This window comes from Rosa rugosa, chromosome 1 (assembly GCF_958449725.1).
Source record: "Rosa rugosa chromosome 1, drRosRugo1.1, whole genome shotgun sequence".
Classification (NCBI taxonomy): Eukaryota; Viridiplantae; Streptophyta; class Magnoliopsida; order Rosales; family Rosaceae; genus Rosa; species Rosa rugosa.
The window spans coordinates 27,493,134-27,637,312 of record NC_084820.1 but is presented as its reverse complement, the minus strand read 5'-3'; the positions used below and the strand labels follow the sequence as shown (position 1 = coordinate 27,637,312).

Below are 144,179 nucleotides of genomic sequence, written 5' to 3'. Positions count from 1 at the left end.
CCATCATCTCATGTACACTAGTGTAATTTATGGAGATCTCTCTATTCTCTGGAGTTGGTTCTGACATTGGAGCGTCCCCCAATGATGTCTCTTGGACATAACCATAATCCGGAATATTCTCATGAGATGGATTATTCACATCGATGATTAATGGATTATTTTGTGCCAAACTCGCTTTCTTTCTTGGGCGAGAATCCATCGAACCTATGGGCCTCCCGCGTTTCCTGGCAGGAGCCATGGGCCTAGCCACAACGTCACCATCACTGTGAGAGGGGACGTTGGCGCCATGCTCATATCCTCTTGAGTTGGCGTCATGTCCTCTAGTTTTAGGGACATCAATCCTTGCAGGCACGTTTGCAGCAGGTATGTGTGATCTCGTCACTTTAGCGATATCAGAAAACGCATCAGGCATCGATTCTGCTACGTTCTGAAGATCGAGAATTCTCCGCACTTCAGTTTCGGACTGTGCGGTTCGGGGATCAAGATGAGACAGAGTGGGGACAGACCACGACAATTCCTGTCGTTCCTGTTGAACATTGATGTTCTTACTGTCTCATCGAAGTGACAATCCGCAAATCTAGCGGTAAAGAGATCGCCTGTCAAGGGTTCTATGTAGCGGATAATCGTTGGAGAATCATATCCAACATAAATGCCTAATCGTCTTTGAGGACCCATTTTGGTGCGCTGTGGCGGCGCAATTGGCACATAAACTGCACACCCAAATATGCGTAAGTGTGAGACATTAGGCTCATACCCAGTCACCATCTGGGACGCAGAAAAGGGATGAGTGGCAGTGGGCCTCAGACGAATAAGCACAGCTGCATGCAATATTGCATAGCCTCAAGCAGAAATAGGGAGATTGGTGCGCATTACCAATGCCCTAGCGACCATTTGTATTCGTTTAATGGCGGCTTCTGCGAGACCATTTTGGGTGTGAACATGAGGAACTGGATGTTCAACTTCTATCCCAATGGACATGCAATAATCATCAAAAGTTTTTGATGTAAACTCCCTAGCATTGTCTAATGTTATAGACTTAATAGGATGATCAGGGTGGTGAGCCCGTAACTTAATTATTTGTGCTAGGAGTGTAGCAAATGCAACGTTCCTTGTGGACAATAGCATGACATGTGACCAGCGTGTCGATGCGTCAACCAACACCATAAAATATCGAAATGGTCCGCATGGTGGTTGAATAGGTCCACAAATATCACCTTGGATTCTTTGCAAGAATGGTATATTTTCTTTGGTGTCCTTTGCATAGGATGGTCTCGATCCTAACTTTGCTAAAGAGCAGGCTTTGTAGAACGAATGATGGGCTTTAGAAACAACCAATGAGGATTTTGCTTGAGCCACAAAATCACAAGTGACTTTAGAAGTAAAAGTTGGAGACAAAGGAGCCTTGGTGGCGTCAATGCCACCCTGAGGCCGCAGGGGGAAGGCGGCGCCGGCCAAGGATGGCCGGATTTGGGGGTGAATGGCGCCGTGAGGCGCAGGGGCTCCTTCGGTGTCCAAAAACCGAGTTTTACTTCTTTTCGTTCTGAAAAAAGGGATGTCCGTGTGAAGTCTTTAATATACGGATCATCATGTCACGACCTGGGTGTCCCAAATGGTCGTGCCAAAGCCTATATGTGTCGGAATCCCATAAATCATCTCTCATGACATGGTTGGATTCAATGACTCGAATAGTGGTTGCATACAACGCACTAGAGCGACACATAAGTTTCTCTAAGACTCGTTTATGTCTGTAGTCATTAGAGGTGATGCAAAGGAACTCTTGTCCATTCTCACAATGTGTTTCCACATGAAAATCATTGGCACTTACATCTTGTAAGTAATAAAGTTCGAAAAATATGTCCATGACATGAGATAAAATCAATCGATACTTTATTAATAATAGCCAATGATTACATCAAAGTTTCTTGACCAAAATCTAATCCAACAGAAAAATCAAACCGTAGACAAACCGTAGTCACTTAATCCGTTTGGTAATTTCAATTTGGTTGTGACCAGGTAAGGTAAGGCGAGATTTTGGTGGAGCGTTGCTCACTTTTAAAACCGTTCTCTCAGATCAAACCTTGCCTAGACATCACAATTACTCTTGAGTACGCCTAGAGGGAAAGAGTTAATACAATAAGTCATTTTATTGATTTAAGGCATAATTGCCATTACATAATTCTTGGAAATATAAAAATCTGCGGCATTTTGTCTTCATCGCCAGATTTAAAGTCTTTGTGAACTCGATGTCTTGATCACCATGATGCGACTACCTTCGTAGGTACATTGCAAATTCAAGTCCATTGATCAGACGTTCCATATCAGAAATAGACACCATAAAGAGGATTCTCCCTTGATTGAGGCGCATTGGCGCAATATGCATAGTCCCTAGGACTGGTGGTGTTGGAAAGTGGTGCCCATGGCCAACGTTGGCTCCATGGTTTCCAACCCTATGTCCCTCAAAATCACGTCTCCTACGGTCGTGGGATTGTCGCCTTGAGCGATTACCTTCTTGAGCATTTCGATCGTATGGATCATGACGTCGATGGCGACTTTCTCTAGCCATAGGACAATGCTCTTGATAGCTATCTTGAAGCCTATCAAATCTTCTTTTCACAAGTTCATTGCCATGTCTTTCAGTAGTGGCCATAGCTTCAATAAGCTGTTGAAAACTTGTGATCCGTCTTGCATTTACATGAGTCCGGAATAAGTCAGAGGACCTCATAGCATAGACGGGGAAGGTATTGAGTGTTTTCTCAATCAACTGGTCTTTTGTGATTGTTTTTCCACAAAGACGCATCATTGCTCTGATGCTGAGAGCTTCAGAATAAAATTGCATGACAGTGTCAAATTCAGAGAAGCGAAGATCTTTCCATTCTGCTTCTGTATTCGGAAGTATGGAGTCACGAACATTGCCATATCGTTCGCGAAGCGTATGCCAAAGCTTTATGGCGCTATCCTCATTTATGCACTCAAACTATAGGTCACTATCCATGTGACGTTTCATGAAGGCAAGTGCCTTGGAATTATCTTTCTCAGTTTGAGGGTCTGGAGCTGTTTCTATAGGACAAAGCTCTTGGATTGTATGCAATAAATCATGGGCAATAAGGTGGATCTCGACATCAGTGACCCAAATTAAGTACCTTTTGCCTGCATAATCCAATGGAACAAAATCGAGTTTGTTCATGTTTGACATCCTAAAAGATGAAACAAGAACAAGTTAGTTTCGGAGTCAATGCTTCCACGAAAACTAATATAAATAAGATTTCCGAGCTATGCTACCAAGAAATCGATTTCCAAGAATAATTGGATTAGACCGAAACAATGATGTTTGAATGGTCAAAATAAATGCTCACGAACGCTCTTAGTCCGTAGCATACGAACGCTCTTAGTTCGTTAAATCGATGCTTACGGACGCTCTTAGTCCGAAGTCTTACGAACGCTCTTAGTTCGTTAATTGCGTGAATCCCCACGATTCCGCTTTTCAAGAATCGAACCCACGTTATAAGAAATGTGGGATGTAGAAGAAGGGAGGTTTTCAAGTCCTCGAGAAAAGAAGAAATATTTGAATTATAGGAACTTCAAAACTTACTCTTGAATACTTACTTGTATTTGGATCACGCGCGTGTCGATGCAGGCGTGATGGAGCGAAGCAATCCGAGTAGAGGTTTGCAGCGGTGCGGGGCAGCAGGGGCTGCAGTGGCAGCAGTAGTGGTGCAGGGCTGCAGGCGCGCGGGCGCGTAAGCTGGCAGCGATGGGCAGCAGCGGGCGCAGGTGTGCGCGGGGCAGCAGTGGGTATTAGGCCAAGATGTGGCAGGTTGGTTGGCTGCTATGGCTGGCCGAGGTGGCTGCAGGGGCAGCTGAGCCTTGCGACAGAGCTGTAGGAACGCTGCAGGGGCAGCGTGGAGTGGACGCACTGGCGCGGGGCTGCAGGGCAGCGAGCAGAGCGCAGGGGCGCGCAGGTGGGCAGCAGGGGCTGCGGTGAAAAGCTCGGCCTAGAGGGCTGCAGGAGCAGGCGGGCTAGCAAGGGGCTAGGTGCTGCGGCAGTTTTGAGGAGAAGAATTTCTTTTCAGGTTTTTGGGTTTTTAACTATTGTGGTTTAGGGCTCGTGCTGATAACGTGTTTAAGTAAAATAGATTTGAGAGAGAATTGTAGAGAGAGATGTGTGTATTATTATTGAGAATAGGAGCCCTATATATAGGGATTACAAAGTGCTAGTTCTAATGTTACAAGGAATACCAATCCGTGTAGGATTGAGAAATCTAGAACCTTCTCTCCTATTGCTACTCCTAGTTTGATAAGGCACACTAAGTCGATTTTCCTTCAACAGACAGATTCTTTGAACTATTTGAATGATCTTGAATTGACATGCTTTTTTAACTTCAACCATGCAACAGGACCCCTTTGACTATTTCTGTTTTGAATAATTGAATTGCAGCTACTATTCTAGTAAATGTGCAGCTTCTATTTATCTCCTAGTGATAGGAGCATTTTAAAGTGGTATTTTAATAGTTAATTCCTCACATTTTGCTTAGTTAATTCCTTAACGAATCGATTTTTAACTCAATTTCTATTTTCTTAGGTACATTGGAGTAAATGATGGTGAAATGAGCATTAGGTCCACACTTACCTATAAATGGTGGAGAAAAATGGAAATGTACTAAAATGTCAATTTTACACATTTTCCTACTCCGGCTAGGAGAAACCAAGCCAAGCAAGGAAGAAGGAGCGGCCGCCTGACCAAATGAACTCTAAATGAGCTGACACTTTCCAGATCCATTCTAGACATCCTAAGGATCATTTCTTATGAAGAGTGCCAGAGCTAGTTTTGAGTGGAAGGCCTTCAAACAGTCAGCCCAATTTCCTGCAGAAGCAAAACTGGAAAACTGGACCCGTAAGGAGTCCAGCAGAGATTCTGGCCCAAAGGCATGGAAATAAATTCTGAAATTTTACCAAAATGATCTACACTTATGGTAGATCATTTCATATGAATAAGTCACGAGCCAAATCTGAAGTCCTGTTGGAGAAATAATTGAAGGAATAAAGGGGTAGAAACTGATCTAAAAACAGCTCAACACCACATGTTCAAGTTTCCTACCCACATGAAGAAAGCTAGATGCTTTTCTCTTTTTCCTTGGATATATTTTTCTGCTCCAATAGATCATCATCACTTCCATACTTCTGCACCTTCATGCCTTGCTTTCATTTCATCATTACTCCATCTTTTCCATATTTTACAAACCACTTTCATTATTTTTCTTCCATTTATCATTTCACTCTTCTTTTTCTTCCCTATATAAACACCTTCTCCTCTCACTCTAACAACATTCCTTCATCCATTCCATCTTCTTTGTCTCTCCATTTCCTTTCCATTTTCCTTTCCAACATCCTCTAGGGCAAGCCACGAAGTTCAAGCAAGGCCAAGGAAGAGAAGAACCAAGCCGTGAGCATCATCATCCATCCTCCACCTTTGAAGCTTGCTTTCGAGTCTCAAAGGATTCAACGTTATTCACCCATCTTCATCTTCCATCCACGGTGTAATTCGACCTCTACTTTGTAACCTTTGCTTTGTATTTCGTTGGTTTTGCCTTAGTTGACATATATGTTTGAACAATTGTTAATTTCTGGAATTTTATGATTAATTGAGAATTTTCAGATTCATATATTGTGATTCAAGAGTTGCTTATGTGGGTTTGTTTAATTAAATTTGCATTATGGATAACTTTTGTATTTTAATCTTATGTGGTTGCAAACACTTAGGGTTTCGATATAATTGGTGCTAGGTTTAAGAACATGAAATCGACTTTTCGTTTTGTGTAAACTTGAATCAAAGTAGTAAAGGTTTTGTACAAAGATCGAATTTAATTAAAGAGAATTGCAATTAGGTGGACTTTTCCATACTAAGTTGTACACTTGAGTTGATAGCCTTTCTCTATGTGTAATGCGTTAAACATGACATGATTGACTAGCTTTCTAGGGTTTGATTGCATGTTTGATAGGATTAATCTAGGTGCTTTCGCTTAGGTTAATTAGCATTGAAAAGTAAAAAATGGGAATTCATTTGCTTTCGAATGTTTCACATGATCAACTCCTTTCTCATGACTTAGATGAACAATATTAGGGTTTGAATCAATTTTAATCATAAGTTTCGGTTTTGATCTTTGTTCTCTCATTCCATTCGTTTAATTATGTTTATGTGTTTTATTTGGTTTCTTAACTTAGTTTATTTTCGAATCCAAAATCCAAAATTCCCCCTTTTTCGTAAATATGTTTATACTTGTGAATATCTTTGTGATTATATTACTTTGTTTTAATTTTAATTGTTTAATTGTTTGACAATGACAGGTGTACCCTCAATCCCCGGAATAGAACGATCCCTACTTGCTTATACTACTAATGATATTTTTAGGGTTAAATTATGCGCTTGCTTTGAGCGTATCACCTAGCTTCCTAGCTTCCTCATGATCCATGATTCCAGTAGATGTTGTCAACACAATGTATTCAAACTGCAAATGTATACTCCATTTATACGCAAAAACTCAAAAGGTATATTGCAACAACCAAGGCAATTGAAAACGTATCAACTGGGCAAGTAGTATTTAACATATACAACACTTGGTGACCTAACATCGGTGAGTTAACAAGGGTAGACATGTCTTGATGGAAGAAAAGTAGCAGTCAGCCTTCAGTCTCCTTGACACCAACATCAAAGCATGCAAGGACTGATAACCATGCGAGTCTTTCTTCATACCTGGTTGTTAAGAAGAAGCTTAATACATAGCTCTACACATAAGTCTCATGCTTAACTAGAGATGATTATTGAGATGCGAAACATAATGACAAGCATAATGGCAGTGCAACACCAGATCATACCAGCTCAAGAATACAACACAAGTCTCATACACATTCATCATGTTAGCCGGAGGAGAAATATGAATCAGACACCTCTGCTCACTATACCGGCTTTAATTATACAAATGACCCAAAAAGTCACAAAAATGCTTGAGCAGACTATTAGATAAATGAGCAACATCAAATCCCAGAAAACATAATCAATGCTACAGTTTCAAGAGAACAAAGGGGGGCATAAACCCTCTGCAGCCAATTAAAACATTTCAAACATGAACACTCCCCAAAATACAAGAAACTCTGTTTGATTAGTGAAAAAAATGAAGGCCAATTGAGTTCTCAATCGTAAAAAAATACCCACAAATATAAGATCAAGAAAGTTCATCACTGAAATTAAGAGAAACGTTTTACCAATAAAACAACGAATTGTGGTAAAAAGTGGTAATTTAGTTGTATTAAGTTTTAATACTTAACTATTACAAGTTTTCGAAACCACTTTACTAATAAAACAACGAATGGTTGCTATAATGGTAAAACTTCATATATTTAAGTAAATTTGCGGTGAGTCCTTTGCAGTGTAATAAGGTTGTCTATTTTGTAACTATTGTCGTTTTAGAGTTATTTACTTATTTAACAATATTTTTTTCTAGATTTTACAGCAATTGAGGTCCAAAGTAATAAACAAGGTTGTATTTGTGGTAATTCTTCAATATTATAAGTTTAAGAACCATTTGACCGGTGAGACAACGAATTGTTGTAGAAGTAGTAATCAAGCTCTTACTTGTGGTAATTTTTTATATTACAAGTTTGAGAACCATTTTACTAATTTGTCAACGAATTGCTGTCAAAGTGGTAAAACTTTATGTATATATGGTAAACGAGGCACGAGTCCTTACTTGTGTATTAAAGTCCTATATTTTGTAATTTAATACTTTTCTTGTGTAAATCTCATCATCCATGAGATAATTACTAGTTTGACAATGCATTTTACTATAAATTACAACAATTGAGGTATAACGTTGTAATTATGGTTGCTTTCATGATAATTACTTGAAATATGATCCTAGTTACAAAAAAAAAAAAAAATCACTTTACCACTGCTAGAACAAATGCTTTGTTTATATGGTAAATAATCATATTAGACCTAAAACTTTTCAAGTCCTTATTCTTGTAATCCAGTTGTTCTTTTTGTAACTAGAGTCCTTTCTTTTGTAATTATAGCATCGATGAGACATTTTACAACAAACAACCACATTGGACATATTTAGTGATAATTATAGTTGTAATCAAAGTAATTGCTACATTTACGATCTTCATTACAAGTTTTGAAACAATTTACGTATAAAACAATAAATGAGTACTTAGTATGGTAAATTTTTTTTTTTTAAGTACACATGTCAAATTATAAGTGGATAACCTGATGACCAGGTTTCACTAACTAATTTAATTTAATATATATATTTATTAAAAAGTTGATGTATGACAAACATCAACACACCTTAGACTTCCCCATATATATATATGTTCATTTTATATTGCATGATTGTTTTTCTATTCAAATTGTTTTAGGTTTTTTATTTTGAGGATATTTGAACTTTTTTTTTTTTTTGGGCTTAGAACTTCATTCAATATAATGCGGAGAGAAGTACTGCAATTGTAAGTTGATTAGTTCTCTTTTTGGCATCAAATAGTACTAATGGTTAGTAAGTTAATATGGGATATATATGTTCATTTTATATTGCATGACTGTTTCTCTTTTCAAATTGTTTTAGGTTTTTTATTTTGGGGATATTTGAACCTTTTTTTTTTTTTTGGGGGGGGGGGGGGGGGGGGGGGGCGGCCTTAGAGTAAATTCACTCGTTGTCAAAAAATGTTAAGGTCGAAAAGTCAAGGTGTCGACCAATCAAGAAACTGTTCACTGTCACTGGACATGAGTTTCTACCCGTTCTGTTTCTTGACCAGTGAGTTTTACTGTTCATTGAAAAAAATTTTAATTGGAAAATTGAAATAGATTTGATATAAAAAGATGGTAATAATGTCATAATTGTGATTGTTATAGCTTTTCGAATCGATTTTATTTTCGAAACGAACGTTATTTAGGGGGGTCTCGAAAATTGACTTTTTATACATACATAATTGGAAAAACTTCCTTCATGAAATTTATAGAGATCGTCGATACGAGTTCGTGTATGTGTGGAACGCAAAAATCGGAGTTAGTATGAATTAGTTATGAATTTTTGAAAATTTTCTACAAATTGCAAAAATTTATGGTCCTTTTTCATAAGGACAGATTTTTCCTCTTTTCTTCACTTTCACCCCTGAAACTCTCTCTTCTCTCTCCTTCGCGTCTCCTCAAACCAAACCCGTCGGGTCCCGACCGACCCAACCAGAGTTTTTCGGCACCGTCGTGCGTCCTTCGGCAGGGACCCGGGCCATACGGGCTCACCTCGGCTCGCTCGTCCTCCCCACGGTGGTGCCTCACCTCACCACGCAGCCCAGAAGGAGATCGAAGGCCTCCCACAGCCGTGCGACATGACCCGGCCAGAATTCCAGTTTTCTAACATCCTCTCGGGGGCAGACGCGGTCTGCTCGCTTGCGCTTCCTCATTTGTCCGTGTCCTCCACGCTTCCTCTCCTCCTCGTCTCTCTCTGCATGTCCGTGGCTGACGTCAGCCACGTTTTCTTCTGGGCCGAGCTGGCAGTCGGCGAGCCTAGGTGAGGAAATATGTCAAGGCTTTGCCTTTTTTCTTGGCCTCGGTCAAGGAAAGCCAAACCTTGGCTGGGCAAGATTGGGCCGGTGGAGGGATGACTATCCCCTTGCCCGGTCAACACATCATCAATCCTTGCTGGTGCCCGGTCAAAACTACACCGGTGGAGTTGCTCTTAGAACTCCATTCAATATAATGCGGAGAGAAGTACTGCAATTGTAAGTTGATTCGTTTTCTTTTTGGCATCAAATAGTACTAATGGTTAGTAAGTTAATATGGGGTTGACCACTCTTTCAGGTTCACTGCACAATATAATTCCATGATTCAACTTGTTCACATTTACGATTTTAGGTCCGTCTTCAAGGACCATTATAATAAAGTAATCTAGAGTTCACATTCAAAACTAATTGGCAATAGATTGAGTGACCCAAACCCTTATAAACCTATAGACAAGGTCCCCATTTTTCTCATGTGGGATTGATACTCTCAACACATTAATCAAACTAAATTCGAAATGCTTTAACCATTTGGTTATGTTTACATGCAACCATTTCTATAAATTGGCTGATGGAGTGGCCTAAACTCTTATAAACCTATAGGCAAAGTCTCATTTTTCCTCTGTGAGATATATATATTCTCAACACTTCCTCGCACATGTGACGAATTTTCAAGTCATACACGTGGACAATTTTGAGTGACGTGGAGCCCGTGTGGCTGTGAAGCATGCACATGTGGGATAACATGCTATGATACTATGATAAAGTAATCTTGGGTTCGCATCCAAAACCAATTAGCATTAATGGATGAAATGAACCAAACCCTCATAAACCCATAAGCAAAGTTATATTTTTCTAATGTAGGAGTTATATTTATATACATTCTCAACGTACTATAGCAATTAACAACAGCTAGAGGTGGAACCTGTTGCTAAAAACATCAAAATAAGAAGTTAAACTATAGGTGATAAGCTTTGTAATAGATTTTGGGTATGCGATAAGTGTAAATGTACTTTGCCATGGTGCTACTTTCTTCTTTTCCTTAACCAAGTTAGAGAAGAGAGAGAGAAACGAAGAGTTTGATTCATTGTTGAAGAGAAATGACGCCTAAGTTAGAGGAAGTAGCTATATATACTAGCAGCACCATGGCAAAGTGAGTTTGAATTAGCAGCCACAATACACCAAAATTCGACTACAACTTCTCGGTTAACAGTGTTATATGTAACACTGATGCAACAACGTTGGAAGCCCCTAATATAAATAAGTTGTATGTAAAATTTAACTTTGCTGGAACTAACTTCATGCAGGATTTTGTTGGTATCGGTGGCGTGATACATAATGAGCAAGGTCAGGTGTTTGGCGGACTGGAGATCCCATACGCGGGAGAAGTGAAGTCCAAACACTAAAAACACAAGCTCTGCTACAAGGATTATAAAGCTTTGAGATTTTTTGCAAGTTGAAGTGGAAGGAGATGCTCTAGGAATTATAAAAACCTTGCAAACTAATGCTGCATATCCATGTGCAGAAGAGATCATTATGGATGAGATGAAATCTGTAAGTGCAGATTTTGAGCATTGTAGTTGGACTTTTATTCTTCATTTTTGTAATAGTGTTCATGGTACGCACGGTCTGACCCTAAATGCTTTATTGCAATGGATTAGTGGAGCACCTCCTTGGCTGAATAACTTAGTTCTTCAAGATAGTTCAGTCACTTGTGTCTTTAGTTTTGCTCATTTAGTACACTGCTGGATTATAGCAACTATTTTCAGTAGTTGAAAATTGAACTGCAATAAGCTAAGCATTGTTATATTTAATGAGACCACCATACAGGCACCTGAAAGTTTGTGAAAGACATTTATAAGAGCTTTCTCTTGACATATCCCAAAAAAAAAAAAAAATGCCACACTTCAAATTCTTCAATTATAGAAGTCTCTCTCTCTCAACCACAACCACACGTATACCAATATCTTCATATAAATTGAAGCCTGAAAATAATAGAGAAATGGAAGGATACAATATTATTCATCCCACTCCCAGAGTCCCAGCTGCAAATCAATCTCAAAATATGAAGTCACATGATTTACTATAATTGCTGCCAAAAAAAAAAAAACACTTAAAATGGATTAAAGTATATAAGAGGAAGAGGACAAACAAAAACAGACCTGTCATCAAATTACATCAAATTGTTCTTTTTCTTTGGTCTGGTAGATACACCAAATTAACTATTCTGCTTCCTCCAATTCCAATTGAGCTGCTCTGGCATCATTAGTCCAGGAGCTAATAAGAGAAGAACATCTTGTGCTAGTAATTTGCAGTATTCATCATGGCCACTATGCTTGTCCAACCACCAATCCCGGCTTTCCATGCTAACATTCCTCCAATGCTCAGAACCACAAACATGGTGATAACTCCCACTTCACCCTCAACCACTCATCAAAAAACTCAAAGCTTAAGATTTGGTGAGTGTCCACCTGGGTTTAGGCGCATTTACAGAGTCAAAGTTGCAGAACAAACCTCTGGCCTAGTTGGGGATGAGACACCCACCCAGATTAAAACTGAGCTTCACCAGGCACTCCAAGGTATGTGTTCATATTCATTTCCATTCCAGCTTAGTCCAACATCTATACCTTTACTTTGATGAACAATTTGAAATTAAAACTGACATGGTTTGCTACTGATTGTACTTCCAAGGTATTAATAGAGGGATATTTGGAGTCCCATCTGCAAAGAAATCTGAGATTGAAGGTCTGGTTAAGCAGCTGGAGTCTCAGAATCCAACTCCAGATCCTACTGTGAATTTAGAAAAGGTATATTCCCTCTTTGATCCTTCAAGTTGTCTCGTGACTGGTAGTTATGAGTTTTATTTGGGAAAGTTTGATACTTTTTCTATAATTGGAAGGTGGGTGGCTGCTGGAAACTTGTGTATAGCACAATTACAATTTTAGGCTCAAGAAGAACAAAGCTGGGATTGAGGGACTTCATCTCATTGGGAGATTTCTACCAGAATATTGATATTGCTAAGGTAAAAAGATCTCTGATCAAATGTTGAAAACTTTCTTGAAATAATTAAGCCTTTGGATATCAAATTTGCCAGTATACAAATTATATTCTATATTCCCATGAACTGTGTGGTGATTTGGTTTGTGTTTTACAACTGGGCATTTGGTGCATGATATGGCAAAACGGAGGGCAATGCAGTCAATGTGATCAAGTTCGATGTGAGAGGATTGAATCTCTTTAATGGACGGCTAACAATTGTGGCCTCCTTCAAGAAAGCATCCAAATCAGTTAAAGCACTTGATATACCTTTTTGCTCACCTATGTAACATTTCTTTACTTTTTAGTTAGATTACTGCTACAAGTTCTAAAAGGTTTCTATTTACAATTTTTACAGAGAGTTGACATCAGCTATGACAACTCTACAATCACTCCGGTTCAGGTATTTGACATTATATGTGGCATGCATATCAGATAATTGGTATATCCTTTTTGAAACTTGAATCTTCTGCTCTCTGCTGGTTTTTGCTTTACGTTTTAATTCTAGCCGTGCATTATGAAGAGCTTTCTAAGCAAAAGAATAGTGAGATCATAATAGTTTTGAGTGTGTGTGGAACATTGTTTTGAACTTTTGATTTGTAAACACGGCTACGAGTGAAAAAGCATAACGAAGCACAGAGAGTCCATTTTTGAGTTGAGGAAGAGAGAACCATCATGGAAGTGTGTACACACAGGACCAGTATAATAGGGTGTAGTTTGGCTCTAATTATTTGTTTTTTTTTTCTTTGGAAATGCAACAGTTGATGAATGTGTTTCGGAAAAATTATGATATTCTGCTTGGAATCTTCAATCCAGACGGTTGGCTCGAGATCACGTATCCTAAATCGACCTGGTATTTTTATTCTCTGCAGACTGTGTTTTGTTTTTCCTCAATTGAATCACTACAGATATGTTGATGATACCATGAGGATAGGAAGGGATGACAAAGGCAATATCTTCATATTAGAGAGATCAGAAGAAAATTTGATTTAAGACTTAAGGTTTACTTAACTGTTATACACTTCAAGGCCGATTTCCATCATTATTGGATGTTACATTCATTGCTGCAGTAGACAGTTTTTCCAAGTATAAGTGAAATCATAGAGTTATTTCAACAAGCATCTTTTGCTGAGAAGTAATGAAGGTTCACAAGCAATATGTGCTTTTATGAGGAATGACTTGGTTTCATATGTATGAAAAATCATGCTCTTGAGTCTAAATATGCTAGCAGCCCTTCTATAAGAAAGTAGAAGATGGAAAACGAAGGATATTGACTCCTTGCTATCCTCGATTCTTATTATAAAGACTTCAAAGCCACACAGTAATTGGTGGTGTTTGCACCAGATATGTTGCAGGCTATATCTGCACTACATGTTTTAGTTAATACTTAATGTGCATAGTGCACAACATCTCTAGGGGTTTCTCATGCCTGGAGCAGAACGAGGAGGGTTAGTGAGGAAGTAGACAACTTCCCTCATCGTAGGTCTTGCAGAGCTGTGATTCTCGACGCACATCATTGCTATTTGGAACACGTGCTCAACACCTGCCAATGGGAATCCACTGAGCCTGGAGTCCACAACTGCAAGTACAGATGATACGTCGGATGGCTGACGGATTTGTGATGTGGTTTTCCTTACCCAACTTACTAAGTTCACAGCTTCTTCAACTAGTTCGACCACTGGTGTCCTCCCTGTTACTAGTTCCAGTAGAACCACACCAAAGCTGTACACATCGATTTTCTCATCCACTTTCATTGTGCGACCGTACTCTGTTCGATCATACCATCACAACAAACACGGGCAAAGTTATTCAACATTGTAATTGAATCCTTAAATGGTTCGTTTATTACTTTTTATCATTTTCAAAAAGAGTAGGATGACTGATGACTTTATGGTAGCGGTTGTGACATTAGCCTAGATAAATGAGATTACGCACCTGGGGCAATATAACCAAACGTACCAGCAAACGAAGACATGCAATCTGTTGGTCCTTGAAAGTACTTGGCAAGCCCGAAATCAGCAATACGAGCTTCAAAATTAGAGTCCAGCAAGATGTTATCGGACTTTACATCCCTGTGTATAATCAAAGGTGAGCAAGCATGGTGGAGATAACACAATCCCATTGCAGCTTCCACGGCAATCTTGTATCTCATTTCCCACTCCAAATGCTCTCCATTAGACCCATGCAACAGTTGTCGCAAGCTACCATTAGGCATGTACTCGTACAACAACAAATTCGTGTCCTTGTTCGACATGTACCCCAACAGCCGCACTATATTCCGGTGCCTGATTTGTCCCAATGTGTTAATTTCAGCCGAAAATCCCTGATCCCTCCTCAATCGTTTGATGGCGACATCACCGTTTGGCATTGTCCCTTGGTAGACATCTCCAGCACCGCCCCTGCCAATAATGTTCTGTGCGTTTAGACACTGGAGAACGTCCTCTATGTTGAGATCCAGCTGTACTTGGAAAACTGTGAGGTTCCAAGAGCTACATTTCTGAATCTTTCTCTTCCTATAAACCCTGATAAGGACATATATGAGAAGCAGCATGAGTAGCAAAGTTAGCAGAGCTCCAGTGAGTCCAGCGATGATGACTTTATAGGAGCTGTGCGAAGACAGGTGTGGATTTCCTTCAAAAGAAGCGTTAACCGCTAAAAACTGACCACCTGTTGGGATCCTACCAATGAAATTGTTATAGGAGAGATCCAAAGTTTTGAGGCTCGCCATGTATGTGAATTCCACAGGTATTGGACCTGTTAGCTTGTTCCTAGAGAAATTAAGCAACTCAATTACTTTCAGTTTGCCTATCCCTCTTGGGATTTCCCCAACAAAATTGTTTTGACTGAAATCTAGGGACGTTAGAGAGGAACGACCAGAGATAGAAGCTGGAATTTCACCACCAAAATTGTTGGTCCTGATGTTGAGTTCCGCTAGCCACGGTAAATTGAAGATTTCCTCTGGTACTTGCCCGGTGAATCTGTTCATTTCCAGCTCAAGATATCGTAAATGGTGAAGATTTCCAATGGCGGATGGGATTCTTCCAGAAATTTGATTATTAGAAAGCGTGAGGGTTTCGAGCCAGGCACCAGACATCTGCATCGGGAGTTCTCCGGACAAGTAATTATCAGCCAGCTCAATTATGTTCACATCAGGTAGGCTGAAGATTCCAGCAGGAATAGTCCCGTTGAGTGTGTTATTCATCAATCTGATATTGACTAGCGACTTGCACCGGCCCAATTCCTCCGGAATCGGCCCAAAAAAGTGATTATCCCTCAGATCTAATTCCCACAATCTCCCTCCTCTGCACAAATCGCGAGGAATCAAGCCGGTAAGGTGGTTTCCGCTTACATCGAGGTCTTTGAACCTTCCATTCCGGCCAAGACTCTCCGGTAGAGCAAATGTGAAGTTGTTCTCCGAAACTAGAAGCGCCTCCAGATGAGGAAGATCACCGATGAAGTTGGGTATCTGGCCGTAGAGATTGTTCCCATACAGACTGAGAAGGCTAAGGTTCTTGAGCTTTGAGAAGCTCTCTGGTAATTCACCGGTCAGTTTGTTAACAGAGAGGTCCAAACTCGTAAGGCTTGCCATACCCGAAAGTTCTGGAGGTATCGGGCCGTAGAGATTGTTCCTAGACAGTGTGAGAAGGCTAAGGTTCTTGAGCTCTGAGAAACTCTTTGGTATTTCTCCGGTGAGTTCGTTAATAGAGAGATCCAAAGCCGTCAGACTCACCATACCTGAAAGTTCTGGAGGTATATAACCACTGAAAAGGTTATTCTGTAAAAACAACACGCGTAAGTTCTTCAAAAAGCCTAGACTGATCGGAATCGTGCCGTTGAGGTTACAGCTGGCCATGTCAAGCACTTGCAACGACTCCATCGTTCCCAACTCAGGAAGTCCACCGTCGAATTTGTTGTAGACCCCAACATGCAATTCCTTGAGATTCTTCAACCGGGCCAAGCTGGAAGGGAACTTTCCGGTGAGCCCGAAACCGTTGAGGCCCAACTATTCTAAGCTTTGAATCATTGAATAATTTCCGGGAATTTCTCCGGTGAATTGGTTACCGCCAAGATCTAGATGTTTGAGCTTTTTGAGATTAACGAGCTGATCTACCGGAAGTGGACCAGTGAAGTCGTTATTATAGGCGTCGAGAACCTCAAGCTCTGTCATTCTTAGTGTCATTTCTCCGGGAAATCTTCCTCCAAAGAAGTTGTTGGAGATGTTCAAGAGCCTTAAAGAAGTCAGGTTGCCGATCTCCCGGGGAAGGCTCCCTCTTAATAAGCTGTTGTCGGCAAGGGTGAGGTTGACGAGGTTGTTCAGAAGCCCAATCTCCGCGGGAACCGAGCCAAACAGATGCAAACTGGAAACGTTAAGAGCAACAACTCGTGACTGGTGGTCACATGAAACTCCAGAGAAGGAGCAGTAGTTGTGGGAAGAGCGCTCCCAGTCGTCTAGCCCTGAACCTTGGGGTCCAATCATGGCTTTCTTGAGTATCAATAGTGTGTCAAGGTCACTACCGCAGAAACAACATTGTGGAAGCAAAAGGAAAATGAAAGAAATGTGGAGGAGATTATGCCAAAAACCGGAGCGTACCACCATCTTTTTGTTCAGCAGCAGAGTCCGGTAATAATTTGACAGAAATGAGAAGACAATTAAGAAAGATCCAGACTTTTATAAGTGGAGAGAAAAAGTGGAATGATGAAAAGCAAATTTTAATTTCAAACATAATGAAACAGCAAATTCACAATACTCATTAGTGGAGACAGAACAGAAAACTTTTGAACAAATTGTTAAACCTTGATTCAAATACAAAAATCTGATGTTGTCATGTTTCTCATGGTTTTGTATGTGTTTGCTGTATAAAACGTTCTAGTACTTGAGGATTTATTTTTATGTATTCTACATTGGTTGCATTAGCTACTCTTCTGCAATGTTATAGTTCAGAGTTGAAAATTCTGTATACATTTGCTTTCATGACTATGATGGTTTTGGTTGATTTGGGGAGACTCTGGAGTGTTTCATTTACTTGAGTCCAAGTCTTGTCCGATATCTTTGAAGTTAAAATTGGAATTTGCATCTTGTGTTTACATATGGAATAAAATTGATAGAAGTCGGTCTTTATTGGTAAACAATGGGAGTTTCCTTCATATGAGCTAGGATGGCTAAGATAAAGTCCTGCCGTAAGTTCCATAATTAACTGTTCACTATTGCATGAGATGAAGATGAATAGGACCTGTTTTCACTTGGCTTCATATCAAGCGTTTTAATGGCTTCATATCACCTGTCCGACTTTTCTCAATCGATCCTTTATTTCTTCTTGAAAAGGCTGCATAAGTTTTGCTTTCATGACGTCTATGATGGTTTTGATTGATCTGGGAAGACTTTGGAGTGTAAGTCCTTCCTTAATCTGTTGAGAATATATACATCCCACATGAGAAAAATGGGACATTGCCTATGAGTTTATAAGGGTTTGAGTCACTCCATCCATTGCCAATTTGTCTATGGGTTTATAAGGGTTTGGACCACTCCATCTATTGCCAATTGGTTTTAGATGTGAACCCCAGATTACTTTATCATAATCAACTCCTTGATAATAGACAAAGAACGTTCATTTTGAGTCAAAGTCTTTATCTCTTATCTTTGAAGCGGAATGAAAATGACGGAAGTCAGTCTTTAGTGACAGCAATCAAAGCATTCTCACTTCCATCAACGTATACCAAGTCATGCCTCCATGCATTCATCCTGAAAGAATAAGAACGTTCATTTTGAGTCAAAGTCTTTATCTCGTATCTTTGCATAGTGACAGCAATCAAAGCATTCTCACTTCCATCAACGTATACCAAGTCATGCCTCCATGCATTCATAAGCCAAGAAATAATAACAGTAGACACACTATACACATATATTAGCACAAGGACTAGTTTGTAGATGTACAAAATGTGCAAAAACAACCCAAAGTTACGTTACGAAATCGGTAGTTAATATATCTCTGAACTTATTATAAACTAGCCAACTCCCACTTCGATCATCTTGGTTTATAAAAGGAAAAATTTGTCAACTACAACATCTAAACAAAGAAACTTTCATCACAACATCATCTGTCTGCTTAACCAGCTCAAAGCACACAAACATCTCCTACTTTCAAATCATTCTGCCTGAAAGTACCTACTTGAGAGAACCTACTTGAGCGAGTCATTAATCCACTTCACAGAGTCACAGACCACAACCTCTTTGAAACTTGAAGCTTGGCTGTGCTTTTCTTTCTCTTGATGTAATCTTTCACAAAGGTGCCCACTATATGCCGGAGGGGTTAGATTAAATAGGTAACAAAGGGCATACTGTGCACCAAATTGATGCCAAACATAGAAATAAGCTAGCGTAAGAGTAATGCTTCTCTGCCAAACAGATCAGATATAACGAGGGACAACAAAATTTCTCTGCTTGGCAAGGACAAAAGTTTCATTGTTGTGAAGAATTATAAAAAAAAACGTGTAACAACGTGTTATATCTAATCCAGTTTATATAATCATGGCACACTACTAGAAATCTGTTCATTTACATCACATCATTTAAATCGGTTAGACTTGCACATGATGTAAAAAAGTAAGTTAACATCGTTTTAGAAAAATACCGATTTAAATGTATACCATTAACATCAGTTCTTAAAATGACCGGTGTTAAAAGTTTTATTTGAAAATTTGCGGGAACCTCATTTTCGTGGACGCGCTAAGTGTTTTAATGAATTCAAGGACGCGGGGACGAAAACTTAAAATTTTCACACTTAAAAAAAAAAAGCACTCGGCCCGACCCCAAAACTTTCTCACTTTGCCTCAAGCCCTAATATCCATTCTCAACCCCAGCATCACAAACTCGAGCTCCTAATCAACTTCACGAACCTTCCTCCTCCATTCTCCGCCGGAATCTGAAGAGCCGAAAGCCCGACCTCGATCTGAAATTGAAGTAACAACTTTGAATCCTGAGCCGGCCTCGATCTGAGATTGGCAGAGTTGAAGAAATTGAAGAGGCTCGCTCTGGTCTTCTCCGCCCTCTGCTCCACTCTCCTCCTCGGCCGAATCCGTCGGCGATAGGCTCTTCATCTCACCTTTCCACTACTCCCGATCTTACGCAACCACCCAAACATTTCACCAAGACAAAAAAAAAGGCCGCAAAAAGTGGTTCATTCTACCTCCGTTCACTGCCACCGTAAACGGCGCCGCTTTGGGACGAGAGCTCTCAGAGATGTGTATATTAAACCCTCCACCTCCTCAGCTACGACGGCGCTTAAATGGGTCACCAGGTGCTGCCCCGAGATTCCCAGAAGCCTTGTTCAGAAGCTCTTTCGCTTAAGACAGGTTAAAGTCTTTTGAAGTTTCATTACATTTTGGAAATGGGTTCTTGAATGGTGATTGGAAAGTGGTTTGCTTTGATTATTTATCACAGGTTCGAAGAGAAGCATCTGACATGGATCAATGTGTTAAGGGTATCTGAAATTTGTATTAACTTTTGTTTTGTTTTGTAATGGACTAATGGGTAGAGCTCAGAGCTTTTGTTGCAATTATATGGGGTAGTTTTGTTTCTGATTTCGATTTTCGTGAAGGTGGGGGCTAAAGACTTGATGAACTTAGAAGATCGAATATGTCTTCCTATTTCTGTGAAAGAGTTCCCTGATGATAAATAAGAAGAGGGACATTATAGTGAAGAAGAAGTAAAGTTTATTCGTAGCCTTGTGTTGTATAAGGTTCATAACTGTGGTCTCTATCGCTTGTGTGCATGTTAAGCTAGTTATCTTGCTTACACATGTTATTTGCAATTTTTTGTTTATTAATATGCAGATTCTGTTGTTCCTTGTCTATTGAAATTGCCGGCACTGTGTTATAGAGTAAATAAAGTGAGATTCATCTCTATTTATGTTTCAGTTTTACTTGGATTTGGGTTTAGGAGCAGGATGACAAGAAGGCCCCTGACTCTGCTGCTAAAGTCAAAGGCGAATCAGCCAAGAAGTAAGTTTCTGATCTCAAGATTCTTCAACTATTTCTGGCTGGTTGATTTTGAATTGGAAATTTGATCATAATATCTGATTGTATGAGTGATCTGTGAGTCTAATTTGTTTATTATTGGTTTTCTGCAGGGGATATGTTGGAATTCACATCTCAGGATTCAGAGATATCCTTTTAAAGCCGGAGCTTGTACGCCCGATTGTGGACTCAATATTTGAGCATCCTTTTGAAGGTATACTATTGAATTCAATCTTCCCCGGCGACGGTATGGCCCCGAGATTGCCGAGTCCGTCAAACAGGTCCCTTTTTTATCCTTATTCACTATATGCTCTTCAATTTCCCTTTACGACTGGTTTATTTTGCATCGGAGTTGTGGATGATTGTATGTTTGTGTACGCATCTGTGTATAGTTAGCTATATACACTCACTCGCACTCAATGAAACTCTGTAAGGTAAGGGTGATGCCCATTACTTATAAAGATTAGATACAGAAAGCCAGAACTGTTACTATCTCTAAACTGTTGGTACTCTTTTGAATCTTTTTAGAACTGCATTTCTCATTGTAGTCACTGAAGTGTTATACTCTTGCATGCTTATTGAATGTAATGCTTGTTGCAAGAGTTGCTTCAATTTTAAATCAATGTTTGACGCCAAATTCCAAATTTCAAACCCCTTGAATCATTTTTTCAGCTTTTGTTTTTGTTTTGGGTTTTTTCTCTGCTAACTTTGACTGTCAACAGTGGGATTTTGTTTGTTTTGGGTTTATGGGTTTTGTTGGGTTGCTTTTGTTATGAGCAATGGGGGACTCAGGTGGAAAAGTGAGGTTGGTTCAGTGCCCAAAGTGTGAGAATCTTCTTCCTGAGCTAGCTGATTACTCTATGTATCAGTGTGGTGCTGTTCTTAGAGGTATGCTTTCTTCTTCTTTTTGATTCAAATTTTTTTTTTTTTGGGCTTTCTGTTTTTGTTTGTGAGAAACTTCAGGGAAAGATGGGATTTTAGTGTTGAAACTTTTACAATTACCAAATTAGGGAGTCTCTTTATGATGGTGATACTTGTGATTCTTGTAGAAATTTGTGTTTGATTTATGAGAAGGTTAGGAACCCAAATGAGATCAGGGTTTTTGGTCTTGAAATTTGGTATGGTATAAACCTCAAAAACACACACCAACGCAAAAAGGACTAATGAATTGGATTTGTGGGGCTGAGTTTTTTATAGCTGAAAAAATGCAACTTGCAAAGTTCATAACTCAATAACATTCTATTTCCTGTAGTGTTTTCTGCAGCCAAAATAAAGCAAATTTTTTGTTTATTTTTGAAAGAATTTGCTCTTTTCGGGATCAGACAACTAACCTTGCCTATAAGGGCATTGTTTCGGTTTACCCTCCCATTGTTTTGTATTTTGGAATCAAATTTTAAAATTTGGGCCAAGAACAACAAGGTCAGTAAGAAGGCTTCATGCTTGTCTTTCTATGATGGAAAAACATGTGGTGAAGTGGGAAGGGGGATCATTTGTAAGATTAAGCTTGTCATGTTGTTATTATAAGCATGGTGGAAACTATTTTTTCTTTTCTCGGTAACAAATACACACACACACACTATATATATATATTTATGTTATATTTCTATTATAATTTTTGTCTACTAGTGTTTATGCCATAAGAAAGCACGCAGTTCACATATCTCAAGTTAATTTGTGTGCCTACTTGTGTGTTCCTGTGGTGTGGGGATGTGGGTGCATGCATCTTTATTTTTTAGTTTATGTCTCCCTTGTACTACATGTACATTTTTGTCGCACTAATATTGCATTTCTTGAACAGTACAAGGATTACAGATTGTGACTGGGATTACAGATGGATGGAGTACCCAGCTCATGCAAGAACTTCGAGAAATCCCTTGGATCAGTCGTTGGCTACATATGGAGACCATTCAGTCATGCGCACTTTAATTTGCTGTTAGTTTTCTCCAGCATATAGGTAATTTTAAGTGTTGTATTCTAGTCCTATATTTTGAATTTGGCTTAACATGTGTGTGAATTCCCAAAATGCAAAGTGATACTGTCTTGAGTCTGTGCAGTACAATAGACCTTGTAAATACAAAGTTGAGTGTGCTCAGGCTTTACTTGTTCAAAAATGTTGTCACTGAGCACTGAGCTCAGAGCTAATGATTAATGAGCTGCAGCAATATATTTATATGCTTCATGTCATGTTCCAGACGCAGTATTCTGGTTTTGGTTCTCTGTTATGCTATTTGAGCTACTTCAATTCTTGTTTTTCATAGGCTGTGTGCATTGTGCTGTGAATTTTTCCAGTAATTTTATCTGGTTTAAGCATTTCAATCACAGAGTTTGCCCATTTTGTTGTGTTCAGTTCATGTTTTTGCTTGTTCTGATTTCCTAATACTCTGATATTATTTGGACCATTTCAATTTTCCAGACCTATAGTAGTTGATCAAACTGTTATTCTGCCGTGTATAGAAGTTGGTTTAGTTACTAATGATTCTGCTGTTTCTTTGGTTTTGTTCTAGGTTAAGATATGGAATATTCAGGAAAAGAAATGTACTGCAGTTCTGATGGGGCACACTTAGTATGAAATCTTTGAGTTTGGCGTACCCATGCAACTCTTTATCTTGACTGAAAATGTGACTAATCTTTTAACTTGTTCATATGTTTCTACGCTAGCATTTTTAGGTTTGCAGTTTTATTTTGTGAATTATGTTGGATCATGAATTTGGACATAATTAATGGAATGCCTCAATTTTTAGATGATGTGCTTGAGTTAATATATTGAGAAATGTATTTCTTTTCCAAGTAGTAGCTAGATGCAAACTTTGCATGCAATCTCAATTTAGAGATTAGAAATCAGTACTAAAATAAAAATCGATGTCTCATGATTACCAACATATCGAAATGTGCCCACAAAATCGATGTACCTAAAACCAGTGCACATCGATTTATAAACACGAAAACGTAATCTATTGTCGACGTACAAATCACTTATTATAAAGTAAACCAATTTACCATGAAACACAGAACATTAGTTTTAAAAACCTGAAGTGATGTCTACGACGAAATAACACATTAGTTCATATCAAAAGAAGCGATGTACATAAAACCAGTAAACATCGTTTTACATGAACAAAAACGATGTCCCCTGTACAACAACACATCATTCTTAATAAAGTAACCGATGTTGCCTAAGGCCACATACATCGTCCTTAGGAAAATAAGGTGGCAAGATGCATGTAAAAATGGCCAAGAACAAACAATAGTTTTTGAACACTGATGTCTACGACAGTATTAGACATCATTTCTGAAATTGTAATCGATTTAAATGTTCACTTAGGTATTGTTCGAGATATATTTTACTAAGCATAAAATGTGAAAATATGAAGAATTAAATATAGTTAACATATAAGATTATGATGATTATAACGATTATACATCGATTTGTGTTTTAGAATCGATGTTGGTTGTTGTCTGGGACATCGGTTGAAAACGCGCTTATACTGATGTCTATACTTTTCTCTACACCCACTAAGACATCGGTCGAAAATTAGTTTAACATCGGTCCAGAACCGATGTCTATGAACAAAATTCTAGTAGTGGCAGTGTAAACTCCATGCTCTCAATCATATTGATCCACTGGAAGACCTAATGAAACTTCTTTATTGAGAAGTTAAATCCATATATGGATAATTACAAGATTATTTGTGAACATAGTTATCAAATGTGGGGTACGTTCATGTTCATACCAGAATTCCTTTGGTCAGATAAGTTTCGGTCAAAATAGTTCTGAAGTAAGGATGATTCGATGAGTATTAGATTGGCTGCTTCAAGAGTGGATTTGCCAATCGAGGCTGCGAAGTCTCCATTGAACAAATCCTACTATGTTGAAGGATGTCGACATAATGTGTGTCTCCTCAAACTAGGGTTTAGAGTTGTAATAGGAAAGTGTTCTAGGCATTCAATTGTATTCGGATTACCTTTTGTGTACCTTGTAACTTCCTATATAAGGGCTCCTATTATCAATAATAAACACACAATTCTCTCTGCAATTCCTTTTTACTTCAACACGTTATCAGCACGAGTTCTAACCCTAGCCGAAAAGAAAAAGAAAAAACCCTAAAAATTGCCACAGCCTCCAACCTCCCTGCTGCAGCCTCCCTGCAACCCTCCCTTCCGCAAGCCACTGCAGCCTACTGCTGCCCAGCTCGCCTGCAGCCCTAGCCGCAAGCCTACAGCCTCCAGCCGGCCTCCCTACAGCCTCCAGCCCGCCTCCCTGCAACCTGCAGCTCGCAAGCCTGCGTCCCTGCACAGCCCGCGCTGCACACAAGCCCGTAGCCCACGCCCCTGCGCTCGCTGCACACCGCAGCCCTTCGCCCAGCGTCCAGCGTCCCCACCTGCTGCCTGCTGCTCACCTGTGCACCAGCCCGCCGCACCTGCTGCCGAAGCTGCCTGCCTGTGTCCCTGCAAGCCCGCCTGCCTGCCTGCCTTGCGAAAAAAAAAAAAAAAAAAAACGAAAGGAAGAAGACGCATAGAAGAAGAAGGGGAAGAAGGCTTGGGCCCGAAAGAAAAAAAAAGGGAGAAGGGCAGCCCACCAACTGCCAATTTCCGACCAGATTCCGGCAATCCTAATTTAGCTACACGCCTGCATCAACACGCGCGTGTATAAAGAATCGTGAAGCAAACTTTTCAAATTGCCAAGTAAGTTTTGTGATTAAAGTTCCTGCATTTTTTGTCTTTTAAATTCCATTATTTGCTGCTGGTTTTGAAATATACGAACATGGGTTCGATTAATTGATAAGCGGAATTGTGGGGATTCACGCTTAACGAACTAAGAGCGTTCGTAATAAATGAACTAAGAGTGTTCATGATAAAAGAACTAAGAGCGTTCGTATGAACTAAGAGTGTTCATAATGCTTGGACTAAGAGCGTCCATAAGCATCAAATTGCGACCATATTAAAACATCATTGTTTGGTCTAATCCAAAATATTCTTGGAAATCTATTTCTTGGTAGCATTAAGGCTCAGAAATATTATATTAGTTGTCGTGGAAGTTTTTACTCCGAAACTAATCTATTCTCCTTCATTTTTGAATGTCGAATGCAAACCTGCAAAAACTCGACTTCACTAAACCAGATTCGAATGACATTGGTTATCACCGATGGGTGATTAACGTCAAGAATCACCTCACTACTAATGAGATTCTGTGGAGTAGAGCTCACAGAATATGAATTAATTGAGAAATCCTCTCGACCTTCCCCGTCTCAACACTATTGGTTGCAAAGCAATATAGGCTTGTGTGCAATGCTAGATGGATTACGAGGTTTCATCAACTTATGTCAGTTACTGAGTAAGTTGACAACATACTCGTGAAAAACCATAATTCAAAGGCCCGTTGGAACTAAGAGCGTTCACTAGGGAAATTATAATAGCGCACCGAAAGAAGGGCGCAAGGAGCGGAACCCTAAAAGTTAGGGGACAACAAAATGGACGTGTGGGTCCATACAACCGCCCTACAAAGGAAGGAAAACCGCGAGATACGCGGACATGTGGCAACTTTGGCCAACGTGGGAGAGGCAAAACTGGCGCCGCCGGTAGTGGTGGTACCACCACCAACATCCCTAGAAGATGTCCAAATGCACAAGGTATATCTCAATTAATGGGTGAGGTAATGCTATGGATGTGGATCTTCAGAGCATTGGTTTAAGCGCTAGAATGCGAGTGGAAAAACAAAGCTGCACAATACAAGGTATATAAAAGATATGAGAGAGCATGAGGCTCATCTCGCAGCTGAAGGAGATGATGGAGATGACAATGACGTCAATCTCATCATTACGGACTTCAAATCTGGCGAGGAAAACAACAATGTTGATGCCGCAGATTTTGATTAAATATTCTTTCATTTTCCAAGAATTATGTAATGGCAATTGTGCCTTAATGAATAAATGACATTTGGTTTTAACTCTTTCTCACTAGGCGTACTCAATTAAACATGATGTATAGGAATCTAAGTTGAGATTAGTGGTACTTAAGCGAGCCTCGCTCCACCGACCTCTCCTCTTACTTTCCTGGTCATATTTAATTGGAATTACCAAAAGGATTGAGTGACTACAATTTGTCTACATTTCATTTTATTTGGATTAGATTTGATCAAGAAACTTTGATATAATCGTTGGCTATTATTAATAAAGTGTCGATTCTTTTAATTTCGAGCTTTATTCATTTAGGTATGTTTCCCAGAGAGCTAAAATGCCTCGCGGATAGTGCTGCTATGCACATCATACCTTGACATAGGCAATTATTCCTTGGGATGATGCCTACTCAATCTTCTGTGACTACGATGGTAGGGCCATCACAATTGATTCATGGTCAAGGACCAGCTCATTGCCAAAATAGCACATTGATTTATGTCACTGAAGCTCTCTACGCTCCTAGGGCCGGAGGTCCCCCTTTTGAGCTTTCAAGATATTAGAGCCAACGGTTTTCATGTGGAAACACATGGCGAGAATGGACATAAGTTCCTTTGCATTATCTCTAATGACTACGAGTATTAGAGAAGCTCATGTGTTGCTCCAGTGAGTTATATGTAATCACTATTCGAGTAATTGAGTCCAATAACGTCATAAGAGATTATTTTTGGGACATCGACACATATAGGCTTTGGTCTGACCAATTGGGACATTCAGGTCATGATATGATGATCCGTTTATTAAAAACTTCACACGGACATCCATTCTTTCGAGTGAAAAGAAGTATGAATCAAAAGTTGATTCAAGGAGAAGGGTAATGCCGTCACCCCCTACGGCAAGAGCTTGGCATTGACGCCAAAAGTGGCAATGTGCCACCCCTCTCCACTTCTCAAGTCAATTGTGATTTAGTGCACTACTAGAATTCTATTCATTTACATCAGTCCAGAACCGATGTAAAACTAAATTCTGACCGATCTCTTAGTGGCTGATGTAAAAGATGCAGACATCAGTATAAGCGCGTTTTTAACCGATGTCCCAGACAACGACCAACATCGATTCTAAAACACAAATCGATGTATAATCGTTATAATCATCATAATCTTATATGTTAACTATATTTAATTCTTCATATTTTCACATTTTATGCTTAATAAAGTATATCTCGAACAATACCTAAGTGAACATTTAAATCGATTACAATTTCAGAAATGATGTCTAATACTCTATTAAGAATGAAATTGTAATCGATTTTCCAAAAAATTTTTTACTAGACATCAGTTTCCAAAAAATTATACTTAATAGAAACATCATTCTTAATAGAAACATAAAACATCATACTCTATTAAGAATGAAAACATCGTTTCTACTAGACATCAGTCTCCAAAAAATTTTGTTTGTTCGTGTCCATTTTTACGTGCATCTTGCCGCCTTATTCTCCTGAGAACGATGTATGTGCCTTTTGGCAACATCAGTTAATCTATTAAGAATGATGTTTTATGTTTCTAGGAAAATCGCTTTTCGTTAGTTGAAACGATGTCTAGTAGTTTTGTACACATCATTTCTATTTTTCAAAACCGATGTCCTGTATTTCATGGTAAATCGGTTTACTTTATAACAACTGATTTGTACGTTGACAGTAGATAACGGTTTGGTGTTTAGATATCGATGTGCATTGATTTTGTGTACATCGATTTTTGGGTGACATTTCAATATGTTCATAATCATGAGACATCAGTCCAGTTTTAGGTACTGATTTGTAATCTCTGAATTGACATCATTTTCTTTGACATTAGTGTTTTGTTTCCCATTTATATACATCAGTTCATATATATAAGAATGATGTGCAAATAATCATCTAGCTGCTGCTGGTGGGAAAAGATCTAGAAATACATTTCTCATCATCCAAAAATTGGGGCTTTCCACTAATTTTCTCATCTTCATTCATGATTCTACAAGATTCACAAAATAAAACCCCAAAACCTACAAAGGCTAGCCCATAAACATATTAGCAACCAACTACATCAGTTCTACATACACCAATCTTTCCTTCAAAGCAAAAACTAGCCTTACTCAAAATCATGTTAGTAACCAAAAGTCCTACACTAAACTCTGCATATAATCAGCTACTTCAATGCGCACCTCGTCAATTTCAGATTGGCTATGTGATTTGCGCGTCTTTACTGCCCACTAGAAATGTATAAAAGAACATATAAGTCACAATGGGGCTAAACAAGCTCATACGTAATTAAACCAAAATGTTCTTCATGATAATGCATATGCCACTAAACTATCAAAGGAAAGCTAATCAGCACAACAATATAGCAGTGCTGCAGAAAGAACATGACAGTGATACTGTTTTCAGAAATTCCTGCAACAGACCTGTAACTTTGAAAAATCATAACTAATTATAGAAAAATCGTTTTTAGGAGTTTCCACGTCTCAAATACTCTTTAACAAGTCCACTACAAATTCTCAGAAGAAAATAGCTTCAAATTATTAACAGAAAATTACAGTTTTACAGAAACAGGTCGCTGGGTCTGGAAACTAGTGAGCCCAGTAAATGCCAATTCATATGTAAATTCTATCACTTTCAACCTAAACTTCTAACTAATACGATCAGATAACAAAAATAAACCACATTTAGCAAATATACCCCCAGTTCAAAGTTTCAACTTCTCAGCCACAAGCAGGTTCCAAATGATTCAAAGGCTCACTAACATTAATAATCAAATTCTCAGCAATCTATATAATTTCCTAACTCTACAAAGCATTACCAGCTATATATTCAATCCAAAATGCATGAACATTACCTACAAATTCTTATTTTCATACTTCTAGATGCAGGTAACCATCAATATTTCCAAAGGTACGAGTATATAGTACCTGTCTCAATCACAAAAGTTGCAAGATCTTCTTTGTCTTTGGATCAATGGCATTGATACTGAAAATATAATAATTAAAAGTATAAGGAAAAGAACCACAACTATAAAGATCTCAATATATAAACAAATTAAGGATCATGACCTACCCATGGATACGAATGATAAACGAAAGCTTAGACTCTGGCTTGACATAGAATCCTCCTTTCAGCCTTGCTTCACGCTTCAACCGGACCAACTCATTGTCCTATATAATGCACACAAGTAGTAAGTTAACATGAAGAATAAACATATATAGAGGGCAAATCAATTCAAAGCAGAGTGAAAATTATATAATAAACCAAATAGTATTCTCATATACTTTAAATCTGTAATGAAACTTACATCTAGAGCCCTTTGAGCTTCTCTCTCTATCCAAATGATGGCATGATCTGAAGTGGCATTAAAGAGAGGACTATGTGCTCAAACCTCCCGGATTGCTGTCTTCACAACTGGGGGAACCTTTCTAACCTGCAAGCAAAAATATGTAGATAGCAGATACTTTTAACATCTTAAGATTAACAATTACTAACTTAATACACCCTGATTAGAAACAAATCTATTAAACTGAAGCTTTATTTCAAATCTATCCCACTGACACGAGTGGCATTGTATAACATCCCTAATAGAAATGCATTTATAATACTATATGTTAGGTTACAACTGAATATACAGACACTATATAATGACAGGTGCGAGAATAGCAATGGAATCTTGTTCTTATGAATTGAAATCTAAGTTTCTGGATTTAATCAAGCAGATATTTGCCAACGTTTATTTCAAAGGAACAACACCTGCAAGGCTTTCTCTCAACAATATGATAGAGACGGCCAGGTGCATACAGCCTCCTTGGATCTTTAAGCATCTTCTTATCAGGTATACATGTGTCCCGCATACATCTTAGGCATAGTAGACACGGCAAACTGTAAAATAAATCCAACTTTCTCAGATTGAACAGTTTGATGGTGCAGTGACTAGTGATATATATTAGCAACACAAAATGATATTGTAAAGGGCATTTTAATTAGTTTCTATCTTGTTCTGCACTCTAGTATTATCTTTACTATCCATCAGCTCAAAGAAACAGTTGAAGACAGATATATATATATATATATATATATATAGAGAGAGAGAGAGAGAGTATCAGGGAGATAAACTGAATAAAACAACTATGGAAATTCATTATATAGAAAAGAAATAATGATGATCCTCTGAAAACTTAATAATACGACAACATATTTTGATTGTTTTAGATGCATGCAAGTAACTTGGCTATTAAAGTATAAAAATTAGAAACGATCAAATTCTACAAGAAAAATATGCAGTACGTATTCTATTCTAAGGAAAAACATAAAGATACCAACCTTGCTCCTTTTGATCCGCTTGCATAGATCGCACAATAGTGCCAATAATTCTTTTAAAGAAAATTCTAGCCTTTAATTTCTGCAACATATAAATTTAATGAGGCAAAACCAGGACTTGGGGTTTATAAACAATGCTAGTGACTAGAAAGTTATAGCATATACTAGTAGAAATTGAACCAAGGGACACAAGTACTAGAACTGTTGAACCAGAGGATAAAACATCCAGTCATAAACAAACAGTCCAATTAGTCTATCATTCGTGGTGCCTGAATACAAATCCTGACCAGAAGTGAATGCCAGAAAAAAAAACGATCGGAGTATCTAAAAATTCTTTCTATAAATTCATTACCATGATTTGTAAAATCCAAGAACAGAAACTGAATAGCTAAAAATGAGTATCATACAACTAACATACCAATCTTCTCTGCTTGTCGCCACCATTTGACGCAAGTAGTCCGTCCACATGAGGATGATGATATGATCATTTCTGTCTCATTGTTTTGTATCTCACCTTTGTTTCTGTAGTTAATCAATGAATGATACATGAGCTACTTTAAAGCCAAATACCAACACTAAGGATTGAAACAAATTGGGAGGTGGCTAATAAACCCTCTGTCTATACAACACATGGATGAGATAAATAGATAAATTAAGTCTTTTGCCTTTTTTGCTTATGGTTGTCACTGCCATCTTTTCTTTCCCGTCTTCCTTTCTTGGGTCCCTAGCATTAGATTATAACAAATCAATTAGCAACTTCTGGTCTCTGCCTACCAACATGAAGTATAATCATGAAGAAATAAGTACAAAAAGGAAGCTAAAGTATACCTGAGCACTGAGAGACTTAAGGGGGTCCTTATCTTTCTTGAATCCATGGCAACCAGGGTTGTTGTTACCCATTGCAGCTCTCGCAAGCTTAACTCTCTTGTTGGCTTCTTTAGTTGTTGCATCCAACAGATAATCAGCCACAACTCGCAAGTGAGGAGTAGGGGGCTTCTTGCTCAGAACCTTGTCACTTTTTAGAGGTGAGAATTTCATTCCTCAAATCCTGAGCTCGGGATTCTCTCACGGCAAGTTTTGTCACACTCTTTGAGACATCCTGCATAATTCACATTTTAGCATTAATGACCGTCCACCCTATCTTTCTATCATCCAATGCAATGTCAGAATTAGGAATCACAAGAGTGCAACTTAAACAAGGTGATTAAGACAATTAAAAAATAGTACAGGGGTTCAGAGCCAGCAGAAAATCCCAACTTCCGGACACCCAAATACACCCAGTCACCAGATCTCAAACAAAACACCTAAAACCCATCAACCTAACTATAAATCCATCCTTCACTCACTACCCAAAACCTAATTAAGCAAAATTCCATCAATTTTCTTCAACAATATTCCAAATAAACCAACAAAAACACATCAAAATCGCACCTTGATGAGGATTTTGTCGCCCCTAAAGAGCTAGCTAGAGCTTCTCCATGGTCTCAGGGTGGACAGTGACGACGGAGTTGTCATCGTTGATGGCTTCATCGACGACAAGGAGATTTACTGCCTTCTTCTGCTCGAGAATCGCAGTGCTGAAATCCCTCTTGGTCCCCATATTGCAACAATTTTAAAAGCAATCGCATCAGAAATCAAAATCCCTAAAAAATAAAAATTTCAGAAAACCAAAAAAGTTAGGTCAAAATCGAAAAGAAGAGGAATTGGATATGAGGGATTACGGGTCGGACGATTCAGCTTTATCGGTCATGGTGGAAGAAGAGCAGGAAACTGAGACTCATCCATAACTCATTCTCCTTATATGTGAGGCCAGGCTCTAGCCCACAAATCCATAGAATAAAAGCAACTAGAAGAAAACGTCGAAGAGCGAAAAAGAAAAAGGGGGGCTGGATTTAGAGTGAGGACCTCCAGAATGGCGGCGAGTTCGAGTGAGCTTAGGGTCCAGAATGGAGGTTGAGTTTGGGAGGAGATCCAGTTTGGGGTGAGTTCAGAATGAAGGAGTCGAGAGTCGAGAGTCGAGAGAGTAACATTAGGATTTTCGATATGTTTCAGTTTTGGGGTCGGGCGCAATTTTTTTTGTAAGTGTGAAAGTTTTGAGTTTTAGTACCCGCTTCTTCATTTCACTTAAAAACTTAGCGCTTTTTGCAGAAATAGGTTCCCGCAAATTTTCAAACAAAACTTTTTACACCGGTCATTTTAAGAACCGATGTTAATGGTATACATTTAAATCGGTATTTTTCTAAAACGATGTTAACTTACTTTTTTACATCATGTGCAAGTCTGACCGATTTAAATGATGTGATGTAAATGAACAGATTTCTAGTAGTGGTGGCTTAACCAAAATCCTCATTGGTTGCTTCTAAGGCCCATCACTCGTTTCCCAAAGCCTGCTCTTTAAGGATCGAGACCAACCTATGCAAAGGACACATGTGTTCTCAGAGAATATTCCAAAGGGATTCTGTGGATCGACTCAACCAACTTGCGGACTGCTTAGATGTTTGATGCTGTTGGTTGATATGCGGACACACTGGTCATGTGTCGCACTATCGTCCACTCGTAATGCTGCTTAAGATGAACTCCTAGCCTAAATCATATGGCTACGGACTCACTACCTGGATCATCATGTTCAGTCAATTCGACTTGACAATGTTAGAGAGTTTACATTGAAAATTTTTCGATGACTATAGCATATCATTGGGTATTGATATCAAGTATCATATTCCCATGTACAGACCCAATTGGTCTCGTGGAAAAGCCACCGTTAAACGACCACGATGGTAGCCCGGACATTGGTAATGCGCACCAATATTTCCGCTTAGGTAATGCAATATCGCATGCAGCTATGCTAATTCGTCTACGACTCATAGCAGCCACTCAACTTTTTGCGTTACAGCTAGTGACTGGGTTCGAGTCTAATATCTCGTACTTATGCATATTTGAGTGTGCGGTTCATGTGCCAATTGCGCCGCCACAGCGCATCAACATGAGTCATTGCAACGAATGCATATATATATTTGTGTTGGACATGAGTCTCCAAACTATAAGTCCGCTATGTAAAACCCTTGACAGGCGATCTCCTTTTTCGCTGGATTTGCGGATTGTCACTTTGATGAGACAGTCTTCCCATCGTTAGGGGGAGATTAGAACGTCAACGTTCAACAGGAACGACAGGAATTGTCGTGGTCTGTCCCCACTATGTCTCATCTTGATCCCCTAAAAGTGACGAGATCACATATACCTGCTGCAAACATGTCTGCAAGGATTGATGTCCCCACAGGAGGACATGGTGCCACCCAGAGGAGATGGGTACAGCACCACTACCATGGATGGTGGTATGGTGACACCACAAGGTGGCATAATGGCGTCATAGGCCATGGGTTCCGCTAGAGAGCGTAGGAGACCCATAGGTTCGATGGATTCTCGCCCTAAGAAGAGAGCGAGTTTGGCACAACTTTATCCATTGATCATTGATACTCAAAATCCGTCTCATGAGAATATTCTGGATTGTGGTTATGTCCAAGAGACATCGTTGGGGGACGCCTCAATATTAGAACCAATTCCTGAGAATATAGAGATCTCTGCAAACTACACTAGTGTACATGAGGACGTGGAATTATTGAGACCAATGACATCGAACCTTACTCCGTTGAAGGAATACCAACGTAGAGAAAATTGGCCTAAATGGAAAGATGCGATCCAGGTTGAATTGGATTCACTAACGAAGAGGAAGGATTTCGGGCCTGAGATGCCAACACCTCCTAACATAAAACCTGTTGACATTAATAGGTCTTCGTTAGATAGCGTGACGAGAAAAAGAGATGGTAATCTCACCTTATGGCGCAAGGTTTCTCACAAAACGCCCTGGAATCGACTACGAGAAGACATATTCTCTCGTAATGGATGTCATTGCACTCCACTACCTTGTCAGTTTGGTAGTTTCCAAATAACTGAACATGCAACTTACAAATGTGGTCACTACGTATCTTTATGGGGATCTAGATACGGAATATAATGAAGGTTCTTGTGGACTTCATTTACCCAAATCAAGTGGCTTTTGACCACGGAGCGCGTTTGCAATGAGGGTGAAACGCTCACTAAAGTGACTACTTGATTGGGAAGGGATATGATGAACTATGCCCCTGCGTTTTCATAACAAGTTCTGGATTTGCAATTGTCACGGTTTATGTTAATAAACATGATTGGAACCCTTGAGAGTTAAGGGAAACCGCTGAACACCTGAAATCCGAGTTTGAGAGAAAGGACCTTGGGAGAACACGGTTTTGTATACCGTGTCAATAGATGCTTAGGCATTTTGATAAAGTCAAAGATGCACTCCCATGGTCGTCCGTAGTCTTGACCCTAAAAGGGATCCGTTTCGTCCCAAGGATGATGACGAAGACGTGTTAATAGCAGAAGTGCTTACTTATGTACAATAGACGCATTATTGTACTTAGCATAATACAAGACCGGACACCTCAATTATTATGAACTTGTTGGTTAGATATAGCCCCGCGCCAATGCAACGTCATTGGATTGGCATAAAGACAATCTTTCGATACTTGAGAGGTACGATTGATATGGGCTTGTTCTATCCCTACAGAGAGAAAAGAAATAACGGAAGTGTGGGATCGGACTCCACAAGGCAAAACGCCGCCTTCCGTGCTCCTCCTCCCCTCCATCAAAATGACAACGATGTCTTGATGGGTTTTGCTGATGCAGGGTATCTCTCTGACCCTCACAAATGTTGCTCCCAAACGGGTTATGTCTTTACCATGAGAAGCACAGCTATATCTTGGAGGTCTACAAAGCAGACCCTTGTTGCTACTTCCTCAAATCATGTAGAGATTATCGCTCTACATGAAGCCGTGCGAGAATGCATATGGTAAGGTCTGTAGTTAGACATATTCGAGGAACTTGTGGTTTGAAGTCTACCATAGATGAACCTACTTGCATTTATGAAGATAATGCAACTTGTATTGAGCAAATGAAATTAGGTTTCATCAAGGGCAACAACACCAAGCATATATCGCCTAAGTTCTTTTACAATCAGCAACAATATTGATCACTTCTAAATATTGAAGTGAATCAAATCCGATCTAAGGATAATGTAGCGGACTTATTTACTAAGTCGTTACCAAAATCCACCTTCGAGAAACAAGTGAAGAGCCTCAGATTGAGAAAGTTATCCGAACTCCCATGATTGTAGCAATCAGGGGGAGATGTCGACATCAGGGGGAGGCATGATGTCTACATGTTCGATCTCGAAGAGTGAAGGACGTGTTGTGCTCTTTTTGTCCTTCGACCAGGGTTATTTTTGTCCCACCGGGTTTTTGTTACCTGACAAGGTTTTTAACGAGGCAACGATCAAAGCGTCATCACCAAGTTTGAGCGGCACAAGAGGGAGTGTTGAAGGATGTCGACATAATGTGTGTCTCCTCAAACTAGGGTTTAGAGTTGTAATAGGAAAGTGTTCTAGGCATTCAATTGTATTCGGATTACCTTTTGTGTACCTTGTAACTCCCTATATAAGGGCTCCTATTATCAATAATAAACACACAATTCTCTCTGCAATTCCTTTTTACTTCAACATACTATTCATTTTTCCTCCAAAAACCAAGTGAAGAAATGAGCCTTTTAAGTAGTTTTGAAAGTGTATCAAAACTTATCCGTTCGAAACACACTAATTGACTCGTCAATATCCATAGATGTTTCCAATTCAATATCACTTTGTATTTCCAGTATCAGAAAATTAGAAACTCGCCAAGCTTTAAACCATTATCATGCACAAATAATTGCTTCCATCCCTTTTGTAAAAAGTACCTCCCGTTATCACTTTTACATTAACAAGCCAAGTTCAAGCAGGGGTCCGAAGATTGGACTGCTAGCTGGGGTACCCTTCCATCAAAATGCTTATGAAAAGCTTATGGGATTCTCTCCCATCATTAGTCCATGAGCTAAAAAGAGAAGAACATCTTGTGCTAGTAGTTTGCAGTATTCATCATGGCCACCATGCTTGTGCAACCACCAATCCCAGCTTTCCATGCTAACATTCCTCCAATGCTCAGAACCACAAACATGGTGATAACTCACACTTCACCCTCAACCACTCATCAAAAGACTCAAAGCTCAAGATTTGGTGAGTGCCCACCTGGGTTTAGGCCCATTTACAGAGTCAAAGTTGCAGAACAGACCTCTGGCCTAGTTGGGGATGAGACACCCACCCAGATTAAAACTGAGCTTCACCAGGGGGACTCCAATGTATGTGTTCATATTCATTTCCATTCATGCTTAGTCCAACATCCATTCCTTTTCTTTATTTGATGAAGAATTTGAAATTGAAACTGACATGATAAACACATTAACATTCAGAAGTTCTAATTGCATAATACATTTTACATACAAGAATTGTCTTCATCTGCTGCTATTTATCTACTTTTTATTTAACTCGAGTATATTAAGTAAATAACAGGTTTATACAATCTTGGTATAAGCTTCGAGAGAGGCAGCTATATTGATTCTGATACATCAGCAGAATTCTTAAGTTTGACCATGGAACTCACTTTAGTTTGATTCATTTATTGAGTATGCCACTAATTGTACCTCAAGCTATTAATAAAGGGATATTTGGAGTCCCATCTGCAAAGAAATCTGAGATTGAAGGTTTGGTCCAACAGTTGGTGTTAGGGAAATTAATCCCCCCACCACTCAAGTACTAGAAGTAGAGATAGAAAAAATAAATAATCAAGCCAAGAAGACAACAAGATTTAACGCGGTTTGGCCAATATCCTTGCATACATCCTCGGAGAGTTTCACCTTCACTAATGAGAGAATTACACAAGTACAAGATTACACTGCTCAAGTTTATGCCCAACCCGATTAAGTCCTTGTATCCAAAAGGATACCCCTTGCACACCCTCTCTCAACCTAGAAGATTACTCTACCCCAAGAGCTATTCACACTTTTGAACACAACTCACTTAATTTGCTTCTATACACGAAGACCCTTAGAGTTGTTCTTGACCTCTCCTTGCTTGCCTCCACACAAACTTCATCTATATGTACTATTGATAGAAGTCTCTAGAGTCACTTCATCAATGCTCATACATGAATCAACCGCCTATCTTCCACATTAACTCCCTAGGAAGAGTAAACTTTTAATTAATACATGTATTTATCCATGCATTTATTCCCAATGCATGCACTTGACCATGCATTTATACCCAATGCATGCACTTGACCATGCATCAATTTTTCATGCATAAGTTGTCACCTAGCTTGAATGCACAAACCATTAATACCATGCAAAATATCTCCACTAAGGAGGAATCGGCACCAAACCCAACAGCTGGAGTCTCAGAATCCAACTCTAGATCCTATTGTGAATTTAGAAAAGGTATATTCCATCTTTGATCTTCAAGTTGTCTTGTGACTGTTAGTTATGAGCTTTATTCAGGAAAGTTTGATACGTTTTCTATAATTGGAAAATGGGTGGATGCTGGAAACTTGTGTATAGCACAATTACAATTTTAGGCTCAAGAAGAACAAAGCTAGGATCGACTTCATCTCATTGGGAGATTTCTACCAGAATATTGATATTGCTAAGGTAGAATGATCTCTGATCAAATGTTGAAAACTTTGTTAAATAATTAAGCCTTTGGATATCAAATTTGTATACTACAAATTCTCTCCTCTAAAGCTTCAACCGCCTTATAGTGATTCCCTTATGAATAGTGCAATGACGAATTTGCCCTTGCTTGTTGTGCTGTCTCTTTCTGGCCATGTTGTTCTGTTTCCACGAAGAGAGAGGGAAAGCGAGAGAGGTAGAGTACCGTTTTGATCAGAGAGAGGGTGAGGAGTTTGCATGACTGGAGATTTGAGCTTTTTTGGCGCAGGGATTTTGGTCGTCGGTTGCTGACGAGGTTGGGTTCTGATCAGACAGCAAAGATAATTAGTTCTGGAGTGGATTCAGATTTTGTTTTGTCTTCATTGGCTTTGGAGAGTTTCAATTTATCTGATTTCTGTTTATTATGGTTGTCTTGCAGTTGGCTACTATTTGGTTGGAGTGCAAGGATTCCTTAGCAGATAATTTTGTATCGTCAATAATGTTTGTGTTGATTCATTGGTTTGATTGCTGTCGGAAGTAATTCTCTCTGATGTTCTTAATCTGCTGAAAAGAAAGAGTAGGATTATTCGGGATTCAATCTTTTTAGGGTTATTTGGTTGGGAAAAAAGAAAGAAACAAAGTAGGATCAATATTGGGGAACCTCTCCTTCTGGAAAAACAGGTCCAATGGTGGCTGGAATTTGGGATCAAAGCTTAAACTATTAAATTAAAGTGATTTGATTGATCAATCAGTCCATTCTCTACTTGATCGAAGTCTTGGTTTTGCAGATTTTTTATTTCTGTTTCTTTCAGTAACTTTTTTTTTTGTTGGTGTTTATTATTGCATGAGTCTTTGTTGTATGGGTCTTTCTCCTTTTGATTCTTTGTGAGGTGGTTTCCTCTGTTTATTTGGTTTGTGATTGATTTTCAGGCATAAATACGAGAAGCCAATTTCTGATCAGGTAAGTTGAGGATTATCGTAATCATTATTTTGATATTTACGCTATCTCACCACATGCACACACAATAGGGTTTAGTTTAGGGTAAAGTAAACAGAAAGTGTAATTACTAATTTGAATGTTGGTTTCTGCTTTATTCATTGTTTATTTTAGTGGTCAATAACAATCAGTTAGGAACATTTGGTTTTCTTATGAATCTTGATGTTGGATATGAACACAAAGAAATAAGCATGAAAAGCTACGTTTGGGAATTAGATCCATTTCAATTATCAAACACTGCCTCTCCATGACTTAATAAACAATTATATATACAGGCAATTATAAAAAGATCTGCGAAGTCCAGAAAACTGTAGTCGATGTGTTGTAATTTTTCTTTTAGTTCTTGCTAATAGTTTTTTCCAAGTGCTATGTAAGTTAATTGCCTTCAAATTGAACTGCAATCTAATCATGGATGCTGCTGAAAATCAATTTCTTACATCAACCTTGAATTTTACTTACCATATGTTGTGATTTGTGTTTTTTGCTTGGTTTTCTGTCATTTCCTTACTCAGAGTTGTTTGATGTTTGGGATTTGTAGGGTCGCAGGTGGTAATGACTTGGTTTGGTTGAATGCACTGAACATGTAAATTTCGAAATATGGCATCTTGTATACGTAAGTAAGTTTTTACTCTGTGTTTGATGTTAGTGTTTTGGAAACCAGGAATGAACTAACACTTCACGTCCAATGCTAATAGCTTACTATTAGCCCCTTAGTGCCGCGGGACGCCTTGGCATGGCATGAGCCTTGTGCCATGACGAGGCGAGGCACGCACATGCTAGCTGGGAGCATGTGCAAGTAAGAATGCAAGGCATATCAGTGAGCAAGGAGGAAGGACAAGCATTGCCAATGGCCTCGCTAAGCACTGACAATGGGTCAGCAGGCAAGGAGGAGAAGGGCAGCCTCGCTATGACACTTGCTAGGCACTGATGGCATATCAGTGGGCTAGGGCAGGCAAGGTTATGGCCTCGCTAGCACTGATGGCAAACACGAGGGCAAGTGACAAGCAAGCATAGGCAGCAAGCAAGCAAGTGGTGGGCTGCTGGGCGTCATGGGCCAGGTCAGGCCAACCTCGGCCAAGCCTAGCAGTCCCCAGCCTCGTAGCTGGCAGCAAGGTGTAGGCATGTGAGTCGCGACACATGGCCTGCAGGGCAGCACACATGCACCTCCTACAAGCAAGGGATGCTTGACACTTGACATGGGAAGTTACCTAGCAGTTGCGAGCAGTTACCATGCGGTTACCAAGTGGTTACTTATGTAAGGAAGTTGGCTGCGCAAGGATAATGTCAAGCGGTTGGAGGAAGTTGCAGGGAGTTGCAAGGATTGCTTGGCAAGCATGCACGCTGCCACATGACCCTAGGGCGGTTGGGGGTGTCAACCGCCATGCACATTGTTGTGCAATATAAAACCTAACCCATGGGGATGTCATGGGGTTAGTTAGAGAGTCTATGTTGTTGGCACATAGAACAAGTGGTGATACTAAGAGCAAGTACCCACGTAGTGAGTCGCTAGGCAGATTGGGTGTGTTGGATCACTAAGGCTGAAAGCACTCGTGATAGTTGCTAGGCAGATTGGGCATGTGGGATTGCCAAGGCTGAAAGCACTATTGTACTCTTGTAATCCTTTAGTGGAGTTAAAGGTTGGGAAGAGGGCTTCCCGTAAACACTTGTGTCTTGGTTGTGTGTGTGTATGCTTGTATACTCGTTGCTATTTACTTGATAGTTCCGCTGCGTACTCAAGCAAGCGAGTGAGAGTGGTAGGCTGGTCGAGTAGAGAGGGCTGCTTGGCGCCATCACAAGGGAAAAAGTTTAGGATAAAACTACACCCCTGTGACACTTACCGTAGTTCAGTTGATGTAGCTGGATAGCGTTTTTCCTCCTTGATGAGAAGGCAATCATTGCCATCTATTTGTGTTCTTCTATTGATCTATTTGTGTTCTTCTATTGAATTTATCCCATAATAGTGACCTATCTCAATTTGAAACTTTCCAACTGCCTTTTACCGCTTTTGCACCTTCAGTTTGTAGTCTTTTCAATGTACAGAATACATGTTGAGATATACTGTTTCAATTGTGTATATATACTATTTCCAGCGTTTTCATAGTAGTCTCATATTCTGCCTCTTATTTGATTGTGTCTTCTATTTTATTCTTATTCTGCCTATTAATCTTATTTGATTGTATATATGTATATAATATTTTCAGTGTTTTAATCTAGAATTTCCAGATTTGCATTTGGAATCGAGCAAAGGGAGCTAATTGTAGTTTGAAAAATTGGGATGCAGAAAGGTCAGAGAAGAAACTGAAGGTAAGTATTTTAATTTTACTTGCAAATTAACCTATTATATATAGGGGTCGTGACCACTTACCCAATTTCAGCTTCAAAATTGCCCACTTACTCCAGTAAGAGATTATTGTGCCCATTTACCCATTTAAAAATAAAAAGACTATTTTAGACAAATTTTCATTATAAAATTAAAAGCATGCCATTCTCTCTCTCTCTCCCCTCTTTCAATTTCAAGCTCTCTCTCTCTCTCTCTCTCTCTCTCTCTCTCTCTCCTATGCTTCCCGAGACCGTCGTCGGAGGCCTGCATACTAGCCACCAGCACTGGTTCTCCTTCTCCATCTCCAGATCATCTTGCCTCGCCTCTCCGCCTTCCTCGGAGACCTTAACTTCCGGCAACGGAGCCACCCGGGCCGGGTACGACATCGGGCTTATGGAAGGGCCGTACTTTAGGAACCGAGCGTGTTCTCTGGTCTACGGCGAGTCGGGAGAGCCGTGAGGAGGCGCGTGCGACAGTGGCGGCGGTTGTGTTTGTGCTGATGATTGCTGAGCCGGGTCCGGGTCGGGTGAGGACTGAGGAGGAGTGTTGTTCGGGTTTGGGAGCGTAGGAGACGGGTTCGATCGGAGAAGGCTGGGATTTCAGGTTGGATTTCCGGCGGGTGCCCAAAGCAAATTCTGGGTGTCCAATTATGGGTTTTGTAGTGTGAAATAAGATCTTGGAGGCTCTGGCATGTTTTACTGTGAGGTTGTTGCAGAATTTTTTTTTTTTTTGGGATGTGAATAGCTACAGATATTTCACTTCTTCATCATGTGTATAGTTCCTATAATCTACAGATTTTTTTTTTCTGTTCTTTTCTTTTGATCTTTTCTTAAAACAAGTAACTTGATCATGCACTTATAACATTTTTAATCTGAAAGTGAGAGAGCCAGAGAATAAGACTTGTCACTCACTGAGAAAAAAGACATTTTCCTTTTTTTTTATTATAATTTGGTTGGCAATAATAAGATTATTGGGAGGCAATAATAAGATTATTTATTTGGATAAATCTACTAAAACATTCAAAATTAAAAACATCTTCATTTTTCACTAATTATTGATCCCCAATGAACTTGTTACTGGGGGGCAATAATATGATTATTGGGGGATAATAAAATCAGACCACAGAATCCGGTCACCAGTCCGGCAGTCGGATTCGGGATTCCGGTGACCGGTTGTCGGATTCCGGTCACCGGTCGCCGGAGACTGCGGCCGGCCACTGGTCACCGGAGCACAGCAAGGTGGAGGATGACTTCTCTCTCTAAGTGAGAAAGAAGGAGAGGGCAAAAAAGTCTCAAAAATAAATAAAAAGAATAAAAAATGAATTAATTGGGTATTAGGGAAATAATCTCTTAGAGTGTTTTGGGTAAATGGGGTTAAAAAACTGTTAGTGGAGCAAGTGGGCAATTTTTTAGCTAAAATTGGGTAAATGATCATTTCCCCTTATATATACTGTCCTTCTCAATTATTTATGTTGGTAGTTAAATGTTGTTGAAAGGAGTAAGGAATCTGTAGTTGTGCTAACATTAGTTTCGTTATTTATATTTATGTTTCTCAAATTGAGATATAGAAATGGAATTGCTTCTTCTTCTGATTGAATTATGACTAAATATTGTAACTAGTTTTGAACTTGGTCAATGTATTTGAAGATTCTTTAGATAATCAATAGTACTCAGAAACTATGGAATAAGGGTTAGCGTATAATTATTGTTGTTTCACATGGAAATTACTGTTAAAACTGTAGAAACCAATAATCATATATAGCTAAACACCAAGATTCATTTGTATTAGTCTTTTGGACATTTGGCTCATCCCTTCTTTGAGTTAAAAGGAGTGAGATATGTATATTCCTAGGGTTCAAGAGTTTAAGCATTTGGAGTGGATTTACAAGGGTTCTAGATCTAGAGGACCAGCAATGTGTCTATTTGCACACTTCACAATAGTTCTTTGTCCTGTTTATGAAGAAACATTGATCCCCTTTTACATTGTATGATATTTATGATACTGAGTAGGGATTGTACTGTAAATTTTGTTTGGACTCAACTTTGCATTCCATAAATTTACTATAGCAAAAGCAAGTAGTGACATATACCTAAAATTGCTGCTGAAACTTTTACAGATACTGCTAAATTACAGGGAATCAATGGTCTGAGAAAAATAATGAGGAGGAAGACTATTATATTTGTACAAGTACTTCTTCAATTATTGTGGTTATTGGATTTTCTTCTACCCCCATTTGTTAGTTCAAGGAGGGGATATCACTATTTTTAGGCTGAATGAGTTTAAGAATTACTATATGAGTTACAAGTGTTTTAAATTTTAAAATATAGGATATAGAAGAAAAGCAGTGTATATTGCAACTTTTGCTCTTGCGAACTGCTGCTTACCTTTTTATACTGTAGTGAATGATCAAATTTATGGTTTGGAATGGAAAGACCTGAAACCAAAGTACATTTTGCACTTTAATTGTATCATGCGATATAATATGCTTGATCATGCACCAAAATATGTTTTCCAGTTTGTGGCAAGTTTCGGTAGTGATTATTATTCTTGGGGGGTGAAATTTCACACCCAATATTGCAAACCACACTCCCTTCCATTTTTTTAATAATATTTCATCCCAAATCTTTTTGCACTTTCTAAAATACCCTCAAAAGTCAGATTCCCCACCCTTCCTTTATGGGTCTTTTCTTCTCTCTCTCTCTCTCTCTCTCTTCTCCAAAATCACTACAACACTCTTCCTCTTCTCTCTTTCTTCTCCAGACAATGAGTCTCTTCTCTATTGAAACACTCACAACCATTGGAATCCCAGTGTCTTCTTTCTCCTCCTCATTATCATTGTCCTCAGCGGAAGAAACATTTGGAATATCGACAGCCACTTTGATGACTTCTCCATCAAATTCTCTTCTAAGCACTATGGTCTGCTCTCCGACATTGTCTACTATTTCGAAAGGAAACCCATTTGCAACCTCCCCTACCTAGTACGTGTCACATTACACAAACCCATTACTCAATTACTAATTAGGTAAAACTTGATTCACTGAAAATCCAATTCAATATAGAACAGCAGTACTTCAATTTGGGGAAAACTATTGCAAACCCATTACTCAATCACTAATTATTCAAAACTCAATTCATTGAAAACCCCACTTAAAAATTAAAACAAATGAAAACAAAGATGGCTAATTTATGCCAGAAATGCAATTTGGGGAAAATAAACACAAACTGAAATTAGGCACTGACCTGATGATAATTTTGTATGTCCTCTTCGACAACCTTGATCTCAGACTCGAGAGCTCCTACCACCCTGTTGTCGGCAATCGCTTTCATGGCGGTGGCGGTGGATAAACGCCGAAATGGAACAGAGCATTCTCAGGTGATCTCACTGCTGAAATTGGGGACGGTGGAGAATCGGCTGTGAAGGGCAAATGACAACCCAATTTTTTCAATCTCCAAATTTTGAAAGGATTTCAAAAAGCAATAAGGACTCCAAATTTGTCAATTTATCAGTGAACATATTACCCACAAATCATAAAGAAAAAAACTTGTGCAATTTGATATGAGCCAGAAGAGAAGGAACAGTAAGAGTGATTGAATTGCAGAAGAGAAAAGCAATGTTAGACATGAAATTAGAGTAGATATAGTGAGATAGTAAAGAGAAAAGTTGGGATTGTGACCTGGTTTGGAAAGACGAAGGATTGAGGTTGGTCAATTTTCAATGGAGAAGAGACTTTGTCGTTGTCTGGAGAAGAAAGAGATAAGTGTTGTCGTGATTTTGGAGAAGAGAACGAGAGAGAGAGAGAGCCAGAGAGGAAAAGACCCAAAAAGCAGGAAAAAAAAATCTGACTTTTGAAGGTATTTTAGGAAGTGCAAAAAGATTTGGGATGAAATATTATTAAAAAAATGAAAGGAGGTTTGGTTTGCAAATTTCACCCCCCTTATTCTTTTGTTTTTGTTTTTATTGCAGGTATTTGGGAAATGGAAAAAATATATATATCAATGGATATTAATAGCTACTTGTATGAAAATTCAGGTGGAATTAGCTCTTTTGAATTTGTTTTTTAGCCAAGTACCAAGTACATCGAAACCAAATCAATCCCATGCCATGCAGGATTAAAAATCCAAGGACCATTTTTTCAAGGGAAAATTTCGCAAACAGTACACCAAGTAAAGGCCACTAATAATTCTTATACATAAAGTTCCAAACCTCACATTTCGGTACACGAAATCTGAAACTCGACCCACTATCAGTACACGACGTCAATTTTTGACACCAAAATGTCCATTATGCCCTCAGTTCTTTTTTTTTTTAATAAATTTTTTTTTCTGTTATTTTTTTTTCCTTCGTTTTTTCTGTTATTTTTTTTCCTTCGTTTTTTCTGTTATTTTTTTTTCTTCCTTCGTTTTTATCTCTTTCTTTCTTTTCACATGACTAAATATATGCTGAGTTACAAATATAAGCTGTAGGACCATAAATCTCACCAATTGGAGGGCAAGGGCGGCGTTGGAAGCGAGGGAGTGAGCCCGGAAGAAGGAAGAAGAAAGAGATAAAAATGAAGGAAAAAAAAAATAACAGAAAAAACGAAGGAAAAAAAAAATAACCGAAAAAAAAATTTATTAAAAAAAAAAAAGAACTGAGGGCATAATGGACATTTTGGTGTCAAAAATTGACGTCGTGTACTGATAGTGGGTTGAGTTTCAGATTTCGTGTACCGAAATGTTTGGTTTGGAACTTTATGTATAAGAATTATTAGTGGTCTTTACTTGGTGTACTGTTTGCGAAATTTTCCCTTTTTTCAATGATGTTAATAGAAGGCCAAGCAGACCGTAAATATATTATTTCTCTTCCTAGAAGAGATTGCCATGTGAACCATTTTTTTATGAAACAATGATTTGTATACTTTTGAACAATGTATATAGAAGACCTATGAAGCCATGGAAATATTTTTTGTTCTTACACGGCGATCACATCAACTATTTTTTTATGAAATAATAGTTTGTATTGTTCAAGAATGTTGACTGTTGGTATGCCTGTCAAACTAGGATTAGTTCTATAGTTGTAGTATGAGATAATTCTCAATTCAAGTTAGAATAGGAATCCTTATACTTCATGAAATTATACTTTGTAATCCCTATATATAGGGCTCTTATTATCAATGAATAGACAACGATTTTGTCATCAATCTCTCTTGCATCCTATTTCCTTAAACAGGTTATCAGCACGAGCCCTAACCCTGAAACAAATAGCCAAACTCTAAGGAACCTTGAAGCCTTATCTGCCTCCTCCTTCCACCTTAAAGCCCCCGATCCGAGGAGCCCTGAACCGGTGGCTAAACCTCTAGAACCGGCCAGAAAACCACCGAACTGGCCAGCAGAAGCTCCAGACCGTCGGCAGCAAAACTTCTGCCAGTTAGCCGCCTTCCAGGCCGCCTTTTGCGGTAAAATTCATACATCAGCAGCGCCTCGATTCAGGATTCAGGAACTGGAAGCAGAACTGTTAGAACCAGTTTAAAAGCTATTAGATCGGCCTGCAAAGCAATTGAACTGCTTGAAAAAAAAACCAGCAGAAGCAGTTTTTAGCTAATTTCTGCCTATCCCGGCCAGCACCGACAGCCGCCAGCCTCTCCTAGCAACCCCGACCATCTTTCTTGCAAGCCTGCATCAACACGCGCGTGCTTCAAGAATTTCAAGCTCCGAAATTCATAAGTAGGTCTTTCCCCCGTTTTGAAATTTAAATTTATTTTTATTTTTCTTCGGGGACTTCCAAAATCCCTTCTCCTACAATTCCCACCTTTCTTGTAACGTGGGTTAGATTCATAAAAGCGGAACCGCAGGGAGTTCACTCTAAATTACGAACTAAGAGCATTCGTAAACCATGAACAAAGAACATTAGTGAACATCGAAATATTACGGACTAAGAGCGTTCGTGAGCATCAAAATTTGACCATACAAACATCATTGTTTTCAATCCAAATCCAAAATTTGGAAACTATCAATAAAGACAGTGGTTATAACTTTTTCTGAACTAGGCTCATCTAATTAATTGCGATGTCTAGGAAAGGTTCGAACTGAGAGACCGGTTTTAAAAGTGAGCATAGCTCCACCAAAATCTCGCCTTACCTTACCTGGTCGCTAAATTGGTGTTACCGAAATGATTGAGTAACTACTACTTGTCTAAGCTTGATTATTATTTTTAGAATAAATTTTGATTTAGAAACTTTGACATAATCATTGGCTTTCATTGAAATAAAGTGTCGATTTTGATTCGAACTTTATTCATTCAAATATATTTTCCGAAGAGCTAGAATGCCTCGTGGACAATGCTGCTATGCACACTATACTTCGAAATAGGCAACTATTCATTTAGATGTCGCCTATTTGATCTTCAGTGACTACGATGGCAAGGTCATCTAAATTGATTCATGGTCGAGGACCAACTCAATTTTTGTTGCCAAATGGCACAATTATTAATGTCACTGAAGCTCTTTATGCTCCTAGGGCCAGAAGAACCCTTTTGAGCTTTAAAAATATAAGAGCCAATGGTTTTCATGTGGAAACACGTTGTGAGAATGGACAAGAATTCTTTTGCATCACCTCTAATGACTTCCGACATAAACGAGTCTTAGAAAAACTTAAGTGTCGTTCTACTAGGTTGTATGCAACCACTATTCGAATCATTGAATCTACTAGGTTGAGAGATGACTTATAGGATTCTGACACATATAGGCTTTGGCATGACCGTTTGGGACACCCAGGTCGTGACATGATGATCAATATATTAAAGACTTCACACGGACATCCATTCTTCAGAACATAAATAAGTAAAAATCAAAATTTAGTTCAAGGAGAAGCATTTGCGCCTTACGGCGCTGTCCCTATGCAAGTCCTGCCATCCAAGGCCGGCACCGCCTACCCCCTGCAGGCTGCAGCCGAAAAGTAGCTTTGATGACACATATGCCTCCTTAACTCCTTTTTCTACTTCTAAAGTCAATCGTGACTTCATGGCTCAACCAACATCCTCATTGGTTGCTTCTAAAGCCTATGTTTCATTTTGCAAAGCCTACTCTTTAGCAAAATTAGGATCGAGACCATCCTATGCAAAGGACCCTAAAGAAAATATTTCATTCTTGCAAAGAATTCAAGGTGATATTTGTGGACCTATTCAACCACCTTGCGGACCATTTAGATATTTTATGATATTGGTTGATGCATTGACACACTGGTCACATGTCATGCTTTTGTCCATAAGAAACGCTGCATTTGCTAAACTCCTAGCACAAATTATTAGGTTAAGGGCTCACCACCTCGATCATCCTATAAGTCAATATGTCTTGACAATGCTAGGGAGTTTACATAAAAAAAACTTTTGATGATTATTGCATGTCCATTGGGATTGAAGTTGAACATCTAGTTCCTCATGTTAACACCCAAAATCGTCTCACAGAAGCTGCCATTAAAAGACTTCAAATGGTTGCTAGGGCATTGGTTATGCGCACCAATCTCCCTATTTCTGCTTGGGCTATGCAATATTGCATGCAGCTGTGCTTATTCGTCTGAGGCCCACTGCACCTCAACCTTTTTCTGCATCCCAGATGGTGACTGGGTATGAGCCTGATGTCTCACATTTACGCATATTTGAGTGTGCAGTTTATGTGCCAATTACGCTGCCACAACGCACCAAAATGGGTCCTCAAAGACGGTTAGGCATTTATGTTGGATATGATTATTATTCGCTACTTAGAACCCTTGACAGGATCTCTTTACCACTAGATTTACAGCTTGTCACTTTGATGAGACAGTCTTCCTGTCGTTAGGGCGAGATAAGAACATAAATGTTCAGCAGGAACGACAAGAATTGTCGTGGTCTGTCCCCACTTTGTCTCATCTTGATCCCCGATCCGTACAGTCCAACATTGAAGTGCGGAGAATTCTCAATCTTCCGAACGTAGTAGATTCGATGCTTGATATGTTTACTGATATCGCTAAAGTGACAAGATCACATATACCTGCTGCAAACGTGCCTGTAAGGATTGATGTCCCCATAAAGAGAGGACATGACGCCACCCCAAGAGGGATTGGGCATAGCGCCAACATCACACATGGTGATGGTGTTGTGGCTCAGGCCAGGGCTCCTGCAAGGAAGCGCGGGAGGCCTACAGGTACGATGGATTCTCGCCCAAGAAAGAAAGGGAGTTTGGCACAAAATGATCCATTAATCATCGTTAAAAATTATCCGTCTCATGAGAGTATTCCGGATTATGGTTATGTCCAAGAGACATCATTGGGGACTCTCCGATGTCGGAATCAATTCCACAGAATAGAGAGATCTCCATGAATTACACTAGTGTACATGAGACGTTGAATAGAGATTCTATTATCCTTGATGATGCCTTTGCATATTCTATTGCTCATAAAATTATAGAATGTACCTACATGTACGTTACAAAGCATAATTAGCTATAATCAGACACACTCATCGTACCGCCAGAGATACCAACTACCGTCAAAGGAGTAACCCACAGATAGGCAGCCAGGCGGGCCACGGCCTGAGCACAAGAGTTCCCCGGGATCAACGCTGACGCGCCGCCACGCACTCTGCCAAGACGGCATCAGAAGCTACTGGAACTGGGAAACTGAAGCATATCAGTCCCACATCGAAAACAAAGAGAAGATCAGACCTCTCCTCACCTATAAAAGGTCCTCTCTTCTCTCTTCATTATTACGCATTAACTACTCATTTATTATTGTGCTGCCTATATATATCAACTGACTTAGGCATCGGAGAAGTGAAGACCGCCCAACGCGGTCTCCCTCTGACGCCCTGTCTTTCATTTGGCAGCCAGCAGGAATCACCAAGTATACAGAGTAGCGGTCCGCCCGCCGGACCCGCGTTAAACGAAGGTTTGGCTACCGCCAGACTTTGAGCATTAACATTGGCGCCGTCTGTGGGAATCCTTGAACAAGAGGTCATCCCATCACAACTACCATGACTAGCGGTAGCGGGGGAAACACCGATAAGCAGGCAGACCAGTCCGCCATCCCCCAACCATCCAATCCAGCGGTAGGTGTTAACCGCGCACTGTTCAACACCCCAACCAACCCCGGCGGTGAGAGGGATCCAGGCAGCAGCCGCCCACCAGGCCAGGACCTCGCCGCCATGTACGAGTTGGCACTGGCAGACCTTCACAAGGCAAACAGAGAACGTGAAGAGGAGCGCAGAGAGAAGACCGAGGCCCAAAAGCAGGTGGCTGCGCTGATGTCACGTTTTGATGACCTGAAAAGGACGTTGGAAAGAACCGCCAACCCGGTACAGAGCGAGCATTCGCATAGTACAAGGCGTAGTCATCCCAACGCTGGTACATTGGGACCAGAACCAGTCGTACAGATGCAAGTCCCGCTGGACCCCCCTGAACTACTAGGGATGGGACCACCGCCCATTCCCCAACTCATGTTGGAGCAGGAGGCAGAGTCGGTACCACGCACCAACCGCTCGGAAATTAGGGCAAGAACTGAGGGTGATCCGCCTGCGCCAAGGCATAGGCAGACCCAGCGGAGTACATATGCCGGACCCGCCGGCGACGCAACAGCCCAAATTCTGGAGAGGATGCAGCAGTTGGAACAAAGGTTGGTCCGGGCGGAGTAGGGCGCCGCGCCGTCAACTCAAAGTCCACTTTTCACGTCCAGACCAGGACCCTTCACCGCTGCAATCCTACAAGCTATCAGGCCTGCGTACGCAAAAACTCCAAAGATGTCGCATTACAGCGGTACAACCGACCCCTTCATCCACATGGACACCTTCAAGAAGGTCACCAACAACAAGGGATTTGACGACCCCACTCTGTGCCACTTGTTCAGCGAAACACTGGACGGAGAAGCAATGAATTGGTTCTTCGAGTGTCCGCCAGGATCCATTGACTCATTCAACGCACTGTCACATACCTTCCTCTCCCGGTTCATCTTATTGTCCGCCGGGCATCATAACACGAGTCAGCTGTTCAGCGTCAAGCAGGGAGAGAATGAATCACTAAAGGGATTCGTCACAAGGTGGCGAGCGGCAGCATCTCAGTGCCGCGATCTGGACAAATCGATGGCATCGGCGGCCTTCAAGCAAGGACTCCTCAAGGGGCCGTTCCTCTATCACCTCAACTACAATCATCCAAATGCGGCATATGACCATATCATGAGTGAGGCGGTCATTCACGCCCAGGCGGAATTCATTACATATGGAGAAGTCCCACCACCACCGGCAACGCCAGCAAAGGCAACACAGCCCACCTCAAGTCATCATGAGACCGTTAACAAAGCACCCGCCGCATCGCCAACTGACAAGAAGAGGGAATGGCCACAGGGCCACTACCAGAACAAGCTGCAGAAGGATCAATACCACAAGGGCAACCGCCCAACACAGGAAGATAACCGCAACAGACAAACGGAGTCTTCTCAGCGGTATGCAGTGTTCACGGTCCTCACAACCTCGTACGAGGAAATATACAATCAGTGCAAGGATCAAATCCCGCCACCTCCTCCAGCAAAGTACCCAAAGACGGGCAAACCCAAAAACACCGGCAGATGGTGCAAATACCATGAGGACAGCGGTCACAATACCAACAGCTGCAACGCACTGAAGACGGCAATTGAGACCTTGTACCGTGAAGGCAAGATGGAACAGTTCAAAGTGCGCCAACCGCCACCCGTGATCGCCAACGTAGAGACGTTGGGCCGCATTAACACAATCGACGGCGGTGCTCCAATCACGGGCTTGTCTCACAGAGCCAGGAAGCGTTATGCACGCATTAATCACCCAAAAGAGGTCTGCCATATCCGGTACGAGAGATCCGCTAAAGTCCCAAAGGTGGGTTGGGAACCTATTACATTCTCTGAGGAGGAGGAGCGCGGGGTGCACCTACCCCATGATGACCCCTTCTTGGTCAACGCCATTCTTGGTAGGTTCTCAGTGGGGAGAATATTGGTAGATAGCGGGTCCGCTGTCAACGTCATTTTTAACGGTTGCTACAGCCATCTCAAGCGGAATAACAAGTTGCTCCAGGACCATGAACCACTGCTCAGCTTCTCTGGTGACGTCACGCAGCCGCTCGGTTCTGACTATATGCGGTTGACTATTGGCGCTAGTCCATGTATGGCGGAGGTGCATACAGAATTCATAATTGTTGATTGTCTCAGCTCATATAATGCCATCCTCGGACGACCGGCGCTCAATAAGCTTAAGTGCATTATCGCCGGATACATGCTTCTCATGAAGTTCCCCACACCTAACGGCAGGGGCAGTGTGACGGGAAGCCAGCAGTTGGCACGCGAGTGTTATTCAACGACCATGGCACGGTCAGTACACCGCCATGATGTCCTGACAGTGGGAAACCAGGCACCGCCACCGAATATTTTCGAGGATCCTAGGGATGAGGAAGAGAAGTATGTAAGGAAGGAGCCAGTCAACCCGGACACATCTTTGAAAGTTGTCTGCATCTCGGAAGAACACCCTGAGTGGACGGTCCGCATAGGCGCCCAACTAGACCCGGAAGTCGAGGCAGAACTCATTCAATTCCTACGTCATAACGCCTCCGTCTTTGCATGGTCCTACGCGGACATGCCAGGTATCTCCCCTGAGATTATCACTCATAAACTGACCATCAAACCCTCTTTTTATCCCATCAAACAGAAGCGGAGGGCCTTCGATAAGGAAAAATACCGGGCAATCGGAGAAGAGGTCGCCAAACTCCAGGACATTGGATTCATCCGCCAAGTCATCTATCCCCAGTGGATCTCGAATTTGGTAATAGTAAAAAAGCCCAGCGGCAAGTGGCGGATGTGTGTTGACTTCAAAAACCTCAACAAGGCGTGCCCAAAGGATAGTTTCCCGCTACCCCGTATCGATCAGTTGGTCGATTCCACCGCCGGACATGAGCTCCTCAGCATGATGGACGCTTTCTCCGGGTACAATCAGATCAAAATGCACCCCAGCGACCAGGAATGCACAACCTTCACCACCGACAAAGGCCTCTACTGCTACAATGTCATGCCTTTCGGTCTGAAGAACGCCGGTGCCACTTACCAGCGGTTGATGAACGCCATGTTCGCGGAGCATCTGGGAAAAATCATCGAGGTCTACGTGGACGACATGCTAGTTAAGAGCATAAAGGCCGGCGGACATGTGGCAAACCTCAGGATCATAGTAACCATTCTCTTGGCCTATGGTATGCGCCTCAACCCGGAAAAATGTTTCTTTGCAGTCACCGCTAGCAAATTCCTGGGATACATTGTCAGCGAGCGGGGCATCGAGGCTAACCCAGACAAGGTCCAGGCCATCCTTGACCTGGCAGACCCGGAGTATAAGGTGCACGTCCAGTGCCTCCAGGGCAAGTTAACCGCCCTTTCTCGATTCATCTCTCGACTCACTGACAAGTGTGCCCCATTCTTCAAACTCCTCAAAACAACGCACAAGAAGGTCATCGACTGGAATCCGGAATGTCAGGCGGCGTTCCAGGGCCTGAAGGAATATCTGGCGGCAGTCCCTCTCCTCTCTGTCCCTGTCCAAGGAGAAACCCTAGTCATATATCTAGCGGTATCTGCATCAGCGGTAAGTTGCGCAATTGTCCGAAGGGAAGGCCAGGATGAGCTCCCGGTTTTCTACGCCGGCAGAGGCATGAACGGAGCGGAAACAAGGTATCCTCCCTTGGAGCAACTAGCCCTTGCACTTATCGTTGCCGCCAGGCGCCTCCGCCAGTACTTCCAGGCACACACGATCCATGTGTTAACCAATCAACCGCTGAGGCAAGTGATGCAGAACCCTGAACACTCGGGGCGCCTCAGCAAGTGGGCCATCGAGCTCAGCGAGTTCGACATAGAATACAAACCAAGAACCGCCATGAAGGGCCAGGCAGTGGCGGACTTCATCGCTGAACTCACCGAACGTCAACCTGAACCCGGTGTAGAGATGGTACCCGGAGCGGAAGTGGTAACCGTCGGGGAGGCAAGTCCCCTCCAGTCGGATTGGAACCTACATGTGGACGGATCCGCCAGCGCCAAGGCCAGCGGCGCCGGAGTCATCCTAACAGGACCAGGGGGACTGAACGCGGAGTACGCGTTGAAATTCAACTTCAAAGCTTCAAACAATGTGGCGGAGTACGAGGCACTGATCGCCGGTCTACTCCTCGCCATTGACTCAGGGGCTGACAGCGTCAACATATTCAGCGACTCTCAATTAGTCGTTAACCAGGTCAACGACAGCTTCCAGGCCAAGGACCAGCAGTTAGCGGCATACTTGGGATATGTCAAAACGTTGCTAAAAAAGTTCAACTTCCACACCATCACACAAATCCCCAGGGAAAAGAACGCCAAGGCTGATTCCCTGGCGAGACTGGCAACCGCCCAGCCACATCAAAGTCCAGCGGACACAAAGGTGGAATGCCTTGACAAGCCAAGCATCACAAAGACCCTAGCAGAGATCTTCAACATTGAAATCATCCCTAGCTGGATGGACGAAATCACTGCATACAAGCGCAACGGCACACTACCAGAGGATAAGGTCAAGGCACGCCAAATTCAGCGGAGAGCAACCCGCTACAATATCCAGAATGGCAAGCTTTACCGCCAGGGGTTCACTCACCCCAACCTCCGCTGTTTAACCCCGGAGGAAGGAAAGCTCGTGCTGGCAGGAATCCACGGCGGGGAGTGTGGAAACCACTCGGGCGCCAGATCCCTGGCCAATCGTACAATGCGACAGGGCTACTTTTGGCCTATGCTTGGTGAGGACGCCCGGCAGGTGTCGAGATCTTGCCACAAATGCCAGCAGTTCGCCGATCTCCCACATGCGCCGGCGGAACCACTTTCAGTCATCATCGGTCCATGGGTCCACTCTACATGGGGCCTCGACTTGATGGGAAAATTCCCAACCGCCAAAGGACAGTTCAAGTACATCATTGTCGCTATCGACTACAACAGCAAGTGGATAGAGGCAGAGCCACTAACGGCCATCACTACCGCCAAAGTCATTCACTTCCTCTGGAAAAACATTTACTGCCGCTATGGTGTCCCACACACAATCATTACAGACAACGGCACACAGTTCAACAATGAGGAACTCATTTCATTCACCGCCAATCTGGGCACCAAGATGAGCTTTGCCTCTGTCGCCCACCCCCAAACCAACGGCCAGGTCGAAGCGGCAAACAAGATAATCAAGAAGCTACTAAAAAAGAAACTCGACACTGCCAAGGGCTTGTGGGCGGAAAAGCTTCCAGAAGTGCTATGGGCCATCAGGACGACTCCATCCTCCGCCACTGGTGAAACCCCCTTTTGTATGACGTTCGGAACTGAGGCCATTCTGCCTGTCGAGGTAGCTCAACCCACCGCTCGGGTCGAGTGCTACCACCCAGAGACCAACGGCGATGGCATCAACCTGGACTTGGACCTCCTAGAGGAAAAACAACACAAGGCTCATGTGCAAAACCTGCAAAACAAGCAACGAGTATCGCATTTCTACAACGCCAGAGTCAAGGCCCGGAACCTCCAACTGGGGGACTGGGTAATAAAGGAAGTCATTCCAACACCAACAAAACTCCGCCCAACTTGGGAAGGTCCATATAAAATAGTAGAAGTCGTTAGCCCAGGCACCTTCTACTTAATGGACAAGGATGGCGTCACTACGACCTACCCTTGGAATACCGAACACCTTCGGTATTACTACAAATAGTCATGTCGCTACCCAGGAGCATCTTGACTTAGCTAAATTTTTGTTCAATATTTAGCTAAGGGAAGCTACCCAACGGGTACATCCCCACTTTTGTTAACACTGACCAGTCAGTTATCAATGAAACGAGGAATTATTCAAACCATTGTTACCAAGTCTAGCACTAAGGGCAGCTGGCAACACCAGCAATCGTCAGCGGACCTCGTCCGCTACGCTGTGCACTTGGACCAATCTTAATTCCTTTCATTTTTCATTGATTGCAAAAGAAAATCCTTAAGTCAAACTCTAGCGGTATAGACATATCATCACACAACGTCAAAAATTCCATACTTCATATATTCAGGGCTGGGACTCCCCACCCAAAAATTGTTCCTTACATTCAAAAAAAAAAAAAACAAAAGTACATATATTTTCAGCCTCAGCGGCTACACAATCAAAACAGAGCACGTCCGGCATGTCAGGGGTTGGCCCCGGCGTCGCCTACTTCGGACTGCGACGGCTGTCTGCAGCTTGCTTGGTCAGTCCCTCGAGCAGTGGGACTTGGCGTCTCTATGGTCCCATCCGCCGGAGTGTGATACCCACTGCCTGAGCTGCCGCCACCTGCTGGGGGACTGGGTACTGGCGGGGGTTTCTTCGTCGGCGCTGCATTTTTTGCTTGCGGCGCCTTGGGCAGGGACGCCTTGGCCCAATCAATGGCACCCTTCGCTTTCAACATCTCGACATTCGCCAGGGCGCCGGCCTTCGCCGCTTCATTCATCCCGTGTTTGTATTCCGCCGACTGCTTGAAACTCTCCACAGCGGCGGCAGCGGCTCGGCTTCCATCGTCCCTCAGCCGGGTCACCTCACCCTCCAGTCTCTTCACTTCCTCTTGCCTGGCGGCAGACTCCCGCTGCAGGATATCAATTTTCTTCTCCTTGGCAGCCACACGCTCTTGCAGCAAGGCCTTGTCTTGCTCCAGCTGGGAGACTTGATCATTTCGTTCTATGTCCCGCTGGATGACCAAGTCTAGCTTGCCTCGAGCATCCGCAGCGTCACAGTCCTCCTTCATCAGGCGTCGCTCCACATCTGCCAGCCTGTCCTTGGCCTCCGCCAGCTCCCTCTCAAGCCTCTTAACCTCCTCCCGGAGCTGTCCCTCAATGCGGGGTTGCTTGGAGGCCGCCAAGAACATTTCATTCAGCCCAACCGCCAGGTGCCCAAAGGCTGAGCTAAAGGGCGACTGCTTGATCGCCGTTGGCCGCGTCATCCCTGCCAGACAGCCGAACCCCAACCGCTCGCACAGGTGATAGAGAAACTCCCGCTCACTGTCGGTCATGAACTCGGTGAAGGCAGCGAAAGAGTCCATATCGCTCGCGAGCATCTCTCTCTCGGCCGTCACGGGGGCCTTTGACGGGTCTGGTCGGCTCTTCTTCTGCCTGTGGACCTCGAGGATCTCGTCCTCATCCTCCTCCCCGGCCGAATCACACTGGCGCCGCCTCCGCAGGATCGACCGGGTATCTCCAGTGGGCGCAGCCCTGGTCCCCTTCGGCGGTTGTCTCCCCACCGCGGTAGCGGCAGCCCCCACTGGCGCCACGACTTTTTCTCTCTGTGGCCCACGTCGAGTGGCAACCACTCTTTCCTTCTACGGCCCGGAAGAGGATCCCTTTTTCCCCCCGCCCGCTTGTCCATCCGCCTGCACGCTGGGCAGACAGTCGGCCCCTAGGTGCGAGTGGTGCGGCATGGCCAGCGTCACCGGAACCTCGGATGCGCTCACCTCCAGCGTCTCCGGGTTCACAACTGTCATCTGGGCCGCCTCGCCTGACGCATACATTGTCTCCAAGAAGTTGTCTATCTCCGCACGGTCCATGGCTTTGTCAAAGGCGTCACGGCTCGCTTTGTTGCCTGGCGGAGTATCTGAGAACATGCAAACACCCGTCAGCTTTAACCAAGTTATCAAGAGACACAATGTGGCGGAGATCTCTTACCAATAGCGCGTGTTAGTTGTAGATCAACCAACAACTTCCAGCCGGTGAGAAGGCGGAAGTCCAGCAAATTGCGGTTCTTCCAACAACCTTTGATACGCGCAACCCGGCACTCTTCCTCACGCGTCAGATTGTAGCGCAATCCCGCTGTAAAACAAGAGAAGGTGTCAGTCAAACGATTGCAACATATATACCATAAACCGCCAACTATGTTCAGCGGAGATCGACGGACAACCTCGGATTGGCTGAAACTCCGACTTAATCCTAAACGTCGGCTCCCCCTGGTTGGACTCCGCTTGATACTCCCACCCCGTCGTTGCCACGCAAAACGTCCCCCGCCAGTAGGACATCGAATCCCTCAAATTCTCTATCAGCTTGGGTGCTCCCTGCCGGCGGCTCAAATTTACTTGCCCCCTACAACCTTGGCGATTAATGTAGACCAGTTCGTAGAAGTGCAAAACCTCCGCCACCGTCGGCCCCTCGCACCCAGATAGCCGCCACAAGGAGTTCATCGCCAGCATCAACCGCCACATGTTGGGACAGATCTGCCCAAAAGCGACGCCGAACTCACACCAGGATCTGAAGGTTGGGCACTAGCGGCAACGTCACTCCTTGGCGGAATATTGCCTCGTGAACGGCGGCGAACCCCGCTGGAAGGATTGAGGCCTTCTCGTCCGCCGTCGGTTGACGAAGTCTCACCACTCCCGGCAGCCGGTATATCCGCTTCATCCGGTTGACCGCGGCGGCAGTCATCCGCCCTCCCGCCTCGTCGACGGGGGTCCCATCCGGGAGCACCCACGCCGATTCTGTTTCCTCCCCCGTCACGTTTCCCCCGTCAGCAGAACCACTGGCGGCACTATTACTTGCTAGCCGCTCCTCACTCCTCTCCCGCGCAGCAGCTTCCTCACCCGCCCTAGAACTCTCCGGACGCGACGTACGGCCCATGACAACTTCCCAGGGTATGGTTTGCAGCGGCTCGATGTCTAACGGCTCTGGCAGTGAGGTTCCTGCACGGGCAGACGGACGCAACGAGTCAATAAAAACCCTATCCGCCGCACTGATTGACACGTCAGACCCGGAGTCCTCACTGCTCGAGATCTCTACGACGTTGGCCATCCCAAAACCCTAAAACCCAAATCAGTTAGCCCACAGAAGGATCTAACCTATCCCTATATCAGGCATAGCAAAGCACCACGAACAGCTACCCAGAAAATACCAAAACATGAACAAACCCCCCCCCCCCCTCAACCCAGATTCAACCATCTAGCAAAACCCTAACTGTCAACTCTCTGTCAAAGCACCGTAACCTACCTCAAATCTCATCTTACACCCCCGACGAGCATCAAGAAACCCAGTTCACACACCAAATCCCAGACACAAATACCAAACCCACAAATCGACAAAAACACAAAACCGAAGAGAAGGATAACCAGAACACTAACCTCAGTCGTGAACTCGCCGGCGTACTGATGCTCGCTATGCCCCGACGACGGAAGTTTTCGTCTCTCCGACCACGAGAACTCCACCAACGCACGGCACTCTCTCTGCAAATCTCGGCTGGGCAGAGCTTGAAGACGACAAACAGTTCGAATGGATTTTCTGATCTCCCTTCTCAATACGTTCCCCCCTTTTATGTCAACGTCAGAGGCTTTTGGGCCGTCCGCTAGAAAACGACATCACACCCCAGCCGTACACGTGTCCCCTGTTCGCACTAACCCTCCGGGTTACCCGAGGCGTCGCCTCGGTTACGAAATCCATCATTACTCGCATTAATGACGAGAAGACGGCCGGACTGAGGAGACGCGTCTCCACACGCTAACCCTCTAGTTATTTGCCACGTGTCAAGGCGTATCACGGAAGCAATCCGAGGTACGCCCTTCTCCAAGTGACGGTCTCCGCTGAGCGAAACCCCGCCAGCGGAACTTCTCACTTGTCTTCTCCAAGTGACGGTCTCCGCTGAGCGAAACCCCGCCAGCGGAACTTCTCACTTGTCTTCTCCAAGTGACGGTCTCCGCTGAGCGAAACCCCGCCAGCGGAACTTCTCACTTGTCTTCTCCAAGTGACGGTCTCCGCTGAGCGAAATCCCGCCAGCGGAACTTCTCACTTGTCCTTCTCCAAGTGACGGCCTCCGCTGAGCGAAACCCCGCCAGCGGAAGTTCTCACTTGTCTTCTCCAAGTGACGGTCTCCGCTGAGCGAAACCCCGCCAGCGGAACTTCTCACTTGTCTTCTCCAAGTGACGGTCTCCGCTGAGCGAAACCCCGCCAGCGGAACTTCTCACTTGTCCTTCTCCAAGTGACGGCCTCCGCTGAGCGAAACCCCGCCAGCGGAACTTCTCACTTGTCCTTCTCCAAGTAACGGTCTCCGCTGAGCGAAACCCCGCCAGCGGAACTTCTCACTTGTCCTCTCCAAGTGACGGTCTCCGCTGAGCGAAACCCCGCCAGCGAAACTTCTCACTTGTCCTCTCCTAGTGACGATCTCCGCTGGGCGGAACCCCGCCAGCGGAACTTTTCACTAGCTATTATTTACGAAGTCTCCTAAAAGCGGCACTTCTCCCTTGTCATCATACAAACGGGGCACCTTCCGCTACGCACCTCTAGCGGAAACCTCTTTTATCTGGCAAGTCGCGTACTTTATTCAGCGCGGTACCGCTCAATACAGTAACGCCAAGCACGTCCACTGGACGCTGTTTACTGCTATGAACCAGCGGGGGGACTCCCGCCAGCGGCGGATCCCGAGGCCACGCCTCATTCTGACAAATGACCGCCACGCGGCATTACAGTCAGATTGTCCCTACGGGACACGGGGACTAGTCAACAGTCTACGACAACCCTGATCAGGTACGTTGACCCCCGTCACTCGGGTACTAAAGATTGGGTTCGCTACCCAACACCCTCTGCTCCGTGCAGCTCCCCCTCACCAAACAAATTTTGCGACCATCCGGAGGTCCATCTTCGCCGGGGAGTGGGGGACTCCCTGGGGGGCCTAGCAGGGGCCCACCCGAAAGGGTATAAAGCGTTTGCTCAGTAATATCCATGGTTGACAACGCACTGACGCTAATTATGCTTTTGCAAAAGTCTAGCGGAAGAAAACGCTTCAAACCGCCGATCAACTCCCCAACCAAGATTGCCCTCCTTGACTGGGGACTTGGGGGACTTGTACCTACATGTACGTTACAAAGCATAATTAGCTATAATCAGACACACTCATCGTACCGCCAGAGATACCAACTACCGTCAAAGGAGTAACCCACAGATAGGCAGCCAGGCGGGCCACGGCCTGAGCACAAGAGTTCCCCGGGATCAACGCTGACGCGCCGCCACGCACTCTGCCAAGACGGCATCAGAAGCTACTGGAACTGGGAAACTGAAGCATATCAGTCCCACATCGAAAACAAAGAGAAGATCAGACCTCTCCTCACCTATAAAAGGTCCTCTCTTCTCTCTTCATTATTACGCATTAACTACTCATTTATTATTGTGCTGCCTATATATATCAACTGACTTAGGCATCGGAGAAGTGAAGACCGCCCAACGCGGTCTCCCTCTGACGCCCTGTCTTTCATTTGGCAGCCAGCAGGAATCACCAAGTATACAGAGTAGCGGTCCGCCCGCGTTAAACGAAGGTTTGGCTACCGCCAGACTTTGAGCATTAACATAGAACATGATGATATTGAACCTCGCTCTATTGAAGAATGTCTACGAAGAGCAGATTGGCATAAATGGAAAGATGTGATCCAGGCTAAATTGGATTCACTAGCAAAGAGACAGGTATTTGGGTCGGTAACACTGACACCCCAAGTGTAAAGCCTGTTGGCCATAAATGGGTCTTTGTTATAAATCGTAATGAGAAAAATGAGATTGTTATATATAAAGCCCGCCTTGTGGCTCAAGGTTTCTCATAACGCCCTGGAATTGACTACAAGGAGACATATTCTCCCGTAATGGACCTAATAACCTTCCGCTACCTTATCAGTTTGGTAGTTTTCGAAAAACTTGAAGTGTAGCTTATGGATGCAGTTACAACATATTCTATGGGGATCTAGATTCAGAGATATCTATGAAGGTTCCAGATGGACTTCAATTACTCAAATCAAGTGGGTCTAAACCACGGACCGCGTTTTCTAAAAGATTAAAACGCTTACTATATGGATTGAAACAATCCGGAAGGATGTGGTATAACTGTCTAAGTGACTACTTGATTGAGAAATGATATGTCTAACAATGAAATATGCTCATGCGTGTTCATTAAAAAAACAAGTTTCGGATTTGCAATTATAGCAGTTTATGTTGATGACATGAACCTAATTGGAACTCTAGATGAGTTAAAGGAAACTGCTAAATATTTGAAATCCGAATTTGAGATGAAAGATCTTTGGAAAACACGATTTTGTCTCGGATTAGAACTCTAGCACCGTAGTTATGGGATTTTGACTAAAGCACTTTAATGAAGATAAAGCAAAGCCTGTGAGTACTCCCATGATTGGTCGTAGTCTTGAGCCTGGAAAAGACCTGTTTTGTCCAAAGGATGAGGATGAGGAATTATTGGAGGCCGAAGTACCCTATCTAAGTTCAATAGGCGCATTACTGTACTTAGCTCAATGGATAAGACTAGACATCTCATTCGTAGTGAACTTGTTAGCTAGATATAACTCTACTCCAACACGCCGTTATTAGATTGGTGTAAAGACAATCTTTCGATACTTAAAGGGTACGATTGATATGGGCTGGTTTTATCCCTACAAAGAGAAAATGAATGACGGAAGAATGAGATCGGACCCCATTGGCCCAAGTGGCGCCGTCCAAGACACCATGACCGGCCATGTAGCTGGCACTGGCGCCGCAGCCGTCCATGTTGGCCAGTGTCACCCTCCTCCCCTCCATCAAAATGATAGTGATGTTTTGATGGGTTTTGCTGATGCATGGTATCTCTCTTACCCTCACAAATGTCGCTTCCAAATGGGTTATGTCTTTACCATGGGAAGCACTACGATATCTTGGAGGTCTACAAAGCAAACCTTTATTGCTACTTCCTCAAATCATGCAAATATTATTGCTCTACATGAAGCTGTGCGTAAATACATATGGCTAAGGTCTGTAATTAGACATATTCGAGGAACTTATGGTTTGCAGCTTGTATTGAACAAATGAAGTTAGGTTTCATCAATTGCGACAACACCAAGCATATATCGCCTAAGTTCTTTTATAATCAGCAACAACAAGCACTTCTAAAGATTGAAGTGATTCAAATCCGATAAGAGGATAATGTAGCAGACTTATTTACTAAGTCGTTACCAAAATCCAGCTTCGAGAAACATGTGAAGAGCATCGGATTGAGAAAATTATCCGAATGTTTGCCTCAAAATTGTCTCGGCCCAAATAAGTGACCGAGGTATTTGAAGTCCAATTGTCCTTCTGGATTGCGCGGGCATGCCAACTTGTGGCCTATTGGCTGAGCGAGGTTTTGAAATGATTTGCTAGTGATGATCTGACTTCTTTCAAGTGACTGTGGGCCAAGGAAGGAACCATCTCGGTCGCTGGGTTCTCTTGCCTTTGTTGCATGGACTTTCGGCGTCTTCACTGTTGCTTCTCTTTTTGATTTTTGATATAAGTTTGCGAGAAAGTAAAAGAGCAAGAATCTAAATGAAATAATTTAAATTGCATGAAATTTAAAGGGGCTGAAGAGTAAATTGTACGAAAGTAAACTGCAGAATGTAAAGAAAGCGATAAAAGATTAAAAATAGGCTAGAGAAAGAATGAAAAGATTTTGTAGAGAATTTGATGTATTGTAATTGAGTTGTGTTGGTCGGGGATCCTTTACAATGAGTTAAGAGGGTTGTATTTATATAATTACAAACATGATATTTAGGAAGGAAAGAGTAATTAAATTAAATGAATATTTCGGTCTTAATGATTGAAGAAATGCCCATAATTTCTTGCTAGTTGTGCTTTGATCATTCTCCTTGATTTGCTAGTTAATATAGCTATAAATATAAAATATTGCCCTTGAATGCTTCCAATTAGCCCATAAATGCCAATTTGTTGCCATGTAACGCGGTTGCTCCTATATTTGGTATGTAATGCAATTTATTGGTGTTAAATACCAAATAATGAATCTCGGCGAATCTCAATAAGAATCCGTGATAATCGCAATAATGATCACTAAATGTTATAATTTTTCTCTCATCTAACAGCTTGAGCTTAATAGGCTGACATGCGAAAAATAGGTACAAACAATGAACTCCCATGATTGTAACAATCAGGAGGAGATGTCGACATCAGGGGAAGGGATGATGCCTACATGTTTGATCTCGAAGAGTGAAGGACGTGTTGTACTATTTTTCTCCTCCTCGAGGTTATTTTTGTCCCACATGGTTTTTATTACTTGTGCAAGGTTTTTAACGAGGCAACAATCAGAGCGTCATCACCAAGTTTGAGCGGCATAAGGCACTACTAGAATTATGGCCCCAGACATCGGCCAAAAACCGATGAGAAACAAAAACCCGACCGATGTCTTTGTGGGTGGTGAGAAAGATCCGGAAAATGCAGACATCGGTTTTTAGCCGATGTCTAGTATTCGTGTAGACATCGGTTCCTAATTATAAATCGATGTAAATAGGTTTAAATGATAACAAACTTACATGTTTTACTATTGTTAAACCCACATTTTATTGTATTTAATGCTTAAAGAAATATAGATTACACAACACAAGTTTGCGTTTTAACATCGTTATTGATTTAAGAACCGATGACTGATACTGTTACAGACATCGGTTCCCATTTTGGAACTGATGTCTGGTACTCAGTAACATATCGTTTTCGACAAAAAATCGATGTCTGTATATTTTAGTAACATCGATTTTCATTTTGAAACTGATGTCTGGTACTCAGTAACATATCGTTTTCGACAAAAAATCGATGTCTGTATATTTTAGTAACATCGATTTCCATGTTGGAAATTGATGTCTGGTACTCAGTAACATATCGTTTTCGACAAAAAATCGATGTATGTATATTTCAGTAACATCGATTTTCATTTTGGAACTGATGTATCTATATTACTAGACATCAGTTTTTATGGTTAAAACTGATTTCAACTTTATATCTAGACATCATACTAGAAAGTACGTCCGCGCGATGCTGCGGGTTTAGGCGATAAGAGTAGTAATCACAATCTTATAATGTTTGCCGAATATGCTATCGTTTTACATATCATAAAAGCTGGTTCACAAACTTTTTCACTAACTCTTACAAGCTCTCTCTAATTCTTCCATTATCAAATCTATACATTCGTCCATTTCTGCCTTACAGATCACCAGCCTCTTCCACAATGTAAGTTGAATTAGATGCAAGAGAATACTTCTGTGTGGCTGAAAATTCCAGCATGACCAACCTATATATAATCTCCTGCATTATGGCTACAAGGGACGAATATGCCACAGCCAACAATTCCATAGTCAAAGCTTTGTTTTCTTTTCTTCTTTCACGTTTGCTCTTCTCTTCGTGAAAAGTATCTACACAACTGCAAAATTCAAAAATCAATGATCAATGATCAATTCATGACAAAACAAACATAACAAAAATCAATCACTGTATATCACTAAAAATACAATCTTCCAATTACAAAAACACCTCCAATTTCTGAACTAAATGACCACTAATAAATTTCCAAAAACACCTCCAATTTATGCAAGCATCTAGCCAACAAACCAAATAAGAAACTCACCCCAACAGTAAATAAAAATTGTCACAAATCAAACCCTCATAAACGATAAAACATGAACCAAAATCAAAAGGGCTTATCCAAGTTTTTTGTGGCCTGAATGGTTGTTTGGATAGATAATAGTAGCCAAGTCAAAAACAATACCTACTCCAAATCTTCCTTCTCCCTACGCCCCAATTACCCTGCAAAGAAGTGAAAGGATTAGATATCTCAGGTAAGTTGATCTTCCTCTACAAATAAATACTGATATCAAAACTACATTGATATTAATAAACTTTCTGGTACTTGAAGGTCAGTAAAGTACTTCAAAGGTCAAGCAAAATAACCAACCTGAATGAACCTTAGATGCTTGAACTAATCAACTTCTAGAGGATCCAACCTGAAGCATAATATAATCCATGGAACTGATATGTCATGATCACCACTGCAAGGCAAAATGTACCATATAGTCAGTATCGAAGATAAGACCAAAAATCGATGGGAATTTTTCAGTTGGTTTTGTTGTCCATTTTGTAGAATGCAACAAATGGTTTCCTAGTATTCATTCCAACAGTAAAAATTGGAATATTGTCTAGCTTTCTGAGATGCAAAATAGCTAGGGTATAAAAATTGAATTTAAGAGTATATGATATTCAAACATCATATGCATGATATTGAGATCACATTTATATGAGGACCATTAATATATGCTTAGACTTAAAATAAGTAGTTGAGTTGGAGGAAATAGATGGCACAGGGAAGATCACCTGTATATCAAAGCTCGAAGACCTGTTTCTGATAGATTTTTCTGATACGCAAGAAGAACTTGTGATTTCTTCTATGCAAGATTTATTTGTAGAAGACACTGCAAGTTAAAAGGGAATGAATTTTCAATTTCAGACTACGTGATTAGGACAGTGCTCATTATCAAAACAAAAAGTAGTAATGTTACTCACATCTTTAATTTTTTGAAGAGCAGTAACACAAAGTGTATTGTTAAGTTCCACATTGACATAGTCCCCACTGCAATTAGTTTTAGCAGCCTACAATGAGCATGGTATAGTTAAAACTTCGTCAAAAGTAATGTAAGTATGTAACTTATGCTGACAATATTATACTTCAAATGAGCAGTAAAAAAATATTATGCACCTCTCATTTACATCAATAAAAGAATCTGAAACTGGATTTCCAAGCAAGTATCCCTGTTTCAAGCTAAATCATATTATACATTGCCAAAGAAATGAATTAGGGGAATACTAAAATGAGATTAGATAGTGTATTACTTGGAGTTGCATTCTTGGCCTTGACCCAGACTCTAAACCTGCAATGCAGTATCCAAGGTTTAGGAAGTTAAATTAAGAGAATTTTTTGTTTCCTTCACAACACAATACTATTGTTCATACATTTGACCGACTATGACCTCTTAAGTAGTGCATGATTCACTATAGGTTCCATATCAATAAACGGTTTTCAATCGGGCGTGTGTGCATTATTGATGCCAATATTTCTGCCTTGAATATGAAGAGACTTACCTTCTAGTATATTCTTAAGAAGAATGGGAACAATAAGTCCTGAATATGAGTCACCACCAATGTACAGTTGATTTCCCTGAAACCTTGGGTGTGCATATAACCACTGTTTCACAAATCATAGAAATGAGTAAGAGAAACTGCAAGATTTCAGAAACATGAAAATAAATGCACAAATAGAAGTACTTGTGATTCTTTTCTCCTTACCTTTCTTAAGAAAGTATAGGTCTGTGCAGCTGATTTTGTATCGGAAGTATAGTACCCTTCCGAGGTTGTAGAGTATGAAAACCCAGCACCAACTGGTGCATCTATAAAGATTATGTTGGCCACCTACATGATTATAAGGATTTGAATGAATTAGATTAGCCCAAATCCAAAACATAATTAAGCACCAAATGCATAACTTTTTTATAAGCACAAAGTGGATTGAAATCTAAAAATTTGCACCTTGGTCCATGAATATGGATTCATAATTATAGTGGGTATGCTTCCATTGTAATGCAGATCATAATTATAGTAGGGCATACTGTAAACACATCTAAAGGTGTATAAAGATTAGTAATATTCAAATGTTCTTTTTTTTTTTTACTAACTGTTTTGTTCCTATTTTGGTAGGCCTACGATTTAGTATGCTTCTTTATCTGTCTCTAATTAAACATCAAAACTGCAGATTGGATAGAAGATAACAGTTATAAACTGCAACCAAACCACTCGAAGTAAAAACCAATCCAGTAAACAAAGAAGAGCTCCCAAGTATTGTGCCAGCTCTTCTAATAAACAAAGAAGACCCGAGTCATTCTTAACCACTCAAACAAAAGATACAGAAGAAAATGATCCATGAAACTTACCCTTAAGCACCCACTAGCTCTCCCTCCTGTTGCTGCAAATACATTCGCAAATCAATCCAAAACAAACACAAAATGAAAAACAAAAATCAATTCCACAATCAATTCAAATGGAGATTCTCACCACCTCCAAAGTCGAAAAAAAGAATACAGCAATAGATAACTCACCAAACCTGCAGCTCTCCTGCTCTCTTCAACGTAATTTAAAATTTCATCTCCCTCTCCTTGTTGATCACAAACCCAATATCACAACCGTAAACTCCTGCATCACCAAAACCCCAAATCCGTCACATGCAAGAAACAAACATAGCTCATAAACTCATAACACACAATGACGATCATTATAAGCAAGAATAACTACCGATTTGTATAGTGATGATCCCAGAATTGCAGCCAATGTCAAGACAGTCCTTGCCTTCAAACCACTCATTCTTGAAAACCTTCAATCTAGGATCTTCCTCTGCAGATTGACAGCCAACATGTGCAAGAACTAAAATCAAACACAATCAACAGGCACCAGCTCAAAATACCACAGATTTAAGCCATTCAAAGACAAACCCAACTCAAATACATAAGAATTAAACAAAAAAGCCTGAACTTTAGATCAAAACTGGACAGGGAATCAGTATTGATGGTCACGAAGAGGAGAGAGGGAGAGAGGACCTACGAGACTAGACGTTGGAGAACTAGCTAGAGCTGGCTCAAGTTGGAGAATGACAAGCTCAGGTCCGCTGATAAGCTGGAGGTCAGATCGGATCTCAAGCTCGAGGTCTGGAGAACGAGATCGGGAACTCGGGGTGAGAGAGCGAGGCAGGGGAACACGGGGTCAGAGAGTGAGGTCGAGGACTCGGGGTCAGGTCGGAGGCGGCTTCAGTCGGCTTGGGTCGGAGAGGGACTTGGAGCACGTCAGGTTGGAGAAGGAGGACGGGGACTCGACGTAGGTCAGCTTGGAGAACGATGAGGTCGACAGTTGAAGTGAATGAGCTGCTGAAGTCATTCGAACCCTAGCTACAGTTTTAGAGAAAGCGGAAAAAAATACTAAGTGTTAGGGGGGATGAAATAATTGGCCCCCGCGTTTCTCAAACTTTAAAACTTAGTCCCTCCGCGTTTTTTTAAAATTTTGGAACGAAACTTTTCTCATCGTTTTCTTTGGTGACTGATGTCTATAATACCAATGGAAATCGGTTTTTTCACAAACTGATGTTAACATGTTTTTTAACATCAGGTGCAATCCTGACCGATTTAATAGTGGCGATGTCTAATGACATTATTCTAGTAGTGAGGGGGAGTGTTGAAGGCTGTTGACTATTGGTGTATATGTCAAGCTAGGATTAATTCTATAGTTGTAATATGAAAGAATTCCCAATTCAAGTTAGAATAGGAATCCTTATACTCCAACAAATTGTACTTTGTAGTTCCTATATATAGGACTCCTATTATCAATGAATAGACAACATGCAATTCTCTCATCAATCTCTCTTGCATCCTATTTCCTTAAACGTGTACGTATTTTTCGATGCGATAATAGTTTGTACGTGTTGATACAATATAAACCAACTTATAAACAATTTTGATTAACTTTATTTTGCATATCCTTCATGTTAATTACTTTTTTATCCCGCAGCATTGCGCGTGTTTGTTTACTAGTTATATTCTATATTCCCATTAACTGTATGGTGATATGGTTTGTGTTTTACAACTGGGCATTTGGTGCATGATATGGCAAAACGGAGGGCAAAGGTTCTTTCTTCCTCAACTCAAAAATGGACTCTCTCTGCTTCGTTTTGCTTTTTCACTCGTAGCCGTGTAATTTACAAATCCAAAGTTGATCCCACACACACTTATTATGATCTCACCACTCTTTTGCTTAGAAAGCTCATTCATAATGCACGGCTATAATTGAAAAGTAAAGCAAAAACTAGCAGAGAGCAGAGGATTCTAGTTTCAGAAAGCATATACCAATTATCTGATATGCATGCCACAATATAATGTCAAATACCTGAACTGGAGTGATTGTAGAGTTGTCATAGCTGATGTCAACTCTCTGTAAAAATTGAAAATAGAAACGTTTAAGAACTTGTAGCAGTGATCTAACTAAAAACTAAAGAAATGTAACATAGGTGAGAGAAAAGGTAGATCAAGTGCTTTAACTGATTTGGATGTTTTCTTGAAGGAGGCCACAATTGTTAGCCGTCCATTAATTAGATTCAATCCTCTGTAGTTGTGTACACACACGACCAGTTTCATAGTAGGTGTAGTTTAACACTTCAACTCTAATTATTTGTTTTTGTCTTTGGAGATGCAACAGTTGATGAACGTGTTTCGGCAAATTATGATATTCTGCTTGGAATCTTCATTCCAGACGGTTGGCTCGAGAATTCGAGATCACGTATCCTGAATCATTTAATGATCTGTTATTTTTATTCTCTGCAGATTGTGTTTTGTTTTTCCTCAATTGAATCACTACAGATATGTTGATGATACCATGAGGATAGGAACGGATGATCGACAGAGGCAATATCTTCATATTAGAGAGATCAGAAGAAAATTTGATTTAAGCCTTAAGGTTCAGTTCATTGTTATACACTTCAAGGCCGATTTTCATCATTATTGGAGACTTGTAGGCTACATTCATTGCTGCAGTACACAGAGTTTCTATTTATAAATGAAATCATATAGTTATTTCAACAGGCATCTTTTGCTGAGAAATAATGAAGGTGATCAAAGTAAGCAAGCAATATGTGCTTTTATGAGGAATCACTTGGTTTCATATCTATGAAAAATCATGCTCTTAAGGTAAATATGCTAGCAGCCCTTCTAGAAGAAAGTAGAAGATGGAAAACAAAGCATATCAACTGCATGCTAGCCTCCATTCTTATTATAGAAACTTCAAAGCCACACACTAAGTGGTGGTGTTTGGACCAGATATGTTGCAGGCTATATCTGCACTATAAGTTTTAGTCAATACTTAATATGCATAGCGCACAACATCCTAAGGGTTTGTCATGCCTGGAGCAGAACAAGGAGGATTAGTGAGGAAGTAGACGACTTCCCTCATCGTAGGTCTTGCAGGGCTGTGATTGTCGACGCACATCATAGCTATCTTGAACACATGCTCGACACTTGCCAGTGGGAACCCACTGAGCCTGGAGTCCATTACTGTGAGTACAGATGATGTAGTGGATGGCTGAGCGATTTGTGATGTGGTTTGACTTACCCAACTTACTATGTTCATAACTTCTTCTACTAGTTCCACCACTGGTTTCCTCCCTGTTACTAGTTCCAGCAGAACCACACCAAAGCTGTACACATCAATTTTCTCATCCACTTTCATTGTGCGACCATACTCTGTTCGATCATACATCACAACAAACACAGGCAAAGTGATTCAGCAATATAATTGATTCCTTACATGGTTGGTTTGTTACTATACCATTTTCAAAAAGAGTAAGATAACTGATGACTTTATGTTAAGAGATTACGCACCTGGGGCAATGTAACCAAAGGTACCAGCAAACGAAGACATGCAATCTGTTGGTCCTTGAAAGTACTTGGCAAGCCCGAAATCAGCAATATGAGCTTCGAAATTAGAGTCCAGCAAGATGTTATAGGACTTTACATCCCTGTGTATAATCAGAGGCAAGCAATCATGGTGGAGATAACACAATCCCTTTGCAGCTTCCACAGCAATCTTGTACCTCATTTCCCACTCCAAATGCCCTCCATTAGACCCATGCAAAAGCTGTCCCAAGCTACCATTAGGCATGTACTCGTACAACAACAAATTAGTGTCCATGTTTGACATGTACCCCAACAGCCTCACTATATTCCGGTGCTTGATTTGTCCCAATGTTTTAATTTCAGCCGAAAATCCCTGATCCCTCTTCAACCGCTTGATGGCGACATGATCACCATTTGGCATTGTCCCTCGGTAGACAACTCCAGCACCACCCCTGCCGATAATGTTCTCTGCGTTTAGGCACTGGAGAACGTCCTCTATATTGAGATCATGCTGTACTTGGAAAACTGTGAGCTTCCAAGAGCCACATTTCTCAATCTTTCTGATCTTTTGCTTCCTATAAACCCAGATAAGTACATATATGAGAAGCGGCATGAGTAGCAAAGTTACCAGAGCTCCAGTGAGTCCAGCAATGATGACTTTATGGTCTCGAGGTCGTGGGTGGTTATAGGAGCTGCATGAAACATTTCTCGGCAAACACAAATGTGGATTTCCATTAAATGAAGCGTTGTTGAACACTAAAAACTGACCTGCGGTTGGGATCCTACCAATGAAATTGTTATAGGAGAGATCCAAAGTTGTAAGGTTCGCCATGTATTTGAATTCCACAGGTATTGGACCTGTTAGCTTGTTCCTTGAGAAATTAAGAATGCCAATCTGAAAGAGTTTGCCTATCCCTCTTGGGATTTCCCCAACTAAAGTGTTTTGACTTAAATCTAGGGACGTTAGAGAGGAACAGTCAGAAATTGCAGCCGGAATTTCACCACCGAATTCGTTGGTGCTCATGTTGAGTCTGTTTAACGATTGTAAACTGAAGATTTCTTTTGGTACTTGCCCGGAGAATCTGTTGTTATCCAGCAAAAGAGTTTGTAAGTCCTTGAATGAACCAATGGTGGATGGGATTTTTCCAGAAATCTGATTCCGGGAAAGTGTGAGGCCTTCGAGTGGGGCACCCAACATCTGCATCGGAAGTTCTCCAGACAATTGGTTATCGTCGAGCATAATAAAGAACAAATTAGGTAAGCTGAAGATTCCAGCAGGAATAGCCCCTGTGAGTGTGTTTCTCATCAATTGGATATCCTCGAGAGACTTGCACCGGCCCAATTCCTCTGGAATCGAGCCAAAGAATTGATTATCCTTCAGAATCAACACACTCAACCTCCTTCCCTTGCACAGATCGAGAGGAATCAGCCCGGTGAGGCGGTTTCCGCTTACATCAATGTAAATAAGTCTTCCATTCCGGCCAAGACTCTCCGGTAGAGCAAATGTAAAGTTGTTGTTCCAAACTTGAAGCATCTCCAGATGAGGAAGATCACCAATAAAGTTGGGTATCTGGCCGTGGAGATTGTTCTTAAACAGGTTGAGAAGTGTAAGGTTCTTGAGCTTTGAGAAACTCTCTGGTATTTCACCGGTGAGTTCGTTTTCAGAGAGGTCCAGATTCATAAGTTTGGCCATACCCGAAAGTTCTGGAGGTATATTACCACTCAAACGGTTATCCCATATATACAGCGAGTGTAAGTTCTTCAAAAAGCCCAGAGTCGTCGGAATCGTGCCGGAGAGGTCACAGCCGGCCATGTCAAGCACTTGCAGCGACTCTAACATCCCCAACTCAGGTGGAATTCCACCGTCGAAATTGTTTAAGTACTGGACATGAAATTCCTTGAGATTCTTCAACCGAGCCAAGCTGGCCGGAAGTTTTCCGGCAAGCAAGTTACCGCTGAGGGCCAAATATTCTAAGTTATGAATATTTGAATAATTTCCGGGAATTTCCCCGGTGAAGAAGCTCCCGCCAAGATCTAGATATTTGAGCTTTTTGAGACTGGCGATCTCAAGGGGAAGGCTCCCAATAAAGTCGTTGTCGTAGGCGTCGAGAACCTCAAGCTCCGTCATTCGGAGTATGATTTCTCCAGGAAACCTTCCACTGAAGACGTTCTTGGAGATGTTCAAAAGCTTTAATGAAGTCAGGTTGGCGATCTCCAGTGGAAGACTCCCTGCTAAGCTGTCGTCGGCAATGGTGAGGTTGATGAGCTTGTTCAGAAGCCCAATCTCCACCGGAATCGAGCCAAACAGAGGAAAACTGGTCACGTTAAGAGCAACAACTCGTGATTGGTGGTCACATGAAACTCCAGAGAAGGAGCAGTAGTAGCGAGAAGAGGGCTCCCAGTCCTCTAGCCCCGAACCTTGGGGTCCAATCATGGATTTCTTGAGCATCAACAGTGCGTCAAGGTCACTAGAGTAGGAACAACATTGTGGAAGGAAAAGGAAAATGAAAGAAATGTGGAGGAGATTATGCCAAAAGCGGGAGCCTACCGGTACCATCCTCTTGTTCAGTATCATGGGTCGCTCTGTCTAATTATAATTGTAATAGGTAATAGTGCATGTTTATAAATTCTAGCAAAAGGATTGTGGACTCACTGGTAAAGGTGAAGTATCTCAGAAATTTAGAACAAATGTTGAAGGAACCAGACACAAAGACTTCGTCGTCGGCACCCGCGCGCTCAGATCTTGCTGTTTCAGCTTTTGCTTCTTCTTTCTTATTAATGGACGTGAGGCGCTCCGGTCTTCATGCATATCATGAGCTACCGATGGGAGACGTTAGAAACAGGGCCGTCTCAAACTTTTTGGAGGTCCTGTGCGAAAACTTTTTTTTTTTTAAAAGGCTTGGATAGGTAAGGAGGAGATCCTTCCTATCCGCTTATAATAAGAAAAGGAAAAAGAGAGTACAAAGGAGGGGAATCAAACCAAAACCTCCCAAATAAATTAGTTAAAGCAAACATGGAACTAATGAAAACTTAAAATGTTGCCCTCCAAGCTTTAGTCTTATATGAAATTTATACTTGAACAAACTCACAATAAAAAATCAAATAGCCAACAATGTATGATCAATGATACCTCATTAGATGAGCCTACAAAAAAGGCTAAATAGTCAATACAAGTGTAAAGTTTGCAACAAAAAATAATTACAAAAAGATGCTTGATCTAAAACCCTCAAAATAATACATTCTTCCAGCAGTGTTGATTGATATTCATTTGAAAATTCATCTCCTTGCATTCTTAGCTGCAAATTCAATGTGAATAAGAGAACATGATTCCTTGAAGATCAAAGACTCAGATGAGACTTTGAGTTTGCTCACTGCTCCTTCTCCAATTTTCTCAATTCCCAGAATCTCAGAAAATTGCTAGACAGCCAAGACCTTTGCAATTTGAAAACCAAATCAAACCATTAGGAATACTAAAGCAAACATTAATTTATTTGTAAATAACAAATCAAAGAATCATACCTAAGTGGCTGGGTAGTGAGGTATCGAGGTCGATGAGAATTGAGGAGTGGAGAGAGACAGAACGCAAGCCAAAAAAAAAAAAAAGAGAGGATGGGCATATTATTTTAGTTTTTAATATTTATTTATTTAAAACAAAGTCAAAAAAAGAAAAGAAAATTGGGCCCTCTCAATTAAAGAATGAGAACGCAGCAGAAAGAAGAGAAGAGTATATGTTGGTCCTCTGGCCCTTATTTTACATTCTTTACAGTTTTTAATATTGGGCCCTCTCAATATTAAAAAAAAAGTGGGCCCTATTTTATCTATTTATGAAAACACAAAACCTTAAAAAAAAAAAAAAAATTGGGCCCTCTCAAATTTGGAGCCCTGTGCTGTCGCCCTTGTTTGCACACGTTGAGAGCCGGCCCTGATTAGAAAAAATTAAAGGTAAAAAGTTGACCCAAATTAAACTCCAGTATGATGTAGTCTTTGCTTATGATGACCTCGTGAACCTCATTGTCTGAATGTCATTGATCGCCCTAGCTTTTTTACTAAAAAGCAAGATGCTAGCAAGATCTTAAACGTTTTTTTTTTTTGATGACCAAAATCTTAAACGTTTCCTCTACTTGTCTTTCCAACTATCAAACTACTGGAGTCTGATAACAAAGAGACAGAAATGACAAAGAAAATGAAGAAAAAGAATAGGCCTAGTCGATAAGTAGCAACCTGAAAGAATGAGATATTAATTCTGACAACTTATTGCAGAGTTGATCATTCGGACCTTCTAATTCATATTTTTTGATGACCTCGTGAATGTCATAGATTTGCCCTCTGTTAATTTGAAAGCAAGATGATAGAAAGATCTTAAACCTTTCATTAGTTTTCTTCAATTATCGCACAACCAGAGTCTGGTAATAATTTGACAGAAATGAGAGAAAAATTAAGCAAGATCCAGACCTTTATAAGTTGAGAGAAAAGGTGGAATGATGAAAAGCAAATTTTAATTTCAAATATAATGAAACGGTAAATTCACAATACTTACGAGTGGAGAAAATTTTTGAACAAATTGTTAAACCTTAATTCAAATTTTCCCTCGATGACTCTTGAGGAATAAGAGAGAAAGTAGGGATAGCATCCTCTACGTTGATGGGAGAAAAATCTTGCAGAAAAGTTCATGCCTCCGTTTATCCTGAAGCCTACATAGTTGGGAGAAAATTCTTGCAGAAAAGTTTAAGCCAGGAGATAATAATAGTTAACACACTCTACGCATAGATAGCACAACATCTAGTTTTTAGATGTACAAAATGTGCAAAAACATCCCAGAGTTACGAAATCGGTAGTTAATGTATGTCTGAACTTTTAAACTCGTACAATTCCCACTTCATCTTGTTTTATAAGGAAAAAGTTCTCAACTACAACATCTGAAAAAAGAAACCTGCATCACAACATCATCTGTCTGCTTAACCAGCTCAAAGACACAAACATCTCCTACTTTCAGATGATTCTGCCTAACAAACTTATTCCAACCTTGAGAGAACCTACTTGAGCGATAAACCAAGTAAAGAAATGCTCATTTGCATTAGTTTCGAAAGTGTATTAAAACTTATCTGTTCAGAAACTTACTAATTGACTCGTCAATATCCATAAGTATTGTTTCCATTCAATATCACTTGCTTCAGATTTGACAGAATAGTTCCTTGACTAGTTTTATATATATCCACCAGTGGAACCTTTTGAGTTCTCATAATCCATGTTCTGCTTTGGATGTCTAGTGGAACTGCCAACATACTTGAATTAGCATTTGTTATATGAATTTCATTACCCTGCCTCTTTTCAAGAGGTCTAAACTTCTCGTAGACGCCATTACAAACTCCTTTTTGCAACCATGTCTTCCGTATATGTCAACATAGAATTTTAAATTTCTAGGGTATCGGAAAATTAGAAACTCGTCAAGCTTTAAACAATTATCATGCACAAATTGCTTCCAACCCTTTTATAAATAGAACATACCGTTATCACTTTTCACATCAACAAGCCAAGTTCCAATAGGGTACCCTTCCATCAAAATGCTTATGAAAGCTTGTGGGATTCTCTATAAGAGAAGTGGTTAGGATGTGAATCAATTGATAATATTGACAATATACTCACTATACCAAAACCTAATTACAAAGGGAAAGAACTTCGCTAACCAACCCTGGTCAGGGTAGGCTGACCACAGCCACTAACAATTCGACAACTGTCCATTTAAAAAAAAAAAAAAATTGGCTAGTTGAAGCCCCAAACGGAGAAAACGGCTTTCATTTACCGTCTAACACATCCAAATCCAAACCTCTCTCTCTCTCTCTCTCTCTCCCCCAATACGGGTTTCCTTCTGCATTCTTTTACTGAATTATAGGGATTGGAAGCGATGTACTGGATTTCTTCAGTACCCATAGACATTCGACGATGGGTATTGGATCTCTGATTAGGTGGTATATAATTTTGTTTTAGTGTTCTAATCCAAAGAGTTCGATCATCAATTCTGGGTAATTAGATTTCGATTGTGTTCTTGTTTAGCTTCTTGAAACTCTTTCGATGACAAAAATTGGTTACTTGATTCTAATTGGATACTCTGTTGCAGGTTAATGGATAGTGAAAATTGTACAAGCTTGGGCAATCAACCAATAAGTGATTCCAATTACTTATAAGGTAAAGAGCAGTGTGATGATTCTCATTGTGAGCCTACTGATGATTTACATGTAGTGAATGAAACTGAAAACAATGAAGAGGCAATTGAAGAGGTCATACTTGGAAAAGAGTTTATGGATGTTGAGAGTGCATCTAAGTTCTATAAGAATTATGGTGGCAAACATGGATTCAATGTGAGGATAAGAAACAGTAGAAAAAACAGTGAGAATTTTGTGACATGGGTACGTTATTGTTGTTCAAAAGAAGGTTTTCAAGTAAAGGACAAGCGTCATACAAATGCATCTTATTCTCAACCAGTTACAAGATGTGGTTGTCAAGTGCATCTGACCATGCTACTTCAGAAGAATGGAAATTTCCAGGTTGTCTCATTTCAGAAAAGTCATAATCATGCCTTGATTAGTACTTCAATGAAGCATTTGCTTAAGGTCAATAGAAGTATATCTGAGGCACAAAAAGCACATGCAGATGATGCTGAACATTCTGGTTTCTCCATAAAAGCAACTGTGGAGTTGATGAGTAGAGAAGTAGGAGGGCCAGAGAACCTTGGATTTTCACAGAAGGATTACATGAATTACATACATAGAAAGCGAATGTCTAAAATGGAAAAGGGAGATGCAGGTGCTATAATGTAGTACTTTCAAAAGATGCAATCTGAGAATTCGTCATATTTTTACTCAATCCAACTTGATGAGGATGACATGATCACAAACATATTTTGGGCTGATGCTCGATCGGTAAGTGATTACAGTCTTTTTGGAGATGCGCTTTGTTTTGATACGACATACAAAACAAATGAATATGGTCGACCCTTTGCACCGTTTGTTAGGGTTAATCATCATAAGCAAACAACATTGTTTGGTGTAACTTTGTTATATGATGAAACAACCGAAACTTTTAGGTGGTTATTTGTGACATTCCTCTCTGCTATGTCTGGTAAGCAACCAATGACCATTCTTACTGATCAATCTGCTGCCATGGCTAGAACAATAAAAGATGTTTTTCCACAAGCTACTCATCACTTATGTGTTTGACATCTTTATCAAAATGCTGCTAAGAATCTCAGTCATGTATTTCATGGATCTTCAGAATTTGTTGATGATTTTAGCAATTTATGTATGGCTATGAGTTTGAGCATGAGTGGCTATTAGCATGGAATGATATGCTTGAGAAATATAGCCTCAAGGAAAACAAGTGGTTGAATAATTTATTTAAATTGCGAGAAAAATGGGCACTAGTGTATGGGAGACATATTTTCACTACCGATATGAAAAGCACACATACATCGAAGTGAATGCATCAATAGCTTAAGAAATATTTGAAGCCAGAGCATAATATTTTGCGGTTTTTCGAACATTATGAAAGAGTTTTGGATGATCGAAGATATCAAGAGTTGATTGTTGAATATAAGATGATACAAACAACTCTTGTCTTAGCAGTAAGTGCACATATGCTGCAACATGGAGCAGAGGTCTATACTCCAAAGGTTTTCTTGCTCTTTTAGAAAGAATTTGTGAGAATTCATAATTATAGTACTTACAAGGTTGGTAAGTCTGGGATGACATCAGAGCATATAGTATCATATAGTTCTGAACATAATGAGCACTTGGTTAAATATGAAGCTTCAGCACAAAATGTTAATTGTAGTTGTAAAAAATTTACTTTTGTTGGGATTTTGTGTGCTCATGCACTAAAAATGCTTGACAAGAAGAATGTGAAGAAGATTCCACCGCAATACATTTTAAAGTGATGGACAAGATAAGCAAAAATTATGAGTATTACTAGTTATCATCCTACTGAGGTTCACGGTAATCCTAAGGAGTCGATTGGCAAATGGTATGGCTACTTGTGCCGCACTTCTCGTGATATTTAACTGTTGTAGCACATGATGAAGAGTTAACGAGATATGCACATGAATGTTTGATTGAGATGCTCAAAGGCTAAAGAAAAATCGCACTGAGAAAGAAGGGAGAAGTTCTAGTGATAGCAGCGAAGTGAATACTACTTTTGGTGAAAGTGAAGAGGTTGAGGGAATAGTTCAATCTAATGCTTGTGAAACAACAATTTTCCGTGGAGTTAAAAGAAAAGCTACAATTGGCCGTCCACGTACTAGATTCAAAGACCCGGCTGAACAAAAAAAGAGAAAAGTACCAAAGAAAAGCACAAAAGCTCCCACAAGAAGGAAAATACCCATGCAGGTACAGTTCTAATCCTTCTAAACTGAATAAGTGAGTTTACTTTATAACTTTGATGAATTACATCTGTTTTCAAACCATTTGTAGGAATTTGAAAGCATTGGTGCCAGTTCAGAAACACAACAAAATAGTGAACATGATGTTCAACTATCTGGTGTTTTGACTCAAGTAAGAACATCTTCATATTATAACGTTATAATTTTCATGGCTTATTGTATGTCATTTGTGAGCATCTTCATAGTATATCATTATAAGTTATGCTGTTATAGTCATATTTAAACACTTGCAGCTACCAGTATGAATTGGACCTGAGTTATGCTATTATGCTGATTTGATTCTTTTATTTTGACTGAGGAGTTTTAGCTCAATTATTTGATCTGCTATAATGATTCTTTTATTCTTTTCTTTTGTGAAGATTGCAGAACACAAATATGTTATATTAAGCCCTCCTTTTCTTTAGCTGAAAGGATGAAACGATAAACTTTTCAAGGTAGATCTATTGAGGTCCAGACTTAGAGTCAGAGGGATGCATAATTATGCATATTGATAAATTCTCCAGCAAACTGCTAGCTAGCAGAAGTTAAGTGTCAATGAACTTCATTGCAGAATGAGTGATATACATTCATCTGCTATGTCGAAGATGATGGATGGCTTAGTGAATTAATATATAGCAATATTTCCTTTAGGTTTATTACTGAGCATTACTTTTGGTTGTGTTTTTTCTTGAGCATTACTTTTCTTTTATGAATTGGAAGTTATTCAGTAGCAGCGTCTCTTTAGACCAAAGGAGAAACTAGTAATGTTATAGATATTTACTGTCATGCTTTCTTGGAATGCTTAGGCCAATGACGTTCTCAGTGTTGCATTATTTCTCGAGAGAACATTGTTGTTAACTATTCGTTTCTTTGATAAACTATGTTTAGGAAGGTGAGATTGGAACTTGGGACCTCGGACATAGGGTGAATGCTGAGTAAAGAGGATGAGATTTTGGATCACGACCCTGCTGAAGCTTATTTGTCTATAGAAGATTCAGTCAACAGCTGATATTGTATTGAACTAGCAACCGTTAACTTTTCTAAATGGTCCTATTTATAGTTCAAGTTATTCTGGTATTTCCTTGTTATTCATGGGAAGATGTCAATATTCCTGAGATGTATCAAACTTCCCTTTTCATGTAATAAAAAATGGTTAAAACCATACTTTCATCAACACTATTATCTTCTTAGACTAAGTCCAATACCAATACCTGCAAAACAGAATAAAGGTAGTCAACATTCAAAGCATAATTTGTTCTTTTCCCTACATCTTCCCTCTGGGACAATTACTAAGTGTCTTAGAAGTCCTCTTGGATGAAAACCAGTAAAAAGTTTTAATGACTAAATTGTCACTTTGAACTTCTACTCTGTGTTTTTGCTGTAGAAGCAAATAATAAATACAATTGGCTATGCAGATTACTGCAACATTCTTACAAGATAACAACCAAAACCCCAAAGATTAAACAACCAAAATCCCAAAGATGTCAATATACATGTGAATCTCTAATAAATCTGAGAGCATTGATACACAAATTGCAAAGCAAAATTGAACCATCACAGAACAAGCATCGAATTCTACACGCATAATAGAGACTCATTTGTTCTTCCATAGAGCAATCCAGACTCATTTGTTTTTCAATAGAGCAATCCAGTACAATTTTCACTATCCATTAACCTGCAACAGAGTATCCAATTAGAATCAAGTAACCAACTTTTGTCATCGAAAGAGTTTCAAGAAGCTAAACGAGAACACAATCGAAATCTAATTACCCAGAATTGATGATCAAACTCTTTGGATTAGAACACTAAAACAAAATTATATACCGCCTAATCAGAGATCCAATACCCATTGTCGAATGCTTATGGGTACTGAAGAAATCCAGTACATCGCTTCGATTCCAATACCCATCGCTTCCAATCTAATACCCATCGCTTCCAATCCCTATAATTCAGTAAAAGAATGCAGAAGGAAACCCATATTTGAGAGAGAGAGAGAGAGAGAGAGAGAGAGAGAGAGAGAGAGAGAGAGAGAGAGAGAGAGAGAGAGAGAGGCTTGGATTTAGATGTGTTAGATGGTAAATGAAAGCCGTTTTCTCTGTTTGCAACTAGCCAATTTTTTTTTTAAATGGACAGCTGTCGAATTGTTAGTGGTTGTGGTCAGCCTACCTTGACCAGGGCTGGTTAGCGAAGTTCTTTCCATTACAAAGTACACATCTTGTCTCATAATCATAGTGGAAAAACGAAAAGCAAAATCTACAATAGGGACAAGGAACTTCATCTTAAAAAAGGGATACTTTGCTTCCATACTTGAACCAGTTTACAACTTAAAGAACCCAATAAGTTTCAGCTGATCTAAACCTCATATTTCAGTCAATGAGATTGCAAAACCCAATTTGATATAACAATGTGAAATCTAGAGAGAGCCGCCCCTGCAGTCAACAAAGAAAACCAATTCTCGTCCGGCGGCACGCCCTCCTGGCGTCGTCGTCGGATGGGTTATAGTGGACCTAATGTCAGTTAATGGGTGTCCTTTGAATAATCCCAATCAGAGGGAAGGCTGCTTGGTGTTGGTGATGCTGTCTAGGTTGTGAGGAGACGCCGTTAGTTTGGAGTGTAGACGATGGGATGGTGGCTGGTGGGCGTGGATCTCCCCAAGATTGGAGTGCAGACAGTAGGAGGGGAGGTTGCCTGGTGGTGACGAGTCGGTGGCGGGGAGGAGGGGATCTGAAATGCTCAGATCGGATCGGATTGTTTCTATCTGGTTTAGGCATGTTTCAATCTGATCCGGAGCAGCTGTGTGGAGAGGGGTGGAGAGGGTTGGGAGGGGAGGTGATGCTTGCCAGCGTGATGGGGATGAAGGACGGATGGAGGGACGGCCGGCGCTTGCTCGGTGCGACGGGTATGTCGCTGGTGGTGGGATGCCGGGGCCTAGGCATGCGAGATGGCAGCATGGTGACACGTGCAGCCTGTGCTCACGGATTGGGCTGGGAGGTTTTTGGGCCTGGGCCTGGGATTGGGCTCAGGTCTCAAAATGTTTTTACTTTATGTTTTATTGTTTTTTTGTTTAATTAGACGTGGCTTTATGCCGCCAATAAGTCCCTATAATCATTTGGTATGAAGACGTGGGCTTGGTCCTAATATGCGCACTCAGTGTGCCTTGTTTGGCCTAGTAAGGCGGCGAGCCATTTACTTGATCAAATGGACGCAACCTCCTAGTGACAAAATGAAATGGAGTGTCGCAGGATTTGTTTCCGTGCAACAACATAGTAGGAAAGGTGTGCTATTTGTAATGATGCTTCTTCATTATAGAGTTATCTTTTCGTTATGTCACCGCTTTATTAAAGCAAATGGAGTAGCCAGTCGTGCACTCTTTGCTAATTGGTGCATGTTAGAATACATAGATTTTGTGGAGGCTCCCGGTATTATTTCAGGATATTCTCTTTATGCTTATTGTAATATGGGGTTCAGGCTATATGTCCCCCCCTTGTATTCTGCAATTTCATTAATTAAGACTTAAGGTTTTCAAGAAAAAAAAAAAAAAAAAATAATAATAATAATAATAACAACGTGAAATCTAACAGGGATTTTTTTTGTACATGTATTAGAGAGGGACTTACCAGTTTGTCAGAGAAGTCATCTATAAGAACTTTGAAAAAGTAGCGCTTTCTTTTCCTTGCATGCCGATTTTGTGTTCGTCTTGTTCTTTGTCTTCGCGATGAAGCAAGGGTTCAGAATCCCTATCTAGTACTGATATTTTGTGTAGGTAAAAAGTCACAAACTGTGCTTCACTTAAATAGGCACTTTGGTACCTCCTTTTCTAAATCTATCATTTTAGTTACTCAACTTATTACTCCTGCCTAACATTCATACACGTATGTCGTTAATAACACCGTCAATTCAAGTGCTATGTGACCTTTTGTCATGGGTGTTCTCGTCCTTTAATGTTTTTCCCCCAAAAACCTCATAGCCTTTACCACATCAACTACTTCCCCCCCCCCCCTTCCTAAGAAAGTACCAGGCCCGGCCCTGGCCCAGGGCCCAAATTTTGCAGTAGGTGGATAAAAAAAAATGTTGTTTGAGAGGCTAATAGTACATCAAAAATGCAACAGTTGTCCAAAACAGACCCAACACTACTCAGCCGTAGCTTTTTAATTATATGAGAGACAAAGTCATGAGACAAAGAGAGAGAGAGTGTGTGAGAGGAGAGAGAGAGAGGGATGTGTCATCATGGGCCCAATTTTTTCATCAATATGAAATAATTTTGAATTTTTTTTTATATAAAGGGCCCAATTTTATTCTTCGCCCCAGGCCTTGAATTTCGCAGGGCCGAGCCTGGAAAGTACAACCGTACATAATCCCCTCCAGAATACATGTTCATTGCCTTCCATCTACTTGGCATTTCTCTTCCAAAGCCTAAACTGATGGAGTAGGAAACATGACACTGTACTGCTATTATGGTAATGTCTACCTTAAATAAAATTCATTACATTGACTGCAATCATTTGCAATATTGCCAAGTAAAGAAAAATAAACAAGCTTTGTTTACAATCTTATGCGCTTGCATTGCTTTAAGAGAGAACCATGTCCAAATAGATTAACAATCTCCATATGACATTTGCATTGTTTCAAAAGCACAACCATTAGTTACACAAAATTTTCAACTGAGCAGCATCATTTGTACATGCATAGTTTTCAAGCACAAAAAGATAATAAAATGCTACAAAAACAAATGGTCATGAATGTGACAAAAAATCATAAGTTTGCTTTAAGCATCAGTACTTCCAATGAAACAGATCTAGCTCTTAAATGTACGTAATATATTCTAGCAGCCCCATCTAGAAGAAACTAAAAGATGAAAAACATAGTACTTTGATAGTTTGCTAGCCTCGATTATTATTATAAAGACTTCAGAGCCACACATTAATTGGTGGAGTTGCACCAGATATGCTGCAGGCTATATGTTTTATAAATAGTTAAATACTTAATGAGCATAGCGTACAACATTTCTAATGGTTGGTCATGCCTGGAGCAGAAGGAGGAGGATTAGTAAGCAAGTAGACGACTTCCTTCATTGTAGGTCGTGCAGAGCTGTGATTCTCAACACACATCCTTGCTATTTTGAACACGTGCTTGACACCCAGCCAATGGGAACCCACTGAGCCTGGAGTCCACAACTGAGTGTACAGTGTTAGGATGTGATGAGAATTAATTAGGAAAGGCAAGTGCTAGTTGGATTTGGTTAGTCTTCCTAATTGGACATGGTTGATGTCAAAGTTTATTCCTATCAGGAATAGGATATTTCTCCTGTACAAGAAGGTTTGTTTTTCCTACTACCAATTGGATTATAATTGGGGTGCCTATATATAGAAGGCATGGGTAGTAAACCAAGGTATGGTCGGTGCATGCGATCATCCACAAGAGAGTGTATATCTCTTGGGTAAGGGAGCAGAGATGTCAAGAGTGAATACAGCTCTTGGGTGAGAGTGAGTTCTTGGGAAATTCTATGAGTGTGGGTGTACAAGGGTTATGGGTTTGGGTTATGGTGATTTAGCTCAATGTATCTTGTACTGTAATTATTCTCATAGTGAAGAACGGGTATCTCTCGGGAGGACGTAAGCATAGATTTATGCTGAACCTCGTTAAAGCTCGGTGTTCTCTTGTCGCTTGTCTTGTGGTTTGTTTACTTTTCTATCGGTCTACTCTGTGAGCCTTGATGGGAGGGATTCTAATTTCCTTAACATACAGATGATGCAGCGAATGACTGAGGAATTTGTGATGTGGTTTTCCTTACCCAACTTACTATATTCACAGCTTCTTCGACTAATTCTACCAGTATTGGTTTCTTCCCTGTTACTAGTTCCAGTAGAACCACACCAAAGCTGTACACATTGATTTTCTCATCCCCTTTCGTTGTCTGACCGTACTCTGTTCATTGATACCATCATAATGAACACAGGCAAAGTGATTCAGCAGTATAATTGAATCGTTACATGGTAGGTTTTGTTACTTTATCATTTTCAAAAAGAGCAAGTGAGACTTAATGGTAATGCTTGTGACATGAGCCTAAATATATGAGATTACACACCTGGGGCAATGTAACCAAAGGGACCAACAAACGAAGACATGCAACCTGTCGGTCCTTGAAAGTATTTGGCAAGCCCGAAATCAGCTATATGAGCTTCAAAATTAGAGTCTAGCAAGATGTTATAGGACTTGACATCCCTATGTATAATCAGAGGCGAGCAATCATGGTAGAGATAACACAATCCCTTGGCAGCTTCCACAGCAATCTCGTACCTCATTTCCCACTCCAAATGCCTTCTGTTAGACCCATGCAACAGTTGTCCCAAGCTACCATTAGGCATGTACTCGTACAACAACAAATTAGTGTCCTTGTTCGACATGTACCCTAACAACCTCACTATATTCCGGTGCTTGATTTGTCCCAATGTTTTAATTTCAGCCGAAAATCCCTGATTCCTCTACAACCGTTTGATTTCAATATCATCACCGTGTAGCATTTTCCCGCGATAGACAATCCCAGCTCCGCCCCAGCCGGTGATGTTCTGAGCGTTTAGACACTGTAGAAGGGCCTTTGCGTTGAGATCAAGCTGTTCTTGGAAAACTGTGAGCTTCCAAGAGCCACATTTCTCACATTTTCTGATCTTTCTCTTCCTATAAACTCTGATAAGTACATACATAAGTAGCGGTATGAGTAGCAAAGTAAGCATAACTGCAGCGAATCCAACAATGATTACTTTGTGGTTTTGGTGTCGTGGGTGGTTATCAGAGCTGCAAAACACCTTTCTCGACGAACACAGATTGGTATTTCCTTCAAAAGAAGAGATGACCCATAAAAATGACCCCCAGTCGGGATCCTACCAATGAAATTGTTATAACAGAGATCCAAAGTTGTGAGGCTCGCCATGTATTTGAATTCCATAGGAATTGGACCTGTTAGCTTGTTCCTTGAGAAATTAAGAAACTCAATTGCATTCAGTTTGCCTATCCCTCTTGGGATTTCCCCATCTAAAGTGTTTAGACTAAAATCTAGGGACGTTAGCGAGGAACAACTAGAGATATAAGCGGGAATTTCACCACCAAAATTGTTGGTCTTGATGTCGAGTTTTCCTTAGCAATTCTAAACTAAAGATTTCCTCTGGTACTTACCCGGAGAATCTGTTCATATCTAGCAAAAATGTTTGTAAATTCCGGAGAATTCCAATGCTGGATGGGATGCTTTGAAAAACTTGATTCCTAAAAAGAGCGAGGATTCTGAGTGAGGCACCAAACATCTGCAACAGAAGCTCTCCAGAGAAGTAGTTATCGATGAGCTCAATGATGACTACATCAGGTAAGTTGAAGATTCCAGCAGGAATAGTCCAGTTGAGTGTGTTTTTCATCAATCTGATATTGACCAGCGACTTACACCGTCCCAATTCCTGCGGAATCGGCCCAAAGAAGTAATTCTCCATCAGAACCAACGTCTTTAACCTCCCTCCTTTGCATAAATCCCGAGGAATCAGGCCGGTTAGGTGGTTTCCAGTTAATCGAAGTCTCGAAGCCTTCCATTTCGGCAAAGACTCTTAGGTAGTTCAAATGTAAAGTGGTTCTCCCAAACTCGAAGCACCTCCAGATGAGGAAGATCGCCGATGAAGTTGGGTATGGGGCCGTAAAGATTGTTCTTATGCAGGTTGAGAAGGTTAAGGTTCTTAAGCTCTGAGAAACTTTGTGGTATTTCTCCGGTGAACTCGTTAAGTGATATGCTTATATTTACCTATATTTCTATGCCTCTTAATCTTGGTTTTTATGTTTAGTTTTCTTGATTTATGATTCATTTACATCTTTTAGTGTTTTTGTAGGTTTGTTCCATAGAAAGAAGAAAATAAGCTAAAATGAGCTAAGTAGGATTGAAAGGCAATGTGCAATCTGAGACTGGGAATCTGTCTGTGCAGGACATCCAACTTCGCCGAATTACTGGGAGTTACCCAGATCCAATCAGACAATGAACCTTATATGCATGGAAAGCTATGGATGTCTACTTTCTGTAGAATTTTATGGATCTCGATTTCGATTCTTCTACAGCAAGTTATGATTATTTGAGTGAAGATAGGTCAGACAGGAAATCTGCTCGGGAATTTACAACCATTCGTGGAGAACTCAAGTTTTCGCGGCACAAGATCGTCAATCATAATGTTTCAAGGAAGTTAATTCAGATGAAGATTCAATGATGAACTTATTCCTACTTCTACAAGAGATATTTCAAGGTTTTCCCATTCCAAATGAAGAAATGAATCTAAACCCAAGTTTTACAAGGAAACATGAAGCCAAAGAAGAGCAGAAATCTTCCCTATATAAGGGAGCACGAATTTACATGAGAAAAGAGTCTCGGAGCACAATGTAGATGCCTAAGGAGCAGAGACAACTCATCCATCTTCCCTTTCTTTTCCTTTCCATTCTTTTTATGTTTTTTTTTCTATGTTTTACTTAGTTATCTTTTGGTAAAACTTTTGCTAGGGTTAGGATGATGCCCTATCATGATTGTTTATGTACTTTGATGTTATATTGATGAATTTATAGTTGCTTTATGATGAATTCTTAATCACTATTTGAATTGATGCTTTATGTTTAAGTTCTTTGATTGATCACCTTAGGGCTTTGCATATAGTAATTGGAAGACAAATTTGAAGCAGAGATGCAATATAATTTGATTAGCTTATTGTGATTAAGTGTGGTAAATTACATTATTACTTGAGAAAGACTAATGGTTTGCTTGATTCCCTTGTTTTCTAAAGCGTAATGAGTCTTGCATGTTAAATTTATACCTGAGAAGGATAAACTGCATAGTTAGGATATAAGATCTTTACCCGAGAGGGAGAGCATCATACACTTAAGGAAAATTATGGTCTAGAGTACCTGAGAAGGACATAGATACGGGAATTATCATCTAGAGAAACAAAAGAATCTGATAATTGCATTGAAACATAAATAGGATTGTTAGTGTTTGATTCTGAAACCCTAGGTTTTATCATTATTTGTTTGTTTCTTTAATTTTCACATTATTTGTTTAGTCGAAAACCTTAAAACCATATCTTCTTTAGTTTGATTGTTTATGTGTTTTTGTGTTTGGATTAATTAGGTTAGGATTTAAATTAATTATCAATCCTCAGTTTGAACGACCTCGTACTTGCACACTATACTAACAACGATTTGTGCACTTGCGAGTTTTAATTAAAATTTCACAACAAGTTTTTGCGGGAATTATCATCTAGAGAAACAAAAGAATCTGATAATTGCATTGAAACATAAATAGGATTGTTAGTGGTTGATTCTGAAACCCTAGGTTTTATCATTATTTGTTTGTTTCTTTAATTTTCACATTATTTGTTTAGTCGAAAACCTTAAAACCATATCTTCTTTAGTTTGATTGTTTATGTGTTTTTGTGTTTGGATTAATTAGGTTAAGATTTAAATTAATTATCAATCCTCAGTTTGAACGACCTCGTACTTGCACACTATACTAACGACGATTCGTGCGTTTGCGAGTTTTAATTAAAATTTCACAACAAGTTTTTGGCGCTGTTGCAGGTGATCGATGATTGATTTTGATTCTAACTTGATTACCAATCTGATTTTATATTTTTTTTTATTTAGTTTCTACAATTTTTGGTTTTAAGTTTGCTAAATATTTATCTTTTTGTGTTTCAGGTTCTGTACCTTCTCTGTGATATAGATTCTGGACATCTTACTGGAAGTTTTAATAGGCTTATTGCATATCACCGGAAAGCTACACGAGTCTAGTTTCCAACGCACCGAGCAGATCATCATTCCGAGCTGTGAGCTAAAAGATATTTGAGAAATACCGAACAGCGCTCAATCTGCGCGGAAATTTTTTTCCAACGACTTTGGCGTTCTTTTTGACTTCAACATCGGCTTTGTGCTATTCTTCACTAAATCCTAGGGAGCTCTAAACTCTTCTCTTTACTTTCTTGTTTTTATTTTTCACTTATGTCTTCTCCATGCTTTTATGTGCATTGCATGCTTTAATTCTTTCAACATTGAGGACAATGTTAGATATAAGTGTGAGGGAATGGATTTTGATTTTTGTTTCTATTACGTTGTTAGTTTTGTGGGTTTATAAAAAAAATGAAAAAAAAAAAAATTGTTTTCTTTGTTGTTTTTGCGTCTTTTTGTTTTTGTTTTTGTTTTCTTGAGTCTTAGGCCTTTCAACAACTATGATGAGTATATATTTCAGAAATCATGGCTTAAGAGGATCATAATATTGAGATGATGTTTGACTTTATTCTTTGGTTAATAAGGATGTATGATTGTCATATGTATGTGTAGTGGATGTGGTTTTGCTTACATGGTGCAGAACAGAGCATGTTAGGATAAGTTTTTGATTCATACATAACCTATGTGAGATATTTGAGCCATATGCCTTTTCTTTGTTGTGTGTTAAAAGAAAAAAAATATATATGTCATCTTATTTTCTTGGCGATGATTTTGTTGATCTCATTATTCTTTCATCTTGATTGATTGCTTGCCATAGATTAAGTTTAATGGACTATAGAATGCTAGAATTCACTCTTATACTTGTTGAGACTTTTATCAATACATGCTTGGACCTTGGAAAGGATAAAGGCACCCTAGGAAATTATCACCATTGCCAAATTGTCGTGTGTCCCTATTTGTGTGCACAAGATGTGCAACCCCCCTAGATAAACCCCTTTGAGACTACATTAAGCCTTTTCTTTCATCACCCACATAATCCTTAACCCCTAAACCTTAGTATAGTTACAACCTTCTCCTTTGTTCTAAAGACTTAGTGGAGCTAACTTTTGAGACATACAAGAGGTTTTTGATGTCAAGAATGAAGATGGAGAAGAGAAGGAGGTTCAAGTGTGGGGGTAAGACTTGTCCATAGAAAAAATATATATATGTATGTATATGCCGTGAAAAGTAAGAAGGAAAAAGAAAAGAAAAAAATTTAAAAAAAGTTATATGTGACGGCAAAAGAAAAAGGAGTAAGTGTTTATGGATTTTAGTCCCCCCATTGTGGATTTGGAGTTTGCTTTGAAGTGAAGGTCTATTCAAGAAAATTTGGTCTTTGTCCAATTCACAAGTGTTCAAAGGATGTTTAGAATGAAGCATGATCCCAACAATGATGACATTTGGCCCTTTATGAAGACTTTGAAGGAGTCTATGACGTTTCTATTTGGTGGAATTTCAAGATTGTCTCTCTACATCAACAGGAGCTCTACTAGGTTTTTAGGATACTTTGTGATTTTCCTATCCCTTCGTTTCTATAAACCCTAAACCTTGACCTCATTACAACCATAATTATAAGACCTTTTTGATCCTTGAAAAGAGCAACCTTTGATCTGTGGAGATGAGTTATAAGAATTGAACATATGGCTTGGGTCCATTTGTGCAAGCAGTTGGTATCCTTCATGAGATCATATTTGAAAAATATTTTCAGAAAAAGTTTTTTCTTTCTATTATATGTGAGCTATTTGTTTGTGTTATATATTATCTCTCTCATATATAACTTGAGTGAATATATGCTTTTGCATGAGCCAATAAATCTGAGAGAAGAAAGAGGGTAAACCGGTGAGGATTTGAGTCATAACTTGTTTGAAGCATGCTGAGATTAATATCACCAATGTTGCTCTCGTGTCCTACATGTTTATATGTTAAGTTATATGTTTTTGTTGACTCTCGAATAAATGTTGGATTGATTCTTGGTCGTTGTGCTAATCTTGATGCCACGAAAGTATGAAATTTTTTAGACTAACGTTGAAAGGCTTAGTGTGTTTTTGTTTGTTTTGTTTTGTGTCTTTGTGTTTTAGTTTTCATTGTTTTGCTCGAGGACTAGCAAAGTCTAAGTTTAAGTAAGAGATCCAAACTCATGAGGCTTTTCATTCCTGAAAGTTGTGGAGGTATATTACCACTGAAATGGTAAAAAAGACTCGTGTAAATTCTTCAAAAAGCCCAGAGTCGTCGGAATCTTGTCAGAGAGGTTACACCAGGCCATGTCAAGAACTTGCAAGGCCTCCAACATTCCCAACTCAGGTGGAATTTCACCGTCAAATTTGTTATAGTACCCGATGTTAATGCTCAAAATACCACCACAAGGTGTCGGCTTTAGGTAACTTGGACGAGGGTTCAATCTTCCAATATGTTGTGAGTTTACAAAGTCCTGCTATCTGTTAAGAGAAATGCAACGGCGTCAAGAGGGGAGACCGCCGCTTCGCTCCTCTGATGCTAAAGTTAGAGCAACTCTAACAACTTCCTTATAATTTCTGTATTATAGAGAAGCAAAAGTCAAAATTTTAGCCTCTTTTTCTTCTTCAACTCCAATCTAAAATCTCCATAATTCTTAAAATTTTAGAGATTGCTGTAAATTTAGGAAATTTAGTTTTCTCTTTCCTCACTATCCCTAAAATGGGGATTGTTATAGGGAATCTGTTGGAGCAAAAGAGGCTCATTTTTCCCTAAAATAGAGAAAAATTAAAATTTGGGGAAGTTGTTGGAGTTGCTCTTAGACAATGTATTTGTATTGACAAAGTAGTGGCTGATAGCTATTAAATGTCTAATGAATGAAGAGAGAGAAGTGGACATTTTATAGGTGGAATAGTGAGTTACCTCAGTCTTGTTTTCGATGTGGGACTGATATGCTTCAGTCTATTGACTTCTAATCCTTTCTACAGAGATGACTTTGGGTGGCGCGTGTCGGCGCGTCGAGGCATGTTTTGGCCTGGAACTGATTTGTCAGTAAAGGTTGGCTTACTATGTTCTCGGAGGTCACACCATCAAGACCAATCTGACAAAGTGAGATGGTCTGGTATAAGTGCTGATTACGGCCGGCAGATACCATGTTTGTACACCCGAAGTACAATTCCTTGAGATTCTTCAACCGAGCCAAGCTGGCCGGAAACTTTCCACCAAGGGAGTTACCGTTGAGGCCCAAATATTCTAAGCTTTGAATCTTTGAATAATTTTTGGGAATTTCTCCGGCAAAGTAGTTCCCGCCAAGATGTAGATATCTGAGCGTTTTGAGTTTGACGAGCTTAACAGGAAGTGGGCCATCGAGGTTGTTATTATAGGCGTCAACAACCTCAAGCTCTGTCATTCTTAATGTCATTTCCCCAGGAAATCTTCCACCAAAGAAGTTGTTGGAGATGTTCAAGAGCTTTAAAGAAGTAGGTTGGCGATCTCGAGGGGAAGACTCCCTGTCAAGTTGTTATCAGCAATGGTAACGAGCTTGTCCAGAAGTCCAATCTCCATTGGAATCGAGCCAAACAGAGGCAAACAGGATACGTTAAGAGCAACAACTCGTGATTGCTGGTCACATGAAACTCCAGAGAAGAAGTAGTAGTAGTGAGAAGAGGGCTCCCAGTCCTCTAGCCCTAAAACTTTGGGGCCAATCATGGCCTTCTTGAGCATCAACAGTGCATCAAGGTCACTATCGCAGAAACAACATTGTGGAAGCAAAAGGAAAATGGAAGAAATGTGGAGGAGAGAGTGGCAAAAACTGGTGCATACCACCATCTTGTAGATGTTATAAAGTCTACGTAACCTAAGGGATATATATAGTAGGCTAACTATTTTTTGGATTAGTGGTTTATTCTCTTTAATCTAAAGTTTGCACAACTACAAATTTCTCCAAAGCACACTGATTTGAATTAGTCCCTATTGGGACAAAGCACATTGATAACAGTGGCTAATGGCATCAGCCACTAATGAGAAATCAGTCCCCTCTATTGTAGATGTCATTGGGGCAATAGGTACTGATAAAACATCAGTGGAATAACTTCACCCAAGGTAAAGACAACATCAAAATTCACACTGATATTAGTGGCTTCGGAATGCCACTGATATCAGTGGCAAATTTATGAGGTTGTATTAAAAAAATAAGGTGGCAAATTTATGAGGTTGTATTAAAAAAATAAGGTGCCAAATCATTCTTGTACTGTACTTTATATTGTATTTTAAAATATATAATACAATAAATGTACTAACTACAAATTTAAAGATGCACCCATCAATATATAAACATCAAGACACTTCATCCCACACCTGCAGCTCTTCTTTGATGCGAACAACCTGCACATTATACCAAGTAGTTAGTTCTTATTTTGATAATTACAGAGACCAACATCTCGACATATAAAAAACATTACAGTGAAGCTAGAGGTGTCTCTTTGGTTCTGAACATGTAATATACAAGGATATAATATATCACTTATTACAGAAATTTAGCATTCGAATAAACATAACTATAGATTGGAGCACTGATGCTTTTAATGTTCCACTTAAATCTTATATTCTCCAACTCTGCCTACTGTTCCATCACATCATTCTGAGCCATCAACATTGATGTTGGACAGATAAAATTTGGCGAAAAAAGAAAAAGAAAAAAAAGAAGATAGTTTTGAAGACTTGGCTGAGACTTGAGAGTGTGAAAAAGAACAAGGCTAGTTGATAAGTAGCAACGTGAAAGAATGATATATTAATTATTCTAACACCTTAGTGCAGAGTTGATCATTGAGACCTTCTAATTCATATACTTTCGATGACCTCGTGAAACTCGATCAGTCTGAATGTAATAGATTTTCTCTTTGTTAATTGAAAGCAAGATGCTAGTAAGATCTTTAACCTTTCTTTAGTTTTCTTTAACTATCGCACTACCAAAGTCTAGTAATAATTTGACAGAAATGAGAGAAAGATTAAGAAAGATCCAGACCTTTATAAGTGGAGAGAAAAAGTGGAAGATGAAAAGCAAATTTTATTTTCAGATATAATGAAACAGTAAATTCACAACATTTTCTAGTGGAAACAGAACAGAAAACTTTTTGAATAAATTGTCAAACCTTGAAAATGGCAAGGAGTGCAAACCCACTACTACAAATTTCCCCAAACCCCACTGATTTGCATTAGTCCCTATTAGGACAAAGCACACTGAAAACAGTGGTTAATGCCATTAGCCACTATGCAGCAACTAATGAGATATCAGTCCCCTCTATTGCAGGTGCTAATGGGACATTACACACCAATAACTTAACAGTGACATAACTTAAACCAAGGCAAGGTTGCATCAAAATCAGTGCCAAAGCAACCATTATCAGTGTGTAATGGTGGTTTTGGAATGCTCACTGATATCAGTGGCAAAATTATGAAGCTGGATTAAAAAAATAAGGTGCCAACTGGCATTTCTACATTAATGTACTGTATACTGTATTTTAAAAAGTACCAAACTACACAAACTAAAAAATTACTAAACCCATCAAAATTTAAACATCAAGACTGTTCCTCCCCAAGGCTGCAACCCTTTGATGCTGCAACACTTCCTAACGAATAACCTGCAAGATAAAATTTGTAATTAGTTCTTATTCTAACAATTATATAGAAAAGTGATAATACATTAATGCTCATAATATTCATTAAGGTAGCAAAGAAGACAAGCATAAACCAGATGCAGATGTTTATCAACCAGACAAGGATAAACCAGATGCAGTATAGATGCACACCAAATGATAAAAGTACATCTGTTGTTCAAGTACCTCAAGTAGGAGGCTCATGGCAGTACATAAATCTTAATCTTATACCACAGAAGTCGTCTCCTGTCAGTAGCAGCTGCAACTGCATTATAAATGAAATGGTCAGAAAAAGAACAAGTATGTCTAGTTATTTAGAATCAAGCTTTCAGGAAGAGAATGAGCTAAAAGGCAAGAGTCCTTAAATTATGGCACATAAATGTATATTTTTCCCCAACTCTTTAATCTTGATGATTTAGTATACTTTGTCCGAATCACAAAAATGACAACTTCTTTTTGGTCAGATTGAACAGAAAAGGTCATTTCTAATACCAAGACCTACCAAAAGTGCCTGACATAATCTAGTCCATTACTCTACAGGTGTTTGGTGTCAACCAAAACAAAAACAATCAGAATAACAATGAAAACTTTCACTCATGATCCTACTGAACTGAAATCAGACCAAAACAAGACAAGTCAAACAACAGGAATACTTGAGCAAATCATAGTAAAATTTCAATATCTAAACAATACAAAGAATCAATAAAACGCCATCCAAATCATAAAGTCCTTAAGTGAAACATGTATAGAAATTAAAATACATGTAGGAAGTGAACTAAGAGACCTGAGCAGTGCAGGACCATAAGACTTTGCTGGAGCCAATTGAAGTTGCTTCAATTATCTCTTCATATTTAACATCAACCCTTGCAAACTATAATTAATTAATTTAACTAGATCAACAAGGTCCTCACACAAAAGCACAATAATTTAGAAATCTTGTATTACTAGCATTTTATTTCCAGGGCAATATAAGCAAAACTCATACCAAGTAGAAGAAGGTACTAGTATAGAAACTGAAGTTTGATTTCAGTTAAATATCAAATAAGCTTAAATAACCCATTCCATCAGACACAAGTTATTTTGGAGCACAAGCCAGAGCTCGTGTGTTAAAGCACAAAGCAACAAGTTTATATAACTAAAGGAGACAACAAGCAGCAAGTGACATTTCTATTTCACAAAAATCAGAACTCCTTATATATGATGCATATACCACAAATAGATCTCCCTAAGGACACCAATGGTTACAGTGCCTTTAGTTGTAGTTCCAGCAATGGGGTGTGTGTGAGAGAGAGAGAGAGAGAGAGCTCATATTAAATTTTCAACCTGTGAACAAATTATAACTTGGGGTGTAATACCTTTAAAGTTCTCCGGCCTCTCCTTTGGAACCGAAAAATCATTGTATAACTGCAAATTTTTTTAGAATTGAATCATCCAACTACTGTTTAAGAGAGATAGCATTAGTATTGTGCTATTAAAAAGCCTTCGTGCATGAATAGAATACCTTTAGATAAAGCTCAGCTCTTCAAGCTTCCAAAATTGAGATGATTTGTGAGTGGAGTCATGCAACTTAACTAGGTGATAATAGTACTCAGAAGCAAATCTTACATGACTCCTCCATCACAGAACAACCCTGAAAATTAAAGCAGGGAGGCATCAATTATAGATCTAGACAATAATAAACTAAATTTTTTATTTTGGACAATGATGAATAATAAAGAATATAAACTCCTAACAAATCCTAGGAATAACTCTCATGAGTAGCTCACTCTTTCAACTCAAAGATCTTTATACTAGACAATTATAGGATTCGGCACAAGGGATATTGCATGTCTATTACCCTCCAGAAAGCCATTGATTATTCCATACTATAAAGCTAAGCATGTTTGGATATTACAAACCTAAATCCCCAGACCAATGACCAAAATATCGAAGATCGAGGAAATATCGACCATCCAAAAAATGGAAATTTCGAGAAAGTATCGATATCGATAAAAATTCGATAAAAACTATAAAAAATTTAAATTAAACTTTAGAATATGTCTATTTGATCAATTATCTACTCTATTTTAAAAAACTATATATTAAACATTATTACATAATAAATTAGTATAATTTAAAGTGCATTTGTATATAACTATACATTGAGCAGACATTTATTGAAATTTAATTTAGTGAATATTTATAATCTTGATACTTTATTAATTCTCATACATAAAATTAGTAGTTTATTCATATACAAAGTATTTAAAATAATAAATCTGATTAATTACAATAAAATAAACTATTGAAAAAGAGAATACAAAAAAAGAAGAGATTTATGAAGAAACAATATATATAAAAAGATATAACGAAATAACAAGATCCTTTCCCAGCAGCAATGGATGCCTTGTTAGAATGTACAAGGAGCAACCGAGGTTCGAACCTCCTCGAGGAAGTTTGCCCCTTTTTTCGGAATTTTGATTCCAAATTGGCAAATTGGGCCCGATTTGGGCTGCTGAAATTTCGTCCAAATTTCTGAAATTTCCGGAAATATCGCACGAAATTATCATGGTATATGGCGAAAATATCGCCAACCCGAGAAAACGAAAATTTCGCCGATATTTCGGCGAAAATCTCGATTTTTAAGTCCTTGCCCGAGACCACGGAATAACTCTCCTAATCTGAAGCATATAGCTTAACCTAAAAGTTCCTACCCCGGAAATTTCAATCAAACTTAGGCAAATCCATGTCAACCAAATTCAATGAATAGACATACAAAACACAAAACAACATAGTATCATCCTCGATAAAGTTTTGAAATTGAGATTGTCACTTGGGTTGAGAGAAGATAGTATGAAGCCATTCGCGTGTCTCGCCGACTTCAGACGCTGTACCTACATGTACGTTACAAAGCATAATTAGCTATAATCAGACACACTCATCGTACCGCCAGAGATACCAACTACCGTCAAAGGAGTAACCCACAGATAGGCAGCCAGGCGGGCCACGGCCTGAGCACAAGAGTTCCCCGGGATCAACGCTGACGCGCCGCCACGCACTCTGCCAAGACGGCATCAGAAGCTACTGGAACTGGGAAACTGAAGCATATCAGTCCCACATCGAAAACAAGGAGAAGATCAGACCTCTCCTCACCTATAAAAGGTCCTCTCTTCTCTCTTCATTATTACGCATTAACTACTCATTTATTACTGTGCTGCCTATATATCAACTGACTTAGGCATCGGAGAAGTGAAGACCGCCCAACGCGGTCTCCCTCTGACGCCCTGTCTTTCATTTGGCAGCCAGCAGGAATCACCAAGTATACAGAGTAGCGGTCCGCCCGCCGGACCGGCGTTAAACGAAGGTTTGGCTACCGCCAGACTTTGAGCATTAACATTGGCGCCGTCTGTGGGAATCCTTAAACAAGAGGTCATCCCATCACAACTACCATGACTAGCGGTAGCGGGGGAAACGCCGATAAGCAGGCAGACCAGTCCGCCATCCCCCAACCATCCAATCCAGCGGTAGGTGTTAACCGCGCACTGTTCAACACCCCAACCAACCCCGGCGGTGAGACGGATCCAGGCAGCAGCCGCCCACCAGGCCAGGACCTCGCCGCCATGTACGAGTTGGCACTGGCAGACCTTCACAAGGCAAACAGAGAACGTGAAGAGGAGCGCAGAGAGAAGACTGAGGCCCAAAAGCAGGTGGCTGCGCTGATGTCACGTTTTGATGACCTGAAAAGGACGTTGGAAAGAACCGCCAACCCGGTACAGAGCGAGCATTCGCATAGTACAAGGCGTAGTCATCCCAACGCTGGTACATTGGGACCAAAACCAGTCGTACAGATGCAAGTCCCGCTGGACCCCCCTGAACTACTGGGGATGGGACCACCGCCCATTCCCCAACTCATGTTGGAGCAGGAGGCAGAGTCGGTACCACGCACCAACCGCTCGGAAATTAGGGCAAGAACTGAGGGTGATCCGCCTGCGCCAAGGCATAGGCAGACCCAGCGGAGTACATATGCCGGACCCGCCGGCGACGCAACAGCCCAAATTCTGGAGAGGATGCAGCAGTTGGAACAAAGGTTGGTCCGGGCGGAGTCGGGCGCCGCGCCGTCAACTCAAAGTCCACTTTTCACGTCCAGACCAGGACCCTTCACCGCTGCAATCCTACAAGCTATCAGGCCTGCGTACGCAAAAACTCCAAAGATGTCGCATTACAGCGGTACAACCGACCCCTTCATCCACATGGACACCTTCAAGAAGGTCACCAACAACAAGGGATTTGACGACCCCACTCTGTGCCACTTGTTCAGCGAAACACTGGACGGAGAAGCAATGAATTGGTTCTTCGAGTGTCCGCCAGGATCCATTGACTCATTCAACGCACTGTCACATACCTTCCTCTCCCGGTTCATCTTATTGTCCGCCGGGCATCATAACACGAGTCAGCTGTTCAGCGTCAAGCAGGGAGAGAATGAATCACTAAAGGCATTCGTCACAAGGTGGCGAGCGGCAGCATCTCAGTGCCGCGATCTGGACAAATCGATGGCATCGGCGGCCTTCAAGCAAGGACTCCTCAAGGGGCCGTTCCTCTATCACCTCAACTACAATCATCCAAATGCGGCATATGACCATATCATGAGTGAGGCGGTCATTCACGCCCAGGCGGAATTCATTACATATGGAGAAGTCCCACCACCACCGGCAACGCCAGCAAAGGCAACACAGCCCACCTCAAGTCATCATGAGACCGTTAACAAAGCACCCGCCGCATCGCCAACTGACAAGAAGAGGGAATGGCCACAGGGCCACTACCAGAACAAGCGGCAGAAGGATCAATACCACAAGGGCAACCGCCCAACACAGGAAGATAACCGCAACAGACAAACGGAGTCTTCTCAGCGGTATGCAGTGTTCACGGTCCTCACAACCTCGTACGAGGAAATATACAATCAGTGCAAGGATCAAATCCCGCCACCTCCTCCAGCAAAGTACCCAAAGACGGGCAAACCCAAAAACACCGGCAGATGGTGCAAATACCATGAGGACAGCGGTCACAATACCAACAGCTGCAACGCACTGAAGACGGCAATTGAGACCTTGTACCGTGAAGGCAAGATGGAACAGTTCAAAGTGCGCCAACCGCCACCCGTGATCGCCAACGTAGAGACGTTGGGCCGCATTAACACAATCGACGGCGGTGCTCCAATCACGGGCTTGTCTCACAGAGCCAGGAAGCGTTACGCACGCATTAATCACCCAAAAGAGGTCTGCCATATCCGGTACGAGAGATCCGCTAAAGTCCCAAAGGTGGGTTGGGAACCTATTACATTCTCTGAGGAGGAGGAGCGCGGGGTGCGCCTACCCCATGATGACCCCTTCTTGGTCGACGCCATTCTTGGTAGGTTCTCAGTGGGGAGAATATTGGTAGATAGCGGGTCCGTTGTCAACGTCATTTTTAACGGTTGCTACAGCCATCTCAAGCGGAATAACAAGTTGCTCCAGGACCATGAACCACTGCTCAACTTCTCTGGTGACGTCACGCAGCCGCTCGGTTCTGACTATATGCGGTTGACTATTGGCGCTAGTCCATGTATGGCGGAGGTGCATACAGAATTCATAATTGTTGATTGTCTCAGCTCATATAATGCCATCCTCGGACGACCGGCGCTCAATAAGCTTAAGTGCATTATCGCCGGATACATGCTTCTCATGAAGTTCCCCACACCTAACGACACGGGCAGTGTGAGGGGAAGCCAGCAGTTGGCACGCGAGTGTTATTCAACGACCATGGCACGGTCAGTACACCGCCATGATGTCCTGACAGTGGGAAACCAGGCACCGCCACCGAATATTTTCGAGGATCCTAGGGATGAGGAAGAGAAGTATGTAAGGAAGGAGCCAGTCAACCCGGACACATCTTTGAAAGTTGTCTGCATCTCGGAAGAACACCCTGAGCGGACGGTCCGCATAGGCGCCCAACTAGACCCGGAAGTAGAGGCAGAACTCATTCAATTCCTACGTCATAACGCCTCCGTCTTTGCATGGTCCTACGCGGACATGCCAGGTATCTCCCCTGAGATTATCACTCATAAACTGACCATCAAACCCTCTTTTTATCCCATCAAACAGAAGCGGAGGGCCTTCGATGAGGAAAAATACCGGGCAATCGGAGAAGAGGTCGCCAAACTCCAGGACATTGGATTCATCCGCCAAGTCATCTATCCCCAGTGGATCTCGAATTTGGTGATGGTCAAAAAGCCCAGCGGCAAGTGGCGGATGTGTGTTGACTTCAAAAACCTCAACAAGGCATGCCCAAAGGATAGTTTCCCGCTACCCCGTATCGATCAGTTGGTCGATTCCACCGCCGGACATGAGCTCCTCAGCATGATGGACGCTTTCTCCGGGTACAATCAGATCAAAATGCACCCCAGCGACCAGGAATGCACAACCTTCACCACCGACAAAGGCCTCTACTGCTACAATGTCATGCCTTTCGGTCTGAAGAACGCCGGTGCCACTTACCAGCGGTTGATGAACGCCATGTTCGCGGAGCATCTGGGAAAAATCATCGAGGTCTACGTGGACGACATGCTAGTTAAGAGCATAAAGGCCGGCGGACATGTGGCAAACCTCAGGATCATAGTAACCATTCTCTTGGCCTATGGTATGCGCCTCAACCCGGAAAAATGTTTCTTTGCAGTCACCGCTAGCAAATTCCTGGGATACATTGTCAGCGAGCGGGGCATCGAGGCTAACCCAGACAAGGTCCAGGCCATCCTTGACCTGGCAGACCCGGAGTATAAGGTGCACGTCCAGTGCCTCCAGGGCAAGTTAACCGCCCTTTCTCGATTCATCTCTCGACTCACTGACAAGTGTGCCCCATTCTTCAAACTCCTCAAAACAACGCACAAGAAGGTCATCGACTGGAATCCGGAATGTCAGGCGGCGTTCCAGGGCCTGAAGGAATATCTGGCGGCAGTCCCTCTCCTCCCTGTCCCTGTCCAAGGAGAAACCCTATTCATATATCTAGCGGTATCTGCATCAGCGGTAAGTTGCGCAATTGTCAGAAGGGAAGGCCAGGATGAGCTCCCGGTTTTCTACGCCGGCAGAGGCATGAACGGAGCAGAAACAAGGTATCCTCCCTTGGAGCAACTGGCCCTTGCACTTATCGTTGCCGCCAGGCGCCTCCGCCAGTACTTCCAGGTACACACGATCCATGTGTTAACCAATCAACCGCTGAGGCAAGTGATGCAAAACCCTGAACACTCGGGGCGCCTCAGCAAGTGGGCCATCGAGCTCAGCGAGTTCGACATAGAATACAAACCAAGAACCGCCATAAAGGGCCAGGCAGTGGCGGACTTCATCGCTGAACTCACCGAACGTCAACCTGAACCCGGTGTAGAGATGGTACCCGGAGCGGAAGTGGTAACCGTCGGGGAGGCAAGTCCCCTCCAGTCGGATTGGAACCTACATGTGGACGGATCCGCCAGCGCCAAGGCCAGCGGCGCCGGAGTCATCCTAACAGGACCAGGGGGACTGAACGCGGAGTACGCGTTGAAATTCAACTTCAAAGCTTCAAACAATGTGGCGGAGTACGAGGCACTGATTGCCGGTCTACTCCTCGCCATTCACTCAGGGGCTGACAACGTCAACATATTCAGTGACTCTCAATTAGTCGTTAACCAGGTCAACGACAGCTTCCAGGCCAAGGACCAGCAGTTAGCGGCATACTTGGGATATGTCAAAACGTTGCTAAAAAAGTTCAACTTCCACACCATCACACAAATCCCCAGGGAAAAGAACGCCAAGGCTGATTCCCTCGCGAGACTGGCAACCACCCAGCCACATCAAAGTCCAGCGGACACAAAGGTGGAATGCCTTGACAAGCCAAGCATCACAAAGACCCTAGCAGAGATCTTCAACATTGAAATCAACCCCAGCTGGATGGACGAAATCACTGCATACAAGCGCAGCGGCACACTACCAGAGGATAAGGTCAAGGCACGCCAAATTCAGCGGAGAGCAACCCGCTACAATATCCAGAATGGCAAGCTTTACCGCCAGGGGTTCACTCACCCCAACCTCCGCTGTTTAACCCCGGAGGAAGGAAAGCTCGTGCTGGCAGGAATCCACGGCGGGGAGTGCGGAAACCACTCGGGCGCCAGATCCCTGGCCAATCGTACAATGCGACAGGGCTACTTTTGGCCTACGCTTGGTGAGGACGCCCGGCAGGTGTCCAGATCTTGCCATAAATGCCAGCAGTTCGCCGATCTCCCACATGCGCCGGCGGAACCACTTTCAGTCATCATCGGTCCATGGGTCCACTCTACATGGGGCCTCGACTTGATGGGAAAATTCCCAACCGCCAAAGGACAGTTCAAGTACATCATTGTCGCTATCGACTACAACAGCAAGTGGATAGAGGCAGAGCCACTAACGGCCATCACTACCGCCAAAGTCATTCACTTCCTCTGGAAAAACATTTACTGCCGCTATGGTGTCCCACACACAATCATTACAGACAACGGCACACAGTTCAACAATGAGGAACTCATTTCATTCACCGCCAATCTGGGCACCAAGATGAGCTTTGCCTCTGTCGCCCACCCCCAAACCAACGGCCAGGTCGAAGCGGCAAACAAGATAATCAAGAAGCTGCTAAAAAAGAAACTCGACACTGCCAAGGGCTTGTGGGCGGAAAAGCTTCCAGAAGTGCTATGGGCCATCAGGACGACTCCATCCTCCGCCACTGGTGAAACCCCCTTTTGTATGACGTTCGGAACAGAGGCCATTCTGCCTGTCGAGGTAGCTCAACCCACCGCTCGGGTCGAGTGCTACCACCCAGAGACCAACGGCGATGGCATCAACCTGGACTTGGACCTCCTAGAGGAAAAACGACACAAGGCTCATGTGTAAAACCTGCAAAACAAGCAACGAGTATCGCGTTTCTACAACGCCAGAGTCAAGGCCCGGAACCTCCAACTGGGGGACTGGGTAATGAAGGAAGTCATTCCAGCACCAACAAAACTCCGCCCAACTTGGGAAGGTCCATATAAAATAGTAGAAGTCGTTAGCCCAGGCACCTTCTACTTAATGGACAAGGATGGCGTCACTACGACCCACCCTTGGAATACCGAACACCTTCGGTATTACTACAAATAGTCATGTCGCTACCCAGGAGCATCTTGACTTAGCTAAATTTTTGTTCAATATTTAGCTAAGGGAAGCTACCCAACGGGTACATCCCCACTTTTGTTAACACTGACCAGTCAGTTATCAATGAAACGAGGAATTATTCAAACCATTGTTACCAAGTCTAGCACTAAGGGCAGCTGCCAACGCCAGCAATCGTCAGCGGACCTCGTCCGCTACGCTGTGCACTTGGACCAATCTTAATTCCTTTAATTTTTCATTGATTGCAAAAGAAAATCCTTAAGTCAAACTCTAGCGGTATAGACATATCATCACACAACGTCAAAAATTCCATACTTCATATATTCAGGGCTGGGACTCCCCACCCAAAAATTGTTCCTTACATTCAAAAAAAAAAAAACAAAAGTACATATATTTTCAGCCTCAGCGGCTACACAATCAAAACAGAGCACGTCCGGCATGTCAGGGGTTGGCCCCGGCGTCGCCTACTTCGGACTGCGACGGCTGTCCGCAGCTTGTTTGGTCAGTCCCTCGAGTGGTGGGACTTGGCGTCTCTATGGTCCCATCCGCCGGAGTGTGATACCCGCTGCCTGAGCTGCCGCCACCTGCTGGGGGACTGGGTACTGGCGGGGGTTTCTTCGTCGGCGCTGCATTTTTTGCTTGCGGCGCCTTGGGCAGGGACGCCTTGGCCCAATCAATGGCACCCTTCGCTCGCAACATCTCGACATTCGCCAGGACGCCGGCCTTCGCCGCTTCATTCATCGCGTGTTTGTATTCCGCCGACTGCTTGAAACTCTCCACAGCGGCGGCAGCGGCTCGGCTTCCATCGTCCCTCAGCCGGGTCACCTCACCCTCCAGTCTCTTCACTTCCCCTTGCCTGGCGGCAGACTCCCGCTGCAGGATATCAATTTTCTTCTCCTTGGCAGCCACACGCTCTTGCAGCAAGGCCTTGTCTTGCTCCAGCTGGGAGACTTGATCATTTCGTTCTATGTCCCGCTGGATGGCCACGTCTAGCTTGCCTCGAGCGTCCGCAGCATCACAGTCCGCCTTCATCAGGCGTCGCTCCACATCCGCCAGCCTGTCCTTGGCCTCCGCCAGCTCCCTCTCAAGCCTCTTAACCTCCTCCCGGAGCTGTCCCTCAATTCGGGGTTGCTTGGAGGCCGCCAAGAACATTTCGTTCAGCCCAACCGCCAAGTGCCCAAAGGCTGAGCTAAAGGGCGACTGCTCGATCGCCGTTGGCCGCGTCATCCCTGCCAGACCGCCGAACCCCAACCGCTCGCACAAGTGATAGAGAAACTCCCGGTCACTGTCGGTCATGAACTCGGTGAAGGCAGCGAAAGAGTCCAGATCGCTCACGGGCATCTCTCTCTCAGCCGTCACAGGAGCCTTCGACGGATCTTGTCGGCTCCTCTTCTGCCTGTGGACCTCGAGGGTCTCGTCATCATCCTCCTCCCCGGCCGAATCACACTGGCGCCGCCTCCGCAGGATCGACCGGGTATCTCCAGTGGGCGCAGCCCTGGTCCCCTTCGGCAGTTGTCTACCCACCGCGGTAGCAGCAGCCCCCACTGGCGCCACGACTTTTTCTCTCTGTGGCCCACGTCGAGTGGCAACCACTCTTTCCTTCTGCGGCCCGGAAGAGGATCCCTTTTTTCCCCCGCCCGCTTGTCCATCCGCCTGCACGCTGGGCAGACCGTCGGCCCCTAGGTGAGAGTGGTGCGGCATGGGCAGCGTCACCGGAACCTCGGATGCGCTCACCTCCAGCGTCTCCGGGTTCACAACTGTCATCTGGGCCGCCTCGCCTGAAGCATACATTGTCTCCAGGAAGTTCTCTATCTCCGCACGGTCCATGGCTTTGTCAAAGGCGTCACGGCTCGCTTTGTTGCCTGGCGGAGTCTCTGAGAACATGCAAACACCTGTCAGCTTTAACCAAGTTATCAAGAGATACAATGTGGCGGAGGTCTCTTACCAATAGCGCGCGTTAGCTGCTGATCGACCAACAGCTCCCAGCCGGTGAGGAGACGGAAGTCCAGCAAATTGCGGTTCTTCCAACAACCTTTGATACGCGCAACCCGGCACTCTTCCTCACGCGTCAGATTGTAGCGCAGGCCCGCTGTAAAACAAGAGACAAGGTGTCAGTCAAACGATTGCAACATATATACCATAAACCGCCAACTATGTTCAGCGGAGATCGACGGACAACCTTGGATTGGCTGAAACTCCGACTTAATCCTAAACGTCGGCTCCCCCTGGTTGGACTCCGCTTGATACTCCCACCCCGTCGTTGCCACGCAAAACGTCCCCCGCCAGTAGGACATCGAATCCCTCAAATTCTCTATCAGCATGGGCGCTCCCTGCCAGCGGCTCAAATTTACTTGCCCCCTACAACCTTGGCGATTAACGTACACCAGTTCGTAAAAGTGCAAAACCTCCGCCACCATCGGCCCCTCGCACCCGGATAGCCGCCACAAGGAGTTCATCGCCAGCATCAACCGCCACATGTTGGGACAGATCTGCCCAAAGGCGACGCCAAACTCGCACACCAGGATCTGGAGGTTGGGTACAAGCGGCAACGTCACTCCTTGGCGGAATATTGCCTCGTGAACGGCGGCGAACCCCGCTGGAAGAATTGAGGCCTTTTCGTCCGCAGTCGGTTGACAAAGTTTCACCACTCCCGGCAGCCGGTATGTCCGTTTCATCCGGTTGACTGCGGCGGCAGTCATCCGCCCTCCCGCCTCGTCGACGGGGGTCCCATCCGGGAGCACCCACGCCGATTCTGTTTCCTCCCCCGTCACGTTTCCCCCGTCAGCAGAACCACTGGCGGCACTATTACTTGCTAGCCGCTCCTCACTCCTCTCCCGCGCAGCAGCTTCCTCACCCGCCCTAGAACTCTCCGGACGCGACGTACGGCCCATGACAACTTCCCAGGGTATGGTTTGCAGCGGCTCGATGTCTAACGGCTCTGGCAGTGAGGTTCCTGCACGGGCAGACGGACGCAACGAGTCAATAAAAACCCTATCCGCCGCACTAATTGACACGTCAGACCCGGAGTCCTCACTGCTCGAGATCTCTACGACGTTGGCCATCCCAAAACCCTAAAACCCAAATCAGTTAGCCCACAGAAGGATCTAACCTATCCCTATATCAGGCATAGCAAAGCACCACGAACAGCTACCCAGAAAATACCAAAACATGAACAAACCCCCCCCTCAACCCAGATTCAACCATCTAGCAAAACCCTAACTGTCAACTCTCTGTCAAAGCACCGTAACCTACCTCAAATCTCATCTTACACCCCCGACGAGCATCAAGAAACCCAGTTCACACACCAATCCCAGACACAAATACCAAACCCACAAATCGACAAAAACACAAAACCGAAGAGAAGGATAACCCGAACACTAACCTCAGTCGTGAACTCGCCGGCGTACTGATGCTCGCTATGCCCCGACGACGGAAATTTTCGTCTCTCCGACCACGAGAACTCCACCAACGCACGGCACTCTCTCTGCAAATCTCGGCTGGGCAGAGCTTGAAGACGACAAACAGTTCGAATGGATTTTCTGATCTCCCTTCTCAATACGTTCCCCCCCTTTTATGTCAACGTCAGAGGCTTTTGGGCCGTCCGCTAGAAAACGACATCACACCCCAGCCGTACACGTGTCCCCTGTCCGCACTAACCCTCCGGGTTAACCGAGGCGTCGCCTCGGTTACGAAATCCATCATTACTCGCATTAATGACGAGAAGACGGCCGGACTGAGGAGACGCGTCTCCACACGCTAACCCTCTAGTTATTTGCCACGTGTCAAGGCGTATCACGGAAGCAATCCGAGGTACGCCCTTCTCCAAGTAACGGTCTCCGCTGAGCGAAACCCCGCCAGCGGAACTTCTCACTTGTCCTCTCCAAGTGACGGTCTCCGCTGAGCGAAACCCCGCCAGCGGAACTTCTCACTTGTCCTTCTCCAAGTGACAGCCTCCGCTGAGCGAAACCCCGCCAGTGGAACTTCTCACTTGTCCTTCTCCAAGTAACGGTCTCCGCTGAGCGAAACCCCGCCAGCGGAACTTCTCACTTGTCCTCTCCAAGTGACGGTCTCCGCTGAGCGACACCCCGCCAGCGGAACTTCTCACTTGTCCTTCTCCAAGTAACGGTCTCCGCTGAGCGAAACCCCGCCAGCGGAACTTCTCACTTGTCCTCTCCAAGTGACGGTCTCCGCTGAGCGACACCCCGCCAGCGAAACTTCTCACTTGTCCTCTCCTAGTGACGATCTCCGCTGGGCGGAACCCCGCCAGCGGAACTTTTCACTAGCTATTATTTACGAAGTCTCCTAAAAGCGGCACTTCTCCCTTGTCATCATACAAACGGGGCACCTTCCGCTACGCACCTCTAGCGGAAACCTCTTTTATCTGGCAAGTCGCGTACTTTATTCAGCGCGGTACCGCTCAATAAAGTAACGCCAAGCACGTCCACTGGACGCTGTTTACTGCTATGAACCAGCGGGGGGACTCCCGCCAGCGGCGGATCCCGAGGCCACGCCTCATTCTGACAAATGACCGCCACGCGGCATTACAGTCAGATTGTCCCTACGGGACACGGGGACTAGTCAACAGTCTACGACGACCCTGATCAGGTACGTTGACCCCCGTCACTCGGGTACTAAAGATTGGGTTCGCTACCCAACACCCTCTGCTCGGTGCAGCTCCCCCTCACCAAACAAATTTTGCGACCATCCGGAGGTCCATCTTAGCCGGGGAGTGGGGGACTCCCTGGGGGGCCTAGCAGGGGCCCACCCGAAAGGGTATAAAGCGTTTGCTCAGTAATATCCATGGTTGACAACGCACTGACGCTAATTATGCTTTTGCAAAAGTCTAGCGGAAGAAAACGCTTCAAACCGCCGATCAACTCCCCAACCAAGATTGCCCTCCTTGACTGGGGACTTGGGGGACTTGTACCTACATGTACGTTACAAAGCATAATTAGCTATAATCAGACACACTCATCGTACCGCCAGAGATACCAACTACCGTCAAAGGAGTAACCCACAGATAGGCAGCCAGGCGGGCCATGGCCTGAGCACAAGAGTTCCCCGGGATCAACGCTGACGCGCCGCCACGCACTCTGCCAAGACGGCATCTGTTAACGTTAGTGATCCGTGGGGATCTCTAGTTAGCTATAAATAAAGAAAGAGAGAGAGAGATTGACACAAGATGTATAGTGGTTCGCCTCCGCATGAGCGGGAGACTACGTCCACTTGAAAGCTATACTAGTGTGTCGAGCCTTGCGACCTAACAAGATTACAAGAGGTGTAATGAATGTGTTGAGTTGTGGGAGGAGGGCATTCCTTTTAATAGATGAAGGAATGCTCTTTCTCTACTTGTTCTTCGATGTGGGACAAGTACCCACATAATTCTAGTCTAGAAAGCCTAGAAGCATGTAGAAAGTCATGTTGTGGCGGCATCTTGGCAAGGGCGGGAAGGTGGCTTCCCGGTGGCGGATTTGCGACTTCCGAATACCGCCGCGTAGCCTGAACATAGGGCTACACAATGTATGTCTTGGTTGGGCCTTGCCATGTCTTGTGGATGTCCCAAAGTGGGTGTTACTTATGCTTGGTGACGTAGTAAATACTCCATATTATTGGAGGTATGTACAAGTCCCCGAAGTCCCCAAGTAAGAGGAGCTTCTTGGTTGGGGAGTTCAAATTATGAAGTCATCAAGCATAAGTAACCGGGCGGCACGGAGCCCCTACAGCATCAGAAGCTACTGGAACTGGGAAACTGAAGCATATCAGTCCCACATCGAAAACAAGGAGAAGATCAGACCTCTCCTCACCTATAAAAGGTCCTCTCTTCTCTCTTCATTATTACGCATTAACTACTCATTTATTACTGTGCTGCCTATATATCAACTGACTTAGGCATCGGAGAAGTGAAGACCGCCCAACGCGGTCTCCCTCTGACGCCCTGTCTTTCATTTGGCAGCCAGCAGGAATCACCAAGTATACAGAGTAGCGGTCCGCCCGCCGGACCCGCGTTAAACGAAGGTTTGGCTACCGCCAGACTTTGAGCATTAACAGAAGCGCAACCCAGAAGAGAAAATATTAGAGAGGAGAGAGAGCAGGAACGGAGCTAAAATGAGGGAAGAAAAAACTAGATCTTGTTCAGGTTTGAACTCCGAAGGGGGGAGAGAGAGAGAGAGAGAGAGAGAGAGAGAGAGAGAGAGAGAGAGAGAGAGAGAGAGAGAGAGAGAGAGAGAGAGAACTAGATCTGGTTTTAGGTCTGAACTCGAGTCTCGATAGAGATTAAAGGGAAAGGGGCCTTGTGTCTATTGAGCATTCGATCAGCTCTTCACTGATCCGACGGCTATCATAGATCACCATAGCTGATAAAAGGATTAAAAACATGTGTGTCAGCTCCTCTAGATACTTACTAGCAAGAGAACCCGCGCGATGCCGCGGGATAGTTTTCTTTCTATTTTAATTTTTTTATGTTCGGTTTTAAGTTTTCGGTTCAGAAAAAAAAACCAAGATGTATTTAAATGAAATAAAAAATATGCGCTAAACGAATTTTTCAGAATTTAGTTTACATTGTATGAATCTAATTGAAGCATGTACAAAGCGTTAATATGAGCATTATATCTTTACAATAAATTAGGATTATAACGTACAACAAAATTATTTCCAATTTGTACATTATTTTTTATTACAAATTTCGTATCATCATGACGATGTCTATATATTAAAGGAGCATTTGTTTCAAATATAGTATTTGTATTACACTGATATATCAAGCCTCCTTTTCTCATAGAATAACTTCTTATGAAGGTCAAGCATCTGTTCATAGTTAATAAACTGAAATGCACAACATGTTCCAATAAGGTCTAAAGTCAAAAGACATGGATTCAAGAATCTATTTTAAACAACAAATAAAAATATAAAGTAGCAAAACCAAGGAACAGCAGCAAACTAATGAAGCACAGGCTACTTTGCATAAAGTTTTTAAAAGGTGAACAAAACTGCAACAAAATCATCGAATTAGTTATATACTTATATATGGATGAAAGCTAATCTCGACACAATATTCTTATAGGGCAAAGCAAATGAGACAACAAAAAGGGGGGAAAAAAAGGAAAAGAATAACTCCAGGCTGAAGCGGAATACACTATAAATAAGATCAAACAAATTCAATCATAATTATATACAAATGATAATTAAGTGTATCATTAATCAAAACACGGACCACTTAATCAGTTTAATTTCAGAACAATAATCTAGAATCAAAAGTAAAAAAATAGCTACAAAATAGCTAGACCAATGACCCTGAATAAGGAATAAAAGATTAAAACCAATTGAATGACACTGAAACTGAAACTATTTAGCCTAAGAAACCATCAACTAAATTAGCTAGGAAATACAGGTAGAAACAAAGCATGATACTATAGTGTGCATTTGATGAATAAAAAGAACTAAAAAGAAATCAGCTATACTTTACCTAGAAACCAATTTGTAAAGTAAATCGAGAACATATACTAATATCAAAAATATATATCAGCATGACAATTGAAATTAACCAAAAAAGCACAACAATAACTTCTTTCAACAAAATGTGAAACTTTATGCAATGAAGCATGTGCTTCATTAGTTTGCTGCCGCTTCAAAAAAGCTTTCCCCATCTGAAACAACATTAACACTGTCAGTGAGTATCTAAGAAGCACCGATACGGGTACCAGTACCCGGATACTGTACGGTGCGATACGGCAAATCTTAAATATAATAGGATACGGGTACGAGAAGGATACGTCAATATTATATATATATATATATATATATATATATATATATATATATATATATATATATATATCTTCTTGGGTGCGGACGTCCGTACCGTGCCGACGGTACGGATTTCCCGTTTTCCCCCACTTTCCGGCCACATTTTCACATCTTAACCGTTCAGTTTTTAGGTCATAATGTATAGATCACCTCTGAAAAATTTCAGCCAATTTGGTGATCGTTAAGGCATCCAAAACTGCAATTTACCATTATAAATACGAACGGTTCCGGTTGGACAGATTCAGTCCGTTCGTGTAAATTGCAATTTTGGATGCCTTAACGATCAGCAAATTGGCTGAAATTTTGCAGAGGTGATCTATACATTAGGACCTAAAAACTGAACAGTTAAGATGTAAAAATGTGGCCAGAAAGTGGTCGAAAACAGGAAATCCGTACCGAAATTTCGGTACGGACGTCCGCACCTGAGAAATATCCTATATATATGTATATATATATATATATATATATATATATATATTTTGAATAAATATATATATATAATTAGAAGAAGAAAAAATGTGAATATACATCTATCCAATAAAAACAAATAAGTCAGTAATAATTAATCCAACAAACACTTGCAGATATATCAGCCATGTTATCTTTACCAACCATGTCAATTTTTTGTCTCCTATCTCTCTTCATCAAGTCCCACATTCACTATAACCTTGATCCCTCCGTCTCTCTCACGAGCATCATAAAAAATGAGGTCCAAGCCTCAATGTGGCATCAATCTCAAGACTTCTCCTCTTCTGCTCCTTTCTCCTCCTCTTCCTAATCTTAATACTCAGATCAAACCTCTCATCTCCTCTGAAAACCCCATCTTCATCATCCACCACGATCTCAGAAACCCACCTTTCAAATTCAACTACTGATCAACCTCAAGTCCCAAAATGCCCATCACTTGAATGTACCCGAAGTGAGTCTGATTGAAGCTCCAAGCTCCAAGCAAATCGAAGAAGAGGAGAAGTCTGATTGATCAAAGAAGAGGAGAAGTCTGGATCAAGCTGCGACTTGCGAAGAAGCGGAGAAGAGAAGTACTCGGTCAAAGCAGCGCTGAGATCTCGATCTCGATCTCTAAGTCTTTTGTTTTTTTTTTTTTCTCTTTCTTTAAGGGTATAAAGTCAGTATTACCCCCGCGTATCTAGTTTATTTACATAATTACGTATCTGCATAGGATACGGACGTATCCAAACCGTATCCAAATAGGATCCGCGTATCCGAGCGTATCGTACCCGTATCCCGGATCGATACGGGATACGAAGCCAAAATGGCGTATCCGTGCATTGTAGGTGAGTATAAAATCCTAATAAATTCGGAGACCAAATCCAACAGTACTAAATATTAAATGTGAATAAAATCAAAGTAAAAACTTATGGTTTCAGAGTTTTCCATTAAAAACCATGAACTTAAGCATTTACTAAACAATGAAAAAGATAAAATTCATGTTTGTTGACAAACATATGAATTTGTAGTAAAAGATGAAGCTCTATCATATTGTTAATAAAAGAGCCTAGATAGAATCAAAGGTACATGCAACTAAACAAAATATTATGATGAGGAGAGAAAAACAGGACATTGTATTAAAGGGATTATGATCTAAGCGGCCAAAATTTCGTTGAAAATTAATGTAGCTTTGTGTGATTTGCTGGTTAATGCAATAGCAAACCAAAACGCTTGCATAGCTACAGCTTAGTTAATATCCCTGTGTTCTTTTTGTTTGGTCTTATGCAGGTATTACTTATGTTCGGATCTTATAAGTTCTAGTTTCCCTTTGTTAATAAACAGAAACACATGAGAAGCTCCCAACTAATAATCATCATCAGATTAGCCACAAAAGATTGGAAATATAATTTGATAATGCATATGAACTAAAGGAATGTAGAACAGTCGAAATTAGGAAAGAAAAAAAACTGTCAAAAGAGAAAAGCAAAGGAAATTAACAAAAAAACTATTCTACAGAACATTAGACTAAACATCAAATTAAAGGAAAAGAAAAGGCCACTAAATGCCCATTCAGTTGAATTTGAGTAATATGAAGCGATAAATAACCAATTAAAGAGATATGAACTACTTACCATTCCAAGTTAAAAACATCATGGCAAGAGCTGCTACTGTACACAATCCTGCACCTGATAATGATGCTTCTGTCAAATCTCTTGCAATTTTTCTGCACATAGGGCAAGCTGTAGTATATATATTTTTTAAAGTATCAGGGAGAAGTCAAATTTTACAGAAGAAAGTTTATCCCAGGTTTATTTATATATCTACTTTTTTCTTCTGTTTTCAAATAGACACACCAAACCTCAGATCACTATGTAGATACCTCAAAAAAAGAATCAGAACAGTCCCTCTGCCATTGATTCTACCAAAGCGGTCTCTGAAGACTCGTCACACTTGTTGTATCTTGCAATAATTTGTTTCATACTGTAAAAAGTTGGAACAGACGTATAAAATGACTGAAAAAATTGTTTAGCTTCTTGGTTTTATAATGTATAAATTCGCAAACAGAGAGCTGCTTTGTGTATCAGAATGAAGAAATTGACAATAAATGTATAACTAAGTGATAGAAAATGTAAAGACCAAAATATAATTACAGGTATAAGGGGTATAGAAATGAGGGGTATGTAGCTGGCCTCCATCACATTAACCATTCAGGATGCTCAGTTCACTAATACTATTGTTTCTGACTGTCATCAAAGCTTGTCATTCTCCAATATTAGTCACTTGATATAGTGTCTGATTTTTTTTTTTTTTTTTTTTAATATCTACATATGGTCATTCATTCCTATCACTTTGCTACAAAAGTAACTGTGAATGACCTGAGGTAAAATATAGTCACCCTTCTAATGTGATTTTGGTATCTATATTCAAGCGCATCTTATTGTACATGTTGTATTAGAATGAATTCAGTTGGATCAAGTTTGTTTCTTGACATTCATAACCAATATGAAAAAAATGGCAGAAAAATAAAGGAAGAATTCAGAATTTCAATCAAAAGCTCAACACTTGTGACAAAATTTCAAAACAGAAACTAATTTATTTAAAGACAGCAAAATATAAACCAGGAATACGTGTAGATCATTGCTAAGGAATCAGAACTGTAATAGTACATCACATAATTCACAATTAATCAAGATGCAAGATCGCACATAAAGGATGATACCTTGAAAGCAGACTGAATAGATGAGCAATACAATTGACCTTGCTACTGATAAACGGTATCTGCTGATCAGCTGCCAAACAAAAATAACTACTTTGGTTATAGTTAACGTCGTGAAACACAGCTTGCATCATGTTTTAGACATTGGTCCAAATAGCGATAAACATAGGTAGAAATTTTAGTGACTTTATTAAACATAAACACTTTTCCGCTCGATTTTGACTGGAGCTGATAGCGGAGAATTGAAAATAAAGTGAAATCATATAGCGATTACAGTAGTCATTTGTTAGATAGAACGATGATACGAAATACGACGCTTACCGAGATTTTCCTGATCTTGATTTTGACTGGAAGCCTGTTGTCCGTTAACAGGAACTCTAGATAGCGATGGAGGCTTCTCGAATGCGACAGATGCTGGGTTGAGGCTTATATATACCTGCTATTTCATGGCAAAACGGTAATCCTAAATTCAACCCCTTTCTACTACTGTTTGTCCCATTCTAGTATCTGGAAACATCACGAAAGTTTATGCTCTTCGGACTGTATAATGACTTCAGCTTCATTTTTCTTTTCAGGAAAAGAAGGGCAAAATGGACTTTTCTCAACGATTATGGCAGTCTGAGATTTTGTGGGTGAAAATCAAGGGCATAACCGTCACTCCACTGTTACATGAATAGTTGTGAACAGTTAACTCATCTTTCATATATAGTATAATTTTACAGTTTTGACCCCATTAACAGTGTCATATGGATTAAACAATTAATACTTTGCATCTACTGTGTACTATACACACTGATGATCAGTGAGAGGGAAAAAAAACTCACCAATCTTTTATATCAGTGTAATACTATTCATTTTGGCACTGATGATTTTTTAGTGGCTAAAAAAAGGGTGCTAATGGGGAAATTTTTTGTAGTGACCCTTCCATCGAGGACTCTGTGGAATCAGAAAGAAAAGTAGCTAGGGGGAGCATCCTCACTTCCACCAAGTCATGCGCCTCCATTATCCTGAAGCCTATAGTTGGGAGAAAAATCTTGCAGAAAAGTTTAAGCCAAGAGATAATAACAGTAAACATACTATACACATAGATTAGCACAAGACTAGATTTCAGATGTACAAAATGTGCAAAAACATCACAGAGGTACGAACTCGGTAGTTAATATATGTCTAAACGTATAAACTTGTCAACTCCCACTTCATGTTGATTTATAAGGAAAAAAAGTTCTCAACTACAACATCTGAAAAAAGAAACCTTCATCACAACATGCATCATCTGTCTGCTTAACCAGCTCAAAGACACAAACTAAAGGAGATTGGGAGAAAATGTTTTTCATTTATTCTCATATGTTTCCACTTATATACATGACTGATGATAAATCTAGATCCTAGAGCAATTACAATGAGTAGAATCAATACAATTAAGATCTAAGATTAAGCAATTTACAACTAAGGAATATTGATACTGATGATTGATAATCAGAGAAATAAAGATGGCAATCAAGGTGACGTAAATGCAATTCGTGCTAGAACCATGCCCATAGATAGAAGGGCTAGAGAAAGTACCGTGGCTATTGGGGCGATTTGAGCCTAGTTGAGGTCCAGGGAATGAACCACGGCTCCGAGTTCCACCATGCCAACAGGGTGTTTGTGAGTGAGGAGAGCAGTGGTGGTGGATTCCAAGCCAACAAGAGCATGATTCTTCAAGCAACTTTCAGCTCTCAATAGCAATGCCTCAAGAGCATCAGAGGTAATGGGTTTTTCACGGGCCTGAGTAGAGCTTATAATATTCTCATATAGAGGTCCAACATTATTAATAATAATGTAGATTAAATCAGAATCATCAACATAATGGCCAGATAAGGCAAGAGTATCAGCAATTTGATTAATTTTGTCCAAATAATCAGAAATGGACAAATCACCTCGAGTTGTGTGGAGCAGATTTCTGCGAAGTTGGAAAATTCGATCGTGATGTTGAGAAGCACAGCACTTTGCTAATGATGTCTAGATGGTGTGCGAGGCGATGGAGCATGAGACGGTGGCAAGAACAGAAGGTGTGAGGGAGTCATTGATCCATCTAAGGATCATTTGATTAGTAGCCATCCACTTTTTGTATGCTGGGATGACCGTCTCAGTTAACTCACCAGCTTTATTAATGAGAAAGGCCGCGTGACAAGGTTTTTTGCCATTAACGAAACTCATGGGGTTGTGACTCTTGAATAAGGGTGTTATTTGAGCTAACCACAGAGAGTACGTAGTTAGTTCAATCAAGCTTAATGGTGAGGAAATTGGAGGTGCGGTGGTGGTGGTGGTGGTGGTGTTATTGGTGTCGGTGTTGGTGTTGGGAGTGGCAATTGGATTTGGAGGGAGGAAACAAAAGGAAAAAAAAAAAAGGATGTAGGATGTCCTTTAGATATATAGAGGCTCTTGATACCATAAAGGAGTTTGGGAGAAAATGTTTTTCATTTATTCTCATTGATATGTTTCCACTTTATATACATGACTGATAAATCTAGATCCTAAAGATGCGCAATTATAATGAATACAATCAATACAATTAAGATTTAAGATTATGCAATTTACAACTAAGGAATATTGATACCGATGATTGATAATCATAGAAATAAAGATGGCAATCAAGGTGAGGTAAATGCAATTCATTGCTGTGCATTAATGGATTGATTATCACAAACATCTCCTACGTACTTTCATATCATTCGATCTGCCTAACAAACTCATTCCAACCTTGAGAGAACCATGTTAAGCGATAGTCATTAATCCACATCACAGACCACAACCTCTTTGAAACTTGAAGCTTGGATGTGCTTTTCTTTCTCTTGATGTAATCTTTCATAAAGGTACTTGGTATATGCTGCAAAGGTTAATTAAAGGGTCCTTGACCCAAAGCACCAAAATGAACAAAAGTTATCCTACTTACCCCACTAACAGATTTTTATTCTCACTAACCCAATTTAAAATAAAATGACAATTCTGCCCTCCACCTAATTAAACAACAACTTTATGCCACTCTCCTTTTTCATTCGATCTCTCTCTGTCCTATCTATCTCTCTCTTCCCTCTCTCTCTCTCTCTGTGCTCTGTTTCTGCAAAGGATGAGAAGCCGGAGCCGGAGGCAGAGCCGCGCCGGAGGCGATTTCGCTCACCTCTCTCTCTCTCTCTCTCTCTCTCCAAAATCAAATCCCGATTTCGCAATCCTCCGATCTCAGCCGGCCATACAAACAGTGGCAACTCTCAGACCAGCAGAGGTGGGTTAGGATTGCGACGATCGGAGTTCCGCCGAGGTCGAGGAGGAAGGCGACGTAGGGGATGAGCGCGACATTGACTCTTGCTCTTCCTCCCTCAAGATCGTCTTTGCCAGCGTCCATTAGACGTTTGCCCAGATTCTGTTGCAGCACGCCCAAGCTCGGCCGGCGCTGACAACGACGACCATACGACGTCTTCGATGGCCTCCTGGACGCCTCGCCGTCTCCTTGGCGTCGCCTATAGCTTCCTAGACACCGCTGGTGCTCGACCCAGGCTATGGAGGAGATTGGTGATTGGGTGCCCAAGTAACGGGACAAAAGGATAGAAAAAAAAAGTTTTGAATGTCTATTGCCCCCTAATAGACGTCTATTACCCCTCTATTGGAGGGCAATAAACGGCTATTGGGGGCAATAGACGTTTTGAATTGATGTAATCTTCTTGTTTTTTTTTTTCTGTAATCAAAGTTTTATTTGTCTAAATTTAGGGAGATAAGTTCCCATTCTGGCAACTGAAAGTCCTATTGGGGGGCAATAGACGTCTATTGGGGGACAATAGACGTCTATTGGGGGGCAATACATGGCTGATAGTCGTCTATTGGGGGGCAATAGACCTCTATTGCCCTTCTATTAGGGGGTAATAGATATCTATTGGGGGCAAAAAAACTTTCCGGTGAGATTTTCAGTAAATTCCGGTGGACGGTGCCAGTGACCGGAATCCGGCGAAGTCTCCCATGGTTTCTCTCTTCCATTTTCTCTCTCTCTCTCTCTAAGTAACAAATGAGTGAGGGCAAAATGGTATTAAAAAAATTAAAAAACAAAAAAAAAATCTTAATTGGGTATTAGGGAAGACCTCCTTAGAGTGTTTTGGGTAAGGGGGAATTAAAAAAACTTAATGGGGTAGGTGGGAAAAAAATCTCTAAAAATGGGGTAAATGGACAAAAACCCTTAATTAAATAGGTAAATTAGTGCATACTGTGGACCAAATTGATGATGACCAAATAAAGAAATAAGCTAGAGTATAACAGCTCAAGAATCCAAGATAATTGATGAGGGACAACAATATTTCTCTGCCTGGTAAGGACAAAAGTTTCATAGAAGGAGTAACAATAGTAGTTCTCCAAATACTTGTGAGAGTTAAAACAAAAAACTGTATCAATATGTTCTTTCTAATCAAGTTTGACTTCTGCATATAACCATGCCAGTGTAGATAAACTCCATGCTCTCAATCATTTTGATCCACCGAAAGACCGAATGAAACTTATTTATTGAGAAGTTAAAATCCAGATATGGATGATTACAACATTATTTGTGAACAAAGTTATCAAATGTGGGGTACATTCGATCATGTTCATACCACAATTCCTTTGAAAAGAGTTCTACAGCAAGAATGCTTTTGTTGGAGAGGAAAGATCCCATATTAACAGTGACAAAAGAAAATATAACTTATAAGTCGGTGGCTCTTACCCAATTATACCGAGGCCTTTTGTGATTAAAACACAACACCTATCGGGTGGTTAAACTAGGACAGTATTGGTATAATAGTGAGCCACGGGCCACACTTGTTATTGTTTAACATGGTGTCAGAGCGGGTCCCTCTCAATTGCGTCTCCAATTGTCATGGGCCTGAATTTGGGTTCCTTATATGGCCATCGAAAAATTCCAATTGGATTGTTACCAAGTACCCGATGTAGGCCTTGGATTGTTATGTTGACCAAGTTGCCGAGATGAGACATGTGTCCCAATTTCTAATGTGGAATTGGACTTGTTAATTGATTGCGCATGCAGACCTAGAGTTACGTTGCACGTGATGAGGCGTATTGGAAAGGAAATATCTCACATAAGAAAAGTGATAAAAGAACATATAACTTATAAGTGGGTGGCTCTTACCCAATTGTACCGAGAGTAATGACAAAGTGATGATTAATTGATGGTTGTGTGAGGGTGAAAAAGAAGTTTATGAAATTGAATATGGTGTCTAAAAATCTAACAATGTTTAAGGAAAATAGATAACAAAGAGATTGTAGAGAGAATTGTCGTAACTTTCATTGATAATAGGAGCCTCTATATATAGAGGATACAAGTACATAATCTTTGAGTACAAGGAATCCTATTCTAATTAGAACTAGGAAACAAGAACAAACTTTTCCTATTAAAATATAAAGTAATCCTAGTTTGGTAAGGCACACATAAATTGAATATCCTTCAACACTCCCCCTTGTGCTGTCCAAAAATGATGTCACCTTGACATCCTACCGCTTCTAGTGTTGTCTCGTTAAAAATCTTGTTCGAGTAATAAAAACCCCTTGGGACAAAGACAACCTCGAGGAGGAGAAAAAGAGTACAACACGCCATTCATTCTTCGAGATCAAACATGTAGACATCATGTCTCCCCCTCATGTCGAGATCTCCCCCTGATTGCTACAATCATATGAGTTCGGATAATTTATGCATTCTGATAATCTTCACATGTTTCTCGAAAGTGGATTTAGGTAACGACTTAGTGAATAAGTCCGCTACATTATCTTAAGAATGGATTGGATTCACTTCAATCTTTAGAAGTGTTTGTTGTTGCTGATATAAAAGAACTTAGGCAATATATGCTTGGTGTTGTCGCCCTTGATGAAACTTTGCTTCATTTGTTCAATGCAAACTACATTATCCTTATAAATGCATGTAAGCTCATCTGTAGTAGACTTCAAATCACAAGTTCTTCGAATATGTGAAACTATGGACATTAACAATATGCATTCACCAACTACTTCATGAAGAGCAAAAATCTCTGCATGATTCGAAGAAGTAGCGACAAACGTCTGCTTCGTAAACCTCTAAAATACCACGGGGCTTCCTATGATAAAGACATAACCAGTTTGGGAACAACCTTTGTGAGGGTTTGAGAGGTACCCTGCATCAGCAAAACTCATCAAAACATCACCATCATTTTGACGGATGGAGGGAGGACGCCGGCCACCCTTAGTGGCAGCGGAGGTGACGGTGACCTTTGGGCCTATGGAGACCGATTCCATTTTCTCTATGTGGGGTGATAGGAGCATTTTAATGCGACATTTTAAATGTTATTTCCTCATATTTACTTAGTTTTTTCCTTAAATAAATCCTTCTTGATTAGGAAAGTTTCCATCTTTAGAAAGTTTCTATTTTTAGTAATTTTAATAAAAGTTTCTATTTTCTAGGTACTTTGGAGCAAATGGAGAAGAAATGAGCTTAAAGGCACATGAGAAGCAAGGGAACGTTGGAAATGATAGAGGAAAGGCACAAGGCACTAGGCCAATAACCTCAATATACAACACTTTTTACACAACGAAAAAAAAAAAGATGTTGTGTGATGATGGAAAGTCAATCACACAACATGATTAAGAACCATACGTTGTAAAAGGCCATAAAATTTTTGGTGTTTTTATGGAGAAGGTGATTGCACAACACTGATAAGAATATTTTGTTGTGTGAATGATAAAAAAAAGAGTGGCAGATTTCCCTCCTAGCCTAACACAAATTTGGGTCCAAATATCTACTACATTGTACAACATCATAGTTATACCTGTTGTGTGATAGTAGCTTGCAAATTATCATACAACAGCTTTTGACTTTCTGTTGTATGATTAAATTAGATATTATTGGCAATTTGGGATGTGCCTCCAAATGCTACTCATTCTCCCTCAGAACTTACAATTTTGGAAAACATATATGTCATGATTTGAGAATCCTACAACATAAAAACTTTATTTGTGTTGTCTGAATGAAACATGTTTAACCTAGCCCCAATACTATTGCACATAGCGCGGGAACTTTCCCTCCTTGGAGCCTAAGCTGAAATTTAAGTTGTACACAATCAGACAAAAGAAGGGGATGTGTTTGTTGTCTGATGCATTAATAAAAAAATAAAAAGAGTGTTGGAGTGACAAATTGACTAGGGTTTGACTTCAACAAATTAATAACACACCAACACCACCGGCCGTTTTCTCACACTTAGACAAAATAACTTCTACCAAAAACCAAAAACTCAAAACACACAACCTCTCACCAGCCCCGAACCACCACCGTATCTCTCACCATTTTCAATTCACCACTGTATTCTCTGATCAAAACACCATCATCAGCAGCCCGCAGCCTCTCCTCAGTTCGATTTTGGACGGTCTGATTCTACATCATGGATTGGGGTTCGATTTGGGTTTGATTCTTCTCAGTTTGATTAGAGTTCGACTCAATTCGTATTGGGAAGAAGGTGGAGGAAAAGGGGGTTTCGATTAGGGTTCTTCATTTTGGGGATTTCTGGGCAACTCGATTTAGGGCTTTCTCGTAGTAATCGATTTGGTGAGTTAAACTTTCTCATCTATTCTTTGTCTTTGTTTAGTATGTTTGTTTTCGGCTTCTTCAGTTAAGGTTATTTGTAGTTTATATATTGGGATTTCTCTGAGTTATTGAATATTTTGTTTGAGAATAGATTTCATCAGTTGTTCAGAAGGTGAGAAGAAGAACTGGAGCCGCATCTTTTAGAAGAAGAACTGGGGCTGAACTTCTACAAAATGGGTCTCTGAGAAGAAAAAGGCATGTGCTTCTGTTATATGTAGATTTTGTAATAATAGTTGAAATTGTTTGCACAGCAATGCATGTGAGGTTGATTCCATGAAGTTGGATAATGTCATAGAGAAAGAAAACAAAAAGCATATATACACCTTTGCTTCTTTTTCTGAACTTGCTTGCCTTTCTTGATAATATTCTTCTTTCATGTTTGAAAATATTTCTCATATTTTATAATATTGCTAGAAATATTTTATATCAATGAAAAGAAAATCGATTGTTTTCTTAGTATCATCATTTGCATGCAGCCTAGAATTTTCACTCTTGAGCAATTTATTACATCAATATTAAGAAGAGGAAAATCTGTATGTTTTCTGGAATGTTTGTAACTTGTAACTAATTCCCACTCATGTTGTTGTTTATGGGAGTGTTTCAGAAAGAGGTTGAAACTTATACCTTTTTAGAATGATTTTTTTAAATAGGGAGCTGCGGGGGGCGCCGTAATACGTTAGATAGAGTTTTCTTGTTGGAGTGCTACTATTGCTGGTTGTGCTGCTATTGCTGGAGTTGGAAGGAGCTAGCTTGACTGGTGAGTGTTGCTTGACTGATATTCTTTGCCTTTGTTTTGTTGAATGCATTAGTTGAAGCTGGAATGCATTTGCTGATATTATGAGTTATATTTGTTGAAGCTGGAATGCATTAATGTTCTGTGTTGTGATGGTTTTATGCATCAAGTAGTTGCTTTGATTTTCAATATGGTGTTTTCCAAAGAACGCGTTTGTATAAGCTATTAAGCTTGCATGGGATAATCGATCAGTTGGGGGAGTGGGGATATACTATTACTGATTAATTAAGGAGAACAGGATTGTGATATAAAGTGTTTCTCTTTGACTCATATTAAAGTATGTTTTGGTTGGTTTCTATTTTTTTTTTTTTTTTTTTTTGAAAAGGGGTTTTGATTAAAGTATGTTTTGATTGGTTTCTGTTTCTCAAATTGAGCAGCTTTTTCTGTTTTTGTTAGGATTATGGAACTGAATGAATGCATGTAGGATATGTCAATGGGGTTTTGTTGATAGATGACTTAGTTTTGGTTTGTGTTTTTATTTTAATGTAGATGAATAGGTCATGGATGCATGCTGATAGGAGGTCTTATGAATATAAGTTAGGGGTGGCAGAGTTTTGTGAGTTTGCTTTGAGAAATGCTAGAGACTCTAATCGTATTTGTTGTCCTTGCACAAACTGTGGAAATGTGAAAGATTTTTCTGCTAAAGTGATAAGGGATCATTTGTTTGTAAATGGGATTGACACGGGATATGAGAAATGGACAGAACATGGGGAGGTTGTAGTAGAGTTAGGATCAGATACGGATAGTGAAAGCATTGATGAAACAGAGTCTAGTGAGTCTGACACTGTTCAGGGCAACATGGGGGCAGATTATGAAGTACAATTGGATAGTGATGTGGACTTGGAAGGTGATGAGGATGAGCAGCTTTCAAGTGAGTGTAATGAGTTCAGGAAGTTTGTTGATGATGCCAACAAACCCTTGTTCCCTGGTTGCACTAGGCACACCAAGATGAATGTGATTGTGAGGCTCTACAACTTGAAAGCAAAGCATGGTATGAGTGACGCGGCTTACTCGGACTGGCTGATTGCTTTTTCTGAATATCTTCCCGTAGGAAATGATATACCATCCTCTGTTTACGAAGCAAAGAAGACTTTGAGTGCATTAGGAATGGATTACACCAAAATACATGCCTGCCCTAATGACTGTATTCTCTATAGAAAACAGTTTTCCGATGACATTGTCTGTCCTACATGTGGTCTTTCTAGGTGGAAAGTTTGCAAAAACGGTCAAGAAAAAGAGGGAGTGCCTGCAAAAGTGTTGTGGTACTTTCCTCCTATTCCCAGGTTCAAAAGAATGTTTCAATCAATTGAAACATCAAAGAATTTAATTTGCCATGCTGCCGAGAGAAACAAGGATGGCTTAATTCGTCATCCTGCAGATTCAGCTTCTTGGAAGTTAGTAGATGAAAAATGGCCAGCCTTTGGTAATGAACCACGAAACCTACGACTTGCATTGTCGTCAGATGGATTCAATCCCCATAGTTCTTTGAGCAGCAAGTACAGTTGTTGGCCCGTAATTTTGGTAACCTACAATCTGCCTCCATGGCTGGTAATGAAAAGAAAACACATGATGCTTACCTTATTGATATCAGGGCCTAAACAACCGGGAAATGATATTGACGTTTACCTTGAACCGTTAATAGATGATTTGAAGTTATTGCGGGAAGGAGTGAGTGGAGTTTATGATGCTATTAGGAATGAAACTTTTACTGTTAAGGCTTTACTATTCTGGACAATCAATGACTTTCCAGCATATGGTAACCTTTCAGGGAGTATAGTTAAAGGCTACAATGCATGTCCTATTTGTCTTGATAAAACAGAACCGACAAGGTTGGTTCACGGAGGAAAGATGGCCTACACCATTCATCGACGGTTTTTAGGGAGACACCATCCCTATAGAAAGCAAAGGGCTGCTTTCAATAACCGTCCAGAACATTCACCAGCTCCGGTTCCATTGACCGGAGAGGAACTGTTGAGAAGGTTGGAAGAAGAAGTTCCACAATGGCATTACGGGAAGAAATATCCTCCTCCTCCTTACAAGGGTGCTGAAGATCAAACAAGGCCTTGTTGGAAGAAGAAGTCGATATTTTTTCAGCTTGAATATTGGAAATATCTCCCTGTTAGGCATTGCCTTGATGTCATGCACATTGAAAAAAATGTGTGTGATAGTCTAATAGGGACGTTGTTGAACATTCCCGGAAAAACAAAGGATGGACTGAAGACTCGGTTAGATTTGTTGGAATTGGGTATAAGATTAGGATTGCAGCCTAATCTAGATGGTCCGAAAAAGAAGCGGTTGCCATTGGCAAGCTGGAACCTAACAGTAGATGAGAAAAAATGTATGTGTGGCTGTTTTAATGGCATGAAGGTTCCTGAAGATTATTCATCAAACATTTCCAGTCTTGTTTCGATGGAGGATTTAAGGCTGACCGGGCTTAAATCCCATGATTGTCATGCCTTAATGCAACAATTACTCCCTGTTGCAATCCGAGGTGTGCTGGAAAAACCTGTTAGAGTTGCTGTAATCCGGCTTTGCATGTTTTTCAATGAAATCTATAGTAAAACCATAGATGCTTTAAGGCTGCCAAAAATCCAAAGTGATCTGGTAGAAACTTTATGTGAGCTTGAGAAGTATTTTCCCCCTTCGTTCTTTGACATAATGATACATTTAACGGTCCATTTGGTTAGAGAAGTTGAATTATGTGGACCGGTTTGTTTTCGGTGGATGTTTCCTTTCGAAAGATATATGAAGGTGTGCAAAGGATACGTGAGAAATAGACGTCTTCCGGAAGGGTGCATTGCTGAATGTTATATTGCTGAAGAAGCGGTTGAGTTTCTAGCTGAACTTTTCTTCGACGACAAGACTGTTGGCATTCCAGAGGCCCCCATCACAGATGACAAACCCACCTCAGGTGCTACTGTTATGTCGGTTTTCGGCAAGGATTTTGACCAAGCTCATTTGTGTGTGCTTCAAAATACCGATGAATTCAGAAGCTATTTTGTGTAAGTCACTACCCCTTTATTTACAGTTTTGCATATTTTCTGCTTCTATTGGTTTTCCTATTAATAATCACTGATTTTGTGTGTAGGGAACACAAGGAGTATTTGAAAAGGGAGTTTCCAAAGTACAAAAAAAATGAAAAGTGGCTGGTCGATAAACAAAACCAGACTTTTGCTGATTAGGCGAAGGAAAGGGTAAGTAGTTTCAGTTTAATTGAAGTTTACATAGTAGAGAATTGTGTGTTTAGTGATTGTGAATAGCTTGTTTTAAACATTTTCTTTATTTTGCAGGTTGCTTTTCAACTTAATGAACCTGGTGCTGATATCCCTGAGATTGTGAGGTGGCTAGCAGATAAACCAGGGAATGAAGTACCAAAGTTTAGCGGTTATAGAATAGGGGGAGTGCAATATAACACAAAGATGCGCGATGATCTTCGTACTACACAAAGTAGTGGGGTTTACTTGGTTGCTAAGACACCTCAAGTAGCTAGTGCTAAGGATAAAAATGTGGTTATTGAAGACATGAGCTTCTATGGGGTTATTGCTGAAATATGGGAGCTTGACTATGATCATTTTAGGGTTCCGATCTTTAAGTGTGATTGGGTAGAGAATGAGAAGGGTGTTCGAGTAGATGATCTTGGGTTCACTTTGGTGAATTTAAATAGGAAAGGTCATGTAAAAGACACTTTTGTCTTGGGAAAATGTGTGGAGCAGGTCTTTTATGTTCAAGACCCTATAGATCATAGGTGGTCAGTCGTATTAAGTCCCCCAAAGAAAGATTACATCGATTCTGTTCAGGTTGATGATCAGCTTGGGGAGACCGTTATTTCCCACCCTCCAATCGCAAGTACAATGCCATCTATCCATTCACTGGATGACTTGATCGATGAGGAGCCAGTGGGTTACATGCGTGTAGGAGACGAGGATATATTAGTTGATGGAGAATAGAACAGTTTCATTTATCTGTATTTGCTTTGGTTTTTGTTTAATTTTTTTTTTCTTGGTGATGGTACTTTGGAATTCTGAGTTATTGTGTCCTTTTAACATATTCAAGCAAACTAAATTCGTATTTATCCTACTGTTTATTTATGGCTTGTGCTACTTATTTGTCCTGCAATTCCATAGTTTTATTATTTGTTTCGATATACTACTTCTGAAAGTATTGAAGTCTAATGTGCCTTGTGTGTGTGTAGATAATGGCCTCATCAAAATCTGCAAGTGTAGCGAAGAAGTCAAAGTCCAAGGAAAAGCGACACAAGCATAAGAAGACAAAGTCTTCCAAGACTTCCACATCAACAACATTTTCTGATGCATCTCATATGAAGAAGAAGGGGAGTTCTAAAAATGCAGAAATTGAATCAACCGGAGGTCTCAAGCTGCTGAAACGGCATGCGGTTACTATGTCACGCATTACAAGCCGCAAGAGTCGTAGACAAAAGAAGATGGTTCTGTTTAACAGAAAAGGTACACCTTGTGGGAAGGTGGCTAAGGAGTTGCAGTCCTATATAGGCGTATTGGCACGAAGGAAGGTGCCAATAATAAGAGAAACATGGAAACAAGCAACAACCGATAAGAAGGGCAAGATCTGGTCACGTGTTCAGGTACAAAACCGATGAGTTTATATAACTATTCAATTTTGTTAGTAAATGAAGTTTATTACTGATGCTTAGCCTTGAAATAATGTTAACAAATTCCATTTGTGCTTGGTCCTGAAAATAAGAAGATGGTAATGGACTCTGCTGCAAGCAAGTGGAGGGAATTCAAGTCTCGACTAACTTCAAACTATATTATTCCCTATCTGAATGACCCTGAGGCGTTGAAGTATCCTCCAGATGATTATCCTTTCATAAATGCAGATCACTGGACAGCTTTTGTCAAATTGAGGACAACGCCCGCATTCTTGGTATGAAAGCAACAGATCACTGTTGTTTAATTTAGTTGTATTCCTATCTTGCATTTGTAAATATGAAAAAGTTATTAAATGAGTGCCGGTTTTTGCAGGAAAAGCGTGCTGCGCAACAAGAAAGACGCAAAAAAAATAAATACCCTCATAGACTGTCCCGTAAGGGATATGCTGGGTTAGAGGCAGATCTGGTTAGTAAAAACTTGTTTTTTTAACTACTTGTGTGTAGTTTTTACCATAAGAAAGTTGGCTGATTAAGTAGTTTTTGTTGTAGGCTGAGGAGATGGGTGATGAAGAAGTTGATAGGGCCACACTCTGGATCAAGGGACGGCAGTCCAAGGATGGCAGTTTCAAAGATGAAGGGACCAAAAAAACTGCTCTCAAAATAGTAAGTATAAATAACCAAAGTATGTGTATGCAGTTTGCGTAGGTAGAACACTAATACTTGTACTATAAATATGTCAGGAATCATTGAAGAAAAGAGTTGCTGATGGAGACCTATCTATCGAGGGAAGTGACGATGTCTTGACATTAGCATTGGAGACTCCTGAACATAGGGGAAGGGTGCGTGGAGTGGGAGGTCATATCACTCCTTCTTCCTACTTCCATATGCCTAAACGGAGAAAGGAGAGTTTAGAAGCAACAGTTAGAGTTAGTGTGCAAAAAATACTGTTGGAAGAGAAACAAAAGATAGTAGAGGAGGCAAGGGAAAAGATTATCGAGGATGCAAAGGAAAGGATTATTGCAGAGGAGCGGGCATTTTGGGCGGCAAAGTTTGCAGAAATAGAATCAAAGATAGGTGCAAAAGAAGCTGGGAATTGTGCTACACCTAATAATACATATGTTTCTGGTCAAGGAAGTTGTTCACGCACAATAGATGAGGCTGCTCAAGAACAAGTACCAAAACCGGTGGAAGAAGATTACGTGGACCGTGTTGGTTTCAAGGCAGTGAGAGGAGCTTTAGATCTTATTGAACAAAAGACCATGCAACGTACAAGGAAGGGATCAAAGGTGGTGAAGGAAGGCCTTTTGGATGTATCTCCATGCTCCAAGGACCCTACTGAGTTTACAAACATGGTTGAGAAAGTAGTTGTCAAGTCTGCATTGGATAAGCATGTGAGAGAGACTGTCGAAGAGACTTTGGAAGACAATGTTGTATGTAAGGAGCCAGAGGATGAGGATGGAGCAGAATATGTGGATTTGACATTGATTTCTGCTTCAAAAAAGGTAAGTTAGTTCCACTTTACAGCAATAACAAGGAGTGTTGATATCGTGATTGTTTCATTAGGTTAGGATCTGTTATAAATTCAAAGATATATAGGCACCAAGTCTAATATTGTTTTTTCTTCTTTTCAGTCACCTAGTGCTGAGATTAAATGCAAGTTGGCATTAGGTTCTGTTGACCATATTGTTTCCTATGCCACTGTTATGGAGTGTCATGATAGCTCCCAAGTTATTCATGGTGCTCCACTCGGCGATGGCAATATGCGTGTTTCCATCTATGAGGCGGTTGAGGAAAAAGCAAAGGTCCCATTCCCTGTTAAAGATGAAATTAAAACTGTAAAGCAAGCTATGGGGAGTTGGGTAGCATGGCCTAAAGACCTAATCATAAGGTCACTTGTGAAGGTAAGAAGTTAGTATAATTTAAGCTACTAAGATTACATTCACTTATTAAAATAAATTTGCTTAATTTTAGATCAGATATATAACATATACCTTGCATTTATTTTTGTTCTAGAAACCTGTCTTGGATAAAGCTGAGAAGAAGAGGAAAAAGAAGGAGACAGAGGAACAAGAATCAGAGGTTCAATTTAGCTTGGCATCAATGGCATCTAAATTACCAGAATCATTGAAGATGTTATGCCAATGGGCTGAGGACAAATTCAGAGATGGACATATCATCAGCTTCCACATAGAACCTGAAGTCTTTGGATTTTCTCGCAAGACCTTTATAATGGGATCAGATGTTCGACGACTTGCAAGCATGAGGGAAGTTTCTGGAACTTGTATTGTTGTGTACCAAAGGTAGAAATTAAACATTCACTTGATCATTGGAAATATGGTTGCTGAATTTTTGTTTGCTGAAAGTAATTTGTTTGGTGTAAATGGTTGATGCTTAGGTACCTCTATGAGCAGATGGTTGCTTATAAAATGGTGGACATGGTTGCATTTGTTGATCCTTCACTAATTGGTGCAAAAGGGTCTGGAACTGGAACTGTTAGGGCCAAACACATTAGAGATAGGCTTGTAACTGCAAAACCTGGACAGATGTTCATGTTGCCATTCAACTCGGGGTAAGTCCATGAAGGTTTTGTTTTTGTTTATTATTTGCAATTAATTTTAGCTCTGTTGAACATATATACTTTATGCATGTAGTGATCACTGGGTGTTGACAATTATTGATCCGGACCAAAGCACTGCCTATTTTATGGATCCTCTTAAAAGACGCTTGCCCACCGGAGATTGGATGAAGATTGTGGAATCGTAAGTCACTTGTATTGATCATACATATTGAGATCATTAGATATATTTAAAAATAATTGTTTCCTTCTTTAGTTTTTCTCAAATCTTTATTTTCTTGTTCTGGTATAGTGCAATAGCTATGTTCAATGCTGAAAGGCAGAAGAAAGGTCGGAGTTCAGTCTTGTGGAAAAATTTGGCAGTAAGTTTCACCTAATTAGTATATTTTTGTCTTGAAAATACTGGATTTGGCTCATTTTTTGACTTGTTTACACATAATTTGTTTTTAGGGTATTCCTCCCCAACCCAGTAACAAGGAGTGCGGGTACTTTGTCATGCGTTACATGAGAGACATCATTGAGGATAAAGACTTGACATTGTTTCCAAGAAAGGTACAAGTGTAGTTTATAAATGTAGTCGATCACTTTAACTTGGTTTATATTGACTCTTTTATGTTCATGCCTCACTTTCATATAATAAATTGATTCAGTGGGAGAGGAGAGGCAACAGTCAATATACCCAAGCAGACATAGATATGATGCGAAATGAATGGGCAAAGTATGTCGTGAAGGCGTATGTGTAGGAGCTAAAGGAAAGCATAAGAGGAAGTAGGTTGCTGAAGCAAAGCATCATTTTTGTGCTTCTCTGCTGGTACAATATTCATGCACTGTGTGGCATGTTTTGTAACAAATAGTTTGTATTTGTATCAGCTTTTGATGTCCCAAGTAGATGGGCATGCATTTGAATGCTTTTCTTCTTTCAATGTTGGCTTGGATGATTGGGAAATCCTCCCTTTTAAAGTTTGAATGCTTTTCTTCAAATAGTATGAGTTGGATTACTGATCATTTCATGGATTCTAGTGTCTTTTCTTTACAATTAGTCACTGTTCATTAGGTAAAATGGAGCATTATTATCAATGCACAAAATCGAGAAAAGACGATTATCACACAACAGAATTTCTAATGTTAATAATGTTGTCTGAAGTAATAATTTGGATGTTCACACAATGAATCCTTATATAACATGCAACAGTTCTAACAAACATACGTTGTCTGATTTACAATCACACAACTGTAATAACTAGAATACGTTATCTAAAACTAACACACAACAATAAAATTTCCAAAAGTGAAGTGTGATGATAACTCATACAACAGATAAAATAAAATGCTGTTGTCTGATTCGCCTTTCATACAACGGCTCGGAGACAAACATCGTTGTGTGAATTATGCCAATGACATGTGCAGCATGACTGCGCGGCAACTATGGCTGCCATCTGCCGAGAGAAGGCACAACAGTTTTAACCAAATAAGTGTTGACTGTTTGTGATTCACACAACCGGTTTCCACCGTTGTGCCATTTTTCATCACACAACGCTCCGATACACAACAGAGATCGTCCAAATCACACAACGAATTTGGTCCGTTGGCTGATCGCTTTTTTGGCCTAGTGAGGGCTACAAAAATGAGCTTAAATGAAGAAATGAAGTTTTCCTGATTCAACCAGGAAATCCTGTTCAGAATAGGAAACTTTGGCAAAGCAAGACTCCTGAGTCAACTAGGAAGCATGATCAGAAAAATAAAGGAAAATGGCAAAAAATGAGAAGTCCTGATGACAATAGGATACCTGGGTGGACTAGGAGAGCCCAAGAACAAGCTCAAACGTCCTCTACAAAGGTGATATCGATTGGGAGTCATTTTTGGCAAGAAAAGATGGTTAACAATCAGATTTTGGGTCCGTATTAGACACAAATTGATTTTGGCCGAATTTCAAGAATATATATGGATAATGACATCTCAATTAAATCCTAAATGCATCTAAATATGATTATGGCCAAAGGGAGACTTCGACAGATAAGGAAGGAGAATTTCAAGGGATTGCAACAAGCATAAAGGTTGAAAACAGGTCCAGATACATTCCTTGATGTCCACATTCATTCTTGGCTGAAATTGAGGAGACAAATCAGAAAATAATCATGTAATTAATGCAAAAACAATCTCCCTAAATCAAGGTGTTAAATTGGAGGTTTCTCATTGGTTGGATGACATAGCAAAGCTGACGTGGAATTATCTGATTGGCTAATGCTGTGTGGATCAATCTTGAAGACTTGGAGACTAAGTTGCCATCCTCCTATAAATAGGAGCATCATACACACCACTTCACACACCACTTCTCACACAATTCTACACATCAGAAAAAAAGTTCTCTCCATTCTCTAGTCTTCAGAAGCTCTGCGTCTCAACCAAGGAGGAGAAGAAGTCATGGAATACATCAAGATCCTAGCCGCCATCCACCCTTGTGTCGTCCCTAGAAGATTGCTTGCTTTCAAGGTCTTCAAGTTCTTCGTCTTAAGGCTTTGTCATTCATCTCTCACGGTGTATTTCATACTTTCTTTTATTTTCCTTTGTTTGATTCGTAGAGTTATGAATTCTAGTTAACATGACGTTAAGGGCAAAGTTTAAAGCCCGTTTATATGTTTTGAAATAAAGTTGCAATTTCTTTTTATGTTGCTTATGTGAGATTGCTTGATTGATTTTGGATTACAGAAAACTTTTGCATGTTTATGTTCTTTGGTGGCCAACTTAGGATATATGCATGTAATTAGAGCTAGATTTAGGTAAACAATTCACCTAATAGTTTTGTGAACCTATTTCATAAGTAGTAAAGGCTTTGGACAAAAGTCGAAATCAATTAAGGAGGATTGCAAATAGATGAACTTTTTCATACTAGGTTGTGCACTTTGGTTGACATCCTTTCTTTGTTCTTCATGCATTGAATGTGTTCTTGATTAGCTAGCTTTCTAGACTATATTGCATGTTCAATAGGTTTAATTTAGGTGCTTTCACTTAGAGTAAATATTGAAGGAAAGTAAAATATGGGAAATCGTTTGCTTATTAACGTTTCACATGGTCAACTTCTTTCTCATGACATAGAAAATCAACTATAGAAATTGTATGTAATCGGATTTCTTGCATGTGGATGTGGTTTTGATCTTTGTTCCTTGCGTTCCACCCTTGTACATGTGTTTTTACATTTTCTTTATTTTATTTATTTTAATTTTTAATTTAAAAATCCTAAAACCCCCATTTTACATTAACTTGTATGTATTTCTATTCTTTGTTTTATTTTTGTAAATAATACTTTATACTTTTATTAGTTATTTACTTGTTTTTGCAATTATAGGTGTACCCTCAATCCCCGGCTAGAACGATCCCTACTTATTCTATACTGACAACTACATTTTGCAGGGTTAAATTGCGCGTTTACTTTTAGCGTATCATGGGGATAAAAGAAGCTCATATCTATTGTACCCTTTAAGTATCGAAAGATTGTCTTTACACCAATACAATGGCGTCGCGTTGGCTCAGGGTTACATCTAGCGAACAAGTTCACAACAAATGAGGTGTCCGGTCTTGCATTGTACTAAGTACAATAATGCACCTACTATACTCAGGTAAGCACTTATGCTAATAACACGTCTTCGTCATTGTTAACGTTAGAGATCCGAGGGGCCTCTAGTTAGCTTTAGAGAAAGAGAGAGAGTGTGACACAAGATTTATAGTGGTTCGTCACGTCCACTTGAAAGTTTAACTAGTGTGTTTGGGCTTTGCGGCCCAAAGGAATTACAAGAGATGTAATGGGATGGAGTTTAAGTAGGAGGAGGGGTCCCTTTTATAGATAAGGGAACCCCTCTCATTTACATTTTCTTCAATGTGGGACAAAGAGTTCCCTTTCTAGTCTTCAAAGGCATGTTGTGAAGGTAACTTGGTAATGCCGGGGAGGTTGCGTCCCCGCAAGGTCTTGGCCGCTTCCGACTACCACGGGGTAGGTTGTTGTTTCTAGTGGCTTCTCCGGGTACCTCACACAAAATGCTATACCGTCCGGGGTACCGATCCAACTCCTAGATCCTGAATCAAGAATACAGCGTTAAAGGGGTAAACCGTACCGGATGGTTTACACCTCTCCGATGCCTGAGTGAGAAACTAATATATAAATGTATCAAGTAAATAGTGGATAAGGAGTTATTACCCGTCAAATGTAGTTGTGCTAATGCCCTTATACTCGAGCATGGGGAAGGAGTCTCCCCTATCTTCGATGTGGGACATAGGTTGTTCTTCTGATGCCATATCAGCTCTCTTGTTTGTGTAATTAGATGGGCTGTGCCAGCCTTGCCCCGGGCCCTGGGTGGCCGGGGTGACATCCCATACGAGTCCTGCCATGGTGGGTCGTGAACCCGGCCCATGGTATAGTACTGGGGAGTACCGAAGGATCTTAATTGATAGTGCCAAACCTAGTGGAGACTTCCCTAGTATGTACAAGTCCCCAAAGTTCCCGTTCAAGATGTTTCTTGGGTGGGGACTTAAAATATTTAGTCACAAGGTTTGGCACTAGTGTGCCTGTAGGGAGTCCCCCAAGTTCCCGTGCAAGAGATGTCTTGAGCGGGTTACGCTGTAGGTAGCTAATCTACAGTGCTCTCAATTTAACCCGTAAAGGTTAAAGAAAACCTCCGGGTACCGCTGGGGGACTTGAGCCTCCGATACCCGATGGGGTAGAATGAGGACTGGAGCCTCTGGTACCCGGAAGGGTAGAATGAGGGTTTGGGCCTCTGGTACCCGGAAGGGTAGAATGAGGGCTGGAGCCTCTGGAACCCAGAAGGGTAGAATGAGGGCCGGAGCCTCTGGTACCCGGAAGGGTAGAATGAGGGCTGGAGCCTCTGGTACCCAGAAGGGTAGAATGAGGGCTTGAGCCTCTAGTACCCAGAAGGGTAGAATGAGGACTTGGACCTCTGGTACCCGGAAGGGTAGAATGAGGACTGGAGCCTCTGGTACCCGGAAGGGTAGAATGAGGACTCGAAGGGTTGGTGGTGCATGTCCTCCACGTGGGGCAGACTGGGTTGCGCAATAAATGCATGTGTCCCATCAACTGACGGTTTTCAAGACGTGGGACACGTGTAGTGATCCTGTGGTTGAGGGCCTTTCGGCTTCAACGGCCATGATGCTTTGGAGATTGAATTTAAGAGGGAAACAGACTGTTTCCCTTCGCACAAATTGCAAATTTCTGAAAACACTGAGAATCTGTGTTTTGCCTTTTTCTCTCTGTTTGCTTCTGCTGTTGTCGTTGTGAAGAGTAAAGACGAAGGCTTTGAGGCTCAATCGTGGAGAAAGCTTTGGCCAGAAGAGCGACTGTAGAAAAGAGGTAAGAGAATGTGGTTTGGGTTTTTTTTTTTTTTTTTTTCCAGTTTGCTCAGTTTGGTATGTTTTTGGGTTTGCACTTTTCTGGGTTTTGTCTGATTTGCGTGGGATTTGTGTTTCTTCGATTTTGCTTGTGTTTCTGGATCTATTTGGAATGAATAGTGCGAAAGTGGGTAAACATTGCTATGGCCGATTTGTGTATTCTGGGTTTGTAGGTGTTTCTGGGGTTGTTTTGTTGTTTTTTCTTCTTGTTTGATTTTCTGGGTTCTGAAAGTGGGGGGTGATCCGCGCTTTCACCAAGTCCTAGATCCTGAACTTAGGCTAATCCTTGTGTTTCTGATTCCAGATATAGCGAATTTTGAGGTCCCGGTTAACATAGTTCTAGGATGGAATCAGAAACCAAGGCCGGGGATGCGGGATAGTCGTATCAGTCTTCTGCGAGGCAAGCGGAAGCGGATATCGACCGGTACTTGGCGTGGAGTAGAACCGGGAAGGAATTAGCGGAGAATACCGGATCCTCGACTGGGGTGTTCTCGGAGAGTAGTGAGGAGACCGATGAAGGTGAGAGCGAGGATGGATCTGCGGAGGCGCCGGTAGTCACAGTGGCTATTCCCGAGGGCATCCCGAAACCTAGGTACACCTTAGTGGACGGGACCGTATGCGACGAACCCGGGAGAAGTATGACTATGAAGGAGATCATCGCCATGAGATTGAAGTGGGGTATATCGGACGAGGTAGAGCTTAGGCCTCTCAAGGCTAGAGAGATGGCTGCGAATCCTCCCCCGAAATGGGTGGCGCTGCACGAGAACCAGCTCCACCAAGGGCTATCGCTACCGCTGCCCCGGTGCCTACAGTATCTTTTGCGGATGCTGAACCTGTCACCGGGGCAGTTGACCCCGAATGCAGTTCGACAAATCTTTAGTATGATGGCCATGTGGGACTTGTGCCAGCAAGGGTGGCCTTCCATAAATGAATTCCGCGCGGTACACAGGGTTCTGTACTCAAGGAAGCAATCGTGTATAGGTACCGTGACGTTTGCCGCCAGGGACTACGAGCCCTTAGTTACCGATATGCCTACCTCAATGAGCAAAAGGTGGAGGAATAAAGTATTTCTTGCTGGAGGGCGGTGGCAAATTAAGAATAAGAAGTGGCACCTGACCGGTACTTTCCAAGCTATCGGGGACCAGGCCTATTCATTATCCGAGTTAGAAAGGAAAAGGATAGCCCGGGTATACGCTGTTTGGAGTGAGGAGGAGAGAAGCTCTTATAGATTCATCCGGTACTCCATACTTGATAGGCTAGGGCTAGGGAGACTCCCCGGTGAGGCTTATATTTCTGTTAATATGTGTATGTGTATGTCATCGTTTCCTTTTTACTTTAGTGACTAACTTTCGAATTGATTGTAGTGAAAGTGCCGAAAAGGAAGCCCCGGAAAGGTAAGGAGGACGACAGAATGGACGACAACCAGTTGATGGACATGTTGATGAACCAGGGAGAAGATGCCCTTCACATTGAAGTCGACCTGGAGTCGAAGGCTACGGGTCGCTCTGTTGAAGAAACCTTACTAGAGATCGCTGATGGAGGATACGGGGAGCCTGATCCTGATGCTCCCGTGACCCAAGTCGAGCAGCCTTCTGCCGGGAATGTTGTCACCATAGCTGATCCCAGAAGGGAAAAGGTACCGCCCTCTGTATCTCTCTCTTCTCGGTCCGCGGGAAGCGATGAAGTCTTGCTTCCAGGTGAGAAGAAGAGATCATATAGGCACCGGCACCGAAGCGAGGATAAGCAGGAGGTGACTTATACCGGCCGGGATGTCAAAGAATCTGTGGCGAAGAGGCAGAAGAAAAATCATCCGGGACCAGAGTCGCCGCTCTCGCTTGGCATGTTGTCTCCTGCCATACCGGTAATCCCCAAGAAGCCCATTAAACAACTGTTGAGCGAGTACGGGGTTGCTGATGAAAAGTTCGTGCGGTCCATGCTCGCCGACCTGAAGGATATAGACCTCGATCGGGTGCGGGCCAAAGACAATACCCCGCAAGAGAATCGTCGCCTTGCTCGGGAGTCAATGATGCTGGTATGGGACTGCTTTACCCTTGTCTAACAACTTTTTACGGTGTTGCTAACGGTATGTTTGCAGGCACTTTTCAATGTGTACGCGATTGATGCCAGCGAGGAAGATACGCACCTGAAGGAGGAGGTTAGCAGTCTCTCCGTGCAGGTGAAGTATCTGCATGGGGAGAAGGCCAAGCTGGAGAAGGAGCGGGACTCCTTGAAAGAGAAGATTAAGTCCTTGACTCCGATGGTTACCGAGCTGGATGCTGCGAAGCGACGAATCGCGGAGCTTGAGGGCGAGATGTCTGAGGCGAGGGATGAGGTGAAGAGTGCCCGGGACTCTGAAAAAGAAGCTGCAGAATCTGCCAAGTCATGGAAGGCGAGGACATATCATCTGGAGGAGCGCCTTCCCGTGGAGAGGCACGAGGCCGTGGAGGAGTACAAGGGCTCCCAACAGCTCATTGATATGTTAGCTGCTGCTCAAGACAAGGCCATGATCATGAAGTTCAAGGAGTGGGTGGTAGCCGGGTACCTAGATGAAACCAAATTCAGGCGGGGACTTCTTGAGAAGAAGAAAAAAGACCAGGAGGCGACAGCCAAGTCTGGTGTCGGTGGATCCCAGAGTACCGCTCGCGAGCAGTAGTCCTTAGGGAACAGATATTTATATAACCATCACTTTTTTTTTCTTTTTAGTAGAAATTATCCTTGCCCTGAACAATGGCTTAATTCCTTTGCCTGGTAGTCCGGGTTTTTTGTGAATGGAAATTTTTGAACTTGAATGGGAATTGGAAAGGAATTAAAATTTCTAGGATTTTATACCTTGCCTTAAGCATTTACTTGCATCACTTATTACCGGAATAGAGTAACTAACAATAGCTATGTCCGGGAATGCCCGGTGTAGGTAAAAAAGTGCTAGAAATGGTCTGAATAATTCATTTTTCCATTCAAGTACCACATGGTGGTTAATACAGAATGAGTACCCGATGGGTAGCATGCCATAGCTGTATGGTCAAAAAGCAAAATCTAGGACAAGATGCTCCGGGAGCTACTTGTAATAGTACCGTAGGCGCTGGGTATTCCATGGATGCCGGGAAACGACTCCGTCCGTGTCCCGGATGTAAAAGGTTGCGGGGCCTACCTCTTCGATGATCTCGTAAAGGCCTGTCCAGGATGGATCCAGCCCGCGGGGCTCTGGGTAGACCTGCTTCATGACCCAGTCCCCCAACTTCAATGTCCGGGATTGTACCTTGGCATCATAATAACGAGCTATCCTCCGCTTGTTTGCCAAGTTATGCATGTGTGCCACATCCCTTCGTTCCTCGAGTAAATCAGCATCGAGCTGTAGGCCCTCTGAGTTGGTACCCGCATTGAAGTATTCGATCCTGGGACTCTGGATTTGTGTTTCAATGGGGAGAACCGCTTCAGATCCGAAAGCCATGTAGAAAGGGGTCTCCCCGGTGGCCTCCGTTTCCGTGGTCCTGATAGCCCACAACACATCTGGGAGTTTAGCAGCCCAAAGACCCTTGGCTTCATCGAGCTTCTTCTTCAGTATCTTCTTGATTATCTTGTTGACAGCCTCGACCTGACCATTGGTCTGGGGGTGAGCCGGGGATGCATAGAGGATTCTAGTGCCCAAGTTTTCGGTGTAAGCCCTCAACTCAACATTGTCAAACTGGGTACCATTGTCCGTGACTATGGTGTCCGGGACTCCAAACCTGCAGTAGATGTTCTTCCACAGGAAGTTTTTTACCTTTTCCATGGTGATAGCGACAAGAGGTTCTGCTTCTACCCACTTTGTTTGGTAGTCTACAGCGACAATGGCGTATTTGAATTGTCCCACTGCTGTGGGAAGTTTAACGATTAGGTCCAGGCCCCACTGGTAGAATGGCCAAGGTGCAAGGAGGATGGAAAGGGAAATGGGCGGTGCCCTTGGGATATTTGCATACATTTGGCACTTGTGGCAAGAACTAGATATTGTTTGAGCTAGGGCCGACATGGTTGGCCAAAAATATCCTGCCCTTAGGGTCTTGTGTGCAAGAGACCGGGCTCCAGCATGGTTACCGCATACACCAGCGTGTATGTCCTTCATTATTTTGTGACCATCCTCATGTGTTACACACTTCAGGTTGGGGAAGCAGTGACCTCTTCTGTATAATTTTCCGTTCATGATCGTGTATCGAGCTGACCTTAACTGGAGTCTCCTGGCCTCGACCTTATCGTCCGGTGCTAGACCGTCGACCATGTAATTTAAGATTGGGTCCATCCAGGAGGCTGTGTGGTCCACCGTGAATATTTCTGACACCGTTTTAGAAGTGCTAGGCCTTTCTAGTATTTCGACCTTGGTGGCCTCGTAAGTAGGACTTGGAGAAGTTGCCGCAATCTTAGCAAGGGCGTCTGCCTTGTCGTTCTCTGCTCTCGGTATTTGAGTGAAAATGTAGGAGGTAAATCTATGAACCAGTGCCCGGGCTAGGGCCTGGTAAGAGGACATGTGGGGCTCCTTTGCCTCGAAGTTACCGCTGACCTGGTTCACGACTAACTGAGAATCACTGAAGATATTGAGGTGCTGGACACCTAGTTCCCGGGCGATCTGTAGACCTGCTATGAGTGCCTCGTATTCTGCGGCATTGTTGGATGCCTTGAAGGCAAATTTGAGGGCGTACTCGTAGACTTGATCGTCTGGGCTAATTAGCAAGATATCGGCGCCACTTGTCCTTTTGTTAGACGCTCCATCAACATACAATCGCCAAGTGCTTGGTGGAGGTGGATCCGGGGCTGGTGGCCCAGGTGATCCCGGGGGTGGGTTATGAGAGGGAATTGACTCAGAAATAAAATATGTCGTTGCCTGGCCCTTAATAGCTGTCCGGGGTTGGTACTTGATATCGAATTCCCCCAATTCGATGGCCCATTTAATTAACCTGCCCGATGTCTCTGGCTTCTGCAAAACCTGCCTCAATGGGTGATTAGTGAAAACGGTGATCGAGTGTGCCTGGAAGTAATGTCTAAGCTTCCGGGCCGATACTAGGAGGGCCAATGCTATTTTTTCAATGTCCGGGTATCTGGATTCTGCACCAGTGTAACCTTTTCCAGCGTAGTACACCGGGTACTCGCAATCGGAGTCCTTCCTAATCAGAGCTGAGCTCACGGCTGTCGAAGATGCCGCAAGATATATGTAGAGCATTTCTCCTGGGACAGGTTTGTAAAGTAGAGGTACCTCTGCCAAGTATGCCTTTAGGCCAAGAAAAGCAGGTTCGTGCTCAGCGGTCCAAGCTATTACCTCAACGTACTGGGTTTTTAGCAGCCTGAAGAAAGGAGTACACTTGTCCGTCAGCCTGGAGATGAATCTTGACAGGGCGGCTACTTTACCTGTAAGAGATTGGACCTCGTTCCGGTAGGTTGGGGATACCATGTCTAATATAGCCTACACCTTCTCTAGATTGGCCTCAATTCCCCTGTGGCTAATGATGTACCCGAGGAACTTTCCTACCTCGACCCTAAAGATGCACTTCTGTGGGTTAAGCCGCATACCATTGCGTAATATGATGGCGAAGACAATTGACAAGTTGGTTACGTGATCCTCTAAGGTTAAACTTTTTACCAGCATATCGTCCACGTATACCTCCATGATAGTACCGTTGACTTCTTCAAACATGGAGTTGACAAGTCGCTAATAAGTGGCGCCTGCATTCTTCAATCCGAAGGGCATGACCTGGTAGCAATAGAGACCTTTGTCTGTGGTAAAGGCAGTGTGCTCCTCGTCTGCCGGGTTCATTCAAATTTGGTTGTATCCACTGAACGCATCCATGAAACTGAGTAACCGGTATCCAGCAGTGGAGTCAATTAGTTGGTCAATTCGTGGGAGCGGGAAGCTATCCTTAGGGCATGCTCGGTTGAGATTTGTGTAGTCCACACACATGCGCCATGATCCCAGAGATTTCTTTGGTACCATGACCACATTGGCTAACCATCGGGGGTATGTCACATCCCTGACAAAGTTGATGGCCATCAACTTCTTCACTTCAACCTGGATAGCCCGATACTTGTCATGTGTGAAGGCTCTTCGCTTTTGTCTTACCGGTGCCGAGAAAGGAATAATGCTAAGGTTGTGCGTGGCTATCTCAGTTGGTATACCGGGCATATCCTCGTATGACCAGGCGAAAGCGGATGCGTTAGAGCGGAGGAACGAAATCAACTCTTCCCTGATAACCGGAGGCAGCTTGGTGCCTACCTTAACAGTCCTGTCCGGGAACTGCTCTGATAGTACTACCTCTTCAATGTCTTCCACGGCACCAGGTCGTTCTTCATCAGAGTCGGTATCATCTCTGGGATCCTCGTACCTGTCTGTCAGAGGGTTAGTAGCTACGGGCAACATCTCAGACTTTCCCTTGCCACGAGATACAGTCAAAGAATAGCATTGCCTCGCCGCAGCCTGATCACCCCGAATGGTGGCGATGCCAACCGGGGTTAGCACCTTCATTACTAGCATGTGACCTGCAATGAAGGTTTTCAAACGCCAGAGTACCGGTCGACCTAGGATAGCATTATAGGATGAGGCACAGTCAACTACAATGAACTCTGTTTTGATGGTTGAACAATTTGGACTCTCCCCTACCGTGATCGATAGGTAATCTGATCCGAGTGGCTGGACGATATCTCCTGAAAAGCTAATGAGGGGCTCATTATCTTATGACAGCTTGGCCCTTCCTCTGTTCAAAGCTTTGTATGCGTCGCGAAATAATACACTAACCGAGGCCCCGGTATCCACGAGTACCTGGGACATTATGTAATGGCCCATTTGGAGCGTGATTAGGAAGGGATCATCATGGGGCATCTTTAGATCAGCTTCCTCCTCCTGCAGGAATGTGACAGATTTCCCCCCGGTGCCTTCGTCTTGTTGCGGGGCCTTGTGGAAATTGAAAACTTCCAGGTGACCGAAACTAGAGATTGGTATTGTGCCCAGCATCCTCGTGATATGTACAGAACCTTCCGGTATCCTGTTGGGTAAGTTTACTCTTTGGGAACTTCCTCGGTGGTGGTCCAGGTATCTCATCCTTGTTCTCGTTCCAAATAGTCTCGTATGAAGCGTTGAGGATAGTGAACACCTCATACCGGGGTGGTGGTGGTGTTCGCGGGGCCTGCTGTGCCCTTTGCTCTCGGTGAGGCTGAGTGGTCCCATAACTGTTGGACCTGGACGAGGACTCTTTGCTTCTCTTGCTCGAGGTATGGGGTGACCGGTCCTGACTATGAACCCACTCCCTCTTT

General features: G+C 41.6%; 5 protein-coding genes, 6 long non-coding RNA genes and 2 pseudogenes across 15 annotated transcripts; 6 read left to right on the top strand and 7 right to left on the bottom strand.

The window, feature by feature from the left end:
- Positions 1–11,708: 11,708 nt before the first annotated feature.
- LOC133724489 (fibrillin-5, chloroplastic) lies at positions 11,709–13,703 on the top strand. The gene is made up of 7 exons (XM_062151243.1): positions 11,709–12,128; positions 12,241–12,356; positions 12,449–12,571; positions 12,738–12,836; positions 12,944–12,988; positions 13,347–13,420; positions 13,494–13,703. Exons 1-7 carry the CDS (start codon positions 11,873–11,875, stop codon positions 13,576–13,578), a joined length of 798 nt encoding a protein of 265 aa, XP_062007227.1. The 5' UTR covers positions 11,709–11,872; the 3' UTR covers positions 13,579–13,703.
- LOC133724488 (receptor protein kinase CLAVATA1-like) lies at positions 13,673–17,546 on the bottom strand (annotated as a pseudogene).
- Positions 17,547–19,328: 1,782 nt separating this feature from the next.
- Positions 19,329–23,343, top strand: LOC133729539 (uncharacterized). Of its 4 annotated transcripts, none has more exons than XR_009856417.1 (5): positions 19,329–19,935; positions 20,024–20,583; positions 20,712–21,486; positions 22,397–22,552; positions 23,103–23,343. It is a non-coding gene; the product is annotated as an uncharacterized LOC133729539 (long non-coding RNA). The 4 variants fall into 4 exon arrangements; XR_009856419.1 differs by having other exon boundaries at positions 19,366–20,583; positions 20,712–20,879; positions 21,321–21,486; XR_009856418.1 differs by having other exon boundaries at positions 19,369–19,935; positions 20,500–20,583.
- Positions 23,344–28,823: 5,480 nt separating this feature from the next.
- Positions 28,824–29,901, bottom strand: LOC133729484 (uncharacterized). Of its 2 annotated transcripts, XR_009856387.1 has the most exons (4): positions 29,813–29,901; positions 29,578–29,675; positions 29,433–29,490; positions 28,824–28,928 (listed from the first exon to the last, which is right to left on the bottom strand). It is a non-coding gene; the product is annotated as an uncharacterized LOC133729484 (long non-coding RNA). The 2 variants fall into 2 exon arrangements; XR_009856386.1 differs by having other exon boundaries at positions 28,830–29,490.
- Positions 29,902–38,620: 8,719 nt separating this feature from the next.
- On the top strand, positions 38,621–41,734 carry LOC133729423 (uncharacterized). The gene is made up of 3 exons (XR_009856373.1): positions 38,621–38,746; positions 38,870–40,040; positions 41,642–41,734. It is a non-coding gene; the product is annotated as an uncharacterized LOC133729423 (long non-coding RNA).
- Positions 41,735–67,253: 25,519 nt separating this feature from the next.
- On the bottom strand, positions 67,254–68,332 carry LOC133725438 (serine carboxypeptidase-like 18; the record flags this gene model as incomplete). Its single annotated transcript, XM_062152707.1, has 5 exons — positions 68,082–68,332; positions 67,842–67,964; positions 67,638–67,740; positions 67,389–67,426; positions 67,254–67,307 (listed from the first exon to the last, which is right to left on the bottom strand). Coding segments are annotated over exons 1-5 (396 nt in total), but the record flags the coding sequence as incomplete, so codon positions are not given.
- A 2,660-nt stretch (positions 68,333–70,992) lies between these two features.
- Positions 70,993–74,761, bottom strand: LOC133729441 (receptor protein kinase CLAVATA1-like). The gene is made up of 2 exons (XM_062156973.1): positions 71,966–74,761; positions 70,993–71,827 (listed from the first exon to the last, which is right to left on the bottom strand). The coding sequence occupies exons 1-2, from the start codon at positions 74,553–74,555 to the stop codon at positions 71,472–71,474; spliced, it is 2,946 nt and encodes a 981-aa protein (XP_062012957.1). The 5' UTR covers positions 74,556–74,761; the 3' UTR covers positions 70,993–71,471.
- Positions 74,762–77,920: 3,159 nt separating this feature from the next.
- Positions 77,921–78,795, top strand: LOC133725430 (protein FAR1-RELATED SEQUENCE 5-like). The gene is made up of 3 exons (XM_062152694.1): positions 77,921–77,946; positions 78,096–78,115; positions 78,218–78,795. The coding sequence occupies exons 1-3, from the start codon at positions 77,921–77,923 to the stop codon at positions 78,793–78,795; spliced, it is 624 nt and encodes a 207-aa protein (XP_062008678.1).
- Positions 78,796–85,396: 6,601 nt separating this feature from the next.
- On the bottom strand, positions 85,397–93,944 carry LOC133725424 (receptor protein kinase CLAVATA1-like; annotated as a pseudogene).
- Positions 93,945–95,621: 1,677 nt separating this feature from the next.
- LOC133729310 (uncharacterized) lies at positions 95,622–96,694 on the bottom strand. The gene is made up of 3 exons (XR_009856332.1): positions 96,555–96,694; positions 95,957–96,035; positions 95,622–95,755 (listed from the first exon to the last, which is right to left on the bottom strand). It is a non-coding gene; the product is annotated as an uncharacterized LOC133729310 (long non-coding RNA).
- A 15,795-nt stretch (positions 96,695–112,489) lies between these two features.
- On the top strand, positions 112,490–115,490 carry LOC133724486 (uncharacterized). The gene is made up of 2 exons (XR_009853734.1): positions 112,490–112,597; positions 114,027–115,490. It is a non-coding gene; the product is annotated as an uncharacterized LOC133724486 (long non-coding RNA).
- Positions 114,656–116,452, bottom strand: LOC133724487 (uncharacterized). Its single transcript, XR_009853735.1, has 4 exons — positions 116,219–116,452; positions 115,901–115,970; positions 115,061–115,161; positions 114,656–114,904 (listed from the first exon to the last, which is right to left on the bottom strand). It is a non-coding gene; the product is annotated as an uncharacterized LOC133724487 (long non-coding RNA).
- Positions 116,453–124,803: 8,351 nt separating this feature from the next.
- On the top strand, positions 124,804–128,261 carry LOC133725417 (uncharacterized). The gene is made up of 3 exons (XM_062152678.1): positions 124,804–127,316; positions 127,403–127,463; positions 127,605–128,261. The coding sequence occupies exons 1-3, from the start codon at positions 124,804–124,806 to the stop codon at positions 128,259–128,261; spliced, it is 3,231 nt and encodes a 1,076-aa protein (XP_062008662.1).
- Positions 128,262–144,179: the final 15,918 nt, after the last annotated feature.

What these genes read in the sequence shown, in the direction of transcription:
- LOC133725430 (XM_062152694.1), top strand. Translation starts at nt 77,921, where the DNA reads ATGGGTATTGGATCTCTGATTAGGTG. An exon ending in ATTGGATCTCTGATTAGGTG is followed by an intron (nt 77,947 to 78,095) that starts GTATATAATTTT and finishes ACTCTGTTGCAG; the next exon opens with GTTAATGGATAGTGAAAATT. An exon ending in GTTAATGGATAGTGAAAATT is followed by an intron (nt 78,116 to 78,217) that starts GTACAAGCTTGG and finishes ATTTACATGTAG; the next exon opens with TGAATGAAACTGAAAACAAT.
- LOC133729441 (XM_062156973.1), bottom strand. Translation starts at nt 74,555, where the DNA reads ATGATACTGAACAAGAGGATGGTACCGGTAGGCTCCCGCTTTTGGCAT. An exon ending in CTTTGGTTACATTGCCCCAG is followed by an intron (nt 71,828 to 71,965) that starts GTGCGTAATCTC and finishes ATGATCGAACAG; the next exon opens with AGTATGGTCGCACAATGAAA.
- LOC133725417 (XM_062152678.1), top strand. Translation starts at nt 124,804, where the DNA reads ATGAATAGGTCATGGATGCATGCTGATAGGAGGTCTTATGAATATAAG. An exon ending in GAATTCAGAAGCTATTTTGT is followed by an intron (nt 127,317 to 127,402) that starts GTAAGTCACTAC and finishes TTTTGTGTGTAG; the next exon opens with GGAACACAAGGAGTATTTGA. An exon ending in AAAAAAATGAAAAGTGGCTG is followed by an intron (nt 127,464 to 127,604) that starts GTCGATAAACAA and finishes TTTATTTTGCAG; the next exon opens with GTTGCTTTTCAACTTAATGA.
- LOC133724489 (XM_062151243.1), top strand. Translation starts at nt 11,873, where the DNA reads ATGGCCACTATGCTTGTCCAACCACCAATCCCGGCTTTCCATGCTAAC. An exon ending in TCAAGAAAGCATCCAAATCA is followed by an intron (nt 12,837 to 12,943) that starts GTTAAAGCACTT and finishes CAATTTTTACAG; the next exon opens with AGAGTTGACATCAGCTATGA. An exon ending in CTACAATCACTCCGGTTCAG is followed by an intron (nt 12,989 to 13,346) that starts GTATTTGACATT and finishes GAAATGCAACAG; the next exon opens with TTGATGAATGTGTTTCGGAA.